This window comes from Astatotilapia calliptera, chromosome 20, assembly GCF_964374335.1.
Source record: "Astatotilapia calliptera chromosome 20, fAstCal68.1, whole genome shotgun sequence".
Lineage (NCBI taxonomy): Eukaryota > Metazoa > Chordata > Actinopteri > Cichliformes > Cichlidae > Astatotilapia > Astatotilapia calliptera.
The window spans coordinates 33,501,071-33,617,154 of record NC_137441.1 but is presented as its reverse complement, the minus strand read 5'-3'; the positions used below and the strand labels follow the sequence as shown (position 1 = coordinate 33,617,154).

Below are 116,084 nucleotides of genomic sequence, written 5' to 3'. Positions count from 1 at the left end.
TAAACGCGCTACAGGAAGAGTTTAGCAGTTAATGACGTATATCTGATGAATGGACACTTTTGAGCAAACACTCCTATTTACGCCCGACCCTCCTCGGCAGTGCAACTCCGTCTTTCTCACGCTGTGTCTTTATTTTCGATTAGAAAGTGATGACTTCGGGATTCAGTCTTGACTTTGGACCTCTTAAAGAGCCTTTGGCATTCATCCGTTTGCTAGAATGGGTAAGTTTTTTCTTCACTTTTCTTTTTTTTTGCTTTCTTTCCTTTTACTTTTTACCATATGGCCTGTATGGCGGGGTGTGCTTTGCGTAGGAAGCCTCCTTGGCTGCAAAACTACTTCATAACTTGATTGTGTTATTTGTCTTGTGACCCACTGCTACGCCCAGATAAGCCATCCAATTCATCATTTGAGCTGTAGCACTGTTATAAATACGGCATGCAGTTGCACTCGAGTCAAGATGCCTTCCTATAATAGGCCTTTATGCGGCTCAAACCAAAAACCAACGTGTAGCAGGCAGGATGTTCAGTGTTCTGCACGCCAGAGGGTTTACAGTATAGGGTCCGATTAACATGCGTAGCCGCATAAAACCAAATTTTATTTCATATGTGCAGGTTGATATTCATTTCTGCGCTTCCAGCTACTGGATAAAGCATTCTGGCAGCATTGCATGACTTTAAGACCGGATTTTGCTACTCTGTACAGCTGTCACCCTGATAGTTTTGTGTAAGACTTCCTGTCTTACACAAAACCAAACCAAAAAAAAAGTTAATTGCATAAAATCTGGAAGGAAGTGTGGGTACATTTGTATGACAGTTATGTTCAGCACTCTATCCTGAGCACCTAATTTGTATCCCTTTATCTTATATATTCGTGTGTGTGTGTGTGTGTGTGTGTGTGTGTGTGTGTGTGTGTGTGTGTGGGTGCAGGTCTTCTCCATATTTGCCTTTGCTACAACTGGAGGTTACAGTGGCTCATCCAGCATCAATGTCAAATGCAACGGAACAGAAAATAAAGAAATAACAGCAAACTTTAACTACCCATTCAGGTGCCAAAACAAACAGTGCCACACCTCAGATTCCAGTTTACCGGAAAGTGTGTTTTCTTTAACGATTGTCATAATTTCTAATGCGTTCTTTGTGTGTACACAGGTTGATGGATCATCCCTACGCTGTCCCTAACTGTAATGGAACATCCACTAATTACTTTCTGACTGGAGACCACTCATCCTCTGCGCAGTTTTATGTCTGTATTGGTGTGTTTGCGTTCCTCTACAGCACCGCCACGCTAATCATCTATTTGTGTTACAACCACTTGTACAGGGAACCTAGTCGGGGCCCAATCCTGGTAGGTTTGACTGGATTCACTCTATTTCTCTGTTGTTTTGGCTTAGCTAGGTCGTCCTCCAAACAGCTCACAGGTCAAGATGACATTACAAAACGACCAATTTAAAGCAAATTTGAAGTAAGGACATATTTTATGATTTGTAATTATTCACTTTAGTGATGCAGGAGAGCAGAGATAACGAGATGTCCACTCTCAAGTTTGAGGATTTAACAGAGATATGAAAATGAAAAACTGGGGAGGGCGTGGTTTCCAAGCAGCTGGACACTGCTCTGTTCTCTGCTGAAAACATTTCAGTTGGGTCTCCTTGTGGGTTTTGTAGTGACATGTATTTTTTGCTGCTCAATAAGGACCTGGGGTTGACTGCAGTGTTCGCCTTCCTGTGGTTGGTATCATCTTCTGCTTGGGGTAAAGGTTTGTCTGATGTGAAGAGGGCTACCGATCCTACATTCTTGCTGACTCTTATTGACGTTTGCAAAGGTGGCGTGCACACGTGCACAACGGGGGCTCTGCCTTCCATGGGTCGATTGAATGCCTCTGTGGTAAGCTTTATGCAATTTATTTTAAGTAATAAGCCTTAAATGGATAATTACCCTTGCTTTTTTTTAAAATTACCCATGTACAGTTTTGACTTCTTCTGTTTTATTTTTCGGCAGGTATTTGGTTTTCTTAACCTCATCTTGTGGGGAGGCAACTGCTGGTTTATTTACAAGGAAACGCCTTTCCACAAATCGGCCAACCCACCTGCAAATGTGGAGGGGTGACCGAAGCCATTCTAACTACACAGCCACTTCATTTTAAAATAGTCTAACATGTAGTGTTCCTACACAAATGCTTTTGGTTAGGACTGCAAAAGGAAAAATACTATTCTACGTATAACAAATGTATTTCAAACTGACTGCTCTTTTTTTTTTGCAGTATTAATTTCAGATCTGGATTTTCTCTCAAGCACATTTTACAAAGAACATTTTTATATCTATGCATCAAATATGAAGGGCCCCTTATTTCTAATGAGACTATGGATGTGCAGTATTTTGTAACCATACATTCTGCATTCAGAAATTTTTTTTTAAAGGCTCAGGGCTGTTGAGTGTATGAAGTGCAAGAAACCTAACAAATAAAATATAGTTTAAGTGCATTGATTCTTAACACAACTGTAGACTGTGGATACGAATTTCAGCACAATCTTTATTATAAAGGCCTGAAAATATAGAGTTTCGAAAAATTCATTAAAAAAGTAGCCAGTGTGAGATTGTTTAAAGTGGGTCAGAGTCCCGTTTAATCTTTTTTGTTATTACGCCTCATCATCTCTTCACGTCAGGCTGATTTCACTTGTTTAGACTAACGGCTAAATATTTTGTTGTATGTGATGCCTCTGTTCATTAGGAACATGCCAACTCTTTAGGAATTTCACATTTCTCACGATTGCTTGGAATTATAAGATATTTATTGGGCGCTTCTCCCAATAGGACTTGCATTTTTCTGTTTCTAGATCTTTCTAAATCAAGGAGTGTGTTTAAATTGAGGAGTTTGTATTAAAATTACATTGTTCAATACACTATTTCAGTAATGTTGTCAACCCTCTTGTGTGAGCTTAGCTACTCATTGGTTCTTTTATTGTTTTGTTTTTTTCTTAAATGGTTGACTAATCTCTTGCCTGTTTTCAGTAATTGTATATTTCTTATCTCTCTTTTGTGAGGCTTCTACCTCCTCTTTGTTATAAGGGAATGCAAGCCATCTGCCTTAATTTCCACCACTCTTATGATTTCCTACTTTTTGTGAGCGGGCTTGATTCCCAGTTTCCAGCTTTATCAATCAAATTGTTGTTAAAATGCTACAGAAGAGAATGGAGTCTGTGGTCGAATACAGAAAGAAATTGTGTGGACATGAAATGTCTTGCTTGATTAAAAGAAAGAACCATATTTGTTGTCAGATCAGTTTTTTATGCCTGTTATTTCAGTGGCAGCACATATTGCATAACATGTTTGTAAGGCGGGTACACTGGAGTTCAGGTCTTACACACATTAAGGGTTACGTGTGTAATGGTTGAGCCCCACTTAAAAATTTTACAACCTGTGTAGACCTGATACCTGACCTTTGCTGAGCTTCATCACTGCATAAAGTGCAGAATATTTTTGAACTCAAAAACACAGCGTGTATATGTTTAATTTGTTTTACTGGAACATTTTTATGGTTTGCACAGTTGTTCAGACACAAAAAAAGCATATGACCAGCTTTGTGAAATTGCTGTGGAGCCATTTTTCGTCGAACTACAGCGCTGCAGAATAAGTTAAACTTTTACTACTAAACTAATATATATATATATATATATATATATATATATATATATATATATATATATATATATATATATATATATATATATATATATACATACATATACAGTATTTATTTAAAATAGGTAATATAAAGCGATGCAAAATCTCAAATTTTGTACTTTTATAATAAAAACTCTGGCAATATATGAGTAAACATGGATCAGCACGGTCACGAGCTTCGTGAACTGCGCGTGAACTGGCGAATCGTGAGCGCGCAAGAGCTGCAATGGCCGCTTTGGATCGGCGAAATCCTAATCTCGACGACTTTGTCGGATTAAACTGGAGCTGTTGGGTAGACAGAGTGAATGTTTTATCATCTGACGGTGAGTCGTGCACCCCAGCTCCAGACCTGATTCCCAGCACGTCATAACGTCAGCATCCGACGATTTGTTTCGTTTTTTGGTACTTAAACACACACAGCGACACAAGGCACGACCCAAACAAAAGACGCGCTGGGTCCTAGTGCAGCGAGCTTTCGTCGTTTGTTGACAACCTATGAGCACAAATGGAAAGAATTTCCTCCTTATTCTGTTATGTGGTGAAAACAGAATGTTAAAGTCTTACTGAAAGACGCGGTTTGTTTTGGATCAGAGACAAGAGCATTAATTTAGTTGAAAATTTGCTCAACTTAAAGCTTTTACAGCAAAAGTGACTGTAATCAGTTGGCAATAGCTGTGGATGAATAATTCAAACTGACGCGTGAAACCCTCTCATGTGTGATATGCATCTGTTACTGTATAACCAAATAAACCCGTTTGTGGCAAGAAGATACTAGAATTTAGTATTTCATGCTCACGGGTTTGCTTTGCCTGCAGCTGGGTCTAAGGTTGAAGATGACGAGTATGGGATGAACTGCTCAGAGACCATGATGCTCGGAAAAGAAGGTGAGGACTGTGACTGGGCGCATTCAGTTAGAAATTTGCTTACAATCGTCACGGACATGAACGTCGTGGTTATTTGTGGATTTTAATAATTTCTTTGAACTTTTGCTTTTCCGGGGTGTAATGATTGTACAGCATACATCTTAAATGACTTTAAAAAAAACAAGAATTGGATGTACATGTTTGAATTTATTTTGGATTTTTTTTCTCATCCACACAGGGTTGAAATAATAGGCTCAAATGTAGACATACAGTAACTTACATTTTTAATAAGTGTTGCTGAAGTTTTTACGGTATCTTTTAACTTGACAAGGCCAAGGCTTATTAACTTCTTGTTAGTGATCATGATTAATTACAACTGGTAGATTTGCTTGACATCACTCATTGGCTTAAGCGATACTGACTGCAATAGGAGTGTTTAAAGAACTCAGTGAAGATCTAAGAAGGAGAAACCACCAAGGCTCAAGCTTGTCATGCATTGGAAACTCCTGGAGCACCAATGTCACTATGTTTACATTGCATTGGTACGAGAAGGTGCCTGTTCCAAAGCTGACGGCTTCAAACTCGACTGAAATTTGCAGCCGCCTGCATGGACAACCCATATGCCTTCTGCACAAAGGTTTCATGGTCACGTGAGACAAAGATTGAGTTATCTGGCCACAATGAAAATTGGTATGTTTGGAGAAGTAAAGGTAAGACTTTAAAACATAAGAACATTGTACCTATTGTTAAGCATGGTGGTGGTATCATCATGTGGCACTGGTACAATTCACAGAAAGAGGACTAGCTTCAAATTCTTCAACTCCACGTCAATTCAGCAGCTAGCTGGTTGAAACTTGGATGGGTGTTCCAGCAGGAAAATGATCCCAGGTGCACATCAGAGCTGGTTTTAAAATGGATAAACCAAGTTCACTTTAAGCTTCTGGATTGGCCTTCCTGAAACTCAGACCATGGCTGTGTTGAGCCCGTATTTATACTTCTGACCCTGTGTGCTTTAGAACATTTCCAAAATAAATTCAAACTTGTGCACCTAATTCTTGTTTTTTAAAGCCAGTAAAGATGTTTGCTGTACAATCATCCACCCTGGAAAAAAGAACAGTTCAGAGAAATAATCGAAAGCCGCAAATGACATTCACATCATGTTGTCATGAGTGTATGTAAACATCTGACCATAAATGTACCTAATTTTGTCTCTCCTTCTTTTTCTTCTCTATAGATATGCACATATATGGCCACTGCCCAGCACACGATGATTTTTATTTGGTGGTGTGCAGCCAGTGTGGTCAGGTGGTGAAACCTCAAGCCTTTGAGAGGCACTGTGAAAGGTTGCATGGTTCTGTTACAAAGATATGTAACCCGCCATCCGCTGTGGCGCCTCAGCAGCTAAATTGCTCCAGCCTCGGTCTTTCTAATAATTCTTCCTCTATGGAAAGGAAGAAGGAAGGCAGATGTCAAAAGGGCGGCACCTCATCTGCAACCTCACCTGCCCAACAGCACAAGTCTACAAAGACCCACAAATATATAGTGAGGTACTGTTTACGAGTGCCCGTTCAAGAATTAGTAGTCAATGCTAAAATTAACAGATTAATTGTTATTGGAGAACTCTTCCCTGCTCTTCCTGGAGATGTAGGCAAAAACACATTTACATCTTCTAGTTTATATCTTGCATAAATATCAGTGTTGTCTCTCGTGTAAGTCTGAATATCATGAATCTAATAAGTTAATTCTAAGCTCATTTTAAACTTCTTTCTGTAGTTTATCTTCTGTGAAGTTCCCTGAGGAAAACCCTCACTCGTCCTCCATGCCTTGCCTTCCTCCATTCCATTCAGCACCCCTGCCCCCTGACGACTGTTCCACCTCCACTCTGTTAGAGAAATCCTCTGTGCAGAAGTTGACAGCTGGACAGTCCACTGAGTCTCACTGTCCTCAGCGGGGCATAAGAACCTACAGCCGGATTTACAAAAACATCCACAGTAAGTCAGCTTTTTCCCCCCAACTTTTGTCTATTACTTCCCCTGCTGCTTTCTAGGAAGTCTGCCCACTTAGTGTGTTAACTTGGGCTTAATGTGTTGTACATCAGTATTTGCATTTTTAAGTAACAGCCTGCATGGATCCTCCTGACAAGTCCTGCTGTTGCTGACTGACCTTTGTGTTTGTGCTTTTCTCCACATAGAAAAAGAATGTGATCTGAATAAACACGGCAGAGTTTTGGACCCCGAAAGGAAGACGCTGTGCAACAGGGAGCTAATGTGCAATGTAAACTCTCAGTACATTGTCATGGCACATTGCCCAGAGTTGTTATCATTTACTTATTGTAGTTAACTGTATAAAAGTTTGGAAATTGCATCTTTTATTATTTCATACAAAACCAAACTATGCCACTTTTTCCTTTTCTCTTTTGCACTGCTCTCTCACGGTTCTTTCTTTCATAGGCTGATTCAGTCAAGCATCAGCAGAAAGTGTTGGGAGAGACTAAGACCACTGATCAGAGAACTACCTCAGCTACAGATCAAGATATGGAGAAGCTTCGTGATGAATCAAAATACAAAAAGAAACATGTGGAAGCTGACGGGGAAAAAATAACAAATAAAGACAGCAACAACTGCCACATTCAAGGGTATGAGTCTTAGTGTATACCTTAGCAGATTATTGCAGTAAATTAAGTATTTCTTTCAGTTATATAAGAAAGCAACATACTACTGCATACTCAGCGTCGTACGGTGATGCAGGATAATTGCAAATTGTTGAGCTGCAGTTCTCCCATTGTAGTTCAGTCTGTGTTAGTCCACGCTATAATGAGCTTTCCTCCATTACGAGTAAAAAAAACCCCAAAAACACTTTGAATGGAAATCTTGAGGATTACCAGACAGATGTTACAGTCCTGATAAGTATGCATCGTCTTTTGCATATCTGCATATTTATTTTATCACATGAAACTGATGTAGGTTTTTTATTTTAATGTTTTTTTGTGGGCCATGCACTAGCTGTCACAACAGTCTCACGTTTGCATTACTTTGCCTTCACACAGGTCCAGGAATCCATCAGGAAGCTCTCCCGAGGAGGAGGGTAACGGCACTGTGGAAGCGGAAGTGCAACCTCCGTACCCGTTCACCTTGTCAAGTGACGACAGTGAAGAAGATGAGCAGGATGAAGCCACAGACCTACCTGCTACACCCTGGCACCCCAAACCTCTTGGGGTGAGGGCGAGATATACAAAATGCACAGCAGCTGGTTGATGGGAAGGTTGTTACGTTAAAAAAAATCTTTAATGACTGTCTTCAGAGGGGCTGTGTGATAATCTTTCTAATATAGCATAAAATCCATGTTATATTTCTCAAAACAAAAAAGGGTGGTGTGGATGTTTATGTACTTTCAATTCTTTTTAAAGATGTTAACGGTGGAAATTTACACATTGCTTTCATGCAGCTATGCACTTTTGGATGTCGCACGCTCGGTTGCAGCATCTTCACATTTGATCGGCGTTTGCACCACCTGCGCTTTGCACTCAGTGCCATGTTGGAGCGCCATGTCAGCACACACTTGTGGAAGTGAGTATTACTGTTTTTTAAATGGCACCCATTTGCCCAAAACAAGTTGAAGAAAAGACCTGCTGACTGAGCTTAAAAGACAACTATCCACAATATGCAAGAGCCTCCACTGAACTAGACACTGAAATCGCTACAGGGAGGAGGTCTACTGTGGATGGCCTCAGCTACTCCCTGGTAATTGTCTAAATAACAGAAACATCAGCTTTTTTTTTTCTTTTCTATTTCCTACCTTTGCTGACGGGTTGAAAAACATCTGTTTGCACTGCATGTCTTCACTTATATTACAAAGAAAAGCCTTAATGCCTGCCGTGAGGCTCATTTGCAGCTTCATAGCTTTGGATGCTTTAATGCTCAAAGAACACACTGTTTCAAATCCTTCATCTTGATGCAAACCCCCACCAACCGCATCCTCTGCTTTTTAACCACAACCATGTTGGTTACATTTATAAATAACACCCCTGACAAAACTCAGAAGACTGAAACACAAAACCATACCTGGAACAACAATGCCATGGTATCCGTCAGCATTACAATTTTGCCATTGGTCTGGCATAAGGGCATAAGCTAACACCAATGTTTGCCACAATATAAAGAAACATCTCTTTTTGTGTGTGATGTGATTTTGCCCGATTGTGCCATATTTACAGTACAAAATTTTAATTTTAGCATTGCAGCGCAGTGAGGTGAAAATAACTCGTGACAGCTGGTTTCCATGAGTATTATTGGACTGTGTTTCTTTTTGAAGTCTAGTACTAGAAACAGTTCAGACCTTAAGCCTGCAGATGTCAAAGCAATCACAGCTAACATCTTGAGGCCGCTGTTTAATTTATCTAATAACAAAATGAGGCTTCAGCTAATAGTGCAGAAAACTCATGGTAAGTGAATCTGCCTTTGAGTTTTATTTTATTGGAATTACCTTCACTTTTTTTTTTCTTTTACTTGCAGGAAAATGCCTAAAGTATCATCAGGTCTCAGGTCACACTCCCACAGCCTTGAGTCTACCTCACTGGTACAGTTTGAAAACAATCCTTGTCAGCCAAACTCTTACAGTATTAAACCGCCTTATCCTACCACGTCTGCAAGTGTCGGGTCAGGGAGAGTGTGTAGTCCCAGCAAAGCTCAGCTTATAGAGGTGGAACTTATGCAAGATGCAAGCGCAGCACAGAAAGCTGTCAAGAAGTTACAAAGCAGTGAGATCAAAGCCTCCAGATACATCAGGGATCCCTTATTTCATCAGAAGGGCCAGCCTCAGCGACCAGACAGTGCTACCTTCTCAAATGGAAAAAAGCCACGAGAGTCTACGAAGAGACAGTCAGATGTGAAGAAGTGTCGCCCTTTGCCTGTACCAAATCACCGCTCTCCCCGCAGCAAAGGGAAGCTCCCAGGCGATCAGCAGAAAGTGGTGGCCTATGACCACATGAGTGTTGCTCAGAAACGCAAAAGCAGCAGCGAGTTACTAACCTGAACTTCTTCACTTTCAACGATCTCTAAGTTGAAATGTTTGTCCCATTCTTCCTGCTCCAGCTTTGCCTTCTGGAAGGGAGAAAATATCCAACATGTACTTACATAAAGGTTTGACAAAAAGCTCGACCCCTAAACACAGTATTGCTTTTATCTTATATTCTGAATCCATTCCTCTTTTTTTATTTTAAAGTCATGAATGGACAGTACGTCTTCTTCATTTTAATTTGAATGTGATGTAACAACAGTAAACGTGTTTGGTAAGTGACAGTTGCTGTTTACATCTCAGCTTTTCAGCCAAACAAGAGGCCAGTCTTAAAACGACCACTTGGAGATGAAGCGGTGCAGGACAGCTGGTACCAGCATAGTATGAGTGTGTGAATGTGTGTGTGGTTTTTGTCTTTTGTGTATATTTGTCTTCAGGTTTTTATGCAAAGATTTCAGGAACAAGTGTTTGTATTGACATATTTGTAATTGTTCTTGCTAAATTTATAAAAACTGTTTAAGAACATAAGTATACCTCAGTCTGTTCATAATGCTGCTAAAGTTACTAAGTTTTTTTGTTGCAGAACAATTAAAGTCTTGCATTACTCTTGCTCTCTGATTTTCATTATTTCACAGCGGTTCTGTACAGATGAGTCATTAAAGACTAATGACTAAAACTTATTTTGATAAATTGAAATCCACTCAATTCATAAAAGCGATTGCATCTACTCGTCCGATAATTTTTCATCTTTAAACACCAGATGGTGCTATATATGCATCTGGAAAATGCACTGCTTTTTCTCTAACGATATAAACGACATTGATCTCAAGCCACCTCTCATTTCTTTATATTTTGTTTCCAAGGAGCCAGACTCTTATAATTTGTTGTTCATCAGTGGTTCTCCAGGCTTTCTGAAGGTCTTTCAAAGAGGACTTTTTTGTTTGTGAAACCATTTAAAATATTCAAGTGTTAAAAGACAGCTAACTCAAGGGATAGAGCTGTGTTGAGTCTACATGTAATGGATAACTTGGCAAAGAACCAATTTTAGATTATATCTTTGGACACTTTGTTACTAGCAGACTGTTGCAAAAACACTTTCATTCCCATTTATCAGCTAGTAGCTGAAGACTTGGCACATCTCAGCAGGATGTGCAGTGTGTCCTTAAAAAAACTGAGTCTAGACAAGTGGAGGAAAAAAAGAAAATGTGCTGGGCCTAAAAACGATTTTCAACAAATGAACAGTACCTGAAAGTCATGTTTTCAAGAAAATGGAAAAAATAGGACTTGGGTGATGGCCCTTAAGTTGATCCTTCAACCAAGTTCCCGGAAGTCTCGTCAGATATGATCTCAGTGGAAAAGTGGCTGTCAAGCATCCATTCTTAAGGAAAACAAATGTGGAGAAAAGGCTGAGGTTGCCAAATTATACAAGAACTGGACTGAAAATCAGTTACAACAGGTGATGGAGAGAGAGTGGAGGCTGCATTTCAGCCGAGATCTTTGTCAAAATTGATAGAAAGTTGAACACAGAAAAGTACCATCATGTTTTGATTCACCATACAATATCATCTGGAAAGCCTCTGATTGGTAACGGCTTCATGTTCAGCAATGACAATGATCCCAAACAGACTGCTAGTGCAGTAAAAGAGAAAAACGCAATGAAACACTGTCAGTCATTGATTGGCCTCCCGGAAGCCTGAACCTGAACATTATTGCAGCAGTGTGGGATGATCTAAAGACAGTCAACATCCAAAGAAGAGCTTTGAATGTCCTTGTAGAAGCCCAGGGAACTATTTCTGAAGACTAGTTAAAGAAATTAGAAAAAAGCTGCCCAAGAGAGTTCAGACTGTGTCGCATAATAAAGGTGGTCACAACACATATTGACTTTTAAGCTTTTAGAATTGTACAAACTCTGATTGTGACTTAAATACTGTATTTCCATGTATGTTTGCAGACCTCAATAGAATCGCTGCAGCTGAGAAAATGTGAAGAAATCATGGCTGACTCGAGATTTTTACACAGACCTGTAGATCTACTTATTTATATCAATAAATTAAATCCTGCTTCCTGTTTTAGAACATTGTGATTGTGGTGCACAGTCAAAGGTTTCTGAGAAAGTTTGCAATCATTTATGAATTCATTTGTAATACACAAGGGTGCCACTGATTAATTTTGGTGTTCTCTGCATAGATAAAATACCCGCTATCATCTAAGTGATCCCAGTTTTTCCAGCACCAAATATAGATTCAGTGGAACCATTATAAAAAGACATAATGCTCCTATGAAACTACTTACCTTACTTTCCTAGTGAACAGCAAATGTCAATATTTACAGACTGTAGTGTTTTACATAATGTTACCACTAGATGGTGTCAAGGCATCGATGATGTATTTCATATGTAACCAACAGGATCTCTTCTATTCCCTCCACACGATACAAGCAAAATGTAACTTTGGAAACTTCGATGTATTAGTTTCATATCCAAACTGGTACTAAATCTGAGAACATTGCTCCATACTCTTTATTTAATGCAACACCTGCTAAGATGTGTATGCGAAGAACAAGTTTCATGAAACAACAATTTCTGATAAAAGTGAAATCAGAGGCAACAAAGAGTGTAAATTTGAATCTTTTATTAAGTCAAAAGATATATCAGTATTTTTTGTCTTTAACGCCTACTGGTTTATTCTTATGAAGTCAGAGAAGCTCCTAAGCATACCATGCAAAGCCATTCAACTTTAGCTGCGAGACCTTTCATTTCTTAGGGCAGTGACCAATCGTATCATCTTTGAAGCAGTGGTAAATAAACTTAGTGCTTTGTATGCTGTTAAAAGCTTCCTTCATGTCCTTTGGAGACTAGCAGCACTCTTTTAAAGCACCAAGCTTTTAGCCTCCGCAAATCATGAATGTTCCCTTAACTGCTACTTCATAGCTAGATGAGTGGAGATGTGTGCTGGGCAGCGAGAGATCACTCTCCTCCCTAATTGGTGAGTCTAATGTACCATTAGGGTAAATAGCAAAGGGCCTGTAACATGCACAGATCTCGAGACCCAAACTTTGTCTCATTGATAGTACAAATATGAACTCTTTAAAATGTGATCCCTATTGTGTGACATAGTCCTGAGATTTACTCACCCGCTATGTTTAAAGCCATTGAGAACCCATTACATTTCAGGAATTTGTTGGTGTGCTTGGAGATCATTCCTGATTTTTATTTTAAAAAACAGGAAAAGATTTGTACGTACAGAAAAGCTCTCGCTTTGTTACAACACTGCTGCTGCAAAATGCACCTACTTGCACCTCCCTTCATCATCTGACATGTCACCAATGTGATAAAGCACTGCGCTGCTTATGGCTTTATTAGCAAAGTCAAATACTGGCTGAATATGACTGGAGGCTACATACTCACTGCCCATTAGGATGTCTCATATGCAATTATGCAGTTATTTCAAAAGTGTCCCCTTTTTCCCATGCAGAGTTTGTTCAGATATATTCTCCGTTTAGCCATATTCATCACCAGATGACGGTAAAATACATCCTCTTTCAATAAAAAAACAAAAAAAACAACCCCCCCCCCCCAAAAAAAAAACAACTGAACTCCACCTGGCTTAAAAAATAAACACACATATCCAGACTTGAATGTTAAAACAACTAACAAGATCACAGTGACAGACATAATGCAAAATGAACATCATCAGATTATACAAGGATACAGTCATTACACTGATAGAACATAGCAGTACACAACTAAGCCATACTGAACACACAAAGTGAGTCTCACTACGTATATATACTGTATATATAGTTATTAATATATATAGGAAGGCAGGTTTGCTTTGAAGAGAACAAAGACACTCTTTCTTTCTATTTTGGGTCCCTTGCAATAGCACTAATTTATACAGAATTGCAACCTGTATTTTAAATGACAACACAGAGGAGTAGACCACCCATTACCCACAGCAGATTTAACTGGACTGACATCGGGTTCATGCAGGGAAAACACAACCATTTCCCAGTGATCTGGTAATTTAGCGTGCTCAATAGCGGTAATATCTGTGTATTGTTTCCATTTTTAGCTTCTCAGCTTTTGTCTGGGGCTCAAAAAGGTGAGTAGTCTGAGTGGGGAACAGGTTAAAAGCTCAAAACGGGATTCTGTGAAATGTGAGCATCCTGGCCAAATGGAACCAGTCTGCGGTAATGCTAAATGCGGCTCTATTTAAGTAGGATTTTAGGTTTTTTTGGTCCTCTTCGTTTCTCCACCTGGTATTCCAATGTGTGAGAGAGTGGAATGATTCACACACACACCACCTCTCAGATAAATGTGACTTCCTTTTCTCGCCCACGCAGGAGACGTTTAGTGGTGCACACAGTGTCTGTGACTATTCCACCTATTTTGCGTACAAGCCTACTGCACCCACAAATGTGTACGTCTTTGTGTGTTTAGCTGCAAGATATATTAATAACTATCATTTCTAATAGAAGGTATTCTTTGAAGCTGAATTCAAAAGCGTAATGAATTATCATATCTTACAGTACTTTTCACCCGTGTGACTAAGTTGGAGTGTAAATGTGTAAAGAAAGGTGCAGGCATTTCCCTCATTAACAAGCTGCAGACTACCTAAAGGGCGTTGCATTCATTGCCTAGTTGAACGATTGCTTTTGAACTAAGTAAGGGCAGCTTCAATGACAGCGGTACACAAACAAAGCAAACACATCTGGGCTGAATTGTGGCTGTCGGTATACAGAGAGCCAGGGAGAATGGTTTTGTGTTGCTGTGACTCATGATAACACACCAATCCCCTTCAGCTCAAAGAGACAAAGACACAGAAAGAAGAGGGACGCTACATCCCATCAAAGGAAGCAATTAGCATTTACTCCAGGCTGGCCTTGTCGTATTATGTCACGAACACCGCGCACGTTAATGAAATCTTTCTTGTTTTTGCTAAGAGACAGTCTCCTGTTTAAAAGTTGTTAATGAAATATGCGCCGCACACCAGGTGTCTTGCACATGAAATTACTTTTACAGTTAATTCAGTAATATGTGTTGGCAAAGGGATCTTTTCAAAAGATCCCGGGTCCCCTGTGTTAACTGAAAATTTCCTGTCAGCAGCCACAAGCACTAAAATGAGCCTTTTCTTGTCAAATTATGCACAGCCTCATGTTACGAATGAGCTTAATTTTCTGGTGGAGTCAGGAGACTTTTTATTGTTATTTTGCCTTCAGTGTTTACCTGTTAATACAACCTAGATCCTTTTCTAACCACCATAACAAACAGCTACATTTTCTGTGATATGAGGATCTACCCATCTGAGCAAAATGCAAGATGAAATACTTTATGACAAAGTTTAAGATGTATGGGTAGAAATTTGTGCTATTCGGGGATTTTGTGCAATGTGCAAAAATGCAATAAAATAAACTCTGCAGCTTTTTTTTTTTTTTTAATGTTGCGGCTGACAGAAACTAATGCTGTAACTGGAGAAGGAGTTAAACTTGACGGCAAGTGGCACCTCGGTGGACGACAAACAGAAGCCTTGTCATCCTTGTAAGGAGTGTGGCACCTTTCTGTATACAGAATTCAGACGATCTGTTGATAATCAGTCATAACAAAATACTTCCCTGCACCTAATGTGTATCTGTTGGAGGTGCTCACTGCTTTTAATTGTGTAAGACTGCAAATGTTTCTTTGGGGTTATACTGTGCAGCAACTAAGAGGCAACTTTTTTGATGAACAATTCATTTGTGAAAAATAATTAGCGTGGAGTTAGTTAGCAGTTAAACTGATTCCCTTAACATATAGCTGCTGGAGTATGATGTAGGATGAATATGACCTGTGGTGGTTTGTGCTACGTCAGTGAATGACTAAACATCTGAAAAATCTGTATCTTTCTTTATCTTACTCATCCAGTTCAGGCTGGGATCTCGGATAACATTGTTTTATGGCGTGCTGTTTTACTATAGAGGACTCAAGGTTAAGGTCAAATGTATTCATAGCCTAGTGACGTCAGTCAGTCTAAATCTCTTTCTCCTTGATAGAGGAGAGGTACATGAATCTGTGCTCTAATGTTTACTTACAATACAAGCTACTCTAATCCTTAATAATAAATATAATTATGAGTTACCCATGGATTCAGTATGTATACTATTTGTGAACTAAAATTCTTCTTACATCTAATTTCCGTCTATGCCTTTTATTTTCCCAACTTTTTCAGTTTTATTGATCACTTCCTGAGTGCTGACGTCAACGACAGGACATCTACGTTTCGCTCTCGTAAGACTCTTAGTTTTCCCTTTCCGTCTACACTGATATTCCTTCACAGTATGAATATTAAGTGCTACAGATCAAAATGCTGGAAAAGTTCTGCCTATTGTCCTTTTTGACAATGAGACAGTTTGATTTTTACTCCCTTTGAAATCCTACTTTCACTCGCCAGCGACCGCAGGTGAACATTTCTCGGCAGTTTTCTCCCACAAGGTCACAGTTCACATGAACTAAAACATGGCTCACGTTGTATCACCTACATCCAGTCATGTGGCATCCACTGTCTTTGCCAGTCTCATCTCAGACCACCATGGGAGTGTCTGAAAACACGGAGCTGATGGACTCTGCCACTGACTTCTTCCTTTTGCCCTTCATTAGAGAACCAGCCTCTGCATCCAGATCATCATCATCATCATCCTCATCCCCATTGGGGTTCAGCTTACCATTTTGTCCCTGCAAGTCCTTGGAGTCTATGAAAGCCACATGCCTGTTCAGTTCGGCCTTGAGTGCCGGGTCCTCGTGTGTCGGTGTCACACTCAGCATTGAGGAGTGGATGCTGTCCTCACCCCGAGTTTTACCCTTGTTAGTGCAGCAGAAGCAGCGACATGGCGTCAGGTAAAGATACATAAGCACCAGCACCACACTGGCCAGGCAACCTACCAAGGTGGTGTATGCTGTGTTCAGGGTCTCCCCAGCCCCCTGCATGGTGAAATTGTGAACCTTGAGCACTACGTAGATAGTCTCATTAAAGCTCTCACTCGTGGCAAAGCAAGTGTAGGTCCCAGAGTCCTCAGACCTCACTGAACTAATCTGCAGACTCCCATCTGACAGGACTTTAGCTGTCTGGTTGCTCCCAGGTGTCACCAGAACATTACCGGGCAATGTCCAGGTCTTTAACATATTTCTGTGTTTGGTGTCGCAGCTAAGAATCAGTGTTTGCTCCAGAAAAGCCTCTTCGTCTGCCTCCTTGAATGTGCTGCAGTTCATAGTATCACCGCTGAGGTCAAAAACGCGTGCTTGGGTTTTTTGTGGGCCAGGTAAAACACAAGTGTAGTCGTCTTTAAAGTCCACAGCAGAATTGAGCTTTCGCATGTACCAGTGTACCAGGAGGGTGTAAAGGTCACAGTGGCACAGCAGAGGGTTACTGTGGAAGTAGAGGCCATTTTTAATCCAGGCGGGCAACACCTGGAGCTCGTCAATGGGCAAAATCTTGATCCTGTTGGTGGATACGTCCAGGAGGCTGAGTTTCTCTAGGCGGGTCTTTTCTTTGACCAGCTCCACAGGGAAGCGGGAGATTTGGTTCTGGCTAAGGTACAGCTTCTGAAGGTTAATCATGCTCACAAAGGCTGTGCGGTCAATCTGTGAAATCTTGTTATTGTACAGCAGGAGGACTTCTAGGTTGACCAAAGGCTCAAAGATGAACTCATCCAGCTGCTTTAACTCATTAGAGGACAGGTCCAAGTAGCGCAGGTGCTTCACATTTGTGAACGCCTCTGAAGACAGGAACTGGAGACCATTGTGACTGAGCAGGAGGTTATGCAGATTCGGGAGCTTGGCTGGGGTCCACTCAGATTGCAGTCGGATTATCTCATTATAGCTGACATCCAGCACAGAAGTGTAGAGAGGTAGACCAGTCGGGACGATGGTCAGATTCATTTTGGAGCAACTGACGATGTTCGCGGCGCAGATGCACATCTTATGGCAATTTAGTGTAGAACCCGCTGCCTCTGGGAGCCAGAGGAGAGTCGCGCAGAGGGCGAGAAATAAGGCCCATCTCTGGGACTTACTCCAGTGAGGTAATGTTTCCAACAGGCTGTCACCTGTTCTGGTGGAAGGCTGCAACATGCTTGCAGTTGTTCTAAATCCCAGAGAGTTTCACTACAATCCCATTCTCAAAAGAAAAAGCACAGAAGAGCAGCTGGAGGATTCTCAGGCACATTGCTAACTGAAGGCTGAAAGAAGCAGAAAGATAACGCTTTTAGACAGAGTGTTTGTAAACACAAAAACATCCATTCACAAAGCGGAGGGAAATGATTCAAGTCATAAAAATAGGACAATGGAAAATCCTGCATTTAAAAAAAAGGGGCGACCACATCACAATTTCAAACACTCTCTCTCTTATTGAATGGTCTTCTAACTGGCGACCTGATTCATGTTTTATTGAAATTTTAGCTATCGTTGTTTTATCTGTTAAACATTAACTGCATTATTATAATCATACCTACCTACTGCAGACCACCAGAGTAAATAACCACATATATTTCCCCCCTCCGAACCAGTTTGAACCTACAATACCACATCCGCGGTAACCACTGTCTCCCAAGCTCACATCTCCCAAGCGCACGAATAAAGACAACAAACTTTCCTCTGCAGCTTTGCACCGTGCGCGTCTTTCTTTAAAACAAGTACACAAGCACGCCGCAGACGGTTACTCACGCTAACCCATGTGCATTCACACTTTCTGGAAGACAAGAATTGACCCCCCCCCCCCTCCCCCCTTCCCCATTTCCCTGGCTCACATTATTTTTCTGGCGCACATAAAAAGACACAAATGGCACTACGTTAAAAAACACAACTAAAATATATAATTGTTTACATCATCACCATTTTCTGAAATACCCTTGCCCATTTGTGGATGAGCAGTTCAGTCGTTGCATTGCACCATTCTGCTGGAAAACAAACAGACATCACACGCCGTGAGGCGAGAGATGGGGAGGGAAACCGAGAAGGACACGTACCTTCAACCGGGATGCAGCGGCGCTTAATTTCATTAAAACGGCCCCTTGTTTGTTTACAGCGTTGCTGCATTCAGATATCCGCCGTCTGAGTCTCCGTGTCTGCCGTTGAGGACGGCAACGGATGCAGGGAGGAGGGAGAGCACTAGAGATCTCCTCGCCAAAATAATAATCCCCGTCCACGAGGCATCCAACTCTTGGTACAAAAAAAAAAGATTATATAAAGAGAAGACAACTACACGTTCTTCTAACTAACGATCATCAACAGATAAGCGACCGCGTTCTAAAACCTATGATTTCATTCAAATGTATTGCTCGGAACACGCACGACCGCACATCCGTCTCTTGAGGATAATTGGCGCATTTTGCGTTCGGATCTCGTCGGGTCTCTGCAGCTGCCACTGAGATAATCAAGAGTGAGCAGTCTGTATCTGACAAGCTTCCCGTGGATCCTCATAGGCCTGCTGCTTTCGCCGTGCAGTGCTGGTCTGCAGAGGTTGACGTGTGTTTTTCGGCTGAGGCAGCGCGCTAAAACCCAGAAGGCGCTGTTTACAGAAATTAGCTTCACCAAAGATACCCAGGAGAGGAAACCAACCAACTGAGAAAATTAGGCCAAGTTTTGGGGGGGGTTGCTTTTTTTATTTTTTTTTATTTTTATTTAAAAGCTGAAGTATTTTTGCAGGTTTATATCTGCGTGGTTGTGATTATGTAGTATATATGGTAGTTTTACATCACCAAGATTACCACTAATTTCAAGATTTTGTGCACATCTATGTTTTGCTAAAAACAAAAAAGACCCAAAACAAAACATTACATTAAATATAAAAAATATATATACAGAGGCCTTATTGACTGCTTGGCATTTCATATCCTGACCCATCACGCCAGGCAGACACTTGGACATGCTTTTAACAGGGCCTGCATGCAGATGTTGATCAGGTATGTTGTTAACCAGAAGCGATACAGTTATTTGGGATTAAAACAGTATCTGGTACAGAGAATCATCTGGTGGCTGGATGTCCCGATCTGGTAAATAAGAGGCAGATTTCACACACATGTGTGTCCCACATTTTTCTCTGCTTGTTCTGGTCCGTCATCACTTCCCATCTGACAGATGAGCGCGTTAACAGTGACTACATGTCCTGAATAGGGCTTCTATTTTTATTTTGGCCCCATGGAGGTACCAATAAACAACCCCAACCCACCCAAAAAAGTTTGGATGCTGTGTAACATGTTATAAAAACAGAATGCAGTGAATGGAAAGTGGAGCATATCAAATGTTTTAAACTAGGACATTTTACTACGTCATGAAACATATTAGTTATGGCAGAAGCACACCTTTAAAAAACTGTGACAGCTGCAACAGAAGGCTGGAAAAGTGGTACTAAAAATAATAAATAAATAAAATAATTTTGCAGTTAATTAGGTTAACTGGCTACAAGTCAATAACATGATTAGGCATAAAAAGAGCATCTTATTTTGCCAGAGTTTCTCAGAAGTGAAGATGGGCAGAAGTTAACCAATCTGCAAAAAAATAAAATGCTTTTTCAAAATGCAGGACAATTTCAGAATAGTGTTTCTCAGCACAGAAAGATGTTCAATATCTTATCATCTACAGATTCTAATATCATCAAAAGTTTCTAAGAATCTGGAGAAATTTCTGTGCGCAAAGACCAAGGCCGGAAAACAGTACAGTACTAGATGCCTGTGACGTTCTGACCCCTGGGAAGTATGCATTAAAACGAGGCATGATTCTGTCATGTAAGTAACTGCGTGCGATCAGGAACATTTCGAGAAATCTCCAAAAATCATTGTATGTGATTTCACTGTGCCATCTACAAATACAGGTTAAAGCTCTATCGGGGGAAAAATAATCCAGAGCATGGTGCTGTCGTCTTTTCTTTGTGAAAAAGAAGATTGTTCTGTAATTTGGAAAATAAAAATTTTAAATTCTTTTTGGAAAATCCACTTGACAGCAAAGGTGAGGGAACATCCAGGTTGTTATCAGTACTAAGATCAAAAGCCTGCATGTCTGACAGTACAGAGGTGTTTTGGTGCCTATGGTATTTGCAGCATGCAGATCTGGAAAGGCACCATTGTCGCTGAATAAGATGCAGGTTCTGGAGCAACATCTGTTCCCATCCTGTCCTTTTTAAAGATGGCCTCGCATATTTCAGAAAGAGAATGCTAAACCACCTACTGCAGCTAATACAACAGCCAAGGCTGTTGTCCACAAACTGAAAACATCGTGCAAACATAGAGCATCGTGGAAAAAAAATACAACAAAATAACTGGTAGTTTATCTGACTGATAAATTCATGAGTCAACCTTGATTAAAAGGAGCTTCTCAGCAAAATCATCTTTACATGTTTTTCCTCTGCCCTTTATTACTCTTCAATAGTTTGTTCTGGCATGATTTGCCAGTTCTGAAGATTCCCATTGCAGACATGTGTGCTTTGATTTTGAATGTAATTCTGTTCCTGAAATCCCAAACAAACACATTTGAAAAAGCTCAGCTTCGAAGCCTCTTTCCAGAAATCATGACCCACTTACTCAAAAAATGCACAAACCTCGCTGTGAGCACCTTTATGTAGGAAGTATTTTCCCCAGTGTTGGGACTAATGCGTTATTAAGTAACGCGTTACAGTAACTACGTTATTAGATAGGGTCGTTACTCGTTACTTCGTGTGGTGGCTATCGCAGAGCTTCCACAGATTCAGTAAGTGGTGGAGGCCAGCAGGTGGATGAGGGAAAGATAAGATAAGATAACCTTTATTAGTCCCACACGTGGGAAATTTGTTTTGTCACAGCAGGAAGTGGACAGTGCAAAAGTTATGAGGCAAAAATTAGAATACAATAAGAATAAATACAGTACACAACTGTACAGAATAGAATAAAATACTATATACAGTAGAATAAAATAAAATAAATATACAATAAGATAAAAATAGAATACAAATACAAATACTATATACAACTGAGGGGAGGCAGGATGAGAGACCCGAGGCGGCCGCCGGTCCGAGTGTGAACTGGACTTCAGGTAAGAAGTTATGACCTGCAGTCTATCTGGGTCAGATATAAACCAAGTTTAGGTGCAGTTTATTTTCGTTATTCTGACTTTTTCTGTACTGCTACTAGCTAGCATGACGGAGTTTCTATACAGCTGGGTGGGTGCTATGATGATGTTGAACTTTATTTTGTTCACAAGGTTAATTATTAGAGTTGCCAACAGTCCCGTAAAAAACAGAATCGTCTCGTATTTAGAGAAAATATTACGTTTCGTGTTGAGGTGAAAAGGAACAGTTTGTCCCGTAATTCACCTTCAATGAAAAAGACACAAAGCTGGATTTATTCTGTCTTTGCTGCACAGCTGCCTCTTCTTCTCTCATTCTCTCCCCCTCCCTCTCCTGTTTCTACTTCAATCATGAAAACTGATCAATGATCAGCTGATCGGCTTTTCTCTCTTGTTTATTTATCGCCCACTTTGCACCAGAAAGAAACCGCCGGATGTCGCGCTAAACAACAGCAGCACGTTTAAGCTTGATCAGCTGTTGTTAGAATTTATTTAATATTACTTTCTAGTATCAGCTGATGTTTGCTGGAGCCACAGCTGTAAAGCTGCTGGTCATGATATCGGTTTGGTTATCTGGTGAGAGGGAAACATGAAGATGAAACCAGGAGATGTCCTTACTGAATCATCAGAGCTGAACAGGTGATGGAGAAACAGGTTTACCTTTTAGGTGACATAAATGAGTTGAAGGGAAGTTATGAACAGTTTCTGAGAGACAAATAACACCAGGATCCTTTTCTAAGTAGCTGACAGCTGGTAACTGTGCAGGGGCGGGTCTAGCAAAGTTTTGCCAGGGGTGCAGGTAGGGCATTAACAGGGAGAGGGGGACACAAGGAAATACTTTTCTTTCTTATTCTCATTTAAAATGTCTAGCTTTTAAAAAATAATTATCTGAATCTTACAACAAACGATTGATAGATTGATGCATATATACCATCAAAACAGTGAGCATCACTGTCACAACAGCGTTTGTTTTCATTCAAAGGCTTTATGATTTTTGCTATAATGGTGGGCCGGTCTCTAGTCACAATGCCCGGGCCGATTTTTTGTCCCAGTCCAGCCCTGTATGCAACTCATCTGCAGTCTGGTGTTACCTACATCTTCCTATTCAGAAGGCAGAATTTCAGAGTTCTGAGTACAATCGAAAGCACCACGACTGCAGTTTTTGTGTTGGATGTAAAAAGCGCACATGATGCTGTGACGTAGGCTAGAATCATGGCGGCGGTCAACGACGGTCCAGGCGTGGGATTTCTCTCGTGGAAATGTGCACATTATTATTATTTTTTCTATTGGTAGGTGGCACAGTGCACTTGTGGCAAGTAAGCAAGCTAGAAGACTGGCAAAGTTATGGAAGCAACACATTAACAAGAGAATTCTGAGTAAAACCAAAGTTACTTTCCCTAGTAACTAGTTACTTTGAAAGTAACGAGTAACTTGAAGTAACTGAGTTACTTTTGATAGAAGTAACCCGTAATGTAACTAAGTTACTAATTTAAAGTAACTTACCCAACACTGATTTTCCCTCTACTGAACTACACCCACCAATGTATCACTGCACTGCAGAAGAAACTGCAGAAAAATGTAAGAAGAGGCTCGTACTACTGACATTGGGACAGTTTCTAGGACCCGGAGGAAAATAGATATATTTGATTACATTTGAGTGGCATCTATGAACCCCACAGACTCTATGTCTCTAGGCAGCTCGCCATGTCTACTCTTTGAGCCCTTATAACATTGAAAGCACATAACCTACTCCTTAAATAAAATTTTTATATATTTAGTTGGTGATTAGGTTGCCATTTTAAATCTGCACCTTAGTGCGTTATTACATGTTTGAGGAGGGCAGGTGGCCACCAAGCTTTACAATGCTTCCCTGACGTAGCCCATCATAGTCTTCTTCACTGTCCACACTCTGTTTATATATTTGATTAGGTCTGTTTCTGTGTGCTGACTGAGCGGGAAAAACCTTGTCATTTTTTACTCAAGCGAATCCACCCACATGCTGCTTTTTGAGATGCTTTATTTCGGGTTTTCCTCAATTCACAGATCTGCTGCAGCGATTCCTAGCTTTGGCAAAGCTGTGAGAGCCTGTGCATTGCCAATAAGCTGCTACACCAGTGTAGCCTCCTACTCAGAATGCCACCAGAAATCATTTAATAAATGAAAGTCACAGCAACAAGAGACATTTTATTGTCAGATTTAAAAATTTTTTATAGCAACAGATTTAAAAATAATAATAATTTTTTTTAAAAAGCACACACGGTAACCGACGCTTGTGATGGACCCTCAGTTTTGTGGCACCCTGAATTTCATCCCTGTTATTTAAGTATCCCCTTGTCTTTAGTGCGTCCTCATGTTATTCGTGTCCCGTACATAAATGACATCAAGCACTCGTCTCTCAAAAAAAGCAGAGAGGCTTTCTGTTGCTTCAGCGTCACCTGGATTTCGTGCTTTAGCAAGACACATTTCTGTGTTGGTGCAAGGCTGGATCCCACCTGTCTGAGACATCAAACCATAGCAGAATAAAAAGGCAGAAGCTTTGCTGGAAGCTGGAGTTGCCTTAAAAAGATGTGCTTTGGCAGGTGTAACAAACAGATCTAAAGCAGAGCATTGTAGATGGACACCACTCATTATTTGCTTTAATGATATTCAGTGCCAAATAATTTCTCTAAGCACAAGTTAAATCCTCTGAAGAAGCTTTCAGCAGGTTTCCAAGTAAAAGCAGACAGTGTTTAGACTACACACGCTCACACAGACAGACTATAATACACTAGTGTGAACCCCATTAATTCTCTAAACATACACCAAACATGACCAAACTCTTTCTCACTGCACCTTAAGTAAAATTCTAGGAAACACAGGTACGACTCTGCGTGGCTAAACATTGTGCGAAACCGCTGTCTGACCGAAGCTTTGGAGCTCTGTGACTCTGGTGAGATGGAGCTGAAAGTGATTAATGTTCTGTTCGACTCCACTTCCTGCTGTGATAGGGATAGTGTTGCCAGGCAACTGCCGGCGGCCTTTCGTTGACTGTTTTGGCTCTGTGTTAAATCTGAGGTGGCCTTGCCTTCTCTTGTTCTTGCACGTACCTGCTCAGATGGGATTTCTCGTACAGATCGATGTTTTGATAAATGCAAAAAAAGAACGAAAAAAGAGCTCCAGGTAAATCAGTGTTCCTCCACGAGCTCAGAGACTGTTCGACAAACGAAGGTACAAAGTGTTCTCTCCTTTATAATAATTCATCACCATGTATTAAAATATTTAAGGGATGAAAGTGTGGCGGAGCATCTGTCTTTGTCTGCAGGGCAGTCAAAGCAAGCAGAAACCTCTTAACTCCATTAATCATTAAGTAGTGGCATAACTATTAAGTGACTCTTGCGGCAGCCAGGAAGTCATTTTTTCCACCTCAGACGCTGAAATGAAGTCACTAGAACAGAAACAACTAGAACCTGTTTCTGCACCTGATAGCGTGTGTGGGGGGGGGATCTTCTTTTTTTTTTAGATTGCACCAATGCAAACGTGTAAATGTTTACATAAAGCTGTGTCTCTATGTGCTCCACCTGGCTCCTCTGCTGACATGGTAAACACATGCTCTTGTCACCAAGCTGTCTGGTTTACACAACAGAGAACTACATGTCATCCGCAGTCATCACAGCTACCTCTACACAATGGCACAGAATATGACTTATTATTATTTTTTCCCCATACTTGTGGTTGTCCTCATTAACGCTTTGCATTTGTTATGAAAGTCTGAATTTGCAGCAAAAGATGTTTTCTAGAAAACAAGTGAACCGTAGAACTAAAAATAGCAAATTTATTCTACAAACATGGCACACCATGGTTTATTTACACATCCAGTATAATTATAGATCAAGCTGATCATTCAATTGGAGTTATTTTTGTGTTCATATAGGTTTCATTCAGTGGTTATTTTTGGTGTCTGTCAGCTCCTTTTAGCTGCTAAATGGCCCGGTATTTTTACTAACCAATCACTAACTATCGCTTTTTTGTTGAAAAAAGCAGCCTGCTATAGGCTGAGTAAACCTAGATACTAGTAGATTCAGCTAGATGATGTTTGATCTGTTCCAATGGATGACTTTGCAAAGCGTAAATATGACAGAAAAGGAGGGCAATACTTTTGGACTTTTAGCCATATTTTGCAATAAGATGTGTTGCATTGTACGCCACTAGGAGCCTTGAGAGTGACTGCGTAAACCCCTACTTTCATCCAAGGAAGAATTCACAATCGTTGTGGGTTTAACAGCCTTCTGACTGACAGCAGCGTTGCCTATGGCCTTTGTAAGATAATGAAACCCAGGGGCCAAGCTAACGTGTTTTTTTTTTTTATATAGGACAGAAACATTTCTGTGTAATAACAGCAGACTGACCAAAGACATTTCTTTCCATCTTAGGAAAAAAAGCCTGTCAACAGATATTAAAAAAACACATATTGTCGCACTCACGATGTCCCAGGCTCAGGTTTATGAAGTGTAAACATTTTCAGAGCTCTTGAAATCAAATTGTGGTCCATGAAGTCAAATGAGTTTGACACACCTGAACTAAACACACTATAAATGCCAATAAAACTGGCATTTCACCACGTCAAATTGATTTTACATCACCATTTAATATCATCTCATGATAAGTAATAGTGGATATTAAATACACGTTTGCTTCACATTGCAAAGATGCTTCCCAGTGAATTAATGGTTCATTAATTTCTCACTTCAAGGGCTAAAGTGTCATTTTTTAAACATCTGGTCTAGCTTCTGGAGGTAAACCTCAGGGCAGCTTGCACCACAGACATCAACTGGTCATTATCAGTGTTTTTGATACAGGTAAATGGATGTAAGTGAGGTGTTAAGCTGTTTTGGCTTCTAGTTGTCCTTGCAGTAACACTTCCTTCGAGACAAGCAGATGTAGAAAAGGTCTCGTGAGAGAGGAAGAGAAATAAAATGTAGCACTGATCTTTGTTTAGCCCGAGTCTGGCCTGCTCTCGGTTTCCATAGCAACACTTTCAGTTTTGTGTTTGAGTAGACGAGTAGGGATGAGACGAGGTCACTCGACAATCACGTCTTAGAGAAAAAGCCCACATGGACGGCACATGCTTCAGTAAAAGCCAAGCTGTTTGTAATACTGGCACATCTTATTTTCCCATCACTTAGCAACAGGCCGTCCTTTAGCCATGTGCAGATGGATAGCAGAAAGCAGTTACTCTAAATCACGGAGAAAGGGCTTCAGGTGTCAGCCTACATGAGGCACTGTGAGCACTAACAATGGATACAATCGGGAGGCATTGTTTTCACTAACCAGTTAATGTCGTCACAACTGCAGTTACATGCTTTGTTATTAGAACTGTGCATAATAACATCTGTCAGGCAAAACTGACGTGACTGATGGCAGATCTATTCAGTGCAAAAGGCAACCTCTGGGGCGAAAAAACCAAGCAGTACAACGTAAGCGCCAAAACCTGCAGTTCCTCATATAGCCACTTGAGGCTGGCTCCAAAAGTGAGTCAATTCCCATAGATTCCCATGTTAAAATGACCAACTTTACAGCAGTAAATTTTCATATAACACAACCATTTAAACTCTTTAAATGTTTAAAGTTGTCATTATTAGGGATTCGTTGACAGGTGGATGCTGTCACAGGCTGCTGTAGCCTTGACCTATTCACTGGACTTAACCTTAGCGAATTCGACTTACTGAAGTTAACTGAAAAGCCCTCGACTATGTTTATGGTGTAGCGCCTTTTGGAGCATTTTCGCTGAAATTATATAACAAACAATATCGCCTGCTCTCACTTCAAGGAGCCTGTGCTCCAGTTTTGCCATTTGAAATTCTAGTACTTTATTTGTATGTTACTTAGTTCCAGCGTGTCTATATAATGCACCTATAAAGTGTATGGATGTACTATGCTAACCAAGATTGCTAGCTTTATAGTGGGTGATGTGACAGTGGTGTAGTCCATCTTTTATATACAGTCAGTTAGAGAAGTGACAAATAATTTTTGTGTGAATCTGAAACAAGCTCTTTCATCTCCTATCACTTTAAGCCAGCTTTCTTTCTTTGCACCATATGATCTTTTACATACAGATTATGATTTAAAGTTGCATCAGTAAAACAAAGGATATAATTATTTGTCGATACTGATATATTCCGAATAAAGAGAGCATGAGTAAGAGACAGCGCATTTCCCAGGTTGTATCTTTAATACCTGTTAATCCACTCCTCAGGGCAAAAGCAAGGAGGTGATGCATGTCAGCTGTTCCCAAATGAGTCGCATGATTCTCAGTTAATTAACTATGTGGGAAAACAATGATAATCCTCTGTCTTTGTAATAAGTGCTGTTCCCCTGCACTCAGTCAAAATTATGTCATCCCCTGAAGATGCCAAGAAAGACCAATGGCCCGTTCAAAAAAAAAAAACCAAATTCAAATAAAACCTTTGATTTTTAGAAATCACAGTAGAAGTTTCAGATTATCTGCATGTCTCATTCATTATATTCATTACATTCATTATGACTGAGCATCTCTTGTGACTCCCTGCTCTGGTGCCATTATTGGTGTAAGAGAGAATCAGCATGTGAAGCAGCAGCAAAGAGAGTCATTACTCGGCTAAGAAAATATCTGGTCCTGCACAAGACTAGAACAGAGTAAAACCCAGAGTTATCTGCGCTAAGAGCCCATTATACCAGGGTGGACAGGTTAAAACACTGACCCGGAGGGTTTGTTTTATGAACACTTTGCTTATTTCTGTCACTTTTCAATTCTCAGTGTCTGTGTCTGTGGCCACTAGTGGCAAACCAGCTCTCAAGTCAAACTGCAATGACTGTGCCCCAGGGGAGACAGAAAACCTCATCTGCATTATGGAGTGCAGTGCTGTAATAAGGGCGAGAGTAATGTATGCAGACCCGAATGACTCTTTATCCTTGGAAATGATGGCTTCAAGTTAACATTCACACTTTTCTCTAATTCAAATGGAGAAGCACTTAACACAGCCATGCACTTCCAATGCAATAGAATAGAAAAATGGATGCTTCTTTTCGAAATCAGAGCTTTTCACAGGAAATGAAAATGAATTAAATCTTTTTTTTTTCTTCCCCTAAAAGCGTCAGAGGACTAAATATGGAAACATTCCACTGTATTAGGCTCATTGCTATATGATACAGGAAGGGAGTGTAACTGAGAAGTTGAGTGGATATACCTCCGGAGTCATAACAAAGGGAAGATTAAGTATCATAAATAAATCTGCTGCACCTTCACTTAAAATGAAAAGTCCACCAAACCATAAATCAAATGTGTGGCTCACAAGTAAGATGCAGAGAGACACAAAGCTGAAAGAGCAGCTCCTTGATGGGAGGAGAAGGAAGAGAGAGAGCAAGAAATAGTTGCACTGAATGTCCCTTGGCCTTGAAGACAAGTGTCCCATTGCACCGTAAGATCAGGGTGTTTACGTGTGCCTTTACTTATTCATCACTAGGCTGTGAATAATGGAAGACACACGAGGAGGATCCTTGTCAGCAGGCTTGAACGCGCACAGAGCTAAGAAAAAGCAGCTCTCTATTTTTACTGGCAATTTCAACAAGTCACTTGTATGTCTGTAACTTACTGTACATCTATTCAATTAATGATCATGTCAGATGGTCTCAGATGGTGCTAAAATTGGCCATCATGCACAAAGCACCCTTCTCAAATCACATCATTAGCTGTTTATTATTATCAGGCCCTGGAACGAGGGCTCCCCTGAGCATTGCTTCTTCTCATTGCCCGTGAACTCTGGCCTTCACAGTGCCAGCCTAAACAAAACTCGACTGCCCTGATTGCATAAACTGATTCATGCATGACTGCACTGCAGTGACTCCAGCATGAGTAAGAGGATTTCATAAACAGGTTTTAGACTCCCCCCCAATGTCTAATCAATCCTCTGTCTTTGCTTTGTCCCGCCAGCATGTGGTTTGCTCCATCCCACAATGCACTAGTGGCAGCAGTCGGCACAAAATGCCAATACAGCTGCAGCTCAGGCAAACAGGCCCAGCCCCATGTTAAGCTGCGACTGTCCATTGCAGTCATTATATAATGCTGCTGATGCCCATGGCAGAGCATGATTAGGGAGCGAATGACTCAGTTACTTTGGTGCTGCAGGATGTATCTATTATTCAGATGTGAGTTCGTCCTCAGTTGCTCTCCCTTGAGCCCGTCTTCCAGCCACGGCTGGACAGTCGCTCAGGAGTTACTGTGAAGAAGCAGCAGAGGTGAAGAGCTCACTGCAGCACGCCTCCAGCAGTGAGCAGTTCAGTTTCAAGAAACACGGATTATTTCTGCAAACAGGAAAATTCACAGTTTAATTCTGCCAAATTTACTGGGAAAGCCATGAACGTGTGACAGTGGAGCTACAGGAAAGCGATATGTCAGAATGTTTTCTGTATTAGTTGCTTCTCGATTTAGAAAGTCTCAGGATGTCGCAGAGTCATGTTTCTGCCCACCTGACTAATGTACGCTATTTACTCTCCATTAAGCTCTCTCTCATTAAGTGTCCACTATTTCACTCTGCCTGTGTGCCATTTGCAAGTAGCACACAGTGCACACTTGAACCTTCTGCTGTGACGGAAAAACACTGAAGGCTGCAGTGAGAGTTAACCAAAGCAGCCTTTAGACTTTTGTCCCATTTATATTATCAATAAGGGCATTTTTTAAATTTAAATTCTTAATGTAGGATCTTTAATTGCAGTTTTAGTCTGTGGCGTTCTTTGGGTCAATTAAATACACTATTTCTTTAATGAATTTCCTTTTTCCGTTCTTCAGCTGTTAAATCTGCTTGATACTTTATTTACAAAGCTACTGCAGCACTGGTCCCATCACACCAGTTGGCTAATATCAGTTATCGATGGCTTAGTCGTATCAAAGCACAATCCAGAACCGAAGTAAAAAGCCTGGTGCTACAGAAAACGTGAGAGGGACGGCGTTACAGTAAATTAGATTTTTTTTCCCGAGTTTTTGCCACTCTGTAATGATCTGTAATGATCTCTTTCTTCGGGAACAGCCTTGTGTTGAGCTTCAAGGGATTTAAAAGGCTCTACTTTGCTCCGTGTTGCCTATTAATCACAGGCCTCGGCTTTCCCTAATGTGTGGACTTTTTCTGGGAACTGGGCTTTAATGCTTGGTCACTATTACAGTTGCAGTGTCTGCTGTCATGATCAGAGAGCTGTGTTTGAAAACAGGAAATAAAATTTTATATTTAAAGGTATAGTTCACTTGAATACATAACTTCTCACTGCTAATGGATTTTTACTTGCACTGAGTTTATTTTTACATCTGATTCAACACTAATGACAGAAACAGAGACTTTTCAGTTTGTTTGTTTCTGTCAGATATAGAAATCCTGTAGTTAGTCCTTTTTCTTAATCTGCCCTTTTTCCCAAATAAACCCATAAACACACACACACACACACACACACACACACACACACACACACACACACACACACACACACACACACACACACACACACACACACACACACACACACACACACACACACACACACACACACACACACACACAATATTTAGTTTCCTGTCCCTAATACTGTATTATTGTGTTATTATTTTGTAATCTGTATCCAGACTGGAAGCTTATTTGAAAAGCTTTGAATTAATCTCCTTATTTTTTATTATCTAAAAAAGGAAAAAGGATATAACCCACATGTTTACAGCAATCATAAAGACAATTTGTCTTTTCAAAAAGAAAAGTGTGAGAAACTTAATAGTATATAATGTCACTGATCATGTGTAAAAACAAGCTGGAAGGATGTGGATGTATTTACACAAGTCTTAGCTTATCTCTTGTTCCTTGTTGGCCTTTATAACGTCGGAGAAACTGCAGTCACGACTGATATGGAAGATTACAGCCAAAAATCAAACTTATCTGTAAATGGAAACATAAAGGTTAGAAAAATGTTCTAATACATAAATAGATTTACACTAATAGAGATACACTTGGTTTTTTTCTGTAACAGAAAGATGGATGAGAAAATAAATACTACTGGGTCTTTAAAATGACAGATTAAAGCCAGCAGGCAGTTAGCTTAGCTCAGCACAAAGACTGCAAAGAGAAGGAAATCCTAACCGGTCTTGTTCCTTATTTCCCGCAGAACTGTAGAAAGTGTAAAAACAACTGCTTCTGTTTTCGTCTTAGTGCTGTTTGGGAGCTTTTCTTGCAGTCACCGAAGTGTGTCTGAGTGAACGAGTAGCTTGAAGGCTTCTTGGCTGATTTTCAGATTATCACCCTTCTGAAAGCTGACAGCTGGCTTGCATTATTAACCATCCAGCATCTGTCTGGATTTCACAACATCATCCCTCACCTCCCCTCCTCCAAATCCTGCCTACAGGACTCAGCTCTCAGTGGTTCTAATGAGGAGAGAAGATGTGCAAGATTGCAGTGAAGAGAAGCCTGAAATGAGGCCTGATGACAAAAAGCTAGTCTATTCACTGTGCTCTCTCTGACTACACTCGGCCCTGCTGGTTTTATTTTTTTACTTATCAATTAGGATGTGGTTTAGATACGTCAGACCACCAGCACCACACTGGGTCCCAACCCACAAATGTTTTTATTAAAATATAACCTCAGTGACAAATTATTCTAAAATTTGGCAGGTTGTCGTGTCAAAGTTTCGCTTGTGCAGACCTTGACATTTGTAATCTTCTCATAAATATGTATGCCATGACTATTTCTGTCACCTAGTGTTCAGGTAAAGTGAGTAATACCCTTTCATCGGCTGTCAAACAAGACAGAGAAATATTCACACATGAAAACTTTCATTTTAACAATCATTTCCCGTCCTGTTAGTAATTTTAAAACGGACCCCAATTAACAGTGTTGCACGAAAAAGAGGGAGCGTTTCAAATTAATATTTAACATGTCATTAGCCTCATTAGTTAAAGTGGTTTATTTTATTTAAAACGAGGAAAGAGCACCTCACTGAGAGGTGCACGCAACCAAAGGTAGATGAGATTATTTATCAGTAATGTTGTTAACAAATTACTTAGCTAAAATAATGGAGAAGAGCAGTGAAACCTTGAGCTTTCATGGGCAAAAGGGGACATATTTCATTTTGTGGCCTCATTTATATTTTGATATTTAAGTCAAGCTTGAGGGATGGCTCAAGCAACACGATGACATTGGTGGCATGGGGTGCAGTAATAAAGTCTGGTGCAGACATTTATGTCTCCCTGAGGCTTAAAGTGAGTTCTGTAAAGCTGTACATTAAGGGAGGGAAAGAACTTGAAAAATAGGATAGGCAATGCATCAACAGGTTTGTAGACTTGATCATGCTGGAAAGGATGAGCAGCAGGTTAGGGTAGTTAAGAATAAGATGGAAATTTGCTAACAAGTGAGTGTGAGAAAATTGAAGGATTACTTCAAGGATCTGATTCATGTAGAAAATGAGAGAAAGGAGGACAGATGGAGGAAAGTTAATGAATCAGGAAGTGCACAGGATAAGCAAGAAGGACGTTAGGGCAGCGATCAAAAGGATTAAGAATGCAAAAGTGGTTGGTCTAGATGGCATACCTGTGGAGGTAAGACAGAGGAGTAGACTTGGTAATCAGATTGTTTAGCACAACTTGGAGAGTGAGAGAATGTCTGAGGAACAGAGAAGAAGTGTACTGGTACCAGTTTTCAAGAACAAGGGTCACATGCAGAGCTGTAGTAACTACAGAGGGATAAAGCTGTTGAAGAGCTGTTGAAGCTAGAGAGGTGGGAGAGATGGGATCAGCAAGACGCAGCATGGCTTCATGCTATGATTTATGGTTTGGAGACAGTGGCACTGACAGAAAGACAGGAGGTCGAGCTGGAGGTGGCAGAGTTGAAGATGTCAAGTTTTTCCACTGGGAGTGACAGGAATGGACAAGATTATAAATTAGTACATCAGAGGCACAGCTCAGGTTGAGCAGTTTGGAGACAAAGTTAGTGAGGCAAGGTTGAGATGGTTTGGACATGTGCAGAAGAGGGATAGTGGGATAGTCGCTGCCAGGCAAAGGAAAAAGCGGAAGACCTCAGAGGAGGTTCATGGATGTATGGATGATAGGGATAGAAGGAAGGAAGGGGAAAGATGATATGCTGTGGCAACCCTTGAAGTCAGCACCTAAAAGAAGAAGATAATTCAGGTTTCCATATATCCTTATCATCCTTTCATTTTTGTTGTTTTTTTAGCACTAATTACCAAATGTAACCAAGTAAACAGCATATCTTACCCAGTCACATCCTTAACATTTAGCTTGAAACACCACTGTGACTCATAAGTACTCACTTCACGACTGCATTCATATTTCTTAGAAAACATCTTTGTTATTTTATTTTAACAGCAACTTTTTATGCTCATTTTCAGACTCATATTTTTATGCTTTGTCTCTATAGTAGGTTTTTTTCCCCCCCATAGTTCAGAATAATTCTTATGCAACTTGTACAGGGCATTGATGATTATGGGTCTGTGTGCCTCCCCCTCTCTTTGACATCTTACAGATCCAAAACAGAAAAAAAACTACAGAAAACAGAACTATATTTTTCAAACTTTGGAAAAGATTAATAAGATCACTCACCATTGTAACAGTATATACAGTGGCTTGCAAAAGTATTCGGCCCGCTTGAACTTTTCCACATTTTGTCACATTACAGCCACAAACATGAATCAATTTTATTGGAATTCCACGTGAAAGACCAACACAAAGTGGTGCACACGTGAGAAGTGGAACAAAAATCATACATGATTCCAAACATTTTTTACAAATAACTGCAAAGTGGGGTGTGTGTAATTATTCAGCCCCCTGAGCCCCCTCAGTCAATACTTTGTAGAACCACCTTTTGCTGCAATTACAGCTGCCAGACTTTTAGGGTTTGTCTCTACCAGCTTTGCACATCTACAGACTGAAATCCTTGCCCATTCTTCTTTGCAAAACAGCTCCAGCTCAGTCAGATTAGATGGACAGTGTTTGTGAACAGCAGTTTTCAGATCTTGCCACAGATTTTCGATTGGATTTAGATCTGGACTTTGACTGGGCCAGTCTAACACATGGACATGTTTTGTTTTAAACCGTTCCATTGTTGCCCTGGCTTTATGTTTAGGGTCGTTGTCCTGCTGGAAGGTGAACCTCCGCCCCAGCCTCAAGTCTTTTGTAGACTCCAAGAGGTTTTCTTCCAAGATTGCCCTGTATTTGGCTCCATCCATCTTCCCATCAACTCTGACCAGCTTCCCTGTCCCTGCTGAAGAGAAGCACCCCCAGAACATGATGCTGCCACCACCATATCTGACAGTGGGGACGGTGTGTTCAGAGTGATGTGAGTTTTCCGCCACACATAGCGTTTTGCATTTTAGCCAAAAAGTTCCATTTTGGTCTCATCTGACCAGAGCAGCTTCTTCCACATGTTTGCTGTGTCCCCCACATGGCTTGTGGCAAACTGCAAACGGGACTTCTTATGGTTTTCTGTTAACAATGACTTTCTTCTTGCCACTCTTCCATAAAGGCCAACTTTGTGCAGTGCACGACTAATAGTTGTCCTATGGACAGATTCCCCCACCTGAGCTGTAGATCTCTGCAGCTCGTCCAGAGTCACCATGGGCCTCTTGGCTGCATTTCTGATCAGCGCTCTCCTTGTTCGGCCTGTGAGTTTAGGTGGACGGCCTTGTCTTGGTAGGTTTACAGTTGTGCCATACTCCTTCCATTTCTGAATGATCGCTTGATCAGTGCTCCGTGGGATGTTCAAGGCTTGGGAAATCTTTTTGTAGCCTGAGCCTGCTTTAGATTTCTCGATAACTTTATCCCTGACCTGTCTGGTGTGTTCTTTGGACTTCATGGTGTTGTTGCTCCCAATATTGTCTTAGACAACCTCTGAGGCCGTCACAGAGCAGCTGTATTTGTACTGACATTAGATTACACACAGGTGCACTCTATTTAGTCATTAACACTCATCAGGAAATGTCTATGGGCAACTGACTGCACTCAGACCAAAGGGGGCTGAATAATTACGCACGCCTCACTTTTCAGTTATTTATTTGTAAAAAATGTTTGGAATCATGTATGATTTTCATTCCACTTCTCACGTGTGCACCACTTTGTGTTGGTCTTTCACGTGGAATTCCAATAAAATTGATTCATGTTTGTGGCTGTAATGTGACAAAATGTGGGAAAGGTCAAGGGGGCCGAATACTTTTGCAAGCCACTGTATGACAGGAAATAAGGAACAGCAGAGTAGGCACTCTGGTAACATTTTTCAAAGACATCAAATGCATATAGTGAGATGCTACACCACACTGACTGCATTATTTATGTACTGCACTCTTTGCAATAAAGTGTTTTTGTAAGCTGCCAGTGATTTATCTGATTCTTTGCTCAGCAGTGATGCTGCAGAAAGGCTCATTTGTAAACACTGCAGCAACACAAGCCTACAAGCCTCCTTATGCATCACTCCCCAGTCTCTCTAAGTTGACCTTTGATGGTTAATAAAGGTTTGAATTCATACAAATCTGCTGACTACATAATAACTCACACTGGAAAAGCTGAATGAAAAGATTTTATTTCTTCTCCATAAAGTTTCATTTGACTATTATGAGCATGCAGACATGACAAAAGAATTTTCCAAAAAAGAAGGGTTTAGATTTTTTTTTAATGATTGAGCTCAGTTGTTATGTAATGTATTTTGTCTGAAGAGGACGAGAGAATAATCCTCTTTATGAATAATGAAAAATTTACAGATTACATCCTCTCCCATTTTATGAAAAAACAAAAAAACTGAGAGGTGGGCTAAGTGATGACATCCTGGGGTCAACTGTGCCATCATTTATGGCAGATGCTCGCTCAGAGGAAATGCATTTGAGTGCTCGTGTTTGTGTAGGCTAGTGATGTTACGACTAAAACTCCTGAGGTCCTGGTGTTAGCAAGCGAGGGGAACGGGGTTTATAGTATATTGAAATTTTGTTCGTAACAGCTGTGATGGAACTTTTCCACAGAGGGGATGTGTTGGATTCAACCACGCATGATAATATAGGCATTAATTAACTCACTGACTGCACTGATTGCACTGCAGCTGTGGGAGTTTTGAATAATAGTTGAGTATATAAGTGCTGTCCTCTCACAGTAGAAGGATAGAAATATACACAACTTTTATTACAGTATGAAGAAAGATTTTAATTTTGTGTCAGGACCCGGCCTCAGAATGACTGAGAGAAGAAAGTGATGCACCAGCTTTTGGCCTGAAAGGGTCAGTTATATACTTATTTTACACTTATCTTAGTTATAGTCTTTTCCTCATTTCTTTCTATTTTGCTAGAACAATGGGATGCGCAAATAAACATAGAAACAGAAAAAAAAACTAAATTAAATATCTGAATTTATCCTTCAACACAGCCTGAACTATCTTAGGCAACTTTAAGTAGTCTTCAGAAATAGTTCTCCAGGCTTCTTGAAGGACATTCAAAGTTCTTCTTTGTACGTTCGGTACCTTTACACGATCCAAGTGACTAACTGCTTGATAAAATCCACAACACTACAAACCATGACACAGCCTCCAGCATATTTTAGTGTTGTTTAGTAATGTTTTAGCATGATTCAGTGAACAGTTGATGGATCAACTGAAGGACCAAATGCTTCTCTGACGTCTTTGCTGTTTTTTCTCCCTTTTCTTAAGGATACTGTTCGTCTCTCTTATAACCTATTTTAAAAATCTGTCTCTTTTGAAGAAAAATACACAGAAATGAGGGTACTTAGAGACTTTTGCACGATACTGTGTATTTGTGTTGTTTTAGTTAGATTAGCCTGGCTTAAGCACAAAACCACAGACACATGTTCATGTGACCAATGGAAGGTCCAAAACTAAATAAATAAGGAAATAAAAATTGTAGAATTTCAGCTCTCAGATGCTAGTTTGACAAAAACAAACGAAAAAAATCAAAAATAATACAGGAAGAACTGGAGTTATATTGTACCTCTGTGTGTGTGTGTGTTTCTGAACTGTGTCCTCTGAAGAGATGAAGGGTTTTCTTATCACACTAAAAAAGCAGCTAAGCTCCTGTAGGCTATTTGTGACTCATTCAAAGCCTTTTTTCCTCAGTCAGATGCCACATAATCAGCTGATTGCCCTATTCATGGACACCGTCACCTCCAGTAAGCCACAGTCCAAAAATCTTTCTAGAGATGGGAAGCAAAGGCAGGGAAAAGTGTACTTTGGAGCTGATGTCAGTATTTCATGTAAACTTGTAAGTAATTTACTGAAAAGATGCATTTTTTAAACCATAAATGAGCAAATGAGTCATTGAAATGACATCACATTTCTCACAGTCAGTAAGAGAATGAAAAACAATAACTTGTATGGGAGTCATGATGTTCTCACAACAATAAGTGTGACAAGAAAAGGAGGCACTGAGCATCTGGTAGCTCGAAGCCGTGTGTTGCTTTGTTCTGGTGAGTAAATCTAAAAATTAACATAACTACACATCTAAACATACTCTATATAGAGAAAAATACAATATGGGGTAAAACACAACAGCAGTAGAAACTGAAAGTACCGAATCAGCAGTAAGTAACTGGGACTCAAATGCCTGAAAGTGACCATATTATGCCTACTTTTTTATTTTTATTACTTGGCTCCTCTTTCAGTTTCGGTGTTATTATACATCCCCAGGCAGACAGCAGCCTGGGACATCGGGACTCATCAGTGACTCAGAGTGTGCAGGATATCAGTGCCAACCTGGAGCCACCAGAGAGTGCTAATTGTGTCTGTTTGGACTCCAATGCATGACTCTGGGAAATGAAACAGCACAAACCAGTTCCTGTCACTGATTAGTATATTCTTTGGCTGCCTACATGGGACTGGTTGGTATTTCTGATCTTAAGTTTGCTCAGCAGTGAAAAAAAGTAGATTTGACTACTTTATCCCAAACAACATACAGAAATGTGAAATATTTGCGGTGATAAGTAAGTTAGAGTAAAATGTATTTTGGGGGTATTTATTGTGTCTAATGGTGGTGTATGCTCAGTGCTGCAGAATGAATGTTTAAGAACAGATGGATAAGGTGTAGTAGACTATAATCTACATGCTCTAATAACTTAGTTAGTAGAGCATGTAGCTCCACATGGTGTCTGCATTACATAAACTGTGAGAGCCTAACAGCCTAAATAAACCATTTTGGGTCACTCTTCTGGCCTCCACACTTATTTGTTGATTATAATCGAGTGCACTAAAACGATGTTCTGTGTGTGCTCTGAGGGTTTATTCAGCTCAGATAAGCATGTGTAGCCTTACTCATCTGGCGCATCAGGTTAACGTGACCTTCTGGGGTTTTGTAGCAGGATAAAACTTGAGTAAAGCTGATTTAACTTTGGTCGGATAATGTTTCTTACATTTAATACAATGTAAGTGGACACTTTGTTAGGTACACCTTGTTTCTGCCACACTGGCCCAGTGAGCTGTGTAAATTTTTGTGGTACAGTGAACTGACTGTAATGTTCAAAAACCCAGTTTGAGATGATTTAGGTTTGTGACGCGATGCTTTCTTGCTGCGCGACATCATCCTGGATGTCTGACATCAGCACAGACACGTGTTTTCCTTTCAGAGCACTGTGTGTGAGTGTGTGTGTGTGTGTGTGTGTGTGCAAACTGCCTGGCTGCATCTTACGTCAAACAATCGAGACAGACATCCAAACACATCGTGAACCTTTTGCCTCAGATCATACTCAGAAACTGAACAAATTCACCTGAACTATTGATTATCTCATTTAACTGCGTTGCCGAATGAGGAAGGATGACAACAACTTATATGGATGCATAAAGGTCGATAAAAGTCTTGTTCTATAAGCATGAATCACTGTGCTTGTATGGAGCACATTAGGGCTGATGTGCAGGAAAAGAACAATATTTTCAGCCCTTGCAATAACTTGTTAAATGTGAGAGCTCCCCCTATTGATGAAATCCAAGATTACAATAAAAGAAAAAACCACAGATCAGCAGCTGTAATTGAGTAAAAACCAGCCTATCTGTGTACAGGAAAAAAGCAGTCTGAGAATAATCCCCGGACACAACATGCTTGCACATCATGTCGAACACTACTCCACGCGGTGCAGCATGCAGGGAGCATCAGCGTGTGAATGTTTGTGCCCTGAGGTTGATGCAGGGTGGAGAGGCTAAAGCAAAGTTGCCATGGAAACTATTGTATTTCCCTCCAGTGCCATTGGTACGGCTGACATGAGCATGTATCTGCTATTTCCATCATTATTCAACACCTCAGCGCAGTCACAGGACACACACACACACAGGGGAGCTGAGGAGCAGCGTATTAACAAACACAAAGGTTCTTCTATGTTCGACTCTTAAAAATATCACAGTAGTATTGCTATCATCACATCTTGGGCTATTATACATGAAACTCTCAGGGCATTGTTGATCATTTTGTTCCTTAGTCCCCATGAACATTGTTTGCCGATGAAACTAATTTCAAGGTGAGAAAATATGATACTTATCATCGTTTTCTCGCTGCACGCTCATGAAACTAGGTCATTAAACTGTACCCACAAATTCAACCCAACATGAGTGCAAAGACTTTCCAGTTTAAAGAACATGGCAAATATTACTGATGTGAGATCTAAAAGAACAAAACACAAATACACAAGCATAAGCCAAGTTTAGTCAAGCAATTACTTATTTTCCAGACGCATGTAGCAATGTCTTTATTCTCTTCACTAAGCAGAAGTTTCCATTTTGTCTTGTGCGTTGCGTCTGTTAAAAGTTAAACTGCTAAAAAAAACTTTCTGGGCTCTCGGACATTTTAATTATTCAACATCTGATGTTGTAATTGCTCTTGTAACACTTGCACTTAATTCCATTACTATTTAATTGCTTTTCTTGTGCAAAATCTCACAATCAGTAGCATTCAGAATGATAATAAAGACAATTAAAAAACATTAGAGAATGTTAAATCTTCTTTTAAAAAACAAAACAAAAAAAACTAATTATAATATTATTTATATAATATGATGACATTAAACACTTCACACCCACAACAAATGCACCAGTGTGTATTGCATGGGCTGGGCTCTTGTAAATGTTAATCTCACCTCATTAACTTTAACCACTGGAATTCTTTTCTTTTCTACAAATCAATAATCCAGCTTTGTGTGAGGGATTTTGCCAGATTGAGCATCGACGGGGATTTTGGTAAACTAAGCATAAGGAGAAAGAATCAGAGAAATCCTGGATGAAGTGATTTTTCCGATTTGCAATTTTTTGGATGCTCCCATGCATATCAGATGGACCTGATGTGACCTGCAGCGGGCCTGTCATGATAGTCAAAATAAGAACCCCAAGTCCATGTGGATCTTGTGCCAGTGAGGCACTAAGACCCAGTGGAGGGGAGGGAAGGCGGGTGCCCCCCCCCCCGCTGCCTGCCTGTCTGCGCTACACGAATCTGCAGTTTCTTTGGTCGCATGCTGGCGATAGCACGTGTGTGTGTGTGTGCAAGAGTGTGGGGAGAGTGTGTGAGTGTGAGAGACAGAGCCCCTGCACTCTTTTTTTTCCCTTCCATCTCAACCTTCTGCTTCTGCTCTGTCTCTCCACCTCCAATCTTGCTGCACGAGATCTAAGAGGACGGAGGTGTGCGTTGTGTTTTTGAAGGGAAGAGGAGGGGGAGTGGGGGTGGTCAGGATGATGACGAGATGAAAGGGGCCAGGTGAGGAGGAGAGCAGGAGTGCCCCTTTCCTCTTTCCCCCTTCTCCTTCTCTCTCTCTCTTGCTCTCGCTTCCTCTCTCTCTCTCTCTCTGTGATGTGGTGTGTGTGCGTGTTTGCTGTGTGTGCTTGAGAGAGAGAGTGAAACAGGTCGGCTATGCTTCAGCAGACTGGACTGTGAACCTGCACAGGAGGAAGCAGCCCTTTCCAGATTGAGGTATGTCACTGAATTGTCATCACACGCATTTCCACAATACCTGCGCCACGTGGGGAGATTTGTGATTGAGTGAAAGACGGGATGCTGAAGGCGGTAGAAACTGACTCAAGGGGCAGCGTATTCTCTCATCAAATCACACATTACGTTAACGTATCCACATTAAAGGACAAGGACGTGTGAGAATAGATATTCTCGTCTCATTTAAAACCCTGTTTTTCGCTTGCATGTTGCTGCTGAGAAGTGAAAGTGCTTTGTAATGAAAAAGGACACTTGAACAACAGGCTTGTTTTCTGCTCACGGTAAACACAGTGTCATGTGCATATGATAGGGTCATATGGTTTTCAGTCAGCAGTTAGAGAGATTTCGCACAACCTTAGGCTGAAGCTTTGTATGAATTTTGTGCAGCTCTTAAAGCAACATAAACTGGGCAAGTGTGAGTTGAACGTCGCACAACAGCTTGTGCTGGTTTAGAGTCCTCGAATCTTTCTCCAGTTTTTGCCAGTAAAACTTTCATAAAGATTAAAGATCCTTTGAGAGTTTATTCCACTTCACTTTGGAGAGTTACACTGATGATAAATGTTTCCATAAAGCAATCAGGGCTGATTAGACTAAGACCCTCCAGAAGACTGCTCCACGCTTGTCTCTGCATCACAGATGAGCTGCTTTTTAAAAAAAAATTCAGCTGAAGGTGACTCTTTCCCTTTGACCGATTCAGCAAAGGCCACCTACTTATGCTTCTGTGTCTGACTGGTGGCTGTTGTGCTCGATGTGCATACGTGGGCAGGAAAAGAAGAGGTGCTTTGCAGGGATGTCACACTTGTGAAATGGAAAACTTGCACCTGCAGCTGTGCAGCATATGGAAATGTACCGAAGGCTTTGTGCTCGTTCCACGGCTTTTATAGCGCGTGGGGTTGAGCGCAGGTGAGGTTGCGACAGTAAACAGTGCAGGATCTACTCCAGTAGCAAACACTAATACGGACAGCTGAAGGTGCTCTTCTTTACTTCACATCCCTTTTAGGCAATTTTAAAATGCATACTTTTTCACTCAGAAACACATTTAATACATTACTGTTAAAATACAGCGTAGATAATTAAGAAACTGTTCAGAAGTCCTATCAGAACTTTTTTATAAAAAGAAAGTAAAACAAACACTTTGTTTTACATGTCAGGATTGCACTTGATGATCTTTTCGACCCAGCGGTGATCTGTGAGTTTTCCAGATTATTTTCTATTTCAGTTTAGATCTTCTGTCAGTTAAGGAGGGCATACGGTTTACTCTGTGCTTTGAGCCTCTCCCTGGGGTTTCAGCTGCCCTGAAAAGACACATCTGATGATTCAAAAACTCAAATATGTAGTAAATGGTGACTTATGGTTATATGCTAGGCTACAAGCAGGACTGGATCAAATCTGATAGGTTTACATTTAAGTAGAAGAGCTAAAATTAATCAACTTGAAATTAGAAAAGTTACAGAGCAAAAAAAAAAAAAGGGAAAAAGTGATTTTTTTAGGATATTAAAATCAAATGATCAAATTCTATAACTACTGCCTTTTAATCTATAATTTTGCAATTTTGTAATCACTTATCAACTGCACACGTTTTATCCACTGAAAGTCAAGAGAGGATGCTTCAAAAAATCTTCTGTGTTATACAAAAGAAAATAAATCAAATGTAATATTTGTTGTGGCCACCAGTTAAAACAGCAGTTCTCCTCAGTATATTTAAATCTGGCCCTTTGTTTAGGGTTAATTTTACATTTACATTGCACATTACATTGACCAATCAGATGCCTCAGTGATATCATTGCATGATTTTTCGTTTGTATAGAATATTATTTACCTTTTAAATTAGTCTCAGACAACTAGTTTTACCTTTTTTCATTCATTGTGGCAAGATGAGTCTCAAATGTTTATCTTCAGCAATACCTGACTGAGCTGGACTTTCTATTTTGTTTCAGATCTTTTGTGGTGTTGTTAGAAAGAGGACGTCTTCCTTAAGAGTTCTGTTACGCCCGTGTTTGATCATCTGCTGAGCTTTGGGCCAAGGTCTATGGAAGTGAGGACCTGTAGGGTTCAAGCTGCCATGACAGAAACCACTGCCTGAGCTTCTCAGCGATACTCTACGAAAGGGGAGGATGGGTGATGGGCCCGTGAAATTCAGCGGACTGTCTCCTCTTTATCCCATCCTCTCATGGAGCGTCCTGTCACACCAAGCCCCTCCTGGAACACTTCTTTCTCCCTGTTTCCACCCTCACTGCAGCCAAACATCTCTAATGTCACCTCACCCACGACGAGCATCCCAGGTGGGATAGATTTGAATCGCTCCTTGGCACTGTGTGCTATGCTCATTATGAACATGCTTGCAGTGGTGGGCAACTTGGCTGTGATCATTGTCATCACCAAAACGCCGCAGCTGCGTAAGTTTGCCTTCGTGTTCCACCTCTGTCTGGTGGATCTGGTGGCAGCGCTGGTGTTGATGCCTCTGGGGATGCTGTCAGATCAAATCCTGGTGGACGAAGCGCTGTGTCGGAGCTACCTCTGCTTGAGTGTATGTCTAGTGAGCGCTGTCATCCTCACCATATGTGCGATCAATGTGGAGCGCTATTACTACATTGTCCACCCCATGCGTCACGAGGTAAAGATGACAGTGGGGGTGGTGGTGATGGTACTAATAGGAATCTGGATTAAAGCTGTTGTCATGTCAGTACTTCCACTCCTGGGCCGGCTGCTCCAGGGAAACCAGGGTCTGGGGGCTTCTTCCCTCCTCGTTCCCACTCAGAGACACTGCTCCCTCCACTGGACAGGTGGCGGGATCACACGCCTGGTCTTCATGGTTTTCTTTACAGTCATCTATTTTCTGTGCCCTATGCTGATCATACTGGTGGTCTACTGCAACATGTTTAAGGTGGCACGAGTAGCAGCCATGCAGCACGGCCCCCTCCCCACTTGGATGGACACTCCAAGACAACGAGCCGAGTCTGTGAGCAGCCATTCAACCATGGCGGCCAGCCTCGGAGGAACTGGTTCCCGCACCACCCCTCAAAGGACCTTCAGTGGGGGGAAGGCTGCAGTGGTTCTGGTGGCGGTGGGAGGCCAGTTCTTCTGCTGCTGGCTGCCATATTTTTCGTTCCACCTTTACTCGGCTGTAGTGTCTACCTCCCCTGCTTCATTAGCCCAGCTGGAGGATGTGGTGACATGGATTGGCTACTTCTGCTTCACATCCAACCCCTTCTTCTACGGTTGCCTGAACCGTCAGATCCGCGAGGAGCTGAGCCGCCACTTGGCTTGCTTTTTCAAGCGCGCTGGGCCCAGAGAAGGAGAGCAGCTGCCCAGCCGAGAGGCCTCTATTGAGGAAAACTTTTTGCAGTTCCTTCAGGGCACTGGATGCAATCTGGAGCCCTGCAACTCTCACAGCAGAGCCAGCCTAGAGTTGCCAGAGACTGAGGATCTTCAGGAATCAGCTGTTCAGCAGCACATGCCAGCTGACTTCCACATCCCAGGGCAGATCCTTGAGGAAACCTCAGAGTTCATACAGCAGCAACAGCTGAACAATGAGCTCCATGTATCAGAGAACTGCTTCAAAACTGTACCAGAGCTGTAGCCGACTCATGTACGCACTCTTCTGCCATACAATAAGCCAATAAATATATTTAGTTTTCTTCATATTTTTTACAATTTGTTGAATTAATACATCTCTAGCTGATGCTACAAAGTGCTTTAAAGCAAAGTGAACTGTAAACACGGTATCTTCTTGGAAGAATTTAAGTTATGTAGCTTTTTTAGTGAAAGACAGACTTCAATATATCTTGTGCTTCATTTTACTTTTAGCCCAACAGTCAGATGCACTGTAGCATCACATGCTTTAAGAGCCATACGGTGTGAGGCCGCTTCTGTGTCACATCAGTGGACAAACACCGAGCCCTTGTTGTGCTTATCATAGTCCAGTGAAGTGACAAATGTCACATAAACATAAGAAGTGTGGAAACTTTGTCAAAGCAATGTTCATAGTTGTCAGTGTTTTTATTACGCACTGTTAGAGCCATTCAAAAGAACTTTTCGCAGAGTGTTTAGTTTTGATATGCATTCATTTAAATGTGGATTCCCCGCTGAATATGCAAAGACAATGCACCATACAAAGTTCATCATATCAGCCCCTCTGCCCTGCCATCTGCATTTTCGCCCTCCTGGTTATTGTTTAAAATGAATTCACCAAGAGATGAAAATTTTCTCTCATCATTGTGTATTCAGAGCAATCAGTTCAAGGTTTTACTGCTGGGTCTTTAAACCAAACAGATACTTTATAACCGATTTAACCAACAAACACTTTCATCATTAAAAGACAGAGCACCGCCCCAGGCACTCGTACGTGCACCAACAAAGTGTTTGCAGAACAGCCAGTTTGTTTAAGTAAAAGATTCTTAGTTCCTGTAGCTGTCACTGCCAGTTTGTTAAGTGAGTAAAGAATCTGTTTTTATCATGTATTTATTCCACTTGCACATCTCATTACACCAAGGAATTAATGCAAAAATGTTCCTCCATATAGAGTTTAAAATATTCATCGCGCTGAACAGGGATCATTTCACAGCTGTTACTGCTGCTGGTATTTATAATAAACAGGCTGACAGAGTATTTTTAACCATTTTCCAGGAACGTTATTATCGTGTTTATCTGTTCTTAGTCTTGTGATTATCACCTCCTCACCAAAATCATCTCACATTGGCAGACTCGTGATTGCAACCCCTCCTCCTCCTCCCCAGCCCCCCCACTCAAAGAATTGCTTTAATTGTTTCGATAGAGGTGGCGTTAAGGATTTAGGCTGTAAAGAAGGAAAAACAAAAAACTGACTACAGCATTAAAACAGCTGAAATACGGCTCGGGATGAACAGATTCGCACACCAGTACTAATTACCCTGTAATGTCTGCACTGTTTACAGGTAAACATAAGGAGCTGTGTGAGTGCTCTCGTGTTTGTGCAATAAACAACCAGGGCTTGTTGTGGCTACATAGAGCACAGAGGTGTGGCAATGCTTACACATGGAAAGCTTTGCCTTTGGCCTCATTCAAACGGCAGATGGAAGACATTGGCGATACTTTTTCTGATCTCAGGTGGAATACAAACTGTTTGCACAAGTCACACGAGAAGTGACAAACGTTCCAAAGACAAATTACAAGGCACAAGTCTCTTGCTAAACACTTTCTTTCTTTCTTTTTCTTTTTTAAATACTTCCTATCTATTGCTGCCTTCATCCATTCTGGACTGCCTCATACCGGACGGACGGCAATGATCACAAGACACTAAACACAAGGCGCGCAGGAGAAGGTTCATAGCTTGCTGGGAGTCAGAACAAAAAAAGGTCTCTTTGTCAGGGAAAGGCATAATGTTCTTTAACTATCTTGCGATATGACTGTGCTGCATGTTGTTTTTCAGGCAGGGTTGCCCCATCAGCTTCTCTTAAAAAGAGCTTTAACGTGAAGCCCTACCTTAAACTTAGCAGCGACGAGCGAGTGACATACAATCACTGGCATGATGCTCAGATTTCTTCTGTGTTTATTTATTTTTTAATAATTTATTAACAGCTGATAGACTGCTAAAACCTTCCAAATGCAAAACTATTACACAATTTATTTATTTAAAAAAAATAATTTAAAACTGACTCGATTTATTTCACTTGCACTGCTGAACGGGGGTTTAATCTCTTTGGATTGTCTCTGTTTTTTTTCTGTGGAGTATTACTTTATTATTTTTATGATACAATGCTGTAATAACTTCAGTGATATTTCCCACAGTCTGGGGTCATTACAAAACCCCTTATACCGAGAGAACATCAATCCAACGCTCAATCATCTGGTTTCCATTACTCTAGCGGCAAAATCGCCCAGACCAATCTCATTAAATGCTTTAAGCTGTCTTTCTGTGACCATCTGTTGATTGCGAGGACAGAGAAATAACCTGGTCTGAAGGTGAACTGCAGATAATATTCTTACCTTTGGGAGAATTCTGGACATCATTAAACAGAGTTTTGTTTGTACTGTAAATCATCAGTACAGTGGTGATGTTTTCCATGTTCCTCTGTGTTTCTCTTTTTCGCACTTCAGCTGCAAAGGCAGCTCCTATTCTTAATTCTTAAGATTTTGTTTGTCTCCATGTTAAGATTTTGCTGTGTACCTCCCTCCCTCAACTGAAATCATTAAAGATGCAGCAAGAAGATTAACTTGAGTGTTGCTGGTTGAATTTGTAGTTGTAGACATATTTTTTTTTCCAGATCAATAACTGCATCAATCGCATGAGCAACCCCATCAATCATCTCCTTTCTCTCGTGCCCTCTAGGTACCTCCTGCTCTTTACCTCTGCGTGTGTCCTTGCACACACGTGTGTGTGCGTGTGTCCTTGCACACACGTGTATGTGTGTGTGTGATGTAGGTAGGGGGTGAAATGAAACAGTAGGACAGGATGAAAAAGGAGTGACATTTTGAGTAAGGTGGGATGCTGCTATCCCTCAACAAAACACTGCCCCCATGCTGGACTTTTATCACAAATGTAGCAAAACCTGCGAGCTAGTAAGACAACACAGCCATATTGCATCATACACACAACAGACCTCATTCTCCTCATGTCATTTACCAAACACACTCTCTCAATTTGGCATCTATTTACGCTGCAGCATCCCTCTGACATGTCAGTACTGCAGCAGCTGACCTGTACAGCTGACCCCTCCACCACCCCAACATCCACCTGCAGGATTTAGGAGGTCACAGTTAGATCCACTATTTGCTCTAGAAAGACAGAGTTGTTTGCAGCTTCACCTCTGTACACCACTGCAGTGGTGCAGAATTTCAGCTTAAAATCAGTGGATTTTACAAAGACCTTGCATGAGCTGTTGAGGAATTGCAGCCATTCTTATGCTAAGTCCCACATTTTCAGAGGCTCAAATTTAACCGGACAGTTGACTGACAGGTACTTTCATGCCCAGATGAAGGCTGTTCCCTTGTTATTTCATGCCAAATGGAGCAGGCATAACATCTGAAGTTGATTCAAGGTGTTTACTTTGTTTTGTTTTTTATAGCTGTCACTTTAATGTTAATTATGAGACCTAAAGAGTGAAGGAAATCATCATTAGGCTGAAAACCCCCCAGAACACCATCAGAGAGACAGCAAAAAACCTACAATGTGATGCATTGTTAAAAAGATTGAATTCACTGATCAGCGTAGCAACACTAAATAGCCTGAAAGACCACAGAAGATAGCTAAAGTGCATTAGGCCAAAATTCTTTTCATTGTTTAAGAAAAATAGCTTCTCAATTTCTAACCATGTCAAGACGACACTCGCGGAGGTTGGGGTATCATTGTCAAGGTCTACAATCAAGAAATGCCTTCATGAATGTAAATGCAGAGGGTTTACAATCAAGGTCTACACTGAAGACCAGAAAAACCAGGTGAGACTAGAAGACATCTAAAAGCACTCACACTCTCTGCTCAGATACATCCAAACGCCACAAAACTGATCAGACAGCGCTTCACGGTGCAAATGGATAATGTACCCAAAACAAACTGCAAAAGCAACTGAAGAGTTTTTCAAGGCAAAGAAATGGGATATTCTTCCATGGCCGAGTGAGTCACCTGATCTCTGATGGGGATTGTGTATAAAATGTCTGTAATTCCTGATAAGTTAATGCAAAGCTTTTGTTAAAAACCTTGAATTAAAGCTGAAAAATCTGCTCTTCAGTCTTAATGGTTTGATCTATAATCCACCGTCATTGTCTCTTTGTCCAACAAATTAAGGACCCAACTGTATTTAACTTATACTTTCCATTATCACGTGTAACAATTTTTGGGTGGAATGATAGTTTAAAAAGTCTAGAGGCCAGCACAAACTATATTCTGCTGCTGTGATGAAATCATTTAATTTGTGAACTTTCTGACTGAACTTGGGGTTCTGCATTGACAGCCTTATCATTAAATGCACAAATTTCACAAATAATGTGAATACGAATAAGAATAGATAAGAATAAGAATAATTTATTCTAACAAGGGGTAAAGACTAAGTCATTGCAGCAGCCCATGCAAAACATGCATGGTTACTCAAGTTATAATTATTTTTATTATTTTTAAAAAATATATATATACACATATTAAGCTAAAACTAAAGCCACTACTATGTTTTAGTAATGTTTAATTGCTTTGTGTATGGACTATACAACACCGTAGCTCGTAAGGTAGCAGGGGACTTAGTTCCCCTCTTTGTTTATTGTTATCGTAAGTTTATATGTTAATAGGCCACATGCAGCACTAGTTACTGTAAGCTAATTTCTTTTTCATATGCAAATACATATCAGCATATCCCCTTTCTGTATTCACCAGATACATCAAAACACAGAGGACACAAGCATCATCTGAGGCTCCACCACAGCTTTCTGATTATTTTAATTTTCATACACTCTCGTGTGCTGCACCCCATTGGACAGAGAGACTCATAGCTTTAATGTCGAGCAGCAGCGGGAGCCTCCTGCAGTGCACAGAAACAGTTCAAACAGCCTGACCTTTCGATAGGCTACAACACGCCCAGTGAAAGTGCCCAGGGACTGATGCCAACATCAAGTCAATGTGACATGATGGCAGCATCCCACACCTGCACCCAGTGGCCCACCGTCAGTGGGTGTAGTAACGAATTGCCTCTTATAAACCAAACATTTAAACCGAGGCCTACGAGCCTCTAAGCTCTGACAAACAGGCTCACAGCTACTAAAAAACAAAGTGTAGGTCAAACAAGAGCTCACACGAATTTCTCACTTACTTCCCAATCCTGACTTCCCTGAAATCAGCTGTTGCCCTGGTAACCTGTGCTGATGACAGTGGTGTGAAGTTTGTTTGGCAGCAGGAGCTGGGGAAAAAACGATATTTTATAAAAGGTTATTGCATCATTTATAAAAAACAAAACAAAACAACCAAACATTAAATTGTCCCTCTTAAAATACATGTCACATATAAAAGTATTCTTAGAATGGCACCTATGTTTTTTTTAATAGTCTTTTAAAAAGATGGTAGATATAAAATTCAAATTATCTTTGGTTGCATTAGGACACGACAAAGAAAGAAAAAGGTTAGTCCACTGACATAAGTGTAATTCTTTTAAATTACTGATACCAGTAAATATTATCTGCTTCCAGATGTTCAAATGTAGTGAACTTTTTAACTGCTGAGATTTCACAACAAAAGGGTCAATAAGCTAATCCAGATGGAGATAAAAATGACCAGGATTGTCACATCAATCCAACAAACATAAAACACTGGATACATCTCTGTCACTCATTTCACGTATTTAACGTGTAAAATCTTAATTCTAAACATTAGCTTAACTCTGCTAATACTGCTGCATTTAACCGTTCCGATAATAAACGCGCACGAACCTCCAGGCTCATTGAAAGGTGTGCCCCCAAACTATTTCCTGTTCAAAAAGTCAAAGTTATATCTAATAGCTGGAGGAAACCGTTTTTTGAGCCCCTCAACCTCTCTGGGCAGGCACAATATCATACAGACTGAATAAAGGTTAATTGAATTCCGCATTTCAATGCGCTTCATTCGTGAGTCCCCAGAGGGCGCAGTCACACCACACAAAACTCTCCTGCCTGTACTTCAGAATGAGCTACAGAGAAAACTTGCAGATAACCTTCACGTGGTCTAAACATTACAGCTCAAAGCTTTAAGAAGTAGACTACATTTATTTAGACGAGCATTACTTCTGGGAACACAGGCAGAAATAGGCTACATAGCAGGTTGAATGGAGTTGACTACATTTCCCGTCAGCCCCGTGGTGAGCGTCAATTTTCCCTTTTCAGCAGGGTTTTCTTGGTCCGCAGCTGGATCAGCTGGTTGGACGCTCCGCTGTGCGGCAGTCACTTTTTGGGGGGCGAAAAAGAACATTTGGTAGTTTTTATTGGACTTTTTCACCGGAAACGCTGGATTTGGCTCCTGATTTTCACACAGTTTTCATATTTACTTTCTTTCTTTTTATTTATATGATTTTAGCTGTAAGTGTCGATAAATTGGATTAAAGTATTTTATGATTTGAAAAGTTATACTTGATAGTCTCCTGGTAGTGAATGGCCTGGAGCTGTGCGAGCTCAGCAGCATCAGACTGTGGGTTTAGTTGGACTGAGGCTCCTGTGCCAACGCCTTTCCCCCCCTCTCTCTCTCGGCTTCGCCCTGCGTTGGGGAACTTCAGCTCACGCCGAGCTCAGAGCTCGTTGGACGGTGTTTTCAACTTATGAGCTGCTGAAACCACAGTCCGTCGCCTAAGAATTAGTTTGAAGGAAAAAAAATGGGGTGCACGATCAGCGCCGAGGACAAAGCTGCGGTGGAGAGGAGTAAAATGATTGATAAAAACCTGCGAGAAGACAGAGACAAATCCTCCAAAGAAGTGAAACTACTTTTACTCGGTATGAACTTTATTTACAGTCTCTCTCTCTTTTTTTATGTACAGCAGATGTTGTGTCATCACACGACTGTATGAGAAGTCCACTTTTAATATTCACTTCTTTAGTGTGGGATCGTTTTAGGTTTTAGGTTGACTCCAAACACTCCTCCCTCCCCCTCCTCCTGTCAGCTTTAAGCAGCTGCGGCTCATCGCTTCTCCTCTTCCTTCAGAAGTAAACCAGATGTTGGTGGTGAGAGGGCAAATGCAAGTCCTTAGCCACCTCATTGGTTTTCAGTCTGTGTTGCATTGCTGAAATTGGGAGTACTTGCCCAGAGCTGACAAGTGTTGTCACTTGCCTCGGGTCTGTTTTACATCAGTGCTTACAGATTTAGAGCTGCAGGTAAAAGCTGGTCTGGGGTCAGTCTGTTCTGGTACTTGAGAACAAGTGCATTTAAAATGAATTGTATTGGAGCTTCTGAAAGAGCTGAGCTTGACATTATCACAAGTTCATGGACAAAAGTGTCCACCTGTGATGAGCTGTGCTGCACTGGCAATCTGTGCATACAGCCTGCAGCCACACCAAGACTGATATGCCTGCATATGCAGTTAAATGAATGAGCAACCCAATCAGTTAATCCGCTCATTATTTAAGGTCTGCATATTTTTAGTGTTCTTCACCTTAGTCATTTCTAAATGTAGTAATTTAACTTCTTTTAGAATCGTTTTGTCTTTAGCCAAAGCAGTTTGTTGCTGTGGTGAATTTCAGGCAGAGGATCCTGCCGACCACACAAAAAGTCAGGCCTTATCTTCACAGTGTGTGCAGATTTCAGCATGCTATAACTGTATGCTGTATTGTTACACTGTCACTGTGGGTGTGGGGTATTAAATTAGCCTAGTCTAACAAGGCTTAGTGTTTTTATTCTCTGTGCCTGTGGATGTATTTCATGGTGTAAATGTGTAAGAACAGAGAAAGATCCTGTAATTGAATATGATGTCTGTTAAAATATTCATGTAAATACCATCGGACTTGCCTAAACTTGAGACAACAGGGTAGATTCTTTTGTTTTCCATTCTGGAAAAAGAAGGAGAACGTCAACATCAAAAAGCTCCATTAAAATTTTATGGTCTGTTGATCTGGGCCTGCCCAGATTTGTGGTATTTTGTTTCTAAACTGAGCAGAGAGACGACTCTGTGATATTTTTTGTGCCATCTGTTGTTTAAAACAAAAAAAAGACTTATCAGTGCAGAAAGTGAACCAACCAGACAATTAAACATCCTTTACTGTGTTTGACCTTGCCTAAAGTATTAGTATAACAGAAAATATCATATCGTAAACGCTCCCAGATGAGCAACATATTAACTTTGCTGTTCACACTCATACTGAATGCTAATCGCTGTCATTTCAATATAATGAACTATATGTGAAGATGATCACAAGAATATGATATAGAGATTTAGGAATGGGCGTAAACCAAAGCAGAAGAAGAGTTATGGGTCGTAAAACTAAAGGAGAGAGGTGGAAGATGTTGTTTGTCACTATATGAGACCGCTGTCTAACACACAGTTTTATTCACGTAACAATATCATACGTAACATACCATTCTTTGGGTACACTTTGCTAGTAGCAGGTATAATCTCCTGTTTTAACTCTTCATGATTCAACAAGGTGCTAAAAAAACATTCCACAGGGATTTTGGTTCACATTGACATGACAGCATCACACGGCTGCACATTCATGATGTAAATCTTCCTCCACGTCCCAAAGGTGCTCTGTTGGATTGAGATGCGCAGACTGTGGAGGCCATTTGAGTGCAGTGATCATTGTTATGTTCAAGAAACCACTTTGAGATGATTTGAGCTTTGTGAAATGACCTGGGGCGTTATTCTGCTGGAATGACCAATCAGAAGATTTGTACACCGTGGTCATAATGGCATGGATAGAGTCAGCCACTGTACTCAGGAAGGCTGTCGCGTTTAAACAAGTGTGAAAAGAAGTGTGTCAAATTCTGACCTTACTGTCTGAATGTTGCAGCACAAATTAAGACTCATCATCATTTTTCCAAACTTTTATTGTGCAATTTTGGTTAGGTCGTATGACTCGTAGCCTCAAGTTCCTGTTCTTAGCTGACAGGAACGGCACCCGCATTGGTGTTACGTTGCTGTAGCCCATCTGCTTCAAGGTACAACATGTTGTGTATCCAAACGTGCTCTTCTGCATACCTTGATTGTATCCAGTGATTATTTGAGTTACTTTTGAGTTGCTTTTCTTATCAGCTCTAAACAGTCTGACCTTTCTCCTCTGACCTTTTGTATCAACAAAGCGTTTTAGCCCAGAGAGCTGCCACTCACTGGATATTTTCTCTTTTTTGGGCAATGCTCTGTAAACCCTAGAGATCATCGTGAAGGAAAATCCCAGTAGATCGGCAGTTTCTGAAACACTCAGATCAGCCAGTCTGGCACCAACAACCATGCATGACGTTCAGAGTCACCTAAACAACCTTTCTTCTCTATCCTGATTCGCAGTTTGAGTGTCAGCAGGTCATTTTGATCATATCTGTGTGCCTAAATGCATTGACTTCTTGCCATGTGATCAGCTGATTAGATATTTTTGTTAAAGAGCAAAGTGGCCAGTGAGTGTTAATTTCGTCACGCAGCAGGATGCCAGAACATAGCGCTGTTTGTAAATTACAGTTTTTAATGATGGTGGAAAATCTACTCATAAAACTGTAGAAAGTGTTTATTCATGATTCAGCTTGGACAGTTCAAAGGAACAAATGAATTTGTCAATTACTGTAACTGTGGTGGTAAATCAGAAAGATAATCAAAGGTAAAGATATTGTCTGTGATTTTTTTTTTTGGAGAGACAAAGTGTAACGTAATACCCTGAAATAACGTTTTGTTTTTTAGGCACCACCCACTTAACCTCACTTAACATGAATATTTTCCACTAACAGGAACTGCACTGTGTGAACATTTGCGGTTGTTGATCAAGACTGAGATGATTTTCATGCTTCTCTATATCTGATTTCCTGCTTTTCCCCCCTTGTTTGTGTTCTGTGTCACATTCTGGATAGAGGCATTTTTCTCACAATGAGGCAGCTTTTCCATCAGTGCGCTGTCCTTTGTGTCTGCAATGATTTTTTGTACCTTGATTTAAAAGATAAGACAGAACTAAACTCTGCCAGTAAATCTACTTACTGTATTTTTTGAGCCATTACTGCCCACAAGTGTTAGGTTACCTTTTATTTTTTCTCCACTGTTAGGTTAATAGACTACAGCATGGCTGTTGTTTGGGAAAAAATAAAGCTGCTAGGTTAAAAATAGATTCCACATGAAGTCACATATGTGGGTTTTGGATACACACAAATCCTACCAGCAGATATACGAGGATTGACTTCAGGTGGAAAAATGTGGCGCTATAATACTAAATTCAGGCAAAACTCTTACTGTATGGAAAGATTTATTGTCAAATTTTGACCTCAGAGATTTTTCCAGGCAGTGCCCTTCACTCCCTGTCTGTACGGGAAGAGGAGAGTTCATGGGAAGAACAAAGAGGACTTCAGCTGCTGTGCTTTATTCAAAACCACAAAACCTTAGAGCCAGCTAACCCATCCAATGAACAGTCTCCTATTTGACCACAAACAATGATTCATAAGTTTTTTTTTTTAAAATCTGCATTTCAGATTGTTGTTAAATGAGGCTTGGTTTGGAGTCTAATTCCTGCCTGTGTTTCTGGCTCCCTGTGTAAAGTTGGTTTTTTAATTGGCAGCAGGCCATGCTTGACAATCAGCCAAAAATGCCATGAATGAGAGAACTGGTTGCTGACAGAACTGAGAAGTGGGATCAACACACTTTGTCTTCTCCCCTCTGTCTGATGAGCCCGATGAGCATAAATCTCTCTGGCTGCTGACAGCTTAACCAAAGAATTCATGTATTCTATTCTTGCTGGCCGTCCATCTGAACACGATACTGTATTCTGAGCCTCCTTGACAAACTTCATCTGCTGTAGATTCCTGACTGGCAATGGGAATGTGTCTCATTTTGAGGGATTCATTGTGTTAAGACAATGTAGCTTACTGGGTGTTTTAACCTCCTAAGACCCAAACTCTTCCATTGCATGCATTTTTAATTTCTGTTTGATATTTGGGCTGATTGGGACCTGATGAATGTAAAAACAAACAATTACCAGATTTTTTTTACCTACTTTTTGTTTCTAAGAAAATGAGAGCCACAAATGAGGATATTAGTTTAAAATTTTGATAGAACAGTAGCAGTATAATGTCCTCGTAAGTGGATATCAGGCTCTGTAGAGCAAAATCGAGTATTTTGGTCTAAATAACCCAAAATGTGATGTCCACATATGTGGACGCCAGGTCCTAGGAGGTTAAGGAAGAAAGCAGTCGCCCATATTTCAAAACATTTAGTTACATTTACAATAATCTTTTTACTTTTCTTTTCTTTTTTTACGTTAATGTAACCTTTTGTGAAGTGACTACACAGCTCAGATGACGATGACAATATTTTCCCTGTTGGCTTCTCCCCTCACTCTCTCACTGGTGTGCCCTCATCTTTGTTATATTCTGTGCAACGCTTATTGGGAAGCTTTCTCAACACTTACACTTACACATGAAATTGTTTTGACTAAAATATTATTGTATGCACCTTACGTGTCTTTTGTCAGGTCCGCTCACACGTACACTGAAAAAAAGGCCATGTTGGATTTACTTGATTCAATAATGGACATTGGTTGCACACAAACGTTTTGCTTTGGCAGAAACTTAAACAACTGAGTTAAATCAACTCAACTTATTCATAGTCAATAAACCTGTGCATTTTGTGTTCATAAAACGTGATTGAAACATGTTTAGATGAAGTAAGTTGAGCTCTTGGAATATTTTAATCCTTCACAATTTTGTCATTTTATTTCAACACTATTCAATAACCTTTACCACAGTACTACTTGATCACTTAAATACTACATGTTGACTTCATATTACATAATGTTCAACAAAGTCTAGAGTCTGGTTAACATAAAAGTTGAATGGGTCTACAACAACTAACATCCTCCTATATCCTGGTTGCAGGGGGGCTAGGTTACGAGGCATGGTACACACTGGACAGCTCACCAGTGAATCACATAGAGACAAACAACCGTTTGCATTAACATTTATGGTGAATTTAGAATCACTAATCAACCTAAGCTAACTCTTGTAACTGCATGACTTTTAACTGTGGGAGGACACCAGAATACCCAGAGAGAAATCAGTGCAAACTAGCAGAGGTGGGACCAAGTCATTGTTTTGCAAGTCTCAAGTAAGTCTCAAGTCTTTATCCTCAAGTCTCAAGTCAAGTCTCAAGTAATGTCAGGCAAGTCAGAGTCGAGTCTCAAGTCACTGGTGTAAAAGTCCGAGTCAAGTCACAAGTCTGAAACTTTGAATTTCAAGTCCTTTCGAGTCTTTAAAAAAAACAAACGAAAAAATAATGTTGCAGTTATGCTAAATGTAAATATTAGACCATGTAATTTTAAAATCTGTGTTTTTCTCAACACATACAAAATAGTGAACTTAGAAAATATACACAAATTGTGAAATTGCACCTCTTTAAAATGCAGCTCAATTAAACCTAGCTCCAAGAATAATTTTCACCGACAGTTCTGAGATAAGCTGCATGTTATTCTTGGATGCGGTTGTAGGACCAGCTTTAAAATCGCATGACAAAAATATCATACACATTAAAAAAAACTGTATCACCAACGTAGCCTGGACAACATTTGCTAGTTAGATGAAGTCAGCTATCTCATCTTAGCATATTTATATGCATATTTATAATTATACGGTTCTTGGAGTGAGTGCATACACTCGTGAAGTTTAGTAACTTCCGGTCACTGCAACAAGCCCAGGTACAGTTTACCGCCGGATGGATACAGGACCTTGAAATGCACCGTGTAGAACGAAAGACCATCGTACGTATCATAAGTTTACCAGTCTCACAAATCGTCTTCATAAATACACATTCGTTAACCGTTTATAAATAGGACCTTTGAGCTCAACGGTAATTAATTAGTAGTGGAAATAATTTCTGGTAGCATCACAGAAATGTAGCAGTGACAATAATATTGTATGCTGTAATCGTACTGGGCAATTAGTGATACAAAAACCTGTTTTATCCTGTGAATAAAAGTATGTGTTTTTGTCAGTGTACCATAATAACAGAAGCGAAACGCAATATTGTGTCAGGACAATTCACTATTTATGCACAATAAACAAAGGAGCATAGCGCGACAATTTCTGTTCAGCGCCAGACTTGCTTGTAACCTATATCACCAATTATGTTAAGAAAAATGACGCATTAACTACAACAGCAGACTGACCTTCGTGTAAATGCTTGGAGCAGACTAACCTGTGAGCTGGAGTGTTCTAGGACGTTATATTTGATCTTTGAATGGCTGCAATCCAGTCGCCTCTTTGTTACTTCGGAAACATGGCTGAACAATTTCTCTTCAACGATGTAATCCGATAACAACCGATCTCTTTACCCGTCGGCTTCCCGTGGCTGTCATGCGACCGGCTATTGCAGTTAATAATACAACAGCTTCTTGACATTTTTGTGTTTCTTTTTATCGCTGTGTGACTGATTTTAATTGAAAGCCTGCGTGCGCTAGTACCGCTTGCCACGAGTTCCCAGAATCCTTTGCGGTTCTACCCGTGAATGACGTCACATTTTCAATCTCCATATAATATGCATGTTAAATTTTATATTTGGGGTAAAATATCAAGTCTTTTCAAGTAAACCGGTTCAAGTCCAATTCAAGTCCCAAGTCATTGGTGTAAAAGTCCAAGTCAAGTCACAAGTCTTAGAACATTTTTTCAAGTCAAGTCTAAAGTCATAAAATTAATGACTCGAGTCTGACTCGAGTCCAAGTCATGTGACTCGAGTCCACACCTCTGCAAACTAGCCATATTGTGGATTTGATTCCAGGACCTTCTTACTGTGAGGCAACAGCACTAACCACCATGTCACCAATCCAGGCTGGACATAAGTAGGAAAGCTATGATTTCAAGGCTTGATGCGGAATTTTCTGTACGTTTTTGTCCTTGACATGCAGGTTAAAACACAATAAAAAGCAATAGCATACACGTTGTGTGTGTGTGTGTGTCTGTAGTTGTCTGCCTCTTGTAACTCTAGTGATTTTCTCCAAAAGTTGATTCTGTTCATCTGGACGTAGCGTTTTGTGGGAGAAACATTTCGTCACTCATCCCACAAAATGCTACGTCCAGATGAACAGAATCAACTTTTGGAGATTTACTTTCCTGGATGACTGAGAATGCATCAAGACGTTCTAGTGATTTTCCTGCAGTTTGAAATCTCATGTGATCTTGTTAATGTTCATGAGTCCAGCAACTAACCACTCTTACTAGATTGTATCAGGTCATCTCAACAAGAACAAATTAAGTTGTTGAATTTCGTACAGATCCTACATGATTTAATTACGTTCAAGATAGAAACATGAAAATTTTGTGTTCAAATTACAAGGTAGACTTTTTTTTAATGTAACAACCACCCAATTTACTTCTTTCGGTTTACCAAAAAAAGTAGAGGCAGCTGTTCGACTTGACTGAGATGGATGCCTTCCTCAAACCACGATCCAAAGCGTGCAAGACTGAAATCCCTTGCAGTGTCGCAAGATTTAACATTGCTTTAATTTTATTGACTTACTTCACTCGAACATGATATGAAAAATTTAATCTACCCGCTCTGCATATTATGTAGTTTCTACACTATATAGTTACACTTAACTTTAAACCATGAGGCAATTGTGCTAAATACACGCAAGATGCTTACATAAATCCAAGAGCTGGCCAATCCCTTTTTTTCAGTGTAACATGTGTAAGAACAGGTGCAGTTAGCTGTAAAAAGCAGGAAAAGGTGGATCTAGGTGACTGAATAATGTTCGTCTATGTATGTATGTACGTACGTATGTACGTACGTATGTACGTATGTATGTATGTATGTATCTATCTATCTAATATAAAAAAGAGAAAAGGATCATCCCCTCTCATACTGCAACATTGGATTTGAGCCAGAAAACAAGTTTATGTTTGTTATTGGAGGGGATGGGGGGGGGGGGTCAACTTGCTGACATCCTGTTTGATTCATATTCTGTATTTTTATGGCCTAACTGCTCTCAAACGCCCAGACCAGCGTGATATCTGGGACTGTCTCTCCAGTGGAAAAACACAGTTTCAGCCAGAAGCGTGACAACTGTTTCCTGTTTGGGTGATTATTGTAGAAATACTATAATGATTGTTCATGTGAAATCCCTCCCTACTCATCATCATTACGGTATCATTTATTATAATGGAAGCTTGGTGCGGCTTTGACATCACCACTGCCATCAGTTCATTGTTTGTCGCAGATTCCCACTATTTTGAATCAAGTGCACCAGCTCATCGAACGACTCACTGTGCTCCTTCACTGTTATCTGGGCTATTACGGTTTGCAGTAAGCAGTTAGCGTCTCATTCCTCTACATGACGTTGGTGACTGTCTATTTCCGGTGATGAAGGAAAATTGAATGTGCTCACGCTGAGAAACTGCTGAGTGGTGCAGCCAGTTGATTTCGAGCAAGTGAGTACTACATGACTGTTTGCACTCCCCCCAGGGTCCAGTTTGGTTTCTGAAATTCATCACAAAGAAGCTTTTTTCCTGGTGGTTTTGGTGCAAACATGCCACACACTGTGGGATGTATGATTAAATGAGATGGGATTAAGTTCAGCTGTTATGAAAAGCTGGTGTGATCCATGTGACAGGGGACTAGACTGTAAGACATTCTGTAGTAGCTTTCATGTTTGTATTTATTTATTTGTTTGTAAATACTGTCCATTTTTGCAGGTGCTGGAGAATCTGGGAAAAGCACAATAGTTAAGCAGATGAAGTAAGTTACAACTTGTGTATCAAACGCCTTCTTCCTGGAAGAAACCTTTATTTATTTATTTATTTTATTTATTTATTTTCTACATTGGCGAAAGACAGTCCCAGCTCCTCGTATAGCTGCAGCACATTTTTATGGGAAAGCAGATCTGGAGCCTCATTGCGCTCCACTCAGGGCCTTTGTGAATAACATTTTAAACAATGGCTTCAGAGGCCGGTTGTAGCCTGGCAGGGCCTGAATAGAGCCCCCCAGTTCCCACATTAGCCATGCTGTATGCTCAGTGAAGCTGAAATTCCAGCATTAACGACAGTACAAGCATTAAACTTTCCTAATGTGCAATTTGCCCCACATTTGTTAAGGCCACATTGTTAACACTGTCAAATATTTACACGAGCTCTAAAATCCTGTTTGGATTTTGTGTCTGTGTCAGGATCATTCATGAAGATGGCTACTCAGAAGAGGAGTGCAAGCAGTACAAAGTGGTCGTGTACAGCAACACCATCCAGTCCATCATGGCCATCATCAGGGCAATGGGCCAGTTGAAGATAGATTTCGGAGACGAGGCGCGAGCGGTAAGCTAACTGCACTGGGTCGACATAAAAGATGACGTTCAAAGAGAGAATTTTACGATGTGAGCAGTTATTCGTGTTGCCAGGATGACGCTCGCCAGCTGTTTGCCCTGGCGAGTTCAGCAGATGAAGGGGTGATGTCCGCAGAGCTGACCAGCGTGATCCAGAGGCTGTGGAGCGATGCTGGAGTTCAGGCCTGCTTCGATCGATCTCGAGAGTACCAGCTCAACGACTCGGCTGCATAGTGAGCACTCACTTCTCCACATAGATATTAGATGAGCTGACACATAGATATTTAGTATACACATCCAGAAATGCATACACTATTATATATTGTACATATATTTATTAGTTTCAGGTTGGCCATTCTTGTATTTTGCACGTTTGTGTTGTTGTGTTTGCACATCTCTGTTGCTTGTGGGGCTCGCACACAAGAATTTCACTCGCATGTGCTGTGCCAGTGTGCCTGCACATGTGATGTGACAATAAAAAGTGATTTGATTTGATTTGACTGCAGTCATAACACAGTCAATATAAATCGGTTTCTCAAGAAAAGTTTTATCATTGCATTTTCTTCGTCACCTGGAGTGTGACAGCTTTGACTAAAAGCTGCTCTCCTGCTTCATGTTTGAAACACAGAGAGGCAAGATGTGTCTTGTTCCTCGAAGTCCTGTGTCGGCTTGTTGCACAACGGACTGCATTCCTGAAACAGGGCAAGAAACGAAGGAGAAACAGGCAAATGGAAATTGCAGCCCTCCGCTTAAAGGCATTTGGGCAAAACAGTTTGTTATTAAAGTGAAACTCAGAATGAGAACACCTGATGGGAAGTTTGAGCTAAATATAGCTTAGACTTTAATTACCAATCAGACGAGGATAAAGCTCAAGGTTCTTTTGTGCTTCTGTAGCATTTATATCACACTCGTCCTGAAAAGAAAACGTAGCGTAGCTTAGCGTGAAGGACACACTCTCTTTGTTGTCAAAACAGGCGGGCTGTCATGACTCTGTGTCCACACTATGAGAAAAGAAGAGCCTGTAGAGATAGACTGTTTATACTCAACCCAAAAGGAGTCAGTGTTTATCATCCACGAAAATATGAGCCCATATTTAGTATCATTTTGTGGCGTCCTCAGATGTGTGCATGCAGGATGATCTCCGCATGACCAAACATTTGTTACTCTGCATTAAACTAGCATTTTTGGAAATATTTGGCAATAAAAGAAAACAAACAAACAAACATATCATATGTATGTACAGATTTTCAGCAGAGTATTCAGCAGATTCTGTTGTGGAAAGCCTAAAAATGTATTTTACACCCTGCTGAATGCATACTACTTTTTTTCTGTCCCTCAGCTACCTGAACGAAATGGAGAGAATCTGCCAGACAGATTACATCCCAACTCAGCAGGATGTTTTGCGCACACGTGTGAAGACCACCGGGATCGTTGAAACTCACTTCACGTTCAAAGAACTCAACTTCAAGTTAGTACAGCTTCATATTGCTCACAAAGGGCCTCCTTTGGGCGACTTATTGAGCAGCTCTTGTCTATACTGGTTTACTATATTTATAAACATTTACCTAGATGTCTTCATTGTAGACTCAACAGAGCAGTTCCCAACACAGAGAGCGGATTCTACTTCAGGAAATAAGGACTATTTTTAGGCTTTTCTTGTTTATGTTTTTTATGTAAATTGTAATGGTCGAGTGCAAAAAGACTTCCCTGTGTGAAACAGTTACATAACACAAAAAGTATTTGTGTTAATTAAAGAGAGCAATGCCCTGTACACTTCGCAATTCATCCTGCTATTTCAATCAGCAATCACATCATCAGTAAACACTAGTGGGCTTGTTCCAGCGGCACCCGTACATGCCCATGCCATAACACTGCCTCTACTCTGTTTGACAGAGGATGTTTTATGTTTCTCTCCATACTTTTTTCTTCCCATCATTCTGGGACAAGTTGATCCTGTTTTCATCTGTCCAGAATTTGTTTCCCAGCAAAGTCTGTTCTGCTCTTCATGTTCTTGAGTGTAACCAGTGGTTTGCACCTTGTTGTAAACCCTCTGTTTTTCCATTCTTAAAGGTGTCTCTCAATTGTAGACCTTGACAGCTAGCTTGTTAAAAGTGTTGCTGACCTGTTTAGATGTTGCCAAATGTTTGGTTTTTTTTACCATGGAAATAACTCTGTCATTGTGCACTTTAGTTGTGACCTGTTTCAGGTCTTTTGGTGTCGCTGAGCTGGCCAGTCCGTTCCTTTTTTTTACAAATAAAAAGGCTCGCTTTGATCCTATATCTGTATAATAATAATTACAACAACAACAACAACAACAATAATAATAATACATTTTATTTAAAAGTGCCTTTCAAAACACTCAAGACAACTTTACAGAACAAATAAGACAAGCATAAAAACAGGAAATGAGCACAATAATAAAACAAAGTTTAAGAGCATGGAGTAGTTATACCGAGTAGGCTATCTTGAACAGGTGGGTTTTGAGGGTGTACTTAAAAAGGGGGAAAGAACTGATGTATCTAAGGTCAGGGGGTAAGTAATTCCAAAGTCGAGGGGCAGAGCAACTAAAAGCCCCCCCACCCACCGGGATGGGATGGAGATCTGTACCAAGTCAGAGAGATATGGTGGGGAGAGAGAATGAATAGCCTTAAATGTGTAGAGGAGTATTTTGAAATTAATGCAGAGTTGAACCGGGAGCCAGTGAAGCTGCTTCACGATAGGGGTGATGTGGTGAGCAGAGGGAGTCCTAGTAATAATACGGGCAGCAGAGTTCTGGATACGTTGAAGTTTGTTGATGAATTGATGAATATACCCTACACGCACACACATGTATATATATATATATATATATATATATATATATATATATATATATATATATTAGGGGTGCAACAATACACAAAATTCACGGTTCGGTTCGGTTTGATACTTTGGTGTCATGGTTCGATATTTTTTCGATACAAAAAAAACGTTCATGCCTTTTTGTCATTTATTAAATTTTCACGGCACATTCCGCACCACATCTCTGTGCGTTCATCATTTGTTTGAAGCCAGCTCACCTCCTGCAACTACTTTTCCGAGAATACGTGCTTCTTTTGTGGTTCGGACTCCTTCTGACATTTCTTTGGAGGTGGAGGAACATCACAGTAATTGCTTAAAGGAGCTTCTTCGACATCTTTAAGAGTTCTAAACAAATGTCTGTCCTCCTCCTGAAAATCTTATGTATGCAAACACGCGTTGCAACTTCTTATCTTGTGCCTGTTTTTTATTTTGACAGCGAATGCGCACCTGCGGACCACTTATGTGCAGCCTTGGTTATTTCGCTTGTCATATTGCAGCCACAGAAATTCTTTTGTCCATGAAACCATAAAGCTGCACTTTCTTTTTGCCTTATGGTCTGATTTGTCATAACTTTTCCGTTTTGTGGTAAGCTTTTCTTTGGCTGTCACTTCTTCACCCTGACCTGTCTTATTTGGCTCAGCAGAACTAAAATATTGTGGCGAGCTCAGACAAGGAGGAGACGAAGGTATCGTTTGGTCTTGCTTCCCGTGAGCTAGCCAGGGAGCACAGCCGTTTATTGACATCTGCAGAAGAACACTGCCGCTAGCTAACTGCTCAGCGCGGCAACAGCACAGCAGCAACAACAACAACAACACACAGGGCGCCCTCTGACCCCGGAAGGACACACCGTCGCAGCGAGAGGGCGTCACCGGTCACTATGGCAACATAAACAAAACATAACTGTACAAACAGAACCCCGAACAGCCCTGACCCACTACATACCCCCCACCTAAGGGGTCAGTCGTCCCCGACGACCCCATTACCCCACACAAAGTCCAGCAAATGTCCCTCGGGTCAGAACATGGGGTGCCACCATCATCCCACTTCTGACACAAATGTGGCGAGCTCAGACAAGGAGGAGACGGAAGTATCGTTTGGTCTTGCTTCCCGTGAGCTAGCCAGGGAGCACAGCCGTTTATTGACATCTGCAGAAGAACACTGCCGCTAGCTAACTGCTCAGCGAGGCAACAGCACAGCAACAACAACAACAACAACACACAGGGCGCCCTCTGACCCCCGAAGGACACACCGTCGCAGCGAGAGGGCGTCACCTGTCACTATGGAAACATAAACAAAACAGAACTGTACAAACAGAACCCCGAACAGCCCTGACCCGCTACAATATGTATCCTGCTGCTTTTACACACGCACTCACATAACGCTCAGCAATTCTCTGCGCGATCAACCTCTCACATGTTTAAGCTTGCTGCAGGAGGTTTCACTTGTCATGTTTGCATAATAAGCTAACGATTGATAAGACGATGTCAGAGGAATTGGTGCGCAAATTATCATCACTCACCAATCAGTGCTGTCGCTCTCTATACACAGTTCACGCGATTGCAAAGTGAAAGCAAAAAACAAGCGCAAATTCAAACGCGATTTCAATATGTCACATATTGACAGTGGCTCACCGATGCCAATGGCATAATTACCCAGCTACATTTCCGAAAGAATGCAAAAGCATTGACATATATTTTTCCTTCCTACGATAGCCTGACGGGCAGGGCAGAGATAGATTTTGGTAGCCCGACTGGAAAAATCGCTAGCCCCGGGACGTCGGGCAGGAGCCCTGTATCTGATTGAGGAATCACTCATCTTTGGAAAAGAGAGTTTATTACAGAGAAATGGCTCTTTCCAAAATAAAAGCTATACTATACGCTTCTTCTGGGCTATATTCTCAGCAGCATATTAAACATATCAGGTCCCCATAAGAAGAATCATGTGCTAACGGCTGTCTAAATGACTCGGGTAAAGTTTGTAGCATGCGTGCTTGTTGTTTTTGTCTGCTTCCACTTGTCTTTGCACTAGGATAATGTCAGCATAAATGTGCAGTCATATTTGTTGTGTTCCCACTAGTGCTGTCAGCGTAAATCTCGTTGAAATGACGTTAACGCCACAACACAGCAAATCTCCGTTAACGAGCTACCGCGGATCGCCCATGCATGGGGCTGGACGGCCAACACGTTAACGAGCTAACTGTGCTAACACACTAGCTCCCACCCATGTAATTGAGCATTGCGTGGCACATCCAACATACTGTTTTACTTTAGTCCATGACACGCTTACCTTCAGGGTCATACGTCACATGAAAACCAAAATAGTTCCAAACGCCAGATCTGAATGAGGGTGGGGGAGGTTCAATTTGCCATGTTGCAAGGAGAGCTTAACTTCTGTCTCGCTAGCTTGCCCTGTGCTCAGTGAATCTGCGTTCGACTACTCCGCCTAGGCTGCACTGTCGTCGGGGACGACTGACCCCTTAGGTGGGGGCTATGTAGTGGGTCAGGGCTGTTCGGGGTTCTGTTTGTACAGTTATGTTTTGTTTATGTTGCCATAGTGACGGGTGACGCCCTCTCGCTGCGACGGTGTGTCCTTCCGGGGTCAGAGGGCGCCCTGTGTGTTGTTGTTGTTGTTGCTGTGCTGTTGCCGCGCTGAGCAGTTAGCTAGCGGCAGTGTTCTTCTGCAGATGTCAATAAACGGCTGTGCTCCCTGGCTAGCTCACGGGAAGCAAGACCAAACGATACCTTCGTCTCCTCCTTGTCTGAGCTCGCCACAATATTTTAGTTCTGCTGAGCCAAATAAGACAGGTCAGGGTGAAGAAGTGACAGCCAAAGAAAAGCTTACCACAAAACGGAAAAGTTATGACAAATCAGACCATAAGGCAAAAAGAAAGTGCAGCTTTATGGTTTCATGGGCAAAAGAATTTCTGTGGCTGCAATATGACAAGCGAAATAACCAAGGCTGCACATAAGTGGTCCGCAGGTGCGCATTCGCTGTCAAAATAAAAAACGGGCACAAGATAAGAAGTTGCAACGCGTGTTTGCATACATAAGATTTTCAGGAGGAGGACAGACATTTGTTTAGAACTCTTAAAGATGTCGAAGAAGCTCCTTTAAGCAATTACTGTGATGTTCCTCCACCTCCAAAGAAATGTCAGGAGTCCGAACCACAAAAGAAGCACGTATTCTCGGAAAAGTAGTTGCAGGAGGTGAGCTGGCTTCAAACAAATGATGAACGCACAGAGATGTGGTGCAGAATGTGCCGTGAAAATTTAATAAATGACAAATTAAAAAGGCATGAACGTTTTTTTTGTATCGAAAAAATATCGAACCATGACACCAAAGTATCGAACCGAACCAAACCGTGAATTTTGTGTATTGTTGCACCCCTAATATATATATATATATATATATATATATATATATATATATATATATATATATATATATATATATAACGATGGCCTCTTTCATTTGCACCGACATATTGAGAGTTCCAGGGAACAGCTATCAAATCCGAGTTCAACACTTGGATTCAATCACACATCTTTTATGTGCTTAATTTGTTATAGAATAATGAGAGAACAGGCCTCACCTGGGAATGAAACATCTTTGTAGTCACAGCATCAAAGATGCTCAAAAATAAAATGCTGATAAAACACGATTGAAAAATAAAATTGCTTAGTGGATGCTGTTTTCACAAAATCATAGACCTGGTTTCGACCTCTTACATAACTCACAAATGCTGCTGCTGTTGAGCTCAAGATGACCCACCTTTGTGGCTGTTAATGGAATTACATCGCTTCAGTCCTTTCACATTATTACATTATATAGCTCCTGTACTTATAAATATTGGTAAAACGTTTAGTGTAATAGCCTTCCTGGCCTCCCTTCATTTGTAATCCCATAAAAATGCTCAGGATCTAAAAATGTGTAATCACTCGATTGGTGTTGAAAAACGCGGTGCTCTCTAATTTCATTTCGGCTTCAGCTGAAAATCGTAGTATAGATTAGGCTTGCCTCTCAGGGACTCAGGTGGAGAGCGAGGCACAGACATGAGATGTGAGAGTGCAGACATCAGCGTGCCCCGTGTGTGTGTGTTGGTGCACATCCTTGTAGAAAACACACAAAAAGACATCACAACTGTAATATGAGCATGAAAGAGAATGTTTATGCAGTAACTGAATCTGTTTGCGCATGTGTACGCAGGATGTTTGATGTTGGAGGTCAGCGCTCAGAGAGAAAGAAGTGGATCCATTGTTTTGAGGGAGTCACTGCAATCATTTTCTGTGTGGCCCTCAGTGACTATGACCTCGTCTTGGCTGAGGATGAGGAAATGGTAAGTGCACTGTGAAGCGAACACTCCGATTCTGGTCCACTTTATAAATCATAAAGCATAGGGTTTTCTTGTTGGCACACTGTTGGCCTTTTTTACATATCTTATGATAGAAGGAAAGGGAAAGATTGCTTACATAAAATGTGCAGGTAAGCCGACACAGTGTGACAGTGAACTAGATTCTGTGGCTTGTCTGTGTCAGTGATTGGCTGCACTTTCTGCAAGCACAGTAAAGTACGCTATTGTTGGCCTACTTCACTGTTTGTACATGTGGTACATTTTGTTCATAACTCACACAGAGCCGTTGGTTCAGGTCAACATAACTAGCAAGGGGTGGACGCCAGCTGGCACTAACCGGCACCGTGCCAGTCGGGTTTCTCAGTGACGGGACCCTAAAAGCAAAGCAGATTGATGATATTCAGTTTGTGTCAGGTCAAGATGTCCTCTGCAAGAAATGCCAATTAGGGTCACAGTCACATCTGCTCTTTCCTCAGAACCGGATGCATGAGAGCATGAAGCTTTTCGACTCCATCTGCAACAACAAGTGGTTCACCCGCACCTCCATCATCCTTTTCCTGAATAAGAAAGACTTGTTTGAAGAGAAGATCACCAGAAGTCCCCTTACTATCTGCTACCCCGAGTACACTGGTGAGACAAACATTAGTTTATGGAAGGTCTTATATGGTGTAAGCTTTAATGTTTTGAGAAAATATTTATTGTATTTTTATTGTATTTGCAGCATACATATATATATATATATATATATATATATATATATATATATATATATATATATATATATATATATACACACATATATATATACACATATATATACACATATATATACACACATATATATACACATATATATATACACATATATATACACACATATATATACACATATATATACACACATATATATACACATATATATACACACATATATATACACATATATATACACATATATGAAGTTTTAAGCTGTGGGATATACTATACTCTTTTAAATAAGTGCATAATTGAACTAGACTGTTCCTAATCAGACAGTCTGTGTATCATGTTCTCTACAAAGAAAAACAGGTATAATTAGGTGATCCAGAGATCGTTAAGGGGATGTTTCTTAAACAATTTATTGTCTTTCACTGTAGGTGAGAGCACATACAAAGAGGCAGCAGATTATATCCAGTGCCAGTTCGAAGACTTGAATAAACGAAAGGACATCAAGGATATCTACACACACCGTACATGTGCGACAGACACCAAGAATGTGGAGTTTGTGTTCGACGCAGTAACTGATGTCATCATCAAGATCAACCTGACGGAGATTGGGCTCTACTGAAGCTACGGCTGCCTTTCAGGTCAGCATGCTGAATTAATGCTTGAATATGAAGATAATCATTTGAAGATTTGAGGTAACTTTATTGATTATATGTATCCTCCTGGTACATTTGGATGGGCTGAGATTGGTGTATTCCTAAGTGCATCCATAGGTATAACATACAGGACCTTGAAAATTCTGTGCTGAGGTAGGTTTGCAGTTCACTTTGCTTTGTACTTCATGACCTGGGTAAGTTTCCTTCCAGATGAGCGCAGCAGACAATTTAAAAACTGATCTGGTAGACCGACGCCTTATATCAATACAGTTTTTATATGTGAAAAAAATGCTGGTGGTTATATCCATCTATCATGCACACACTCGCATAGATGATGGATGATGATGGATGCACTGGGTGCAAGTCAGCCGCAAATGCAAATGCAGTCAATAAATTCAAGGTCCAGCATCTTCCTCCAGTGGATCCTTCAGTCTGCTTGTGGATGTAAAGCAGTTTGGAGGAACCAGGGGTCAAACCCCTGCCTGTTACAAGCAGCTTATAAATGTTAATTTAAATTATATTATTTTGATGATAACCTTTTATTTTGGACATTGTGTGAGTGTATATATATATATATATATATATATATATATATATATATATATATATATATATATATACACTCACACACACACACAAATATGTGCACAAGCAAAATAGTCTGACATTAAGTCGGAAATGCAGTAGAATAAAGCTCGTACATACTTGCTAATCTTACTAAATACTAATACTTAGTACTAACACTTACTAAAAAGCATGTTTTACTTTTTTTTACTGAATAATGTTTGCTTTAGGTTGCTGTGAGTCTACTGGAAAACTGTTCCACAGTCATGTTCCACAGTTTAGGGTAGGATTGGGGTATTTGTAGTTAAACATGCTGTGTTCTGTAGCCTTGAGCATGCTAGTTCTGGCAGGCTGCTTCTACCAGTAAACAGTTACTGTTGCCTCTGCAAGCCGCTTTGCAAACCTACCTCCTACATTTAGTGCTATTCATGCCATTTCTGTCTGAATAAATGTCATGTCTGTTGTCACTGATGCTCGAACTGTTCTGGTTTGCTGTTGCTGCTCTCTCTCTTTCACCAGGTGCTTTCCATGTCTTTGTTTATACCTGCAGGGAGGTCCCAGAACAGAGCCATACTGCCTAATATAAATGACTGCTGATAGAACAACAATCCTATTTTTACTATAATGTTCCTGATTGAACTATTAATGATAGCTTTTCATTTCCCTGCAGGTTTCAGAACAATCAGGACTTCTGGGATCTTTTCTGCAGAGGGAAAATTCAAAAGTAGGCGTCACTAAGGACTACGCTGCAGGACCTAAACTGCGTTAACTTTGGGACTTGCAACTGTTATCACATTTGTCTTAATAGATTTTTAAGATGTGGCGTGCTCTGAGAGGATGAAAGTGGGCAAAGCGTGTGAAATGATCCCTGTCATATTTAAGATCTTTGCATCACTCAGGCGGGTTAATAGTTTCGCTGTCATCTGCACAAGGACCAAAACTGACTGCCTGTTCATCAGATCCATCGTTTCATTTTGCAGTTTTTATGGCTAAAATGTTTATTCTGTTCACCATCGTGTTGCGTTTTGTCTTAGCTGTGGCACATTACGTTACTAAATATTTGCATCTGTTGTATTTTATTTTTAATTTTTACTTTTAGTTATGGAGAATTTCCATTTTTGGGGGGATGCATGAATGACATATCTTATGTATAGTACAAAGTTTTTTGTGATTAGTTTGATGTCAAACATAAAATATAAGCAGTTGGGTCAGGGATTAGTTAGCTGAAGTCTAAGGAACTCAGTAGCCACATCCATATCTGCATAGGTGTTTGTCTGTTTGTTTGTTTGTTTTATTTTAACATGAACACATTGTACTGAACATCTTTATTGAAATCAGTGAGTGAAGGGATTTGATTTTGATGTGCTGTTTTGTTTTTCATTGATCTTGCAATATAAATATTATGTAGCCTTTAAAAGGTCGATGTGCCGTCTTGTGAATACTAGTAAAGAAATATAAAAACTAAACTGTGATAAACTGGGATAATAGTTTGATGAAGGCATTTAGATGCACACAGTACATGAAGACTGAATACTTAGGAAGACTGCTGCTGTATATTCTGCAGTAGAGCACAGTCCTGCACAGCCTGGTCCCAAAAGCAAAGTTCATCAAAGGTTATTACTGATTGGCCACATGATTAAAACCACTGAAGGTAAAGTGATGACATTTTCTGGTAAAACCCTGGATCCTGGGATTCATATAGATGCTATGTCAACATGTATCGCCTACCTAAAAACATTGCTGCAGACCAAGGATCAAGGAAGTAGCCTCCCTCCAGCATGCACCACCTAAATTATCCTTTGAGCCTCCAAACGTCTTAGAAGTTCACAACAATAAGACTGATTCAAAAAGGACCCACCCTGCAGTCTACAGGACCCAAAGAACACCATAATACATCTGCAGATGTCTTATGTCCAGTGTGTCAGAGCTGTATATTGTTAGGCAGGTGTCCGATGGACGTATAGCTCACGTGAAATCTGAGCAGTTGTACTGGCCCTGTTTTAACCTCATAGCTCAAAGCTGTCTGACTGTTCTTCTGGTTTAAAACAAAATAACAGGCAACACTAACCAGATGCTATCCACTGTAAACCATATAGTCATATTCTCACCGAAACAGAGCAGAAACTGAGGTCATTCAGGTTGGAAACAGTATTTTTAGACTTCGGCGACACATCTGTATGTTTGGAGCTGAGGGTCAGTGTGTTCCAGCTGCTGCACACACAAAACAGCTCAAATTGTCTTTCTCTGCTGTCTCTGCTTGAGAGTAAAACCATGAAATAAACTCAAATGAGATGCAAGCTACGAGTCAACATGACAGCACACAGAAAAAGACTCTTTGAGACAAAATGTGCAATTTTTTATGTTCAGTTTGCAGGATATAGGTTGTGACATTCTAAAACTTCATGTTGTCAGCAGGTAACATCAGACTAAAGCCAACAATGTGTTGGTCCATCGCTCCACTTGTGTTTACTGCCTAAAGCACTCAGCCTCATTTGTTCCAACCAGAGCTGTTAATCTTTAAAGAAAATTGAGAATCGGTTATATTTTTTAAGAAGGCTTTGCGATGACTCACTCGTGTGTTTTTAATAGTTAATTTTGTTTTTTTGCTTTATAGATGAACATCACTTTGATCTTTTCCTTGGCTTTAGTGACAATGACATACAGATGAGGACAGAATTATTACCCCCCCCCCCCCCCCCCCCCCGAGCAAGGAAATTTTTAACACAGTTTCCAATACAGCTGCAGATGTTTATTATTTTACTTTGCACACAGAAACTAAATTATTTCACACAAACCAAAAACTACCAGAGTCTAAATTATAATCTTTCTCTAGGTTGTTCTTAGCATGCTACAGTCTTACTTGAAAGTGTCTCTTCTGCAGAAGTAGAATTGTTTTTGGTCTGCAGCCTTACAAGCCTCACATGCAGTGCATTCCTGTGGAGAGCTCTAGTGATTGTCTTAGTTGAGACTACAATTCCCAACTTGACTAAATCATTCATGAGTGTGTTGACGGTTGTTCTGGGGTCTTTAGACACATTCCTCACTAGTTTTCTTTCCAGAGTCTTTGAAATCTTTTGCTTCCTACCTCTGCCAGGCTTGTTCTGTTTTGGGTGCCACTCTCTGAATTTCTTCATGATTCTTGACACTTGGAAACTCTGCAATAACTTTGCATGTCCATCTCCTGCTTTGTGAACATCAACAATTCTTTTTCTCAAGTCTAAGCTGATTTCTTTTGTTTTTCCATGATGTTTTCCAAGTGACAGCAAAAACTCTTGCTGAAGTTTTTATACTGTGTATAAACTGGACAATAATCTTCAGTTTTAACTTGATTTTACAGGCTAATAATATTGAACCTGGTATTTTTTTTTCTAAAATAATTGTGTTATTGTGTGAAAATAGACCTAATTCATGCTTTCATGTTTAGAAATGCTATGTTGAAAATCCCTTGCTCTGTTAAAAAAAAAGAACTTTTGACAAAACCTTTTAATTTCATAGGGAGGATAATAATGTGATATTTATCTGTAACAATCTGTTGGCATTCTCCGGCTGTTTGAACAGAATCATACTCTCCATTGATTTGGAAATGCTAATATATCATGAGAGACAAAAAGGAAGCAATCCCGCTCACTCAAGTCAAACCATAGCTCCTCTTTTAAGCTCCAGATATTGTTTACACTGTGTTTTGCCCTTGCTTGCTGTCATGCCTCGTGTATCCGTCCCTGCACAATCTTAGAGCGAATCTCACCCAGCAGATTAATTACCGCTTTAATTTGTTTTGCTCTCTCAATAGGGTTATTGTTAATGAACTTCCCTACGCTGCCATTTCCCCTTTGACTGGATTAGGGAAATTATATAACAGCAGCATTGTCCCTACAAGTAACAGCCCGAGCTGGTCTGTCAGTGTCAGCATGCCTGTTTCGCTAATTCAATATACTGTAGTGACAGTGTGGTTCTGCAACGAAGACACGGACACAAAGGTGAAGTTAATGCGTCTTTATTTCATGCCTCTACATTTCATAAGAAAGGACAAACTCTGTAGATTTTTCAATCCCTTTTTATAATGAAGCATCGTCCCTCTAGTGTTTCCCTCTGTCATAGATTATCTTTCAAAATATAATGCATTATCTACTCTTATGTACAAAGTTTCTCTACCATGTTTGATGTCCTGAAAATTATTCATCACATTAAAATGTTAAGCGAAATGAATACATCAACACTATGTAGTTACATGTACATTATTTTGCACTGGGAATGGGATATTTGCTCAGCAACTTACACAGTTTAATTATCAAGACCACAGAGACTACTGTACTCAAAATAAAATAAAATAAAATTGAGATGTTGCTATTCAAAATATTTATAAATCCCAGAGTTATTGTTTTATTTTATTTAGTTTATTTTACAGAGCTTGGCTTTAATAGTAAATAAAACTCATGACACAGAAGTCAAAGGATGGAATCAGCAACTATTTCCTGTTCTTACCTTCAAACTTTCAGCTTTTGGTGTGAGAAAAATAGCGTAGTTTAGAAAAATGAAAGAGTCTTGTAGAAAGCTGTGTGTCCACGATGTTGATATGGGTGCTTGATACTTGCTTCAACCCAGCTGGACATGCACTGTGTTGCAGGGGTGTGTAACTGTTGGGGATGATGAGGTGCTAGGATCAGTCAAGGGTCGTGTCTTGGCATGGAAGCGATGGTGTAAACACAACAATCTGAGGATCCCTTGTGCTCCATCTTTAGCGCTCCTTAGTTAATGCCAATATATGAGGGGTTAAGGTAGGAGAGGAATTTCTGCAAAGTGGAGAAAGTGATAAACATGAACTAATTCTCATAAATCATACATGAAATATTTTACTGTCAGTCTTTTCTGGAATGTGAAACTGATCATATCAAGCCACTGAGGAACTGCTTTTTGCTTCTGATTATCTTCCTCATCCTCAACAGCCTCAATTGGTCCAAACTGATTATTTCTCATGCCGTTGCTTGGCAATGTAGGATGGCCAGACATGATGAGGTTAAGTTGATAAAGCTGGGATCTGATCTTGACTCTATTAGTCTTCACTGACACAGGCTCTGGGAGCAATGTGGCGTGCTCGCTACGTACCTTCTTTCCACTCTGCAGCTGCTTAGAAGAGACCGCAATCCTTAAGGTTTTCTTTGATGATGATGTCTGTCACAGCGTTGAACACAATTTCCACGTTTTTTGTGTCTGTGGCACAAGTCAAGTGAGAGTAGATTTCTTTCACGCCCTTCTTCATGTTCAGCTCCAGGAACTGCGACTTGATGTAGTTGCTGGCATCGTCGTATGTGTTGGGGCCTAAAAGAAAGCAATTGATCAGGGGAGAAGGTTCAGAATAATTACTTGTGTTATATGACGTGACAGGTGACGTATTTGCATCGCGGCTTACGTTATAAGTTAATTTTCCTTCTTTATTGCTATTTGTGTTCTGGTGCCATGTACCAGTCTGGTTTCCATCTCACTGTTTGCCTGACAGATGTGGCCTACTGCTAAATTCTCCTTCTTCAAGCCTGCCACATGCCACAGGTATAACTGAAATCCAAAGCACGCGATCTTACCGTCGTAGTCTGGGAAGCAGATGCTCAAGTGGACTTTCTTGATCTTCTCTTCAAAGAGATCCTTCTTGTTGAGGAAAAGCACGATGGAGGTCAGTGCAAAGAATCTGTGGTTGCAGATACTGTTGAACAGATGGAGGGACTCGTGCATACGGTTCTATAAAAGTTAGAGTGAACGCAGAGTTACTCACTGACAAGTTTCTTTGTGGTCACTTAGGACTTAGGACTAAGACTCCTTGACTCACCACTTCATCGTCCTCTACGAGCACCATGTCGTACGCACTGAGAGCTCCGCAAAAGATGATGCAAGTCACACCTTCGAAACAATGGATCCACTTCTTTCTCTCTGACCTCTGGCCACCCACATCAAACATCCTGTTCACCACAGAAAGTCAGAACACACTCACTAAGTACCTGTGAACCGCAGACATGTAAGCTTTAGCCAGTTTCCCAGTGACTCACCTGAAGTGCAGCTCTTTGCAGGAGAACTGCTCTTCAATGATACCAGTTGTTTTGACTCGAGATCGCAGCACATCCTGCTCAGTGGGCATGTAGTCTGCCTTGCAGATTCTGTCCATTTCATTGAGGTAGCTGATGATTCCAGAACAAACAGTACAGCAGTCAGTCTTGGTATAAATCATCTGTATTTATAAAGTCTGCATGAGCTGACTCTTTAGATTTACACATATGACATCGACTCACTAGCCAGCAGAGTCATTGAGCTGGTACTCAGCAGCTCTGTCAAAGGCGGCCTGCACTCCAGAGTCTTTCCACAACTTCATGATAACATCAGCCAGCTCAGGAGGCATTGTGCCTTCCTCTATAGAGTCTGACAAGTTTTGCAGCTTCTGTGAATCCACCTGTGGTTTTGTGCACACAGAATAAAACTCCATCAGCATGGACAAAGTGCTTGGAATATTTATAGTGCAACATTTAATGTCAGGGAGAATGAACTCAACAAGTTTATCATGTCTGGTTTTTATCTCTTAAGTGTAACTTGAGACCTGTCCAGATGATGCGCCAAAATCAATGCCAAGCATCTCCATGCCTCTGATGATAGCCAGAGCAGATTGCAGGATGTTGCCATAGATGATCGCTCTGAACTCCAGTTGTTCCTCTTTTGTGTAACCACCTTGATGCAAAATCCTGCGAGCGAGTAGAAGAGTGGGGGCAGAAGTGTTTTAACTCAGGAAAAAACTTTCTCAACAATAACTACTTTAACTGAGCTGATGGGCAGAAAGAAAACAGCCGAGAGGGAGAGGGTGCCACCTTGTGGTGTCTTAGTGATCTCCCTTTGGTTTCACTGCCAAAGTTTAACCAAGTGCACAAAAGAAGTGCTGACGAATTAGTAAGCGGATGTTTGCCTTGTTAAGCTTTCGTAAAGGGCTTCACTGCAAATGAAACAGACAGAGATTGAAGAGCTTTAGCCAAATGGTCGAATTCATGACTGATGGGATTAATAAAAACTCCCGAAAAACTCCAAATTCCCATTGTCTACCTGTGACAGTGAATGACTCAAAGCTACCATCAGCACTTATTTTAACGCTTACTTCATTTGTTTAACGATGGTGCTCTTCCCCGACTCACCAGCACCTGTGGAAAAGAGAACAAAGGTTAAGATCCTAAATTTCATACTATGAAGATATTTTACTTTGCAAACACAAGACAGTGGGCAGATAAAAACACTAAATGTAAATATATTGCATAAGAATGCCAGGTGCGCTGATATATAAGTGAAGAAAATACAATAGAAGTAGGATGAGAAATGCAAAGTGGAGGAGATGGATTTTAATGTGCATTGATACATCTCTGATGTGTTCTGACTCTCAGTTTCTTGCAAAGCTTTTTTGTTTTAACACAGGACACCGAACTAGCCAAAGCTTAGATAACAGAAGCAGCAACGCCACAGCTCTCATAGGAGTTTTTCCCCCTGCTAAACTATAAAAAAAACTCCCTTATTTATTATTATTATTATTATTATTATTATTATTATTATTATTATTATTATTATTATTATTATTATTATTATTATTATTATTTTAAATCTCACCCACTAATGATTAGCACTGAGCTTTTGTCGGCAGACATCACCAAATGTTGGACGTCTGACATAAAAACACTGAAACCAGCTAAAATGACAGCAAGTTGCAGTAAGTACATGCATGCATACATAATGAGTGGCGTGCATTTATGTAAAATTGACTGCAGAAAAGCCTCCCTGCAGATCAGGCTCCCTCCAACACTGTAAGCTAAGTTAGGCCAGAAGGAGTTTATGCGTCACAGGACACCCAAAGCTGACCGTCTTGCTCCCACTTGAGCCACATCACTTAAGCCATGGACAGACTTAGTGCTGAGCATTTAAAACCTTTACACATGCGGCTCTAAAGGAGGGAAGTTGGTTTTTTTAAAGAAAATACAAATCCACGAAAATATAGAATATCAACAGTGAAATCACAGCCATTTCTAATATGCAAAACTGTTTGGAAAAATTTACACTCAAGGCCTATATTTTGTTGTTACTGAGGTTTTTTTGTTTTTGTTTTTTATGTTACGTTTTTGCTTGTGTATTTTTTTGTTTACTCCCTTGATGGCAGAATCATCACAAAATTTGTTGTCAGCCAGTTTTATTACTTACGGACTGAAAAAAGTTCATTAAGACATCTAAAATGCTTCAGCTGTTACTTTCACCATTTAGCAGACAAGTTGCTCGCTACTGAAATCAGCTGCAAGCCTGTGGAGCTGTAATAAAACAGAGTTTGGGATCCTCTGTGGTCTTTTTTTTTCCTGTTTTCACAATATCCCCCTGAGACCACGTGATGGCTCTCTTCTTACCTGCCCTTACAATCTGATCCATGTGCAGCAGAAGAAGCAACATCTCTGTAAATCACTTGCAAGTCTATATTAAATCGCTGACTAGCTTTTCAATCGCAAATGATATAGCAATTTAAAAAAATTGCTGTCAGAAAAACACAAACCACTTTCAAGACTAATTTGTACAAATGAACAGCTTAGGTTCCCCCTGTAGAAGTATAAACGTTTGTGAGTTATTTTTGCTGATTTCTCAGAACAGAACACATTTTATACATTTTGTGCGAGCTGCAAGTCAACAAAGATCTCACCAAGTGGATCTGCACTAAACTGGTTAGTTAATAGGATTGACATATCACTGCCAGGCTGTGATTCATTTAGACCAAAGGCTGTGATCTTTTAAGCACCAATGTCCTTCCATCAGAAGTGAAGAGTCATTTTTAAGTAAAAGTCAGATGATTATTAGTTCTTTTCACCAGTAGATTTCTAAATGCAATATGTTATTTTAAATTCCATGCATATGTATTTACAGATTTCCTGTTTTCTTTTTGAAGATCTTTTCGATAAACGTGAAATTCTTCCATTTTTTGTGACTGATGTATTTTAAACATGATATAATAAGCATAAGCAGGTGGTAAAGATAGGCAAACATTAGTCTAAGCTTTTGCTTTTGCTCTACTTTTCAGTTATGGAACTTGCAATTTCCAAAATGGCCTTCATCACAGACCTGTGGGTATAAAAGTTCAATCTGCTTTCCTATCTCTCTAATCTCTCGCCTCCCCTGACCTCATGCCAATGAAACAGCTCTAACATCTTTTAACAAACTAAGAGTTTATATGTATATATATGTATGTATATATATATATATATATATATATATATATATATATATATATATATATATATATATATATATATATATATATATATATATAGTATCACCATCAAATGGCTCCTATGCAACACTTCATCAAGACATTTATCTTTACCTGATGACTGCAGGTAAATAAATTTCTCCATTTTAAGGTGTTTTTGTAACGTTACATTCATTATCTTTCACACACCAGTCAGTCTGAAACTAAAAGAAACATATTTTTCTGTGCATCTGTTTAACACTTTGGATCTGCTCTGCAAACCAAAACCTTTGCAGCCAAAGATGGAAAGTTAAAAATTACTTTTTACTGAATCCTCCATGAGAACAGGTAAACCCTGTTGGTCTGAGCACTTCTCCTCTCCTGCAGTCTAGGATGCACAGCATAACTCTATTCAGGAGGTCACTTACCAAGCAGTAATAGCTTGACCGTTTTAGACTCCTTATCAGCATCTTCTTGGAGTTGTTTTTCCAACTCCTTGGACTTTTTGTCCTCGGCGCTGGCTCCTGCACCCATACTTTCTTCCTCCTCAAACTCAAGATCCTCAAGGAAGGAAATTTTGATGGTTGTCTGAGAACAGCTGCAAGAAAATCTGGGTACGACAACTAATCGTTGTGAAAGGCGATTTTCTAGCGGAAGGGGATTGGGAAGGAGGAGTCTGAAGCTTCCGGGCCCTGCTTGATTAGATATGGCTCTCTCAAGGATCAAATGAATTCACCTGCTCTGGCAAGCAGAGATCCACCCTTTAATTACTTGCCTTAAAGCCTGACTTATGAGGTATCTCTTCCTGATTGGCCAGTCAATCCATTTAGTATAATGAGAGCAGTGGTGAATGATGTAAAGAAAATGAGAAAATAAACACATTCACATACTACGCAACAACTGTGTGCATATTGGTAAAATTCACTATATAAATAAATTACCTTGATTCCACAACAATGGCGTTATTATAGCCGTGCCTAATATATTTCATCTTAGATACAAGATTCTGTTGTATCTGTAATATCTACTTACTGATGTGGTAACTATGTTTAAATACTCTGACAACGCTTTTACTGCGATGCTTTTTTTTAAAAACAAATGTGTAGTTAAATGTGTATTTCTTTTCCTCCTTGCAGTCCTTCCTGCCTGTTGGACTCTTTACTCTGGGTCACACGGAAGAAGCAGGGAGGGGGAGCATTAAAGTCTTATAAACGTCTTATAGTTAAGACGTTTAAATCCCAGGTGGTGTGGTACCTGCTAAATGCAGCAACTGTCACTGCACTATGCTCTTCAGTGGGGTCTCAGAGAAAACACGTACGTTCCTTGTTACATGTAAATCTGTGTGTGTGTAAAGGGGATCTGACACGCTTTAAAAAATATAAGAAATGTTCCTGTGGGATACCCTGAAGAAGAGCTGCGATGATACTGTAGGTGCAGTTTCTGGAGGATTGGAGGAATTGATTGATGATTCCTGCAGGGCTGATGGTTTGAAGTCAATGAGCCAAGTATTCAGCACGTGTTACGTCCTCACCCTCCATGTTAGAGGACTTAAACCGGGACACCATATTTGAGGTTACTAGTTCAATTAGAAGACTGAGTGTAGACTCAGACACCAACAGGGTGTTTAAAAAGTTGACTGGTTTTCTAAAATTTATCGACCCAAGAAAACATGAAAGCTTCATTTCACCTTCTTGCTTTGGATCATTTGTTTTCAGATGGCGTTCTTGTGACGATAATTAGGCCCTGCCTCTTCCTGAGTGTGAGCTGGGACAGTCACACTAGTTCAATAAAATCCATCAAAGATCAATCAGTCTCTGATATTTAAAAAAAGAATAACTTCAGTATATTTAACGAACATATGAAATTTTTTTCCTTCATACTATGAATATTTTCTGTCTTCTGGTAGCGTTTATGAGTGTCACACTCCAAAGTCTTTTTTAGCATCATTTTTTCTTTTTAAACCCACTTTGAGGATCAATATCATGGGATATGTCATAACCTCAGTGACAACTCTACATCAATTTAATGTCTAAGCAGAAGAGAGGTGCTGGTACTGTGGATGTTTTCTCTGTTTTCTAATAAGACAGGAAAAAAAAAAATTTTTAAAAGTGTATTATGGGTCTTTTTCAACATGTGATATATGTGACTGGTCACAATACGTTGTAGCATAAGGTCTCATTTATAAATAACTTTCTAATATAGTCATATGTTACATGCAAATGCTGATCACACTGAGTTTAATGTGGATGTTTTAGTTGATGTAATCATATAATCATCATCAGTTTAAAGGCACTGGATTTATTTTGACAGGAAAAAAGGTATAATCTTCCCGTATTCACCTACTCAGTGTACTGAGGCTCTTTGAAGTCACTAACATGTGTGTGTGTGTGTGTGTGTGTGTGTGTGTGTGTGTGTGTGTGTGTGTGTGTGTGTGTGTGTGTGTGTGTGTGTGTGTTATGTTGAGATGATGGGTAATAAGAAATGGTCACGTTTCACTTCAAATGTGTAACATTTAACTGAAAACAAGTACAAGTAATAAGTGAAAGTTTACTGACGATCGATTTGTTTGTACTTTTAAAATAATCAGTTTCCTAATCTGACATATGATTTTCTAAAATAAATCATATCCATTGCATATAAGTCCTATGATGTGTGTCTTTTACTGTTATGGGCACTACAGCCTGCAACATGCTGCACAAAACACATCCTACAAGCCTGTAACATGATAAATCCTTATGCCTGCAGCATTATCATATGCATGGAATAAGAGCAGTTCTAAATAATTAAGTACAATAAAGTAATGTTTATATCTACTGTTACATCAGTCAATTATGCACTACTTTGACGGGCACTGCACAACTTTTCAGATGAACTCGACAACTTCACTCGCAAGATATTGGCATGAAGAAGAATTAATCAAGTGATCTTTATAGATATATGCTGTAAATAATATATTCATATAAAAGAAAGGTATTCTCAGTGATTACAAGCCCTCTATTTTGTTTTAAAAAGTTGTAAGAAAAAACTTAATGCTCAGTTAATAAATAAGTAAATAAAATGATAATAAATTTATGAAAAATGGCTGCAGAGCAGGTAAAAAACCCTTTTTTGTCACACCTCCATCGGCAAAACCAGAAGAATTAAAAAGCATGTTAAGTCATAATTTGGAGAGTATTTGTATTCGTATTAAATAAACAAATTAATATTTAATGATTAAAACTAAACCCTGTGTGAACTTCACACGCACAGAGACTAAAACTTCATATTACAAGCACCAAGTCATATTAAATTACAAAATATTATTGCGTCACTGCCATTAGATTGTGGCTGACCCAGGATCAGTTTTTCCAACACCCTGCTGGTTCACCAGGTGTGGTGATGCTAAAGTGCTTAATCACAATGACACAGAAATATCTGGTAGTCAATTTACAATAATTAGAATAAACGATGTCCTCATTCTTGTCTAGTGTGTGATAGTAAAACACCACAAAGCTGCCAGATGGAGCGATTACAGGTGCATTTGTTTGCTGTGTTCAAATGAGTATTACGTTAGCAGGTAGTAAGGAGTCTGTTCAACACCCAGCTCCTGCTAGACTGCACCAACATCTGCATCACTGCATAAAGCTTTTTCATTAAAACAATACATACATGTATATGTATAAATATAAAGGACAACTTGATGTGCATGAATAGATTTGTAAGGTCTGCGTAATTTTACCTTTGAGCTGTAAAAGTTGCCAGTGCTGCCAGTATTTTTTAAATGTATATTTGCAGCTTTTTTGAGTTTCTTCTAAGTTGGGCGGGTTTAATGGAACTTGAATATGTTCTACCATCAGCGCAAGGTCCAGTTCAGTGACGTCAGGGTCAAATAGGCTCAGCAGGCAACCAAAGGATTGACAGAGAGTATTTGGAAAAGTGTGACCTGTGAGTGATGATCCTGCAGAACAGGCAGATTTCTTTGTAGAATCCTGAAAACAAACGCATCACACACAATTCCTCCTATACTTATAAAATGCTCGTGTCTTGTTTTGAGTAAGTATTTTCTAACAAGAGTCAAATTTAAGCATTAAATCCCATCTAAGAAACAAGAGACTCTATGTTGTTGTTTTGCTAATTATGCACTCTGTATCCTCAATCAGTGCATCAAAAAACAGCACATACTGCTACTCATGTCTGCACCATGTCAGCATCCAGTTTTGTCCTGCAAAATTATACTATTATTGTTCTCCTTACTGCTTGCAGTTCTGTGTTTGAGATTCAAATGGATGACTGCTTCCAAGCAGGCTAATCGCAGTGGCACATCTATCGATGGGGGCCAATCCCATTAAGCTGTAGAAGGTGTAGCCCTGCTTTGTGCTCAGTACCTTCATCTCTGATCTGTTGACGAGATTACTCGCAGAGCCTCAGATCAACCTGAGAGTAGGAGTGTGCTATGTTACATCACAGTCCAGAAAGGGTGAAATATAATGCAGCTTTGCCTCTCTTTAATTTGCCTGACTGAAACTTTGCCAACATAACAGTTGCAGATCATTTTATTATTATTTTATGGCATAGATTCTGAAGTTCTGATTCTTCTTGGTAAATCTGCAGCTTTGGATTGCAGAGCTCCAAACACAATCAAACTTGCTAAATAAGCAGGCAACTAACAGGATCAGAGACCTCTGTGAAATTGGCCATGTGCTCTTAAAACCTTGGAAAAATCCGATCGCTCTTCTGATAGGAACACACTAGCATTTCATTTGTAATGAATCGTCTTTACTCTCCTGAGTGTGAAATCCTCAGCAGGATCCATTACAGGAGGTTCCACCCACTGATGAGCTCATGAGGTTGAGTCCACAAGCTTTCTCACAAGCCTGCAAGAAAAATAAGTGAACTCCCACTCATGACACTGGGAACCGTGTCATGATGCACAAGATGGTATAGTAATCCTCACTGATGAGCAATCATGCAGCAAGCTTGATCTCTATAGAAATTGTATTAATTTATCTTTTAAGTGTGCTCTATGATATTTTACATAGAGAGATTTTTTTGCAAACTTGCATGTATAAATAAGGAATGTCATCTCCTAACTATCCCACACACACACACACACACACACACACACACACACACACACACACACACACACACACACACACACACACAGCTGATCCTATGCAGTTTTTATGGCTCAGAGCTCATGTGTTTACATTTATTGTCTGAATATGTAGATAGTCTATAGTTTTGCCTTGCCTATATAGATTTTGTTTACATTTGTTTTGTATTTTTGAGATCAAATTTATTGTAAATATCTAGTGTGTGTCTGTGTTTATGTCATGTGATGCATTAGCAGCACACGCAGGGCGCATGCTGGGATACTGAGCCTCGCTGTGACATTAAAAACACCCTGATCCAGTTTTCTCTGCTTAAAAGCATCGATGGAGGCCAGACCAGTGCATAACAGACAGATTAGCAAATGATACAAAAAGACAGCAAAGGCTTTCTCTCTGAGTACTCTTCACAGCATTAGTAAGACACATGGTGTGACCAATAACGTCCCCTAAACTGGACAACTATAACAAACTTGGCTTGTAAGGTGGCACCTCCAACAGCTTTGTTTGGCTATAAAACATCATCGTGAACGGTCTGCTGTGGGCTGTTTTTTCAACATTACAAAAATAATGAAAGAAGAGCTGATACTAACAAGAACAAGTAAATGTTTCAGGAAAGCTTCTTGAGCTCTCATTAGAAAGCTGAATGGGAGCAGGACGTTTCTAAATACGCCAGCAAAAAGGACAAAGTGGCTTAGGGATGTGAAGCTAAATGTCCTAAGTGGCTTGTTAGAGCCCTGACTTTAAGCCAAATAAAAGACTGTCTATGTGTGCAAAGCCAGTAGACAGGGATGCCTGCAGTTAAATTTGACTGTACAAAATAATATGAAATTGGGCAACTAATTATGTCTCAATGCAGTTTTTCATTGTTTATTTCTACCCCCTTCCCACCGTGAGCAAAGTGGACAAATATAGCTGGAAGAAATATATTCTGTGGGTGTTGAGTTCAGTTTGTGTGTGGGAAAATTTTACTTTCAATTTTCGAGTTTCTGTATTAAAAACAGTCTGCTGTTTTTTTCTTGCCCTTCGAGCAGTTTCACAGTTTCACCACGGGAGGGCGCTGACTCCAAAGTGCACCTTCCTCCTCTTGCAGGCATCAATTATTGTGCGTCCAGATCAATTCAGGTCTAATTTTATACACTTACAAGTCAAGAAATGTGCATCAAATATCGGCTTGCCACAGAAAGATAAAACTAAGCTGTCTTCCGGCAACATAAAAAGAGGAAATCTTATGACACCGCTGTTTCAACCAAGGTCTTGATTATTGTCAGCAGTAGTTACACGCTCGGGGATGAAGGAGAAACAGAAAAGACTTCCAGCTGTCAGAGTTTTCCAGCTGTGTTTATAGACAGACCTCATATCCGACTGTGCTTTATAATCAGAAAACGTTCAATCCTATTATTCCAGTACCAATATGAACATTACACATTTTCTGTTTCTGTGTAATGATGTGAATTAAAATATAGTACACTGACGTCATGTAAATCCCTCTTTAATCGTACACAACGATTTTCCTCCCATGTGTTTTTTAGTATAATGCATCAAACGCGTTCACTAAATGTGGTCTTTTTAAAGCTTCCCTTGAGCAACCCAGCAAGTTGTTTTCCAAGAAAATAATTCACCCCACCTCAGGGTGCTTTGTTACTGCTGTCTCTAATCGCACCTCGCTGGCTTATAAGAGATGAAAGTTACAATAATCAAGTGATAAAAATAAATGGGGTGATAAATTTTCATACACCAAATGTTTTCCTGGCTCCAGCTTCAGTTAATGAGGATTTGCTGCTTATGTTACAGTAAATCGAATTTTTTTGGCGAAAACGAGTCATTGCGAGCCTTACACTGGGATTCAAGCTGTTTGGTGACGTCACCATCATCAGGACATTAAGTTTTGAAGTTTTTATTCTCCTGAATGAAAGTAGGCACTTAAAATTGTTTCACAGCAAAGATATGAACTCTCATTTATTGCTTAACTTAAAACAGTCGTCCTGTGTCGAATCAACAATGGCGCAATTAATCTTTCTCATAATACCCATGTCATTGTGCTGATTGTGCTTCAGTGGCACCTGAAAAAATAGTCTGGGTTAAACTGAAATAAGAGTAAATGAAAAATGGCCGTTCTCTTTCAGAAATTACATGACAATTCACCTAAAATGAGAGATACCAACATCCTGATAATGTACTCTCACAAGTTAAATTTGGAGTGTTTTACCTAATCCGAGGATCTTTTTGACCTACGTCGAAGAGTCCATTTCCTCAAACAATTGAAGGACTGCGCGGAATCCGCGCGTCTCTCTCTCTCCCTGCAGTTTGCAAATAAGGACATAAATCCGAGCAGAGTTTTTACGGTTATGGTTACAGATGCTCTCCACGTACCTACACTAAGTGTAATAAGCATTTGTATTTTTTGTGAAAAGAAAAGAAAAATCCCAGTATTCATCATAATAATGAGTGTTTAATTCATTACTTGGTAACTGTTCAGTCTCTGCCCTAAATTGCAAAGACTGCGAAGATAACAGGTGGTTTGCAAAAACAGAGTGAGTAGAATTGACTTTTACTACTTCAGTTTCGCTATAACCACAACTTTTCTCCTCGCTTGCTTGCCCACATTTAGATTTGTGGTTGCTATGGCAACAGCAGGACTGCGCAATAGTGCTGAGCGTTGTTGTACTCAGTGTGCATGTAAATGGCGCATGGCGTGCTGGGGGTGGGCCTCTCCATCACAACCCCACCCTCCATCAGTGCTGCAGCTCAGGCACGGGAGTCTTTCTGAGGGGGCGGGGACTGTTCCGATGCAGAGGGATGCTCCGCAGCCCCACGCTGCACCAACCACTCTGGAAATCCCTGCTCACATCCACACACACTCACACACGAACACCCTGACTGGCACCTACTCCCTCAAACTCCCAGCATCTGTGCTCCATCCTTCCTCTCCTGTCTGTCCCCGGTCTCCTCTCTTGTCCTCTCTCACTGTGTCTCTTATCGCCGCTCCGTCAGCCGCAGCTCTGACTCACTCAGCTCTTCTTTTCCCAATTTGAGCCAGCGAGACCCGGGAACATGTCCTCCAACCTGACCTCCGGGAACTCAGCCGGGGGCACAGGGGCCAAAAACAAGCCCTTGTCTCCCTTCAGGAAGAGGGGAAGCCTGCAGTACACAGCCAGCACAGGTGAGTGGTGGCAGACTGGAACTGCAGAGGGAGGACGGTTTGAGCATCCTGATCTTGTAACAGAAGGAGGAACAATATGATCTGAAGCCAGGGGGATTAGCCCTGTACTATGCATATTTAGGTGAAATTAGATTATTCTATTTTAGAAAACAAGAAAAAACTCATTAAAGAAGAATCTTTGGTAATTACTTTTTCTTCGTAAGTAGTTGGGAAATGCAAACCTGTTGATTAGAGCAGTGCAGCAGAGGATGCTTTGGATGCTCTGCGGGGGATTTTGCCTTCATACCTTGCAGTTTAATGTCAGCATTCTGGCTTCTAGTTTTGCCCTTCAACTCTTATTTTCCAGCTTCATTTTAGAACACACACAACATGCATCAGCTGGATCATCCAAAGTAGATTTACAGTATGATCGGCTGCTGCTGTATGGAGCAAATTTGATGTTGCATAACTTGTTGTTGTTAGGTGAAAACTGATGTTTTGCCTGTTTTAGCCTAAAGGGTTACAGGCTGTTTGACAGGTTGGAAGTGCTTTATATTGTTGCATGCTTTCGAAACATATTGCATGCAGTGAAAAAACAATTTTAGTCCCTGTGCAGCATGTAGAATTAGTCTTCTCCTTTAAGAAACGGGATTGGATGCTTAGATAAACAGCAACAGCAGTGTTTTTCACTCAGCCCCATGGTGGTATGTAGCCTGCAGAGAATATGTAAGTTGGTACCTCAGGACTTGATCCCCCACTGAATGAGAGGATTAGCCTCCCTTCTGATGTATGCACACGCTGGTCAGGCTTTCACTGAAACTACAAAGAGTATACAATGACCAAAAGATCAAATAGCAGCTATTTCTGTTCATTAGTCTTCTTTGAAATGCAAAATGTTTTCATTCAGTTACATTTACGTCATGCAAATGGTGATATAATGAAAGATCACACTTAGACCTTATGAGTTGTTTATAAGGAATCAAACACCTCAGTGTCATTCAGAACTATTGTCAGTCTTTGTTGGTCATCTGTTTTTCAGAGAGAAAGTAAAATACGCAAATATTAAATCATTTCACCCCACCGCAGGTTTTTGATTCAAGAAAATGAACTGAGCCATAGATAACTGCATTTAAATGGAAGAAGACGCCCGAGTCTCGATGTTATTTCATTTGGAGGAAGTAATATAGTCTTTCCTCACTGGAATACATTTGAGAGTTTGGTATGACATAATGCACGCACAACATGTTCTTAAAAAATATACTGCGTCTTTAAAAAAAGCTCCTTCAGATAGGTCATGTCACCACTGGGGATAGACAGCAGCACGCTATGACGTTACGATGATTGGCGAGGTAGTTAGGGATTGATTTTCAACCCTGACAATAAATGCAACAGCAGGATGTCTGAGGGATTTGTCAGCCCCCTTCCCTTCCAGTCGAAATGTTCCCTGTAATTATCCTCATTTGCTGCTCCAAAATTGCGTTCTTGTTGGAAGAAATCATTGAAGAGAAGCAGCACTGGCAGAAACAGGAAGCGCAGGCTGTCTCTGCCCAATACAGATTCAGTACTGAAGCCTCCGGGGTTTGATTTAGAAAGTCTCCACAGAGGCGCATTAGGACAACATCACATTTTATGTTGTTAAATCATCCAGGGAACCTTCTGAGTAAGCAAATATGACATTTAAGTGACTCATTTTTTTTGTTTTTTCAAAAGGACGCCCTCTAGTTCACACCACTACAGTACACTGCAGTCTGTATAAGATGGAGTAAAAATAAAAAGGTTGCAGGTTAGCGAGAGTGTGACTATATTAGATGTTCTATTTGAAGAATTACTAAGGTTTTTAATAATGCTCCAGCTGCTTATTAGAGATCATAAATTCAAGATTGTGTGCTCGCTGCTGTGCTGAATGATTGTTTAAGTTGATATTCCCCATGCTGGAAGAGCTTTTATCTTATTAAATCCAGCAGAGCGGAATAAACAGAACTAAATGAATCTCTCACAGCTTAAATTTCTTCAAGGGTTGTAAAACCTCTGTACACATAATACCCTGTACCATGTCCATCAGGCAGAAAGGCTGTGGTGTAGCATATGCTGTGCAGTGAAACTCTTCAAAAATGTGCAGGATTTGTGGAGCAAACCTCGGCAGAGAGAGAAGCAGTAGGTGAATCACTTCTGTGGCTGTGAAAGAGCCAGTGCCGATATTAGACCGACACCCACTCACCAGTTTGGCTAGTCCGTGCTGTGCGCTGTGTTCCACTTGTTGAACCACTTAAAACAGTGCAAATAACATGTAGCAGTGGATGTTTAGTCACAGATTTGCAATAATTGATTAGCTAAGGTACGGTGCCGGCTACTACAGATATATTCTTCAATAGAAAGACTAGAAAGCATCTAGTTGCTAAAATATAGATAATATTTTCAGTGGTTTGTGTGACACATTTAGAGGAATCTTTGTGTATTTTAAGTATTTCCTTTTAATACAGCTTTCTACTAGAGCAGCAGTGATAAGTGAGTAATTAGAAGTAATTACGGTGCTTAATAATCTTTTCTGTAAGGAAATAGTCCTAATGTAAAAGCTTCAACATGGAAAGCAAAAATATTTTCTTGATTCTGAAAATATCCAGATCAGCTGAGTATATTTGGATTTGAACTGTTGGGATTTTCATGCCAATCATGTCAAAATAACCCCTGCAAATCATCGGTTTAATTCATGATTGAAGAATGAATGACAACACATCTTTATATAAAAATATGAGGCATTGCTATGATTGAAAATGGTGAATAGATAATTGTTACAATGTCTCATTTAATCTAGATGAATCTGTAATGAAATGTATAATTATCAAAGCATATTAACAATCAGAGAGGTACTCTTCAACATACTGATGTTTTTTTCCATATTGATCCTCGGTGCTGGTTTTTGTAGAATGACACGTTTCAGGGCTTTGATTAATCAGTGTGTGACTCTGTGTTCGACCATCAGAGGGAGCCTGGTCTGAAGAAAGTGTTGTTTCTGCGAGGCCTCAACAATTTGATTAGACCTCTTGAAAGCAATTTGGAATCTGAGTGCCTTGAAAAAAGAAACGCATCCCTTTAGCTTGAGAGGCAGAGTGATAATTTGCTGGTAGTTATATGGACTTTTCAGTGCTCTAATTTGTTTGACGGCATCATGTTTGAGTCTGGAGCTTGAAAAGAGGATACTTTTTTTGCAGTGTGGTATAATGATGGCCAGAGTGCTTTTAATCAGTAATTTGTTGTAGTCCAGTAAAGCTGCACAGTCAAACTCTATGCAAATTACCTGCATCAGCAGCATCACCTGTAATTTGTTATGAAGAAATTCTGACTGGCCCTGCGACCGGCTGGCGACCTGTCCATGGTGTACCCCGCTTCTCACCTTATGGTACCTGGGACTGTTCCAATGAATGTCTTATTTTTTCCACAGGTAGCTACAGTTTATTCCTCACGTATGTTTCTGCTGCTAAAGTAAAGAAACGCACAATTTACTTCATTTCAGTCACATTTTCTGAACTCTGAAATGTGAGCTATTATTTCATTTGTTCTTTTTTAGATGTTAAATCTGTTCCAAGCGAGAATAATGGCTCCTGTATCATTTGTAATAAAAAGACAGCATAGAAAAAGAGTCTAAGATAGGGACTGAAAAGGTAGGAATTTCTTTTACTCAGCTCTGAGTTTAGACAAACTGAGCTGAATAATATTGAGCAAGAGAAGATAAGATGTTTGACGCAAGCACTCACTTTTTAACATGATACAGATTCAAGTTTCAAGCCACATAGTGTTTTGTTTATGAGCCTTAATTGTGTTTCAGACACAAAACAAAAGCATAATGCACTATATATGTATATATATATATATATATACGTGTATATATATATATGTATAAATAAACTGGGACATTCACCACCTTCACTGCATTTTCACCACATTTTTGAGATCCACATTGTTGCTTCTGTTATCCAGCGCAAATTTACATTTATTACAAAAGTATATCAAAAAAAGTAAAGAGCTTATTCAGTGGAGGGTTTTGCAAATGTTTAATATTTTGAAATCAGGATGTAGAAATGCGGGTCATTGTGTTACTGAAGAATAATTTCAAATAGCATATGCATAGTTCTGTGATTGGGAATGCAGTCGCAGACCTGCAGCATATTATGTTGCTGCAGCAACCGTAATGGGGACAACATTGCTGGCCCTTTAATTTCATTCATGTGAGAAGAGAAGGAGGCAGGTTGCATCTATCGGACAGGCATCTCTCTCACACTGCTACTATTCAGCGGCAAAAAAAAAAAGAGAGAGACAATGACGTCTCAAACCTTGTTGCTGAGACAGCACCGCTTTACTCACACACACTGAGGATACAAACATCCTGAACACATGGTCCCCTCAGCAAAATACAGCATGGACTATAAGGTAGACAGGAGCGGGGGGGTTCTTGTTGCAGTAACTCATAGCAGTAGTAGTGCACATCCTCTGGTAATGTGCGCCATCTCCCCCTGCCTCCTTACCCTCCCGTGGTACGTTCCAGATAGATGTCAGAGGCATTCAAATGAGGAGGATCAGCTCCAGAGGCAGCTAGTGCAACGACAGCTGGCCTGAACCAGGAGGCAGACAGAGCAGAGGGTGGGGGGTCACATACTGGGATGTGAAGGGGAGTTCATGGATCTGCTGGACCAGCTCTTTGTATGTATGACAGGGACAGATTAAGCGAGCAGAGGGTATGACTGTGTGAGTCTGTGAGTGCATTGATGTGAAAGCATATGTACGCGTGTGGGGGGTTTTCATTTATTTTGCCAGTTTTGACATTTGACTGTTTGAAGTGTTTCTTTCTTGTTTCTTGCCATCCCTCTGTCCTTGCCATCACATTTAACCCATCTTAAAAGGACAGCAGACGCCATCCTGGGCCATTTGCTGTTTGGCATGCTCCATCGCCCTGCCAGGACAGCTTCTCTCTCCCTCTCTCTGTCTCTCTTTCCTCCCTCGGCCCTGCTAGCTGCTGGTTAAGACAGGTTCTGAGGAGGCAGGTACGCTCCACTACCCTCATCCCTTGCAACAAAAAAAAAGCCCAAATAACCCTTTCGCTCTCCTCCTTTTTTCTTTTCTCTTTTTCCCAATCACTGCCACTCTCCTCTGCCTGTCCCTTGGTGGCTTTGTGTAACAGCCCTGAGCAGTGCTGTCTTTAGTGCGCTGAGAAGAATGTGTGTCGATTGATTGTCCCAAAAACTGCTTTTCTCGCGTCTTTTGAGAGTGCTCTAAAGGTGCAACCGTGCAAAGAGAAGCAGCCAGGATCGATAAATTGAGCTACGCCTCCAACCGCAAGACCCTGCAGAATTTTTTTTTTTCAAGTCTAGTGGGCATTGAGCTTTTTATAGTTTTGGTATTGCTTTTCTTTATGGTTCAACTGAGAAGTCTGACAACAGTAAAATAAATACAGAGAGGAGATTTGTGAACATGCAGTTTGTGCAGCTGCAGAGACTAAACCATCACTTGGCATAGAAGAACTTTCAGTAATGAGAGATGGCGGATGATTGATGCATAGCTGGATAGGATCCTTTTTTTTTTTTATATGACCAGGAGACTGCCCATACAAGTGGTGAGTCGCCAAATTTGGTAATTTAGTTACGCTGAAGTGGTAATCTGCGCCCATCGATGAAAAACAACTGAAACAGTGGTTCCGAGACTATCCACATTTACTCCCCTGACTTATTAATCATACTTGTCCATCACCAGTAATCCTGCCATCTCAGCAGTGCTGACACATGTGCGCTGTGAGAACATACGGCTTCCACTGAGAGAGATTTGCTACAGAGGCTGTGAGTCACTGACGTTTTTTGTGAGCAGAAAGCTGCACAGTCAGTGGAAGAAGGTAGAAAGCATTTGGTGAACCATGGCCTGTGTGGTTGTAGCCAGAAAGAGGGGAGGGTGTAGAGGTAAAAGACAGTCAATATACAAATATAACCATCCTGTAATCTTAACTCTGATCGGTCAGGGAATATTAACGCTCTTTGGAAAGTTTTATTCCTGTACAAGGTTGAGAAAAAAGCAGCTCCAGGAGTAGGTTGACTTCCCAGTTATCGTTGCGTCTGTGGTGACTTTTTACACCATGCTGTAAGACTTGAGCTGGGACCTCTCCATGCTCTGTATTGCTACTGAAATATTCATGTGGTGGAAGTCTCTCTGCAAGCTGATACTATCTGACCTTGTTTTGAGGCAATATGTAGTGACGAGCTGTGAGAGAGCATGTGAGCTGCGTTGTCTCATGTTCAAAGTGTTTTTTGCTCCTACACATGTGGTAGAGCCGGGAAACACTTTAAATTGTGTTTTAATTGGACCCTCATGCACCTGCCTCATAGTGCATTAAAAGCTTCAGCCTGCCAGATTATATATAGTTTAAAGGCAAATGAATTATGGCTGGGGGGATGAGTTGTTATGCAACCATTGATGCTACTGATCCAAATATAGCAGCCATTAGGGGATTAGCTTGGGGTCTGGTAGGCTTGGCTAGGCTCTGCTCTATTGTGGCCCAGCATGCATGTCTTTGCCACTGGTCACCTCCCGCCCTCCGCACAAGTGTCCGCTGTAATCATGATGATTTTGATGTCTCCCAGAATAACAGCGGAGACATATCTTAGGCAACCGCTACGTTTGACAGACTTGCCCTTTCTTAATAGCAGAGAAGCGTCTATGTGTGACTTCAGTTTTCAGCTGAGATTGGAGCATCGCAGCATTTTTTTACTGACTCAACCCTGCTTTTGGAAAGAGGAAGCTGACTTATACGAGCATCAGTATAATTTCTTATTTATATAAATGATTTATTATATATTTATATTTCCATTATGACTAGAGCTGCTATTAACAGCTATTTGTATCAGCAGTTAGTGTGCACTAAAAACTGTCAAAATAGTGGGAAATGATAATTATGGCTTCCAAACTTAACCTGAAGTGAGTATAAAGTACTTAAAATATTAGCTTTTCAATATTGAAGTATAAATATTTTATGAATATTAAAATATCCAGTTCTGTGTGGCATTTTTATGTTTTCTCTGTGTCTGTGTGCGGCCTCTCTGGATATTATTCCCATAGTCCAAAGTTAAGCATGGGGTTATGTCTCTGTGTTAGCCTTGTACCAAACTGGTGACCAGTCCAGGGCGTACCCTGCCTCTTGCCCTATGGTAGTTGGGATATGCTCCAGGCCCCCCTGACCCAATTCTTTGTGCTTAATGCAAAAAGGTGCTGGAAATACTCTTCAGAGATGAGCTTGAAGCTTCCTGCCATTCACCTCTGATTTCTGCCATCAACAAGGCATCTCACTCAGAGAACTGCAGCTCACTGGATGTTTTATCTTTTTTGAATAATTCTCTTTAAACACTTGAGATGGTTGTGTGGGAAAATTTCAATAGATCAGCAGTTTCTGTAATACCCAGGCAGTCTGGCACCATCAGCTGTGCTACCTTCATAGTCATTCCAGTCAATTAATGAAAAGAAACATTATGGTCATCACTTTCTTTCTGCTTGCATGTCTAAACGCTTTGAGTTGGCCGATTAGATATTTGCATTAACAAGCAGTTAAATCGGTGTTCCTAATAAAGTGTCTGGTGAGTTTATAGTTATGCATAGTGACTCTAACCAAACAATTGTAAATAAATATGCAAAAAAAACCAGCTTTCCAACTTTCACTTGAGGCTAATTTTGCCATGTTTGTCGACAGCACTATGATGAACACTTAAACTGGACTGATCCTGCTGAGTGTGTAAGCAGAAAAAAAATCTTCAAAATGACATAAAAAAGAAGATTTTACAACCATTTATCTTTAGACTTTCCCAGCACTGATGTGTATTTCAGAGAGGAAGCTATACAAGATGATTCTGTGCATCTCCTAAATCAAATGAATCCGCTTTTTAGTAAATATATATCAAATATCAAAGATCATTTTTCAACACAGTTCAGTAAAAAATGATATTTTTTATAAAGGGAAATTGAGTTAAACTCATTCAACTATTACAGGGCAAAACATTATCATACTCAAATAATTAAGAAAAAAGTTTGCGTTTCTCATAATGATCTGAAAAACCTTTTAGCCAGAAATACTGTGCTTGTTTTGACTTTACTCCCTTGTAGTCCATGTGAGTGGGAGTGGGAAGTGCTGATTGGACGGTGTTAAGCAGAAGGTGATAAACTGGTGGTGAGTTGTGGTCCAGCCAATTATTTTACCACCGTCTCTCTTTATAGCAGCCATTTCGCCTACTTCACTGAGTGTTTTTTTTTTATTAAATAAATTTTAATGAAGCTTTTTGTGAAGTGCTAATCGGCCCAGTTAATTGGCCTCTCTGGTCTCCTTTGCTTTCTCCAAGGAGCAGGCATGCTCAGACATGCTGCGTTAAATAAGTCAAACTTGAGTGCAGACTTTAAGTATCAAACAGTGCGCCCTCTTTGACCTTCTTGTGTGTATGGTCTATAAATGCTGACGGACAACAGTCTCAGTGACAGCCTAGCATGCACAGGATGAAATATTTAGCAGGATGATGAATATTTCAGTGGCAGGTGCATCGTTTCAAGGGGAAGATTAATATCTGTCTAAATATACGCCGAAAGGGGAAAGTGTGATCTCTGTTTTCTTTTGTGCTATAAAAAACAGTTTCCACTCATACCTCTCATGTCCTAAGTCTTTGAATGTCAAGAACCAGCCTCCTTTATTTTCCCCTCTTCAGCTTCCCATGACAACAGGGTTTGTATAAAACTCAAGCCTTGCAGTGGCAACAATGGCTTGCATCAGTCGGTGTATGTGCTGATGGGCTCTCCACCTGAATGGCTCATTGTGTCTGAAGGCACAAACAGCCACTGAGCTCAGACCTCCACTGCTGTGTGAAGAGGAACAACAAGCTTCTGCAGATTGTTTTAGTGACTTTGAAAAAGTTTTACAAGCAATCTTATCGGTCCTAACATGTAACATTAAGAGTAAATTACACTGAATCGATACTTTTGCTGAGTGAATAAAAAGCTTTTAGCAGTGGAGCTTCCCTGACTGAGATGTGCATTTTTCAATTTGTAACAATGCATTACCTCATGCTCAAAAGCTTTTTAACGAACCACGAAAGCCACCGAAACCATTATAATTTGATAATTCTGAGGAGCCTAGAAAAAAGTAAACGTCTTAGACTCTGACAGTAAATCTTTAAATCAAAGCGAGCAACACTTTATAACAGCCCGCAACTAAGGCTAAAATTCCCCTGTAATTAAATGGACATTCAGTGTGTTTCATTTGAAGTCAAAATGTAGTTTTACAGTTTTACTGTAAAGAAAGAAATAATTATACTGTAAATAAATTTAAGTAGTGCACATGTCATTTTTAGTACTTTGTAATTTCTGGGTAATTTAGTGGAAAATCAAACATTGTTGTGCCATCTTTTTGGGGTGCAGGCTGTATTATGGAGTAGCATAACCTTGCCTAACTTTCAGGTATTTTACAGAATGGGAGACAAGAAAATGTTATGTTTCTTAGTAATTTTGAAGGAAAACAATATTTCCAATCCTACATTTACAATGCATAATGAAGTTTCTATTGCTCATTTGTTCTTTTTTACTTATGATGTACTTAAAATTACTTACATTATAATATGTGCCTCCTTTCCTGCAAAATATCCAGAAGTTGGTTAAGGTTAAGCTACTCCATAATACAGCCCGTGTGCCCAAGAGTACAGTGTACTTATGATGTAAGATGGGGAAATATTTGTTGTGTTTTCCAATAAGTTACCAGGATATTAATTATTTGTAAGTAAATATAATCACATTGCAATTTCGAATTAAATACAATTAAATTTAATTACGCCATTAGTCACGGGCTGTATTATAAAATATTACCCTAAATGGAAGCAAGTTGCTATTATCATGCACACCAATGACAAATTATTTCCTACAGGTTATTAAAAATGCAGCACAGGCAAAGACATGATATAAAGATAAACAGCAAACATTAGCCCCCATGTGCTCCACTCAGTGGGTTGTTTCTTCTCTTCATACTGTAATTAGACCATTATTTACTGAAGTCTCGAAATAAGGCTCCTGAGAATATGTTATCACAGAAGAGAAACTGCTCAGCGCCTACTTTCTTTCCCTATTTATCTGCAGTTGATCTCCGTGGTACCCGCCACCTCCTCACTTCCCAGCATTCCTTGCCTGGGATCCCTGTGGCCTTGAAACAATCCATTGACCTACGTACTTCCATGGATGGAAAATACAAGGAGATTGCCGAAGTCAGTGTTCAGCCACTGTGCAAATAATTAACCAGTGATGTTCAAAGTTACGCCGTGGCTTTCATTTTTCTTTGTCTCTGTCTGAAGGAGCTGTTCTCACGCAGCCTGGCAGAGAGCGAGATGCGGAGCGCCCCCTATGAATTTCCAGAGGACAGCCCCATTGAACAGCTGGAGGAGAAACGTCATCGCCTTGAGCGACAGATCAGCCAGGATGTCAAGTAAGCGTGAGCGGCAAAAGAGGTACTTGACTTTGCAGTCAGACTATGAACTCAACTCGGCCTTTGTGTTTGTGATCTCAGGTTTGAACCTGACATACTCCTACGAGCCAAGCAAGAGTTCATGAAGACTGACAGTGCCACAGATCTTGAGTGAGTCAACCGTAGTCACATGAACCCCTCAATGCTCATCTTAAACTGCCAGAATGGTGATCTCATATGTTTATTTATCTATCTTAAGATACATGAAGGAGCAGAGCCAAATTCCTGACCTGCAGGAGAGAGAACCGGTCCCTGAGAGGGAGTACCAGCGAGTCACTATTTCTGGAGAAGAGAAATGTGGGGTAAGTCAGAGTGGTCACTGCAGGAAGACTGTGTGTGTGTGTTTTTTTCTCTTACAGTCAAATCTTTCATGAAGACATCTGTTTTTCTGTCCTAGGTTCCATTTACAGATCTGCTGGATGCTGCCAAATGTGTAGTGAAGGCTCTGTTCATCAGGCAAAAGTACATGGGCCTGTCGCTGCAGAGCTTCTGCAGAACCACTGCTCGTTACCTGCAGGAGCTGAGTGAGAGACCCCTAGACTTAGATATCTATGAGGAAGAGATCCCAGAAACCACAGTCACTGCAAGTATGAATGTCCTCATCTGCACCATTGCTCTTGCATCATTTTATACTGTAATCTAAATTAGTCAAAACAATATTTATTTAGTATACCCCACAGGTTCTGAGTCTGTTGTTACGGGCCATCAGGTCCTTTTACAACCGGGGTGAGAGTGTTGTCTGTGTCCTCGCCACAAAGTCAGGCACGTTTTCAGTCTGTGTTGGACTCTGCCTGGTTTTCCCCTTGTCTCAGATTCTGTAGCTGGGGTAAGGAGGGTGTCTGCTTTGGAAACCTGAGAAAAGCATCCTGCTTTTTGCGGTTGATGTGGTTTTGTTGGCTTCATTGGAGCATGACCTTCAGCGTGCACTGGAGTGGTTTTCAGCCAAGTGTGAAAGGGACAGGATGAGAGTCAGAACCTCCAAAATGCAGGGCACGGTTCTTTAGTGGAAAATAGTGCAGAGCTCAGAGTTGAGGAAGGGACTGGCCTGAAAAGGAAAAATTATTTACCAGACACCCCCCCCCCCACCCCCAAAAAAGAAAAAAAACATATGGTCGTGCATCCTGGGTAATTACTGGAAGAGTAAGGTCATATAGATATATAAAGATAGGGAGAGGTACTTGGACATCCAGAGGGAGTTTGGTGTTGAATTACTATTTCACAATGTTAAAATGAGCCAGTTGGGGTCATTTGGATATCTTGTTAGGGTGCCCCCCTAGATGTGGGTTTTAAGACCCAGAACCTTACCTGAAGATCATATATATCTCTGGCCTGGGACCAAATTGTGACCTAACTTCTGATAAGGAAGGAAGGAAGGAAGGAAGGAAGGAAGGAAGGAAGGAAGGAAGGAAGGAAGGAAGGAAGGAAGGAAGGAAGGAAGGAGGGAGGGATGGATGAACAGATCTTTTTTAAACCCATGATTAAACTAGATTTTATCAAGTAAATAAGGAACATGTTACGGTTCAAAATGTTAGGAGTCTTTGTATGTCAGTGTGTTATTTAATGTAAATGTCTGTCTTTGTAAATTTAGGTTATCTGGTTTATTAGACTAAAAAAAAGAAATGTATGTGTTTTTTTCATTTTTTTTAAATATTTCAATACAAATCAAAGCTGTTATTTATTTCATAACAAATTTGACCCAGGAGATTTAACTGCAGGATAATTTCAGCTCAGTCTTGAAGACAATAATAATTACCAACAGTTTTTTGCACCTGTGTTCTTGAGTGCTCTACTTAGGCTATTCTTGCTCAGAAATATTTGGTAATCTGTGCAATTCTCTCATATTAAAACATAACCAGGGACACCCACAGATCTCACGATCCATCAGTTGCAGGCTGTCACAGCATGTAGGCAGTTAAAGTCAGACCATAGCTGCACTTGCTTGCCCACCTTGATCAAAGTCGTGACACACTGGATCATTCTGTCTCCTCTTAGATGCCACAGTGCACCCACCTGTTTCTGAAACACACCCCTATGAGAACGTGGACCCCACCAGCATGCCCCCTGATATGGGTTACGGCTGTAAGATGGTGGATGGTGTTATGCACTTGTACACGACGAGGAACACTATGGATAAGTGAGATATCTGTCGGGAATCTTTTACTTTCTGCACACATGCTTCGTCCTCACCGTGACTAGATTTATGTCTGTTTTTAGACTTGAGTTCACACATTTTGCTTGAGGAAAGAGTGTTTTAGTTGTTATGTTGCCTACAGGACCACAGAGCTGGATCTGCCGTATCCAGACCTGCAGGAGTACATCGCTGATATGAACGTCATGATGGCTCTCATTATAAATGGGCCAGTGTAGGTTTCCCACATTTTTAATAAATTATTAATTTAACCTTATAGTTAAAAAATAGATTCTCAAAAAGGATCAACAGAAGTTTATTTTCAGACTGTCACAGAAAGAGTCCATCATTTGTCTTTCTTTTGGCTTTGCCACAGAAAGTCCTTCTGCTATAGACGTCTGCAATACCTCAGCTCCAAATTCCAAATGCACATCCTGCTCAATGAGATGAAAGAGCTGGCAGCACAGAAGAAAGTCCCACATCGAGACTTTTATAATATCCGTAAGGTGAACTTGAGAGCTTTTCTGTTTCACCCAGTCATGGTTAGTGTTGTTAAATCCAGAAGCAGACTGCAGTATCTTAGAGGGTTTATGTTCCCTGTTTGTCTGACTTGTTCCACAGGTTGACACGCACATTCATGCTTCCTCTTGTATGAACCAGAAGCACCTTCTACGTTTTATCAAAAGAGCCATGAAGAAGTATCCCAAAGAGATTGTACACGTGGAAAGAGGCAGGGGTCAGACACTGATGGAGGTGTTTGAGAGCATGCACCTTACAGCCTTTGACCTGAGTGTTGACACACTGGACATGCATGCAGTGAGTAGTGCCCATAAAGGAGATTTTAAAAAAAGGTCTTCATAGGTGCTGCCTGGTCAGAGATTGTGACTCCGTATTTCACCTTTTTATTGCAGGATCGTAACACTTTCCACCGATTTGACAAATTCAATGCCAAATATAATCCCATTGGCGAGTCCATCCTGAGAGAGATCTTCATCAAAACGGACAACTACATTGAGGGGAAATACTTTGGTCACATTATTAAGGTGCTCACTGTATGCACAAACACTTGAAGTTGCAAACACTTGTTTCTTACACAGACCAGTCGTTTCTGGTACCTGGAGGCGGACTCTCTGGGCTTTGGCGCCCTCTGGCTGACTTGGTGTGTCTCTTCTTCTCAGGAGGTGATGGCCGACTTGGAGGAGAGCAAGTACCAGAACGTGGAGCTCAGGCTGTCAATCTACGGCCGCTCCAGAAACGAGTGGGACAAACTGGCCAGATGGGCAGTCAAACATCAGGTCTACTCCGACAACGTGCGCTGGCTTGTCCAAGTGCCACGACTCTTGTGAGCTTAAAAAGAGTAGCAAACTGAATTAAATAAACAACAATGAAAAAGCAGTCCCCTCTCTCTTTAGAGCAGATTTTAAGTAAGCTAATAAAAGCTGATGATACTTGCACTCCCTTATTGCTAAGCTACTCGACGTTACGTGAGATTTGTAAATATAAATGTGGTGTTGTGATATATCATGTGACAAAAATTGAGTGATAAAAAGAAGAGTAGCAACGTAACTAAGTTGTCATGCATCTTCTCCATTAACAAAATGTTTTGTATTTTACCGCAGAACTACTGCAGAAGTAGACAGTAAAAAGAAAATAGTCCCTATATTAAACGGTTTTGGCTTCTTTTTTTTTATAACTGGAAAATGCCTGAAAAGAGACACTGTTTCGATTTTTACTGTGTTTAGTTTTTGTTGTTTGTTTTTGTGTCATTTATACAACTTATACTGAAAACTAAGCATTTCCATGTATCTAGCAACTCTGACACAAATCCAAGTCAACATTATGAATGATCCTTCTGTAAATATCTATTGAATACATGAGTAAAATAAAGATTTGATATCTATTATTTCCTCAACCCATTCGTTAGTTATCTCCCCTGTGGGCTTCTTGAATTGTTTTCTTGTTTCTTCAAAGTGACGTCTACCACACGAAGAAGCAGCTGTGCAACTTCCAAGAAATGCTGGAGAATATCTTCATGCCTCTGTTTGAGGTTACGGTCGACCCCAGCAGCCACCCAGAGCTGCACCTCTTCCTTCAGCACGTACGACATCTAAGCTTTTTTGGTCATTTGCTTTTACTGCAGTCACTTTTTGGGTAGTCGTTTTATTGATCTGCTCTTCATCCCTCAAACAGGTTGTGGGTTTCGACAGCGTGGATGATGAATCAAAACCAGAGCAACATATCTTCAACCTGGACAGTCCGCTCCCAGTCAACTGGACAGAAGAGGACAACCCGCCCTATTCCTACTACCTCTACTACATGTATGCAAACATGACTGTGCTGAATCACCTGCGCAGGTACATAAATCAGACTTTACTTGATCTGACTGCCTGAGATTTTTGATCCATGATTGTATATTTTTTGTGTTTTTAACATCAGTTAGACAAATAAATCAATCCTTAATGTGTCATTTGAGCTATTAGCGTTTTTTTTTTTGTTTTGTTATAGTTATTAGTATCTTGGTCTTTGATAGGAATAGGTGAAGATTTTTAATGCATTTGTAAAAGGAAGTGTTAAAATTTTCTTTCCTTGCAAAAAATGCCCGCTTGCAAAATTTTGTTAACCTTTTGTCAAGGTTTGTCAACCTTTGTTTTAACCACAAAAAGACAGTTTTTGTAAAGCACATGCAGCACATCAATAATAAAGATTAATAACATTATTGGATAAAAAGGCGAAAAGCCTGGATTTATCTCATGTGAATTAAGCTCGAAAAACTTTGATAACAAATGCAAATTCTGTTTCGACAGTGCTTAAGGTTACAGAGCAAATAATACACACTGGATATTCGCACTTTGCTTTTATCTGTCATCTTCTTTGTATATGAGTCACTGGGAAGCAGCAAAGAGTGTTTGCGCTGAGCCCTAACACAGCTGAACTCAGTACTCACTATTGTGTGGCTTTATTGTTTTAGGCTGCGGGGGTTCCACACATTCGTCCTGCGTCCTCACTGTGGCGAGGCAGGGCCGATCCATCACCTGGTTTCTGGTTTCATGCTGACCGAGAATATCTCCCATGGGCTGCTGCTCAGGAAGGTGTGACCTTCAACAGCTGTTGAGCAGCTGTTTACCTCACAAACAGGGGAGCTTATTTTTCCAAGAGTTTATGAAGGCCTCAGATTATAGATTATTATTATTAGATTTTATTTATTATGTATTATGTTTCTTCCTTATAAGATTTTGGAAATTTAGACCTGATGTATTTCTGATGCGTTGGTCATCATTGTGCCATGTTTTCTTTCCAGGCTCCTGTGCTGCAGTATCTATACTACCTAGCCCAGGTAGGCATCGCCATGTCTCCTCTCAGCAATAACAGCCTGTTTCTCAGCTACCATCGTAACCCACTACCAGAGTACCTGTCCAGAGGCCTCATGGTCTCTCTGTCTACAGATGACCCTCTGCAATTTCACTTTACCAAGGTAAGTCAAACATTTAATAACATGCTTTAAACCTCCACCTTCACTAAGTCATAAATCCACTGTAAAATCCTAAGTAAGTAAAGTAACTAAGTCAAAATGTATCTCTATAGCACATTTTGAGATAAACCTCACAAGAAAATAATTTTTAAAAAAAGAGCAAGCACAAGTCTAAAAAGAAAGAGACCACTGAGTCCACAGATCTCCAGCTCGGAGGGAGAGAATCACCGAGCCTGGGAGCCACTGTTGGAAAAGCTCTGTGCTTTGCAGACACAGGAACCAATCAGAAACAAGCTGCTCATGATTGGTAGATTCATATTCAACAAATCCAGACTTGTTATTTCAGTTTGGCATAAAAAACACACCCGCTATATCACTATATCTCCCGTGTGTGTGTGTGTGTGTGTGTGTGTGTGTGTGTGTGTGTGTGTGTGTGTGTGTGTGTGTGTGTGTGTGTGTGTGTGTGTGTGTGTGTGTGTGTGTTCTTCATTCTGATGCACTTCAGCTCCAGGTTTTGCTTTTTTAAACTACTTTAAAAAAAAGGCAATTTCAACAAGTGATGTTTATTTTAGGTACTTTTTGGGGTTTATTTATTACAATATTCAGTTTTTGGTAATTCTACCCTCCTCAGTGTTCACTCCTTTTCTACTTCTACGTTTAACCTCGTTTACATTTTTGTGTTCTAATGTAATTGAGCTGGTCCAGCAAATTCAGCTTTGGCTATTTCAAATCAATTTTAAGCTATTCAGACAAAATCTTTCAACTAAATTAAATTTTCAAATTTAACTTTGCATTTTCACTACAAAATGCTTTTATATAATTGTCTGCGTGTATTTTTTTTAGGAGCCATTGATGGAAGAGTACAGCATTGCTGCTCAAGTGTGGAAACTGAGCTCCTGTGACATGTGTGAGCTTGCCAGAAACAGTGTACTGATGAGTGGATTTTCTCATAAGGTATACATTTTTTGTTGCATATCACAAATTCTGGTGTTCGCAGAGTGTTTAATATGACATTTGTGGGTTGTTTTTTTTTTTAAAATCAGGCAAAGCGTTACTGGCTGGGCCCAAACTACATTAAAGAGGGACAGGAAGGCAATGACATCAGGCGAACCAACGTTCCTGACATCCGTGTGGCGTACCGGTACGAGACCATGTGTGAGGAGTTAAATTTAATCACACAGGCCATTCACACAGATGAGCTGGAGACCATCAGAGAGGAGGGAAGTCTTTGTATGGGAGCTGTGCAGGCGGAGAAGTGACCGTGCTGCACAACACAAACAAAATTCTCACCACATTCCCTGTTTTTACATCAGGACATTGCACAGATTTACATGTAAACATATCACATCATGTAAAAAGAGAAAAGCTACGCTACAGGAAGATAATGAGAGCTGCTGGTAGCCAATATCAGGGAGAGAATTTATAGTCTGTGCACCCAAGGTGTTTGCTTCTTTTAGTTTTTTGAGTCCCTCTTTCTTTATTTTATCACAGTAATTAGAATTTCATAACATCTTTTGTTCTTTATTTTGTTTTGTTTTTTTAATGGTTTGTGACCATATCGTGTCATATTTACATGTTTGTACAATGTAATTCTTCCTGTATCAGATTTGAGTAACATTCACATTCAAAACTCATAAAAAATACACTGGATCCAACAAAGAATTAAGACTCCAGCGTAACGCCATGCAGGTCTCTTTTAGGCCTTTCGTGCAATTTAAGTAAACCAAGATCAACTGTCTTGAGAATCCGTAAAAGGCTTAAACTATTAAGAAAGGAGAGGGCATAGAAACTATTCAACTATGTCTCAAAAGTAAGGCAGGTGTTCAAGGCACCAGTAATACAGACCATACAGAGGATACGTGGATGACTGGAAATGTACTGAAGAGTGTTGCGTAAGAGTCCCATGGAGAGTAAACTAAAGTTGACTATATAGACGTGGAAGGCTGCCAGAGAAATGGAGCAGATGAACTCCCAGGATTTTATAACCTGAAATAACCTGAACCTTAAACTTAAGCAAAGCAGGATACAGCAAGAATTCATATTACTTTTAGACCAACAAAATAAACTACGCCTTGCAGTCGCAGTGAAACCTGAGGAAAGAGTTAAACACTAGCGTGGACTCAAGGACAAACTGATTAGAATTCAGTGGTCAAAGATTAAAGTCATCGTGACTTCACAAATTCACTGGTCCTTGGTTCTCACTTTAAATTACTTTAAAATCCACACATCCACAGTATTAGTAAAAGCAAATTTGCATCTACAGATTGTGGTTTGTGTAACAAGTTGAGCAGCAGCAGTCATGCCCTTTTTATGAACAGCTGATTGATTTTGACTGAATGGGGTCACATGCGTTTCCAGTCACACTAACTTAATTATTATTGGGTTATTTGAGACTTAGATGTTCAAATATAATTTTAACTTGAGTGTTTCTTGGCAAATGATTATGTAGCTGCTAGTCTAGTCAGGGGGGTTTGATCTGTTTATAGCGAGTCTGTCAGAGTTTATTAAAAGTTTAACCTGCTTCAGTAACATTTTTGTTTCCTTGTAGAAAAGGAATTCCCCCCGAGCAGACAGAAACTTAAAATGCTAACAGACCCATTCCTAAATTAACAGCCAAATAAATTACAAATATTACTTATTGTTTAATAGTTTCTGAAATCGTTACATTTACTAAATGGTAAATGGTAAATGGCCTGCATTTGTATAGCGCTTTTCTAGTCCATAGGACCCCAAAGCGCTTTACACTACATTCAGTCATTCACCCATTCACACACACATTCACACACTGGCGATGGCAAGCTACATTGTAGCCACAGCTGCCCTGGGGCGCACTGACAGAGGCGAGGCTGCCGGACACAGGCGCCACCGGGCCCTCTGACCACCACCAGTCATGACATTTGTAGTGAATCGGTTCAGCATCCGGTACAACAGCCTTTTAATAATGTCCGTAGTAAAAATGACGAACTTGGTTGAATTGTTGTGGGTATATGGTTGACATTTCTGCTATAATTACCCACAGGACCTTATGCAGGGTAACTAGCTTAAAAAGTCTCAGTCTTCAGATAGTTTTACTGTTATTTTAGCAGTCGTTTCAATGACTCAGTGCAGTGAAGGCACATAAGCATTTGTGTGCAGTGACGCTTCTCATTTGTATTATACTCCTAGTTTGTGACATTGTTTCTGGCAGTCTAAACTTAATTATGGTACCATCTGTCCTTTACATTAAGTTATTTCTGAGTAATAGTACAGTGAGTGGTGCATGCTGATCCCCTCCCTCGGTGTTCCCTCCTTGCACAAGTTCAACCATTGCCAAATCAACAAAAAGTCATTTTTATACAGAACTGAGAATCTGCTAACTTGACAAACTCCTGCCTTCAGTTTAGGTCCTGGTGTCATCAAACGGCTGCTTGTTGCTATTTCAAAAGCACTGTGTGTCCTCCCACAGAAACGTGTGTGTGGTTTGTGTTCAGTAAAGCTGTTTGTGTCTGTAAAAAATAAATCTTATTTGCATTGGAGTGATTTCCTCTTTTCAACAGGCAGAGCAAATGCATTTGGAAAGGTTCTCAAAAGTAACAAACATGCAGCACGTCACTTGATTAAGAACATGGGAGTAAGAAGTGCTTGCGTCAGTAGCTGATAATCATGAGTAAAAGACATGAAACAAAGAGCACTTTGTTTTCATGTCCAGCTCGTCCCCCCTCCCTGTGAGTCAGAGTGAGCACCAAGTTCAGCACAAAACTCTCTGTATCGCTATATTTTGCTTTCGGACATTTTGCATGTGAAAATCCACATGATTTGAAGATATGCAAATAGCTTGTTTGTCATACAATCAAAATATGTCTGATAATAAGGTATTTTGGTTTAACAAAGGAGTGATGTTCTGATGAAGACAACAACAGAAAGCTCTTGAAAATGTAGTTATTAGACCATAACCTTTTGAAAATGACATTTACATAAAGAAAGCTACTTTGAACTGCTTCCTTATTCATAAGGGGTGCCCACAGCAGATACAGTGCATCCTGAAAGTATTCACACCGTATCTCTTGTTCCACATTTTGTCATGTTACAGCCTTATTTTAAAATGGATTCAATTTTATTTTTCACTTTAAAATTCTGGACACAACACCCTATGATGACAAAGTGAACAAAGGCATCCAAGAAAGAGTCTCCAGTGTGACAAGTTGGACAGCATCCTTCTTTTTCCAAGTTCCATCCATGCATTCGCTTATCCTTTTCAGGGTCGTGGGGGGCGCTGGAGCCAATCCCAGCTGTCATAGGGCGAGAGGCGGGGTACACCCTGGACAGGTCGCCAGTCTGTCACAGGGCCAACACACAGGGACAGACAACCATTCGCACTCACATTCACTCGCACATTCACACCTAGTGGCAATTTGGATTATCCAATTAACCTATCCCCACAAGCTGCATGTCTTTGGACTGTGGGAGGAAGCTGGAGTACCTGGAGGGAACCCACGCAAACACGGGGAGAACATGCGAACTCCACACAGAAAGACCCCGCCTGATGATGGAATTGAACTCAGGACCTTCTTGCTGTGCGGCAACAGTGCTAACCACTGTGCCAACGTCTTTTTCAAGTTGTATCGTAAATTTACACTGAACTTTTCTAAAAGCAGAACATCACTGTTGCTTTATGTCCACGGTAAATTAAACGCCCACTCACATCCTGGGCCATCTGATCTCAGGAATTTGCATGATAAGGTGGGGCCAGGTTTCACAATGAACTCACCCGAAACTCTGGCTGATTGGGACCCACACCCAGTTTCACACCTCTGCTCAGGCGATTAGAGGATCATCAGGGGGTCCTTTTGTCCCTCTGTGGGGGGATACTCCCACTAGGTTTATATCTGGGACTCTCCACCATTTGACCTTAGAACTGAAGAAGCTTCTCGGATGAGAGGTGAAACGTCTTCAAGTAACTTAAAGAAGTCCAGACGCTTTTCTTTGCAAGCTCCTTTGACTACGATGACCTGGATGACTGAGAACCTTCACAGACACACGGTAAATTATGCATGAATTAGCTTTCTGATCTTCAGACTTCTCTGTATCAGAGCCGGCAAGAGGCATAAGCAGACTAAGCAGACTACAGACTAAGCCTGTATTAAAATATCTCAGGGATTAAAGTTTACACTGAGAGAAAGGGCAGTTTCACTGGTCCACAAAAGGTCAAAGTGGGCTGTTGTGTGGCCCACAACATGAAACAAAAAGTCGGTTTGACATCCCTGTGCTAGATTTATAATACAGAAATAAACAATCATGGGCAATATAATATATATATAATATAATATGGGCTTTAGCTGAGGTTGGGGGTGCTAGTTCAAATTCTGCTTAAGGCTGTAAAACCATAAAACCTTGGACTGTGCTCTGCTCTGTGCCGTTTACATCTGCGCTGTTTACATTCCACCAGATGCTAATGCTAAGCTAGCGTTAGCACAACTGAGCAGCAGCATCAATAACAGCCTGGTAGCACACCCGGACAGTGTCTTTATTGCGGCTGGGGATTTTAATCACGCGGACCTGAAATCTGTACTTCACAATTTCCACCGAAATGTGAAGTGTGCTACCAGAGGAGATAGAACTTTGGACCAGGTGTACACCAACATGGCGAACGCATACAGAGCCCAGGCCTATCCCCACCTGGGTCTGTCAGACCATCTCTCCCTTCTGCTACACCCAATATACACACAAAAGATCAAGAGCACTGGGATTACAACCAAAACCGTGAGAACATGGCCGCAGGATGCTATTCCGATGCTTCAGGACTGTTTCCACTGCACAGACTGGGAGGTATTCAAGGTGCAGGACACTGACAATCGTGTCGCATTGGACAGTTACACCTCCACTGTCTTGGACTACATCTGTTTCTGTGTGGACAATGTAACAACTTGGAAACGACTCCGTGTGTTCCCTAATAATCCACCCTGGATGACACACAGAGTTCAACAACTTACAGGAGGCATACAGTGCTGCCAGGGCTAACCTGAGAAGAGGCATCAAGACTGCCAAGCAGCAGCACAGGAGGCGTATCGAGGCCAGGTTTGAGAACATCACAAACCCAAAGCAGGTCTGGGAAGGCATCAGGGCTATCACAGACTACAAAAGGAGAACACCATCACCCTCAGCCGATAGTCCTACTCTGGCTGAGGACCTAAACCTCTTTTATGCCCGCTTTGATAGGGAGAACACCGACCCTGTCCTGTCCCCTCTCCCCTCAACCGACCCTGCTCCGGTCCTGAGCACTCATGAGCTGAGGCGTGTGTTCCGGAGCATTAACACCAGGAAGGCGGCCGGGCCGGATGGAGTGCTGGGCTGGGTGCTAAAAGACTGTGCTGCGGACCTGGCGGACGTCTTCACCTCTATATATAACACCTCGCTGTCCTGTTCACTGGTACCATCCTGTTTCAAAGCAGCAACCATCGTTCCCATCCCAAAACAGTCAAATGTCACATGTCTGAACGATTTCAGACCTGTGGCACTCACCCCCATTCCCGCCAAATGCCTGGAGAGACTGGTCATTAAAGGTCATTATAAGGCTAATGTTATATTACAAGGCGGTAAAAATACAATCTTTACCAAGTGAAAGATGTAAAATAAACAAATTATGGCTGACTGACGAGAAATAACACAAAAAGGCACTTCTTAAGCGGAACATCAAACTTTGGATTAATTTGGTTTGTCTAGCTTGACAAGAAGAACCAGTACAGTGATGGTCTTTGCTCCCAGATACAATCAAAATAAACAATATTAAGTCTGATTGAAGGCGTCTCGAAGACTTGGCGTAACGCTGCGAAACAGTCCACGAATGTCTGTTATAACATCGCACCTCCTCTGTTATTTGCAGGAGGCTTTTGCAGGTGTCTTAAAGGCAGGCGTCCCAGCAGCAGCAGAAGAGTCGGCAATTTATCTTGGCTGCCTCCCAGTTTAAATCCTGCTATGACTGCGTAACCTTCGGATATTAATGGGTTTTAGGAATGTCCACATTAAGATCCACATGCTAGCAGGCACTTGTTAGTGAAAGCACAATTCCTCCTCCAGTCCTCAGATGGCCTCACCTGTGCTCTGGTCATCCTCCCAAAGGTCAGTGCCGACAGAGCAGGGAAAGCCTTCTGCTCGCGGTGACGAAGGAGTAGTAGCGCGTTGTGCTTCTGTAATCATGCCTGCTCATTTAAAGTGGTTGTAAAAGGGCATCCATAAATAAATAAATTACCGGGCTAAAACAAGGGCTTTGTCCTGTCCTCGCTTTTCAGTCTTTGTGATCTGCAGCCTCAGGGTTGAGATGCGCCACTGGGACAAAGGGAAGGGTTACAATAGGGAGGGGACTATAAGTGACGAATAAGTGGTTTAGGGTCTCTTCCAACCACTCCGGATCAACGCGTCCGCTCGCAGGAAAGGCTGGTTTCGGAGATCTGTGAGTAGGCATGGAGAGGGGGGGTGAGAGACAGGGGGACACACATGTTAGACGACCAAGAGGTCAATCTGGACATTTGCTTCTGTTTACATCTCAATTTCTTAAGAGTGTTTTTAAGCAAGAAGAGCAGAGGATGTACACTCAGTTCTCACTTTATTAGGTACACCTAATTTATATCAGTTGTTCCCTCATTTCTGTAAATGAGGTTAAGCTAAAAAAAGAAAAGCAAATAGGAACACCTTACTGTATAATGCAGTACATGAAAACAGCACCACAAACCATATTTCCTCTTTTTTACAATGAAGATGAAACTATGAAAAGTTGCCTTTATTGCAGGACTGTTGTTAGTCTGCATTAGTTTGAGCTCCCTAATAAACTGACAACTGAGTGTTTATTGTTATAATTTTCAAATCCAGAAAATCTGGAAACACTTGTGCAGTTAAAACTTTGGGTTAAAGCTGAAATTGTCCATAAGAGCTACAAAATTAGCAAATGTGGCAGGAATGCCACATTCCCATAGCCTTGTATTTCAACTGCTAGAAGTTGTGCTTCAAAACGGAGAAATTCAAGGCTTTGAGACGGTGATTTTGGCAAATCAGTAACACTAAACAATGAGGACGTTACAAAGTAACCACTCTGGTTACGATACAGTGGTCAACAAGCTCTTGAGTTTGCAGATTACCAAACAGGATGGCTGTCACAGAGGAAACAAAAGTGTGGATACAGACTGTGTTCACGTAAGTTTGATTCTGTTTTCTTCTAGAGCCTGTTGACCAAATAGCTGTTGAGCACACCGCAGATGACATTTAGCACAGACAAACATGGCGGACGTTGCCGACTGGTGAGAGGTAAATAAACAATGGACAACATGCAACACGTAACAGGAATATGCGTTGTTATGGGTAAACTGTCCGTTGCCATGGTAACCGGTCCGTTGCCATGGGTTACCTGACCGTTACCATGGGTTAACTGTCCGTTGCCATGCGTTAACTGTCCGTTGCCATGCGTTTACATGCGTTGTTATGGGTTAACTGTCCGTTGCCATGCGTTTACATGCATTGTTATGGGTTAACTGTCCGTTGCCATGGTAACCGGTCCGTTGCCATGGGTTACCGGTCCGTTGCCATGGTAACCGGTCCGTTGCCATGGTAACCGGTCCGTTGCCATGGGTTACCTGACCGTTGCCATGGGTTAACTGTCCGTTGCCATGCGTTAACTGTCCGTTGCCATGCGTTTACATGCGTTGTTATGGGTTAACTGTCCGTTGCCATGCGTTTACATGCGTTGTTATGGGTTAACTGTCCGTTGCCATGGGCTATATGACCGTTGCCATGGGTTAACTGTCCGTTGCCATGCGTTAACTATCCGTTGCCATGCGTTTACATGCGTTGTTATGGGTTAACTGTCCGTTGCCATGGGTTATCTGTCCGTTGCCATGCGTTTATATGCGTTGTTATGGGTTAACTGTCCGTTGCCATGCGTTTACATGCGTTGTTATGGGTTAACTGTCCGTTGCCATGGGTTACCGGTCCGTTGCCATGGTAACCGGTCCGTTGCCATGGGTTACCGGTCCGTTGCCATGGTAACCGGTCCGTTGCCATGGTAACCGGTCCATTGCCATGGGTTACCTGACCGTTGCCATGGGTTAACTGTCCGTTGCCATGCGTTAACTGTCCGTTGCCATGCGTTTACATGCGTTGTTATGGGTTAACTGTCCGTTGCCATGGGTTATATGACCGTTGCCATGGGTTAACTGTCCGTTGCCATGCGTTAACTGTCCGTTGCCATGCATTTACATGCGTTGTTATGGGTTAACTGTCCGTTGCCATGCGTTTACATGCGTTGTTAAGGGTTAACTGTCCGTTGTCATGCGTTTACATGCGTTGTTATGGGTTAACTGTCCGTTGCCATGGGTTAACGGTCCGTTGCCATGGTAACCGGTCCGTTGCCATGGTAACTGGTCCGTTGCCATGGGTTACCTGACCGTTGCCATGGGTTAACTGTCCGTTGCCATGCGTTAACATGCGTTGTTATGGGTTAACTGTCCGTTGCCATGCGTTTACATGCGTTGTTATGGGTTAACTGTCCGTTGCCATGCGTTTACATGCGTTGTTATGGGTTAACTGTCCGTTGCCATGGGTTATCTGTCCGTTGCCATGCGTTAACATGCGTTGTTATGGGTTAACTGTCCGTTGCCATGCGTTTACATGCGTTGTTATGGGTTAACTGTCCGTTGCCATGGGTTATATGACCGTTGCCATGGGTTAACTGTCCGTTGCCATGCGTTAACTGTCCGTTGCCATGCATTTACATGCGTTGTTATGGGTTAACTGTCCGTTGGGTTAGGGTGAGTGAGAGTGAGTGAGAAAGGTGAGTGAGAAAGGTGACTGGAAAGGAAAAACTCAATGCATCATGGGAATCCCCCGGCAGCCTACGTCTATTGCAGCATAACTAAGGGAGGATTCAGGGTCACCTGGTCCAGCCCTAACTATATGCTTTAGCAAAAAGGAAAGTTTTAAGCCTAATCTTAAAAGTAGAGATAGTGTCAGTCTCCCGAATCCAAACTGGAAGCCTGGTTCCACAGAAGAGGAATATGATACCATATTTCTAAGGAACTAGAGAAGCTGATTTGGAGGTCCAATGTAAAAAACAGCAGGAGGAGATCGAACAACACCACGAGCAGCTCCTCAAAACTCAAATCTAGAAGAAGAAGTTGGAAAACACAAAAATAAGAACAAAGAGCCCACTGTGAGTTTGCAGAGCTCAAAGCAAAACTCTGCGCCAGTGAGGCTCTTTCCAAGAAAAAGGATTTGAAGGTCCAAAACCGAAAATATGAGTTGGAAAAAACCAAAGCTTCACATCGAAGCAAAACCAGGAGAACACAAACATCAAAAACCAACTCCAGAAAACAGAAAAAGAAAATATCTTACTTCAGGAGTCTTTGCAGGCTCTGCAAGACACAAGAAAGAAACAAGAAAATTAGTCCAACGTTGCCAAACAAGACAATTCTCAAGCCCGGTATGAGACAGTACAGCAGTCAAGTTCAGAAAAAGAGGCCAGTGTTAACAAACCAGATCAAAACGAGACACTCCAGGAGAATCAGCAAGATTCTCTTACCCATAAAAAATCTCACCCATAAAAAATTACCATCGACCAATCAAGTAAAACAATTCGATTACCAAAACATCTGAAGTGTGAACATTTAATTTTGTTTTATTTAAAGAGTATTTAAAATGTTCATGTCCATTACAATAAATTAACAGCAGAAATAAATATGTTTACAGCCTGGCTAAAAACTTTGTTCTGTGAATAATAGCCACTGTATCTGTATCAAGTAATATGCTTTGCTCAATGGTTCATGGCATTATAATAATCATGGATTATTCTAATTATGATATTAAAAACACACACTGTATTTTAAAGAAAATACATTAAGAAACAGATTATATTAGATTCATATTTCAAAAGAGTCAAAAGGCTGATTTTACAGCAGCAACATTATTGTATCTCTACGATTTAAACATTTAATAAGCTTTCTGCCTTGCGCAGAATGGATAGCCAAACAAATTGAATCATCATAAATACATTATTTTATATGTATTACTTTTTGTTGTTGTTGTTCTTATTACTTTGTTATTTTAGCACTAGGAATTGTCACAGCTAGCGGGGCGAGCCGTGTGTAATTTATTAAAGGACCCAAGATGCAGGCACTAGTGATGTGAGTGGGCTTTTATTGAGGAGGATGACGTACAACAAAAGGCAAAGGATGGCGAGAACAGACAAAACCTAACTGGGAAAACTAAGAATAAAACAAATCTGAAACCTAGAGACACAAACGGAGATGCAGGGAGACGTAGACAGATGCAGGGGAACCACACAGGATGACGGAAGGAGATAACGCAGACGAACAAGGAGAGGCAGGAGAACACACAGGGCTTAAATACTCACAGCAGTAATCAAGGGATGGGAGACAGGAGGGGAACACACCGGGGAGAAATCAGAGCTGACAAGGCAGGGGAAATGTAACCTGAACACACTCACATGAGGCAGAGACTTTCAGAATAAAACAATGAACTTAACAGACAGATTCACGAGCAGACACAGGGACACCATGGACAGAGGGAACACAGAGAAGTGTGAGCAGGCAGGCACAGAACAGAAACCTAACAAATGGCAAACCCTAACAAAAGACATGACCAGAATAAACAAGAACATGGAGTAATATAAGGAAACACAAAACACTGAGTCGTCAGACTCAGGACCATGACAGGAATAAATAATAATGGATCAGCACAATGGTGCAAACTTGTGTCATAGTATATACATTATGGAGAAGATGTAAATGTCATTGTGCATGTGTGTGGGCATGTTTTATGGATATATAATTATTACTCAAGTATTTAAAGAGTAATAAACACAATTGTAATGGTTTGGTTCTTTAACGTTTTTCTATCATTACTCTATTATGGATTAGGTGCCAGAGTTGTTAAGTGTGG

At 40.6% G+C, this 116,084-nt stretch overlaps 7 protein-coding genes across 11 annotated transcripts in view; 5 read left to right on the top strand and 2 right to left on the bottom strand.

Moving 5' to 3' along the window:
• sypl2b (synaptophysin-like 2b) overlaps nucleotides 1-3,263 on the top strand; it is a 3,446-nt gene extending 183 nt beyond the window's left edge. The window contains exons 2-6 of the mRNA XM_026154904.2: nucleotides 144-221; nucleotides 927-1,045; nucleotides 1,149-1,344; nucleotides 1,692-1,883; nucleotides 1,998-3,263. Coding sequence (XP_026010689.1) covers nucleotides 144-221; nucleotides 927-1,045; nucleotides 1,149-1,344; nucleotides 1,692-1,883; nucleotides 1,998-2,105 — 693 coding nt within the window. The 3' untranslated portion in view covers nucleotides 2,106-3,263. The remainder of the gene's footprint in view (nucleotides 1-143; nucleotides 222-926; nucleotides 1,046-1,148; nucleotides 1,345-1,691; nucleotides 1,884-1,997) is intronic.
• Nucleotides 3,264-3,852: 589 nt separating this feature from the next.
• On the top strand, nucleotides 3,853-10,167 carry atxn7l2b (ataxin 7-like 2b). The gene is made up of 9 exons (XM_026153647.2): nucleotides 3,853-4,003; nucleotides 4,496-4,564; nucleotides 5,778-6,090; nucleotides 6,317-6,534; nucleotides 6,735-6,817; nucleotides 6,994-7,178; nucleotides 7,590-7,758; nucleotides 7,988-8,109; nucleotides 9,055-10,167. The coding sequence occupies exons 1-9, from the start codon at nucleotides 3,907-3,909 to the stop codon at nucleotides 9,572-9,574; spliced, it is 1,776 nt and encodes a 591-aa protein (XP_026009432.2). The 5' UTR covers nucleotides 3,853-3,906; the 3' UTR covers nucleotides 9,575-10,167.
• Nucleotides 10,168-15,960: 5,793 nt separating this feature from the next.
• amigo1 (adhesion molecule with Ig-like domain 1) lies at nucleotides 15,961-18,950 on the bottom strand. The gene is made up of 2 exons (XM_026153649.2): nucleotides 18,551-18,950; nucleotides 15,961-17,764 (listed from the first exon to the last, which is right to left on the bottom strand). Exon 2 carries the CDS (start codon nucleotides 17,655-17,657, stop codon nucleotides 16,113-16,115), a length of 1,545 nt encoding a protein of 514 aa, XP_026009434.1. The 5' UTR covers nucleotides 17,658-17,764; nucleotides 18,551-18,950; the 3' UTR covers nucleotides 15,961-16,112.
• Nucleotides 18,951-41,098: 22,148 nt separating this feature from the next.
• gpr61 (G protein-coupled receptor 61) lies at nucleotides 41,099-47,752 on the top strand. The gene is made up of 2 exons (XM_026153650.2): nucleotides 41,099-41,543; nucleotides 43,499-47,752. Exon 2 carries the CDS (start codon nucleotides 43,732-43,734, stop codon nucleotides 45,139-45,141), a length of 1,410 nt encoding a protein of 469 aa, XP_026009435.2. The 5' UTR covers nucleotides 41,099-41,543; nucleotides 43,499-43,731; the 3' UTR covers nucleotides 45,142-47,752.
• A 3,630-nt stretch (nucleotides 47,753-51,382) lies between these two features.
• gnai3 (guanine nucleotide binding protein (G protein), alpha inhibiting activity polypeptide 3) lies at nucleotides 51,383-72,045 on the top strand. The gene is made up of 9 exons (XM_026153651.2): nucleotides 51,383-51,974; nucleotides 60,844-60,886; nucleotides 61,314-61,455; nucleotides 61,539-61,696; nucleotides 62,803-62,931; nucleotides 68,510-68,639; nucleotides 69,131-69,284; nucleotides 69,791-70,000; nucleotides 71,250-72,045. Exons 1-8 carry the CDS (start codon nucleotides 51,857-51,859, stop codon nucleotides 69,979-69,981), a joined length of 1,065 nt encoding a protein of 354 aa, XP_026009436.1. The 5' UTR covers nucleotides 51,383-51,856; the 3' UTR covers nucleotides 69,982-70,000; nucleotides 71,250-72,045.
• A 2,512-nt stretch (nucleotides 72,046-74,557) lies between these two features.
• gnat2 (guanine nucleotide binding protein (G protein), alpha transducing activity polypeptide 2) lies at nucleotides 74,558-80,545 on the bottom strand. The gene is made up of 9 exons (XM_026153652.2): nucleotides 80,243-80,545; nucleotides 77,703-77,745; nucleotides 77,157-77,298; nucleotides 76,855-77,012; nucleotides 76,615-76,743; nucleotides 76,398-76,527; nucleotides 76,156-76,309; nucleotides 75,683-75,895; nucleotides 74,558-75,369 (listed from the first exon to the last, which is right to left on the bottom strand). Exons 1-8 carry the CDS (start codon nucleotides 80,346-80,348, stop codon nucleotides 75,705-75,707), a joined length of 1,053 nt encoding a protein of 350 aa, XP_026009437.1. The 5' UTR covers nucleotides 80,349-80,545; the 3' UTR covers nucleotides 74,558-75,369; nucleotides 75,683-75,704.
• A 7,067-nt stretch (nucleotides 80,546-87,612) lies between these two features.
• Nucleotides 87,613-107,677, top strand: ampd2b (adenosine monophosphate deaminase 2b). Of its 5 annotated transcripts, none has more exons than XM_026153642.2 (19): nucleotides 92,601-92,741; nucleotides 92,942-93,082; nucleotides 98,184-98,308; nucleotides 98,396-98,526; nucleotides 98,608-98,676; nucleotides 98,765-98,867; nucleotides 98,963-99,152; nucleotides 100,558-100,699; nucleotides 100,839-100,928; nucleotides 101,070-101,199; nucleotides 101,315-101,509; nucleotides 101,605-101,736; nucleotides 101,872-102,035; nucleotides 102,665-102,791; nucleotides 102,884-103,047; nucleotides 103,662-103,782; nucleotides 103,992-104,165; nucleotides 105,006-105,116; nucleotides 105,206-107,677. In XM_026153642.2, exons 3-19 carry the CDS (start codon nucleotides 98,279-98,281, stop codon nucleotides 105,419-105,421), a joined length of 2,289 nt encoding a protein of 762 aa, XP_026009427.1. In that variant the 5' UTR covers nucleotides 92,601-92,741; nucleotides 92,942-93,082; nucleotides 98,184-98,278; the 3' UTR covers nucleotides 105,422-107,677. The 5 variants fall into 5 exon arrangements, with proteins under 5 accessions (XP_026009426.1, XP_026009429.1, XP_026009427.1 ...); XM_080294266.1 differs by having other exon boundaries at nucleotides 92,630-92,741; nucleotides 92,947-93,082; XM_026153641.2 differs by lacking the exons at nucleotides 92,601-92,741; nucleotides 92,942-93,082 and adding an exon at nucleotides 87,613-88,067.
• The last annotated feature ends 8,407 nt before the right edge of the window (nucleotides 107,678-116,084 follow it).

Bases quoted from the DNA above. Each gene is read 5' to 3' on its own strand.
- atxn7l2b (XM_026153647.2), top strand. From the start codon at position 3,907: ATGGCCGCTTTGGATCGGCGAAATCCTAATCTCGACGACTTTGTCGGA. The intron at 6,535-6,734 runs GTAAGTCAGCTT...TTCTCCACATAG, and splicing joins GATTTACAAAAACATCCACA to AAAAAGAATGTGATCTGAAT. The intron at 8,110-9,054 runs GTGAGTATTACT...TTTTACTTGCAG, and splicing joins GTCAGCACACACTTGTGGAA to GAAAATGCCTAAAGTATCAT.
- amigo1 (XM_026153649.2), bottom strand. From the start codon at position 17,657: ATGTTGCAGCCTTCCACCAGAACAGGTGACAGCCTGTTGGAAACATTA.
- gpr61 (XM_026153650.2), top strand. From the start codon at position 43,732: ATGGAGCGTCCTGTCACACCAAGCCCCTCCTGGAACACTTCTTTCTCC.
- gnai3 (XM_026153651.2), top strand. From the start codon at position 51,857: ATGGGGTGCACGATCAGCGCCGAGGACAAAGCTGCGGTGGAGAGGAGT. The intron at 61,456-61,538 runs GTAAGCTAACTG...TCGTGTTGCCAG, and splicing joins TCGGAGACGAGGCGCGAGCG to GATGACGCTCGCCAGCTGTT. The intron at 61,697-62,802 runs GTGAGCACTCAC...TCTGTCCCTCAG, and splicing joins CTCAACGACTCGGCTGCATA to CTACCTGAACGAAATGGAGA.
- gnat2 (XM_026153652.2), bottom strand. From the start codon at position 80,348: ATGGGTGCAGGAGCCAGCGCCGAGGACAAAAAGTCCAAGGAGTTGGAA. The intron at 77,299-77,702 runs GTAAGCGTTAAA...ACTCGCTCGCAG, and splicing joins ACCATCGTTAAACAAATGAA to GATTTTGCATCAAGGTGGTT. The intron at 75,896-76,155 runs GTAAGATCGCGT...GCTTTCTTTTAG, and splicing joins CTGCTTCCCAGACTACGACG to GCCCCAACACATACGACGAT.
- ampd2b (XM_026153641.2), top strand. From the start codon at position 87,959: ATGTCCTCCAACCTGACCTCCGGGAACTCAGCCGGGGGCACAGGGGCC. The intron at 98,527-98,607 runs GTAAGCGTGAGC...TTGTGATCTCAG, and splicing joins CAGATCAGCCAGGATGTCAA to GTTTGAACCTGACATACTCC. The intron at 102,792-102,883 runs GTACGACATCTA...TCCCTCAAACAG, and splicing joins TGCACCTCTTCCTTCAGCAC to GTTGTGGGTTTCGACAGCGT.